Here is a 144179-nt window from a genome sequence, read left to right as displayed (position 1 = left end):
GTGCATGTGCTGTCTGTGTATGTATCGATATGTGTACTGAAAAGTGAAAAGTAAACATGGCAACAACAAAAAAAAGCCAATCTTTTTTTGTGATACCTGTCTATTGTCTTCTATTTTTTCTTTCTTGATCCCAGAAGACCTCTATATAGACATTCACATTTGTGATGAGGGGACAGGTATGTCCTTTTTCTGATGACTCTTCCATGCAGATCATGTTTGTTCGAGCAATGCAGATGCAGATGATGTTTGTGCGAGCAATGCAGATGCAAATCATGTTTGTGCGAGCAATGCAGGTTATAACTGTGCACCAGGACTGTGTCAGCGAAACATTCCCACAGTGTCGTACAAAGTTTTTTTGCTTTGCCCAGCACACAGGCATTCTTTAATAACTTTTTATAGGCTTTGTCTGCTGTTTAGGCCTCAAATAACTTTATTTTTAGATCATTGGTCAGCTGCTTAGATAAGCTCGTGGTTAATGAGTTTTAGCACAAGCTATGTAAAGATTTTTTTAAACTTTGGAATTGTAATTTCTAATGATAGGAGGAGGAAGAAGGGACACTGGTTAGCCTTCTTGAGTGATATGCTAATGCACAGGTCTCCAAGTTTGGTGATTAACTTAGAGGGGATGACAGAGCTGAACACTGAACCAAAGTCAAGGTGCAGCATTCTGGCATACGTGTCTTTAGTGTCCACGTAAGAGAGGACAGAGTGCAGCGGTGTGGAAACTGAATACGCAGTGCTCCTGTTCTTACGGTAGACAAATTGTTGTTGGTCCATGGTGGCGGGAAGACAGATTTTGAGGTGTGCCAGGATGACCTACTTAAAGCAATTGGTAATGATGGGGGTGAGCCCTACTAGGCAGTAATCATTAAGGCACGTTTCAGTGGAGTGTTTTAGCAATGGCACGATGGAGGTGATCTTAAAGCAGGTGGTCACAATCGCTTAGGCTAAGGACAGGTAGAACAAATCCATTATGAGCCCCGCCAGCACATGTTTTGAGAATGCGTCCAGGGATGCCGTCAAGTCCTGCAGCTTTCCGTGAATTGATCCTGCTCAGCACCACGCTAACAACTCCCTGTTGTTATTATAGAAATAATAAAGCACTAGAAAATTGCATTTATGGTAGATCAAATCAGAGCAGATCCATTGTCCATAGCTGCTCTGAAAGATTAAATAAACACCTCTGACTAATCAAATTGGAGATTTAAACAGTGCAGTGTTAAAAAGAAAATTGAATAAAAGACTCAATAAATTGCATGCCACCTTTTAGAGAGGGAAGACAAAAAAATACTGTGAGTATAACACAAATAAAAGCAAACAAGCAGAAACAAAAAAACATTTGCTTTATTACATATCAAATGGTTGACATAAATTTTTTTCCACTGAAATGTGAATTTGATTTAATTTTAACTGTTTTATGCAAATAGAAAAAATAAAAGCTTAATGGCAAAGCCAAGTATGAAGTAAAAATGCTAATATTACAAAAAAAAGTGTTTGTGAATTAAAGCAAAATGTTTATTTATGGACAAATATGCTGGTAAAACAAAAAAAAGACTTCTGGAGATTCTTAAAAAATAAATGACATAATGAATAAATGTGTTTAATCTATAAATCCTGGATTAAAAACACATCAACCTCAGTCAAACCTAAACAAAGTTTACATGGGTTAATCACTGGTAGAATTTCATAAATGATTTCAAGAAAATACAAAAGTGAATGCTGAATATAATACAAAAGTACAGCTCTTTAGCTCTCTTTTTTTTCAATATTTAATATAGTTCCTTTTTACTTGTATAGCACTTTGTAGAATGGACATTGTCCCAATGCGGCTTTTCAGAAATAAATAGATTACAAATATACATTTTGAAATTTGTAATTAGTCCCTATCGGTTTATCCCTAATGAGAAAGCCAGTGATGACAGTGGAAAGAAAAAGCTCCCTAAGATGGTCTGAGGAAGAAACATTGAGTAAAAGAAAACCTCATCTGGGTCACACCAAATGTTTTATCATTGTAGTGGTTATAAACTATTTACTAATAGGCACTTGAATGCAAAACTTGTTATGGTCATTGCACTTCTTAGCCATTGCAGCAGTCTGTTTACATTAATTGCAGTCTAAATCAATTCTCAGTAACTTCATAGGTTTTTAGGCTGTTCATGTGGAACCATTCTTATTAGCAGCAAGGGATCTAATAGGAAAGCATCCACACAAACACTCTATAACCAAGAGCCCTCCAGATCTGCTCTTACCTAAGAGAAACATATTTACAAAAGGCTTGATTTAACTAATATCTTTTCAACCTAGACTTAAACACTGAGGCTGTGTATGAGGCCTGAACATTAGTTGGAAGGCTGTTTTATAATTGTTTGGCTTTGTAAGAGAAAGCTCTGCCTCCTGTTGTAGTTTTCCCTATTTGAGGTACCAACAAACAATCTGCACATTAGCTCCACAATGGCTCTGTGTACCCTTATGACCTTGCACTGTCAATCGCTGCTCTTTTTGTACTTGTTTCTTTAAATTGTTGTTGTTTTGGGTAATTATTATATAGTCTTGTGTTTTATTTTATTTTTGTTTTACACACATTCACTTTATGCAATCCTGTGTGTAGGTCTGCTTCGTCTTATTTAGTTTTCTGTTGTCTCTTATAGCTTTGTGTTGTTCAGTGTAGCACCTTGGTCCTGAAGGAAAATTGTTTTCCTTTGCTGTGTACTGTACCAGTTATAATTGGTTAAAATTAGCAAAATGCCATTTGACATGACTTGAGCTTCATTACAGATGTTTTGTTCCAAAAGAATTTTCAATATAAAAAAAATGCTTCCATATTAAATGCTTTATTGTAACATTAAATCTAAATAAAAGCTTTAATAATCAACTTAATTTAAACATTAAACTGTAAATATTAGCAGTAACATAGTAGCACTGCTACTGTTAGTGTTGCTGTCTCACAGCTCCTGGATATCAGGTTTGACCATGAGCTCGGTTTACATGTAAATGTTAGTATGATATTTTATGTGCTCTTCCTGTATATTTTTTTAGTTTTCTCCCACCTAGGTGTGGCTGTATGTGTGAATGTGTGTGCAAGGATAGACCAGTGTCCCACGCAGCGTGTTTTCCAACCTCATGCTGAGACTTATAATCTTATAACTTTACCCTGACCATTCTGGAGTAAATGCGTGGGAGTAGGGGGGCTTACTGATTTAGTAAAATCACTTACTAAAGATGAATCAATATAAACGTTACCTTAAATAAAAAGCACTTTGTTTAAATAATACATGGCAAAAATATATTCAGAAAAGCTGCTGATGGTTTGTTTGGTCTCAGAGGAACATTTATAATGTTTCTGCTGGCTCATGAAGAGATTTAAGTGTTTTATATAATACAGAGTCCAGGATCACCTGTTTATTTACATAAAACATTACTGTGTCTAATATTTGTCCATCACCCACTCATTTATTTTTTACTATACCCATACTAGACCTATTTTCTTTACTATAAATCCAGTATAGAGAAAGCTGCAATAACAAGAACTGGCATAAAAAATGTTGTATCATAAAGCACTGAAAACATTTTTTTGCTGTTAGTACAACATTAACAAACATTTAAAGATAAAAGAAATTGTATGTATATATTATATTATTTATATATTATTATTTTTTGTATATTTGTATTAAAATTTATGTCACTAAAAGTAATAATACAGTTGCACAAGCATTCAAAAGCTTTTCATTGCATTGTTTTTTATTCATCTTCAGGATTTTTTCTAGATTCAGAGCCTATATTAGACAGAGCCTAAATTTCAAACTTATGGCAATTCAGAAAGAATCGACAACATACCCTGGGTTTATGCAGAGCTCCTGGAAAAATTCCAAACACAAGGTAAACATGCACATAAAGTTAACCAATTTAAGCCATATTGTCAGTGAGCAACAGGAAAGCCCCAAAAACATGACGAAGTCAGATGTAAACTTTCATAGTCTTTAATAAATGCAAGGAGCAGGGCAAAAATTCCCACTGTCCAAAAACTTATGAACAACTAATAAAAGCTGGCAAGTGTCAGAGGTTAAAAAACTTTAATACAAAAAATCAAACCAGGGGCCCAGGAGGAGCAGAGAAAGGGCACAGTAAGAAGGAACAGTCCAAAGTTTGATAACCGGTAAACAGAGCAATAGAGTAGCTGCAACTCGAGTCCAATGGAAAGAAAAAGTCCAAAAATTTATATTTCTAGAACCTCTACACTTGCAACTGCTTCCAACCTCAATACATGACAATCCCTGGTCATCTTTTTGCTCCCATGTTTTAGACAGATGATGATTTCATGAACTCTTTTTTTTTAGTCCTCGGATGCCATGAGGGGCATTGGGCGCCAAAGACCTAATGGCTTACTTCCCATTTCCGTAACTGTTTTGTTACAGGGTCAGGTTGTTAGCCCAACACCAACCCTTCTTCTTTCACAGAAAGGCTTGTGACTTTTATCCCCATTCCCACAACTGAGTACCCATGAAGGGGCCCAATACTGGCAGCCTGGCATTACTGGGACTCAAACCCAAAAACCCGGATCCAAAATCCAATGCCTCAACCATTAGACTACCCTCCATGAACATTTATATTGGTATAATATTATAAAATATACATCTGAAAACAATCTAGTAATTTTGTCTTAGTCTAATATTCATATAATCACAAAGGAAGTACTATTCCATTCTGTTCTGCTCTCTCTAATGTTGCTGCAAGCTTTTATTCTGTCTTAGAAAAACTCTGACTCTGACTCTATTCAATGACACTGTATGTCTCATAATTTTTGACTCCATAAAGTCAACATTAATGGAACTTGGTGCTCTTTAAATGAATAATCTGACGAGTGTAAATGTTGATATAGTGGAGAATTCTGTGCAGCGCATTAATAGAAAATGTGTTGTTTCAGGAAAATAATCAACCACAGGGTGGTTTGAAAAGGCAGAGGTACTATAATGACCTTAAAGATTTACATTTTCCTATAAAAGCACATACTATACACACGTTTTTTATTGCCTATATTTACAGCATTTAAAAAAATAATGGTGATTTTTTTTTTAGTGAGGAGCTATGCCTTATTACATTAAGCATTGCTACATCTTCCATGCTTAATTTCACCTCTCGAAACTGACTGTACATCATCCACACTTGGCTAAATTCAGCTTGGTTAAATTTATCTCCTTCATCATCCTGGAGCGCGTAATGTATCTCCCCCCTACTGTTACCTGCCTCTGTTTACTTCCTCTCTTGTACAAGAGGTGCGACAGCACACCAGCTGAGACTTGCTGATATTAGCCGCTTGCATGATTGATGAAAGGCCACGCGAGTCAGCTTTTGTTTATTCTTTACTTAATCATTTACTTTCTTTAAAATGTCAAAAAGAAAAAAAGAAGTGCGAGAGAGAAGGATAAAGAATGAGGCCTTGTCAGAATGTGGTTGTGTGTCTGTTTAAATAGAAGAAAGAGGTTTTAACCTGTTATAAGCCTGTTGTAACAACATCCCAGCAGTATTTTCATGCGCATCACTCCCACATTACTTACAGTGTTTTAAAAAGGCTGAGATGCAGTGGATGCTCCATGATTCGATGTCTGCAGACTGGTGTGCAGAATGACAGCGATATATTTCACTTCATAAAAAAACTAAACAGACCAAAATAATCACCCACCAACAATTGCAGCTAGACTGGCAGATATTAAACAAACCTTTAGGCATGGACTATTACAGTAGGTTAATGAATATAGACAGTAATACACTTCAGAATTGGTGATTAATAGACTATACACAAAAGGCCAATTCTGTATTCACTTATTTGGTGACGTGTCCAAGGGTGCTATGCCTATTGTGGCCAAACATTCCACTTCCCCATAAACTCTCTCCCATCTGCACATACACTTTTGTTGACACACTAAGTTTCTATGTTATTATTCGGTCAGAAGATTTAGACTATAATGCTTGCACAAATCAGACACTGTAAGCATATTTTTTTCAGTGTATACCTCAATTCCAAAAATGTTAAAAAAGAAAGAAAAAAGAATTTATGCTTTTACAGCACAGTGAACTTCATTCTTTCCATATTCCAACGATTTTAGGCAGCTGGAACACAGAAGGTTAAGGGCCTTGCTCAAGTGCCCCAGGAGTGGCAGCTTGGTGATATTAGCATTTGGACCCCTGTACACTGTGTAAAATAATAAAAACCAGAATGCAATGATTTAAAAATCTCATAAACCCATTTTTATTTACAGTAGAACATACAAAGCATATCAAATGTTTATAACTGATGAAATGTACAATTTTATTGAAAAAGTAAATAATTTTGAATTTGATGGCAGTGACATGCATCAGAAAAGACAGGGCTATGTTTACCACTGTGTAGCATTCCCTCTTTGTTTGGTTTTTGAACATCCCATTCCATGCTGTCATAATAAGCTCCACTCTTCTGGGAAGATTTTCCACCAGATTCCGGAGTGAGCTTGTGGAGATCTGTGCTCATTCTGCCACAAATAATAAGCAATGTCAGGTAATGATGTAGGTGAGGTGAGGAGGCCTGGTGTGCAGTCAGAGTGCACATTCATCCCAAAGGTGTTCAATAGAATTGTGGTCAGAGTTCCATGTGGAATGTTGCAGTGGAATCAAGATCTTTCACTCCAACCCATCATAGATTTGCCTTTTGACTATTTGATGAAAGCATTAAAACAATTTATGGATGTATTCATGGCTCACTACAAATGGCCTTCATAGAAAGTGCTACATTATAAAAATCAGCATTTTACTGAGACATAAAACTGAGCATTTTATTGCATTGTTTTTTTTTTTTATTATCATTTTTAAAGATGTTACAGTGTTAATAATAATAGAAAACAGCAAACTCAAATGCCCAACTATAATAATAATAATAATAATTATTATTATTATTATAATTGTACACATGTATTCCAATATACATATTGCTTAACTGACCAATCCACAAGATTCAGACAAAGATTAAAATGGATACAAAGCAAACAATAAATGATTTACAAAGCAAAAAAAAATGAACATATTTCCATACACACATTTGACCAAGCAGAACCAAACCCACATTAGGTTTATCAGTCTTTTCATTATTCTTTAACAGATTATTCTTAAGAGACAGATTACCAGTACATTAGATAAGTTGAGAACAAGGATCTGAATGAACACAGAAAAAATACAGATCAAATGTGAAGTGGTTGCCCAGTGGTAAAGCTGACTTCTGCTTAGAAGGTTGTGAGTTTAAATCCCAGTACTACCCAGCTGCCAGTCCTGAGCCCTTAAACGAGGCCTTACCATCAAACACAAAGGTGTATAAATAAAATCAGTGGCGGGCCGTGCACTTGGTACTTGGGACTTACCCGAATTAATCCACCTTTTAATACCACCACTATCATACCACAATTATAGAAACCATCAATACTATACAAAAAATGCTATATAACAGCGGGTGCATTACAGAGAAAGAGGCATTTCACATATGGAGGGCGAATACCATTTTACTAAAGCAAGAAACCCAGTTAAGACTCCAAACATCTACACTACAACCGCAACTGTGCACCTACATCATCTGGAGCAGTTCAGAATTAATATTTGTATTTGCAAAAACACATTTTAAAAAAATAAAATACAACCTATTTAACAGAGATGCAGACTCATAATTTGCACCACTCCTTTAGAGGTTTTAAGCTATTGGTACCGCTCACATTTACTGTTCTTGAAGTGGTGAACAAATCATTTCCCAGGCTAAGACAAGCTAGCTAGCTTCAGGGTTGGCTGACCTCTTCTCATAATGTCTAGCTTTTCTTGAAAATGTATTTTTAAGTATGTCCAAAACCAAATCCTTTTTTCTTTCTCGGTAGGCATATAAAAAGGCTAACTCAGATGTATTAATGTGTGCAGAGCTGCACACGTGTTTTGCCAGTCAAACTTGGCTGTAACAGGTTCACTCTGACCAACTAATCAGAGGATGAAAAAATGCTGACACTATTCTTGGCCAACTAGCTGGCACTGTGAGGCGAATATGAAAAATTATTGGTTAAAGAAACAGACACATTGATTTTAGAGACTGAGGTAAAAAGGCCAGCAGTACAGACGTTGAAGGCCCTGGGCAGATTAGATTGACTTGGCAGCACATAGATGTTGAAATCTGATTGGACAAAAATATCAAACATCCATATACACATACTGAAAGCAGTGCAGCCAAGAGAAACTCTTTAAAATAAAGAGAATAGACGGTTGGGAATAAATGATTACAATTTCATGGAACAAATATTAGAATTTAGGTTGTAAATGTAGGTTAGTGCTTCTGATAGTGTTTAGGCTAGCAGAGAAGGCTTTGCTGGCCCTGACCACCCACCACTGCATGAAATACTTGCAAGGTTCTCTGGATAAGTGTGGCTGCCAAACACCATAAAAAATGCTTAATTTTTGGTGTACGTTGTGAGAAGTGTTAACTCTGTGGTAAAGATGATGGACTTCTGATCAAAAAATGATGAGTTCAAGTCCCGGCAGTCCCTTGAGCAAGGCCTGTAACCCTCAACTGTTTAGTCGTGAGTTGCACTGCATAAGGGCATCTCCCAAATACCATAAATGTAAATGTTAATAAACACAGCTAAAATGGCTACATTATATTAAAAGTGCTAGTTGTCTAGCAAGTATGGAAGCTGCGCTACCAGCTTAGCATTAACTCATTCTATAATATTATTCAATTATGAAAGCTTTCACAGATCTGTTCAAGTGTTGGACATTTTTGTTTTTGTTGCTGCATTTGACAGCGTATTCTGGTTTATGGTTTTTAAGTTCTGTGAAGGCATTCTGCAGCTCAGATTAATTCCTCGAGCAATTTGGTAAATCGCATAAAGAACTAGGCATTTGATACCAGGCATGTAAATTACACATCTTGCTACAGCATTTTTGTCCTTTATATGTTCAAGACCTGCCTTCACTATAGTTCATTTTCCTCCTCCACTCTGCAACTTCTCTTTCTCCATCTCCTCCACATTATTTATATTCTACGTCCAGTTTTAATTTCTCATTTTTTTTTATCTCCCCTGTCTTTATTTTCCCTATTCTCTCCCTCATTGTCAGAGATCCACCAGTCTCGCCTCCCTTCAATGCTCACACTCTCACTCAGCCTCTCCCTCCTACTAATCACCTACACCTGTCCTGCTCCCACTAATCTCCTACACCTGTTCCCCATTTACCTATCCCCTTTATAAGGTCCCTATTCTCCTTCACTTATGATCCGATCTACCAGTTACGACCATAGATGGATTATTGCGTGTTAGAAGACTAGAAAGATACATGGGAGCCAAACCATTTAGTGTTTTGTAAGTAAGTAGCAGTAGTTTGTAGTCGGTTCAAAACTTAACAGGTAGCCACTGTAGGGATAATAAGATTGGGGTTATATGGTCATATTTTCTCGACCTTGTGAGAACTCTGGCTGCTGCATTCTAAAACTGTAGCTTGTTTATTAATGATGCAGGACAACCACCTAGTAATGCATTACAATAGTCCAGTCTGGAGGTCATGAATGCATGGACGAGCTTCTCTGCATCAGATATAAACATGTTTCTTAGCTTAGCAATATTTCTAAGGTGGAAGAAGGCTGTTTTTGTAATATGGTTGATATGATTTTTAAAAGACAAATTGTCTAAAATAACTCCCAGGTAGTTTACTGTTGAACTAGTAGTTACAGAACATCCTTCTAAATGCAGGTTGAAATGCTGGAGCTTCTGTGTACTGTTTTTTGGGCTGATGAGCAAAATCTCTGTCTTATTAGAATTTAATAATAGAAAGTTATGAGTCATCGGGTCTTTTAATTCTTTAACACACTCTGTTATCCGAGCCAATTGAGCTGTATCGTCTGGTTTCGATAAGATATGTAGCTGGGTATCATCAGCATAACAGTGGAAGTTAATCCCATGCCTTCTAATAATATTTCCTAAGGGAAGCATGTATATTGTTAAAAGCAGAGGGCCTAGAACTGAGCCTTGTGGCATGCAATAATTTAATTGCATTAACCTGGATAGCTCTCCATTTAAGTCTACAAAATAGTAACGATCAGACAGGTAAGATTTAAACCAGCTTAATGCCTGTCCCTGAATGTGATGTAATTTTGTAAGCCATCGAGGAGAAGATCATGATCTATAGTGTCGAATGCAGCACTTAGATCTAGTAAAAGCTCAGATGATGTCCTGATTGGCGTTTCACATTGTGCTCGCCCATAACAGAGCATCCACGGTTAGTAACGAGATGAGAAAACGGTGGGGAAACTTGCAGTTTGCATGCATATATATATATATATATATATATATATATATATATATATATATATATATATATATATATATATATATATATATATGTATGTATATGTGTGTGTTCCTGATCCAGTTCCTGGCCTTACTAGCTTTCCACTTGGTCTCCTGAACACACAACATGTCGACCTTCCTCCACTCCATCATATCAGTTACCTGTCTCCCTTTACCAGTCACAGTACCAAAATTAAAAGTGCCCACCTTAACCTCCGCTCTCCTAGACTTCTCCTTTCCCTGCTGTCTTTGATGTCTTTCCCCTCTCCTTCTCCTCCTTTTGCCAACAGTAGCCCAATCTCCAACGGTACCCAGTTCTGGTTTGTGGTTCGCATATTTGTGTTGACACATGCTTTACGCTGGATGCCCCTTCCTATCGCTTCCCATCACATTTATTCTTGCTTGGGATTGCCAATACGAGTGCACTGGTTTGTGCAACCCTATTGGCTGGGATTTATATATATATATATATATATATATATATATATATATATATATATATATATATATATATATATATATATATATATATATATAGAGAGAGAGAGAGAGAGAGAGAGAGAGAGAGAGAGAGAGAGAGAGAGAGAATTAAAACCCCAAATGATTCCTCTGATTTCTTAGAATGTTGGATGCTGATTAAAATTCTGACGTGTAAGATATGTCTCAAGATGCTTATGATGAGAGCCGCTGTACTGCACACACCACCGCAGCACTCTCTGGCATAAAGCACCATAATTAATTCTTCCTCCATTGCAAGGCTTCAGTTCTAATATTTCTGAGATGCAAAAATAATGATTGGTGTTCTCCGCTGTTACCATGGAAACCATGAATTACAGACAGCTGCAGGAAGGCATTGCCCTGGCAACAGTGCAATCACATCTTGCTGTCAGAGAAAGAAGGTGGGGCTGAAATTCAGGCTCTGTGTCTCTTTCTCTGTCTTTCTCTTTATCTGTATGTCTGTCTGTTTGCTAGACTATCTGTCAGCTGTGTCTTTGTTCTCCCATCTATCTATCTATCTATCTATCTATCTATCTATCTATCTATCTATCTATCTATCTATCTATCTATCTATCTATCTATCTATCTATCTATCTATCTATCTATCTATCTATCTAATCTATCTATCTATCTTTACTTGTCTGTCTGTCTGTTTGTCCATTGTCAACTTCTCTTGGTAAACTAATTGTAATAATAGTGCTAATTACAATAAAAGTAAGTGATTATTTCCTAAACTCTTCTTTAATCCTTCATAGTTTCGCTTGATGCTCTCTGATACATTTACTCTCAAGATGGCTTACAGGGAGGAGATCCAGCACCTAGTAGCATGTTTTGAGGACAATAACCTGGAACTCAACAGAAGATGAAAGAGATCATTGTGGATTATAGACGAGCCGGCAATCACAATCACACTCACACTCCCATTCACATTCACATCAATGGAGCTGCTGTTGAGTGTGTACCCAGCTTCAAGTTCCTCGCAGTTCACATCTATGAGGATCTCACTTGGTCTCTAAACTCTTCTATCCTGATCAGAAAGGCACAACAGCGCCTGTTTTTTTCTGAGGAGACTTAAAAAGTCCTGGCTGTGCTACAGGATTCTGGAGAACTTTTAGCACTGAACTATTGAGAGCATCCTCACTAACTGCATCTCAGTGTGCTACAGCAGCTGAGCTGAGTTTCGGACCGTAAAGCCCTTTCGAGGGTGGTAAAAACTGCCCAACGAATCATCTGCACTAATCTTCCCACCTTGGAGAACATTTACAAATAAACACTGTCTGCAAAGAGCGAGGGGCATCAACAAAGATACCTCTCACCCCAACCATGGACATTTCACCACACAAACAGACTGAAGTATAGCTTTTTTCCTGTAGCTGTTACTGCACTGACCACATATTCAATACTGCATTGTCACTTTCTGTGTATTTTGCACTGCTTATCCACTACACTTTTTTTTCACACCATCCTTAACTCACATTTGCACTACTTTACATTCCACCCTTATTTATACTGTATATACTGTATCATACATACATTCATACTTGTACATAATTATATCATGTCATTTGAGTATATTACCTTTTGATATGTCTATTTATGCATCATCTTTGCACAGTATATTGTATATTACTATATATACCATATATTATTACCTACTGCACTCTTCTGTACATTAATCACCGTCATCCCTGTATATATGGACCTCATACGTTATTTATCTATTGTTCTTTATTATCTATTCAACTTTATTGTCATTATGCAAGGTACGTGTACAGAACCAATGCTAACTGCATTTCATTGGCTCTGTACATGTACCTTGCATAATGACAATAAAGTTGAATCTAATCTAATTCTCTTTGTCATAATTCGTTTTCACGGCATTTCCATGTATCTCGTTGTACTTTCGTGGCCTCAGCAGAGTGTCTATACTGAGAAACATAACTCTATAATTCCACTACACAGCACTTCAACCTTTTTCTCCTATATTAATAAGTACTTTGATACCAGATGAAAAGCAACCTGAGGACGCTCACACAGCTTCACTTTCAGTTCTTTACTTCCTGTTTGTAAAAAGTCTAGCTATGTACACCAGCTATTGCAAATATGTTTTCATATTCTGTTAGACAGTCTGCAAACAAAAACCAATACACTGTCGCAGTAAAACAACTAGTAAACTAACTACACTGCAGATCACAAAGCACAATATAAGGAGTAAATAAATTAATTAATTAAAGTGTAACTTAAATACACCAAATAAATGAGGAGCAGGTGGGAGGCATTAAACAATTAGGGGCTAGAGAGTAGGGAATAAGGGCCCAGTGGCAACATCTGGTGGCAAAAGCAAAATCAAACAACCCAAAAGGTCCAGACCCTGACAATAATTAACCAATTAAACTGTAATGAGAGGGGAAATAAACACAAAAAAATATTCTGCATTTTTATGTGTTCATTTACAGAAGACTATTGAATTGATATGTTATAATAACTGAGATGAGAGGTGGTGGTGTAGAAACTTTGTTCTGAGAAACTTCCTCATGTAGCATCATCATGCTGGAACAGGTTTGGCTGTCCTAGTTAAAGTGTAAGGAAAATTGAATGCCACCACATACAAAGATATCATATACAATTGTGTACCTCTAACTTTGTGCTAACAGGTTGGGTAAAAAGCTGAAAAAGTCAAATGTCTCAATACTTTTGTCCATGTAATTTATGTAGTAGTACATACTAATGTGATTTGAGACAGAGTGGTAGTATGTTTCCTCTCTGATGATGCACACAGTCAGACACAAATTGAACAAAGCCTTTATCTTGAAATATCTTTTCTGGTCTTCTCCCAACCCATAATCTTACACAAAATAATTTGCTTATTTTTTAATCCAGATTTAAAAAAAAATCCTTTTGATCGGTTTGCCTGCTTATACGCTAATGTAACTTATTCCTATTTATTTTCTTTCCTGTAATTTTTTTTTTTTTTATTTGTTGTGGAGCTGGAGGTAGCAGTGCTGAAGATGTTGAGATTTTCATTGGGAGTGACGAGGATGGACAGGATTAGAAACGAGTTTATTAGAGGGACCATGCATGTGGGACAGTTTGGAGACAAGGTGAGGGATGCTAGATTTAGATGGTTTGGACATGTGCAGAGGAAGGGCATGGGGTATATCAGTAGGAGAATGCTGAGGATGGAGCCACCAGGAAGGAGGAAAAGAGGAAGACCAAGGAGGAGGTTTATGGATGTGTTAAGAAACACATGCAGGTAGTTGGTTTGAAAGAGGCAGATGTAGAAGACGGGGGGGGTATGGAGATGAATGATTTACTGTGGTGAACCCTAATGGGAGAAGTCAAAAGAAGAAGAAGAAGTTTTAGCCTTTCATTATAATCATGGATTTTGGAATTTTCATTATTAAGAGACCTACAACTAAATTTACAAACAAACCAATCAATCAATTTTATTTCAAGGTTATTGGTATCAGAAAATACCTTTTGGAGTAACACTTAGGGAATTTAGGTGACGTCATATGATTATACATACATAACAAGTCTGCCTTCCTTAAGAGCTGTATGAAGGCTGTGGGGGCTTTAGGGTACTGCTTATACCACTTATAATCAGAATAAGCCTGAGTGCATATTTGTGTCTTTACAAATGTTTGGTATGTCCATAGATGCCCTGATGGAAGTCCATATGCTTTATAAAGAGACATAAAAGCATCTCTGCCTCCAACTCATAAATATACATATACACATACGTGTGTGTGTGTGGATGTCAGTGGGGGAGAGTAAATTTGGTGGAGGGCTTGTATTTTGTCTCCCCTTTTGTTTTTCATATATCATTGTATAATTGTAATTATGCATGCCGAATGCTTTTAATGTAGCTCTCTCTTTTTCTCTTTATTTACTTTAACTAAATTTGTAGTGTTTAAAATATAAAAGTAGCATTCAGTGACCAAATTTCAGGTGTTTGTAATGTAATGTGTAAAGTATGTTTATAAATGTTTAAACTTTACTTCAATTTGTTTGTTTTTGTTTCTTTTTTGCATTTTTGTTGGAGAAAAAGTTAATAGCTTTTCATATTGCTCCAACGGAAAATTTGCACTGTCGACTGTAATAGTTATTTTATGTACTGACTGTTTTGCTCATTTTTAATGCCATAATAACACATCATTTAAAATAAAGAAATGCTACTGCTGTTATCAAATGTGATTTGAGCAGAATTCCAAGAGTAACCCTTGTGTGCATGTGTGTGTGAGTGTGTGTATGTGTGCACAGAGTATCTTTTAGATCATTAGGGCTCATAAAAGAACAGTATATATGAAGATATAAGTAGACAGTTTATTAGTTTATATGCACGCATGTGTGTATGTGTGCGTGCGTGTGTGTGTGTGTGTGTGTGTGTGTGTGTGTGTGTGTGTGTGTGTGTGTGTGTGTGTGTGTGTGTGTGATGGTGTGAGTGTGAGTGTGTGTGAGATGAAGACCCCCTGTGTGTTGGTTAGACTACTGCATTATTCAGAGTGCATTGCTCGCTGCCTGCAGTTTCCCTACACACACACACACACACACACACACACACACACACACACACACACACACACACACACACACACACACACACACACACACACACAGTAATTGCTTCCTTTTTGGATGTTCTAATCAGCCACTGCTCTTCCACTGTAATCTCCCTCCACTCTCAGCACAGCAGGGAGGAAAACACACCACAACAGCAGACACACCACCAAACACCTGCATTTCTGTAAGTTCACACCCTCCAAAATATCTCTAAAAACAGATACATATACAAAATATACAAAAGATACAGATTCAAAACACCAGCACTGATGTCTCCAGTCTGCATTAACAATTATAGTCTACATCAAATACTTGACATAATCATTACATAAACGGTCATTACTTGTATAGAAGGGTAATGTTCTTTTTTTTACCTAAGTAAGCTCTGTTTAGCAAGTGTTATAGGACACGGTGTGTGTTCTTTGATTGTTGCTATGACTGTGCTTAGTTCTTTTCTTATCACCTTTCTTGACACCCTAGCTTTTAAAACATTGGACCTTACTTATCAATCTTTTTTCAATCTTTTAGACGGACGGACGGACGGACGGACGGACGGACGGACGGACGGACGGACGGACGGACGGACGGACGGACGGACAGACAGACAGACAGACAGACAGACAGACAGACAGACAGACAGACAGACAGATAGATAGATAGATAGATAGATAGATAGATCGATCAGAAGTTGATCAGTCACACCATGAAGTTATGGGAAAGAGTAGTGGAAGCCGGGCTGAGAAAAGAGGTGACCATTGGTGAGCAACAGTGTGGTTTCATGCTGAGGCAGAGCACTACAGACGCATTATTTGCTTTGAGAATGTTGAAGGAGAAGGTCAGATGGAGTTGCATTGTGTGTTTGAGGATTAACAGAAAGCATACAACAGGGTTCCAAGGATTGTGGACCAGGAATTGTGGTATTGTATGAGGAAGTCAGGTGTGGCAGAGTAGTATCTAAAGGTGGTGCAGGGCATGTATGAAGACAGTGTGACAGCAGTGAAGTGTGCAGTAGGAACAACAGACTGGTTGAAGGTGGAGGTTGGATTGCATCAAGGATCGGCTCTAAGCCCTTTCCTGTTTGCAGTGGTGATGGACAGGTTGACAGACAAGGTCAGACAGGAGTCTCCGTGGACTATGATGTTTGCAGATGATATTGTTATTTGTGGTGTGAGTAGGGAGCAGGTTGAGAGAGCCTGGAGAGGTAGAGGTATGTGCTGGAGAGAAGGGGAATGAAAGTCAGTAGGAGTAAGAGAGAGTGCATGTGTGTGAATGAGAGGAGGGCAGTGGAGTGGTGTGGCTTAGAGACAGTGGCATTGACTAAAAGACAAGAGATGGAGCTGGATTTAGCAGAGTTCAAGATGTTGAGATTTTTATTGGCAATGACGAGGATGGACAGGATTAGAAACATTTACATTTAGATTTGTGGCATGTAGCAAACGCCCTTGTCCAGAGCGATGTACAAAAGTGCTTTGAGTTTCTAGCAATGAAAAAATCTACATTGATATGCTAGATTACAAACTTAATATACATATAACTCTTGAATTCTACAAAGCAAACTTGGAAAGTGCTAATTTAAGTGTTGTTAAAAGATTTTATTAGAGGGACAGTGCATGTAAACCGTTTTGAAGACAAGGTGAGGGAGGCGAGATTAAGATGGTTTGGACATGTGCAGAGGCGGGACATGGGTTTTTTTGGTAGCAGAATGCTGAGGATGGAGCCACCAGGAAGGAGGAAGAGAGGAAGGCGGTCTATGGATGTGGTGAGGGAAGATATGCAGGTAGTTGGGTTGATAGAGGCAGATTTAGAGGACAGAGGGGTATGGAGACAGATGATCCACTGTGGTGACCCCTAATGGGAGAAGCCGAAAGAAGAAGAAGAAGAAAATTTATATTATTTAATATAATTAATCAATATCACATGAGAAGTACAGTTTTATCCTAAAAATCAGCCATTATTGTATTATACAATTAATTTTTACTTATATTATATTTTATATTATAAAATACTGATTTAATTTGGTTGGTAACAGCCAAAATATCTTAATATTTTAATTGACTGATTAATAGTAATTTGACTCAAAAGATGCTGCACAATATTATAAAAATTCTTACCACACCACTAGTTGATGCATTGTGATGCAAGTGCTTCTTATTAGTGAAATGCATATTGTTCCCCCCACAGGTCCCATTAAAAAGAATCCTGGAACTAAAATGAGATACAGGCTGTGGAGAAGCATATGATGAAGTTTATTAACAATTGCAAAGTTCCAGAAAGGTTGACTGCAGGCAAAATAAAGAAGCGGAACCACTTGCTCCTAAAAAATAAACTTATTGGTTCTTAAGTTTTATATCACAATTCATACCGCTGTTCAAACAGAAAAGATTTTGCATGTTAATTAAAAAACTGTCTAAGATTTGTATAGAAGCTATTTTTTTTTTCACAAGAATGAAAACAAAAAATAGCTTCTATACAAATATCAAATCAAATCAAATCAAAAATCAAAAAGAGTACGACATAAAGCATTTCACTGCATGTCATATTCTGTATGTATGTATATGTGAGTATGTGACAAATACAATTTAATTTGATTTGAATTGATTTGAGATTTGTATAGAAGCTATTTTTTGTTTTCATCCTTGTCTGCTTTCAAATAGTGCATAAATTGTTTTATGAAATATTTGTTTACTTGACATACTGATACGAGTTCTGAAAATATGACATATACCGAATAATTTTTTTTCAATAAACAGTATTAACACAATCATAAAATCAAAGAGAACTGTGGACCCCATTAAGTAACTATTCTAACAGGGGACCCTGACAATGAATATGAACAAATATGTGTGTGTTTGTCCAAGCTTGTTGGTCTGTGTTAGCAGTGACTGTAGAGAAATGGCAGCATGGATGCGTTAACCCACATTTCTCAGCCTCAGTGCCAGCACTTGGTCGCACTCTGATTGGCAAGGCACTGGGCTCTTGGCAGGAGGAAAGACTACACGGTGCATGCTGAGGCAGAACAAAGCTAGCAACAATGTGGATGTGCCAAGAAATCTCAGGGCTCTATCTTACACACAAATCTACACACATATGCAAACATGCACTACATCCACACTTACTGTATATACATTTGTGCAAACACAAAATACAATTTTCAATGTGTTTCAATGTTTGTGTTGAGAAGCGTTTATTCTCATGTCAACTATATATAGCTGACACAGTACACAGTAAAACATTTCCCCAGAACCCTAGTGCTGCATAAAACAAATTTGTTATCATTAGTTTATGTATAGTTTATATATTAGTTTATATATATATATATATATATATATATATATATATATATATATATATATATATATATATATATATATATATATATATAAGGCGGGGGCCTGCTTAGACTGCTGCCCCTGCGACACGGATTACGGATAAGCAGGAGAAAATGAATGAATTAATTAATGAATGAATATATATATACTTTTTTTTTTTTCTAGTGCTTTTGCCATGTGAGATACAGTCAACATTTCAGTTTGAAAATGTAAACAAGGACAATAAACTAATAATAACAATGGACAATAAAACAAACTTGGACAACACAGTATCTGAGGAGGGAGCCTGCATGAATTCCAGTGTCAAGTGAGATCGAGTGCAGACTCGGGAGGGGATGGGGAAGGTGCCTACACCCCTGCAGGGCACAACAAAGCGAGGGTCAGCCATTGCACTCAGGCTGTGCCAACCTTTGCGAATTCCCCAAATGTGGGATCCCGACTGCATAATTTCTGATACTGGGGGACTGCGTTCGCGCTCTCCCCTGTCTCTTTATTCTTGTGAAGCAAAAATTAGATGAGCACCTCTCGACCGCTTTTAGAGGTTTTTCTTTATTTTCCCCCACGAAGACAATTCTCAAGCGTGCGAGAACTAAAGGATCCAGAACAGATGTCTGTGTGTGTGTGTTATTTTTTTTATCAGTCTAATTAAAACTCACAAGGTCCACATCCATCCTGATTAGTAGAGGGAGATCCAGGCTTGGATAGAGCGCAGACTCTGGAGGGGATTGGCCAGGAACTCCTCCAGGACGTGTCCTGAAGCGTTCTTCACCCTCATCCAGCTGCCTACACACCTGCAGGGCACATCTCAGGCAAACAAATGAAATCATTCTTACCTGGCATGGGCAGTACCATGATCAGGACGGTGGTTTGCCCAAAGCGAGACTCAGACATTGCACTTGGGCTGTGCTGACCTTTGCGAATTCCACAAATGTGAGAATCTCGACTGCATAATTTCTGATAGTGGGGTACTGCGTTCGCGCTCTCCCCTGTCTCTTTATTCTGGTGAAGCAAAAATTAGACGAGCACTTCTCGACTGCTTTTAAAGGTTTTTCACTCTCATCCAGCTGCCTACACCCCTGTAGGGCACATCTCAGGCAGACAAATGAATTCATACTTACCTGGCAGGGGCAATACCATGATCAGGACTGTGGTTTGCCCAAAGTGAGGCTCAGTAATTGCACTCGGGCTTTGCTGACCTTTGCAAATTCCCCAAATGTGGGAATCTCGACTGCATAATTTCTGATAGTGGGGGACTAAAGGAACTAAAGGATCCAGACCAGATGTCTGTGTGTGTGTGTTTTTTATTTTTCTATCAGTCTAATTAAAACTCACAAGGTCCACATCCATCCTGATTAGTAGAGGGAGATCCAGGCTTGGATAGAGCGCAGACTCTGGAGGGGATTGGCCAGGAACTCCTCCAGGACGTGTCCTGAAGCGTTCTTCACCCTCATCCAGCTGCCTACACATTTGCAGGGCACATCTCAGGCAAACAAATGAAGTCATACTTACCTGGCAGGGGCAAGACCATGATCAGGACGGTGGTTTGCCCAAAGCGAGGCTCAGCCATTGCACTCGGGCTGTGCTGACCTTTGCGAATTCCCCAAACGTGGGAATCTCGACTGCATAATTTATGATAGTGGGGGACTGCGTTCGCGCTCTCCCCTGTCTCTTTATTCTGGTGAAGCAAAAATTAGATGAGCACTTCTCGACCGCTTTTAGGGGTTTTTCTTTATCTTTCCCACACGAAGACAATTCTCAAGCGTGCAAGAACTAAAGGATCCAGACCAGATGTCTGTGTGTGTGTTTTTTATTTTTCAATGAGTCTAATTAAAACTCACAAGGTCCACATCCATCCTGATTAGTAGAGGGAGATCCAGGCTTGGATAGAGCGCAGACTCTGGAGGGGATTGGCCAGGAACTCCTCCAGGACGTGTCCTGAAGCATTCTTCACCCTCATCCAGCTGCCTACACACCTGCTGGGCACATCTCAGGCAAACAAATGAAACCATACTTACCTGGCAGGGGCAATACCATGATCAGGACGGTGGTTTGCCCAAAGCGAGGCTCAGCCATTGCACTCGGGCTGTGCTGACCTTTGTGAATTCCCCAAATGTGGGAATCTCGACTGCATAATTTATGATAGTGGGGGACTGCGTTTGCGCTTTCCCCTCTCTCTTTATTCTGATGAAGCAAAAATTAGACGAGCACTTCTTGACTGCTTTTAGAGATTTTTCACTCTCATCCAGCTGCCTACACCCCTGCAGGGTCCATCTCAGGCAAACAAATCAATTCATACTTACCTGGCAGGGGCAATACCATGATCAGGACGGTGGTTTGCCCAAAGCGAGGCTCAGCCATTGCACTCGGGCTGTGCTGACCTTTGCAAATTCCCCAAATGTGGGAATCTCGACTGCATAATTTCTGATAGTGGGGGACTGCGTTCGCGCTCTCCCCTGTCTCTTTATTCTGGTGAAGCAAAAATTAGATGAGCACTTCTCGACCGCTTTTAGATGTTTTTCTTTATCTTTACCCCACGAAGACAATTCTCAAGCGTGCACGAACTAAAGGATCCAGACCAGATGTCTGTGTGTGTGTGTGTTTTTTATTTTTCTATCAGTCTAATTAAAACTCACAAGATCCACATCCATCCTGATTAGTAGAGGGAGATCCAGGCTTGGATAGAGCGCAGACTCTGGAGGGGATGGGCCAGGAACTCCTCCAGGACCTGTCCTGAAGCGTTCTTCACCCTCATCCAGCTGCCTACACCCCTGTAGGGCACATCTCAGGCAAACAAATGAAATCATACTTACCTGGCAGGGGCAATACCATGATCAGGACGGTGGTTTGCCCAAAGCGAGGCTCAGCCATTGCGCTAGGGCTGTGCTGACCTTTGCGAATTCCCCAAATGTGGGAATCTCGACTGCATAATTTCTGATAGCGGGAGACTGCGTTCGCGCTCTCCCCTGTCTCTTTATTCTGGTGAAGCCAAAGTTAGACAAGCACTTTTCGACTGCTTTTAGTGGTTTTTCACTCTCCTCCAGCTACCTACACCCCTGTAGGGCACATCTCAGGCAGACAAATGAATTCATACTTACCTGGCAGGGGCAATACCATGATCAGAACGGTGGTTTGCCCTAAGCGAGGCTCAGCCATTGCACTCGGGCTGTGCTGACCTTTGCAAATTCCCCAAATGTGGGAATCTCGACTGCATAATTTCTGATAGTGGGGGACTGCGTTCGCGCTCTCCCCTGTCTCTTTATTCTGGTGAAGCAAAAATTAGACGAGCACTTCTCGACTGCTTTTAGAGGTTTTTCACTCTAATCCAGCTGCCTACACTGCTGCCTACACCTAGACTCTGTAGGTGATTGGCCAGGAACTCCTCCAGGACGTGTCCTGAAGCGTTCTTCACCCTCATCCAGCTGCCTACACACCTGCAGGGCACATCTCAGGCAAACAAATGAAGTCATACTTACCTGGCAGGGGCAACACCATGATCAGGACGGTGGTTTGCCCAAAGCGAGGCTCAGCCATTGCACTCGGGCTGTGCTGACCTTTGCGAATTTCCCAAATGTGGGAATCTCGACTGCATAATTTATGATAGTGGGGGACTGCGTTCGCGCTCTCCCCTGTCTCTTTTTTCTGGTGAAGCAAAAATTAGATGAGCAATTCTCGACCGCTTTTAGAGGTTTTTCTTTATCTTTCCCACACAAAGACAATTCTCAAGCGTGCAAGAACTAAAGGATCCAGACCAGATGTCTGTGTGTGTGTGTGGTTTTTTTTTTCTATCAGTCTAATTAAAACTCACAAGGTCCACATCGATCCTGATTAGTAGAGGGAGATCCAGGCTTGGATAGAGCGCAGAATCTGGAGGGGATTGGCCAGGAACTCCTGCAGGACCTGTCCTGAAGCATTCTTCACCCTCATCCAGCTGCCTACACACCTGCAGGGCACATAACAGGCAAACAAATGAAATCATACTTACCTGGCAGGGGCAATACCACGATCAAGACGGTGGTTTGCCCAAAGCGAGGCTCAGCCATTGCGAATTCCCCAAATGTGGGAATCTCGACTGCATAATTTCTGATAGCGGGGAACTGCGTTCGCGCTCTCCCCTGTCTCTTTATTCTGGTGAAGCAAAAATTAGACGAGCACTTCTCGACTGCTTTTAGAGGTTTTTCACTCTCATCCAGCTGCCTACACCCCTGTGGGGCACATCTCAGGCAAACAAATGAATTCATACTTACCTGGCAGGGGCAATACCATGATCAGGAAGGTGGTTTGCCCAAAGCCAGGCTCAGCCATTGCACTCGGGCTGTGCTGACCTTTGCGAATTCCCCAAGTGTGGTAGTCTTGACTGCATAATATCTGATAGTGGGGGACTGCGTTCGCGCTCTCTCCTGTCTCTTTTTTCTGGTGAAGCAAAAATTAGATGAGCACTTCTTGACCACTTTTAGAGGTTTTTCACTCTTATCCAGGTGTCTACACCCCTGTAGGGCACATCTCAGGCAGACAAATGAATTCATACTTAACTGGCAGGGGCAATACCATGATCAGGACGGTGGTTTGCCCAAAGCGAGGCTCAGCCATTGCACTAGGGCTGTGCTGACCTTTGCGAATTCCCCAAATGTGGGAATCTCGACTGCATAATTTCTGATAGCGGGGGACTGCGTTCGCGCTCTCCCCTGTCTCTTTATTCTGGTGAAGCAAAAATTAGACGAGCACTTCTCGACTGCTTTTAGAGGTTTTTCACTCTCATCCAGCTGCCTACACCCCTGTAGGGCACATCTCAGGCAAACAAATGAATTCATACTTACCTGGCAGGGGCAATACCATGATCAGGACGGTGGTTTGCCCAAAGCGAGGCTCAGCCATTGCACTAGGGCTGTGCTGACCTTTGCGAATTCCCCAAATGTGGGAATCTCGACTGCATAATTTCTGATAGTGGGGGACTGCGTTCGCGCTCTCCCCTGTCTCTTTATTCTGGTGAAGCAAAAATTAGATGAGCACTTCTCGACCGCTTTTAGAGGTTTTTCTTCATCTTTTCCCCACGAAGACAATTCTCAAGCGTGCAAGAACTCAAGGATCCAGACCAGATGTCTGTGTTTGTGTGTTTTTTATTTTTCTATCAGTCTAATTCAACTCACAAGGTCCACATCCATCCTGATTAGTAGAGGGAGCCCGCCCCCATGAGATCAAGCTAGGATAGAGCGCAGACTCTGTAGGTGATTGGCCAGGAACTCCTCCAGGACCTGTCCTGAAGCGTTCTTCACCCTCATCCAGCTGCCTACACCCCTATAGGGCACATCTCAGGCAGACAAATGAATTCATACTTACCAGGGGCAATATCATGATCAGGACGGTGGTTTGTCCAAAGCGAGGCTCAGCCATTGCACTAGGGCTGTGCTGACCTTTGCGAATTCCCCAAATGTGGGAATCTTGACTGCATAATTTCTGATAGTGGGGGACTGCGTTCGCGCTCTCCCCTGTCTCTTTATTCTGGTGAAGCAAAAATTAGACGAGCACTTCTCGACTGCTTTTAGAGTTTTTTCACTCTCATCCAGCTGTTTACACCCCTGTAGGGCACATCTCAGGCAGACACATGAATTCATACTTACCTGGCAGGGGCAATACCATGATCAGGACAGTGGTTTGCCCAAAGCGAGGCTCAGCCATTGCACTAGGGCTGTGCTGACCTTTGCGAATTCCCCAAATGTGGGAATCTCGACTGCATAATTTCTGATAGTGGGGGACTGCGTTCGCGCTCTCCCCTGTCTCTTAATTCTGGTGAAGCAAAAATTAGACGAGCACTTCTCGACTGCTTTTAGAGGTTTTTCACTCTCATCCAGCTGCCTACACCCCTGTAGGGCACATCTCAGGCAGACAAATGAATTCATACTTACCTGGCAGGGGCAATACCATGATCAGGACGGTAGTTTGCCCAAAGCTAGGCTCAGCCATTGCACTAGGGCTGTGCTGACCTTTGCGAATTCCCCAAATGTGGGAATCTCGACTGCATAATTTCTGATAGTGGGGGACTGCGTTCGCGCTCTCCCCTGTCTCTTAATTCTGGTGAAGCAAAAATTAGACGAGCACTTCTCGACTGCTTTTAGAGGTTTTTCACTCTCATCCAGCTGCCTACACCCCTGTAGGGCACATCTCAGGCAGACAAATGAATTCATACTTACCTGGCAGTGGCAATACCATGATCAGGACAGTGGTTTGCTCAAAGCGAGGCTCAGCCATTGCACTTGGGCTTTGCTGACCTTTGCGAATTCCCCCAATGTGGGAATCTCGACTGCATAATTTCTGATAGTGGGGGACTGCGTTCGCGCGCTCCCCTGTTTCTTTATTCTGGTGAAGCAAAAATTAGATGAGCACTTCTCGACCGCTTTTAGAGGTTTTTCTTAATCTTTTCCCCACGATGACAATTTTTAAGCGTGCAAGAACTCAAGGATCCAGACCAGATGTCTGTGTTTGTGTGTTTTTTATTTTTCTATCAGTCTAATTCAACTCACAAGGTCCACATCCATCCTGATTAGTAGAGGGAGCCCGCCCCCATGAGATCAAGCTAGGATAGAGCGCAGACTCTGTAGGTGATTGGCCAGGAACTCCTCCAGGACCTGTCCTGAAGCGTTCTTCACCCTCATCCAGCTGCCTACACCCCTGTAGGGCACATCTCAGGCAGACAAATGAATTCATACTTACCTGGCAGGGGCAATACCATGATCAGGACGGTGGTTTGCCCAAAGCGAGGCTCAGCCATTGCACTAGGGCTGTGCTGACCTTTGCGAATTCCCCAAATGTGGGAATCTCGACTGCATAATTTCTGATAGTGGGGGACTGCGTTCGCGCTCTCCCCTGTCTCTTTATTCTGGTGAAGCAAAAATTAGACGAGCACTTCTCGACTGCTTTTAGAGGTTTTTCACTCTCATCCAGCTGCCTACACCCCTGTAGGGCACATCTCAGGCAGACAAATGAATTCATACTTACCTCGCAGTGGCAATACCATGATCAGAATGGTGGTTTGCCCAAAGCGAGGCTCAGCCATTGCACTTGGGCTTTGCTGACCTTTGCGAATTCCCCCAATGTGGGAATCTCGACTGCATAATTTCTGATAGTGGGGGACTGCGTTCGCGCTCTCCCCTGTTTCTTTATTCTGGTGAAGCAAAAATTAGATGAGCACTTCTCGACCGCTTTTAGAGGTTTTTCTTAATCTTTTCCCCACGAAGACAATTCTCAAGCGTGCAAGAACTCAAGGATCCAGACCAGATGTCTGTGTTTGTGTGTTTTTTATTTTTCTATCAGTCTAATTCAACTCACAAGGTCCACATTCATCCTGATTAGTAGAGGGAGCCCGCCCCCATGAGATCAAGCTAGGATAGAGCGCAGACTCTGTAGGTGATTGGCCAGGAACTCCTCCAGGACCTGTCCTGAAGCGTTCTTCACCCTCATCCAGCTGCCTACACCCCTGTAGGGCACATCTCAGGCAGACAAATGAATTCATACTTACCTGGCAGGGGCAATACCATGATCAGGACAGTGGTTTGCCCAAAGCGAGGCTCAGCCATTGCACTAGGGCTGTGCTGACCTTTGCGAATTCCCCAAATGTGGGAATCTCGACTGCATAATTTCTGATAGTGGGGGACTGCGTTCGCGCTCTCCCCTGTCTCTTTATTCTGGTGAAGCAAAAATTAGATGAGCACTTCTCGACCGCTTTTAGAGGTTTTTCTTAATCTTTTCCCAACGAAGACAATTCTCAAGCGTGCAAGAACTCAAGGATCCAGACCAGATGTCTGTGTTTGTGTGTTTTTTATTTTTCTATCAGTCTAATTCAACTCACAAGGTCCACATCCATCCTGATTAGTAGAGGGAGCCCCCCCCCATGAGATCAAGCTAGGATAGAGCGCAGACTCTGTAGGTGATTGGCCAGGAACTCCTCCAGGACCTGTCCTGAAGCGTTCTTCACCCTCATCCAGCTGCCTACACCCCTGTAGGGCACATCTCAGGCAGACAAATGAATTCATACTTACCTGGCAGAGGCAATACCATGATCAGGACGGTGGTTTGCTCAAAGCGAGGCTCAGCCATTGCACTAGGGCTGTGCTGACCTTTGCGAATTCCCCAAATGTGGGAATCTCGACTGCATAATTTCTGATAGTGGGGGACTGCGTTCGTGCTCTCCCCTGTCTCTTTATTCTGGTGAAGCAAAAATTAGATGAGCACTTCTCGACTGCTTTTAGAGGTTTTTCACTCTCATCCAGCTGCCTACACCCCTGTAGGGCACATCTCAGGCAGACAAATGAATTCATACTTACCTGGCAGGGGCAATACCATGATCAGGACGGTGGTTTGCCCAAAGCGAGGCTCAGCCATTGCACTAGGGCTGTGCTGATCTTTGCGAATTCCCCAAATGTGGGAATCTCGACTGCATAATTTCTGATAGTGGGGGACTGCGTTCGCGCTCTCACCTGTCTCTTTATTCTGGTGAAGCAAAAATTAGACGAGCACTTCTCGACTGCTTTTAGAGGTTTTTCACTCTCATCCAGCTGCCTACACCCCTGTAGGGCACATCTCAGGCAGACAAATGAATTCATACTTACCTGGCAGGGGCAATACCATGATCAGGACGGTGGTTTGCTCAAAGCGAGGCTCAGCCATTGCGAATTCCCCCAATGTGGGAATCTCGACTGCATAATTTCTGATAGTGGGGGACTGCGTTCGCGCTCTCCCCTGTTTCTTTATTCTGGTGAAGCAAAAATTAGATGAGCACTTCTCGACCGCTTTTAGAGGATTTTCTATATCTTTCCCCCTCAAAGACAACTCTCAAGCGTGCAAGAACTCAAGGATCCAGACCAGATGTCTGTGTTTGTGTGTTTTTTATTTTTCTATCAGTCTAATTCAACTCACAAGGTCCACATCCATCCTGATTAGTAGAGGGAGCCCGCCCCCATGAGATCAAGCTAGGATAGAGCGCAGACTCTGTAGGTGATTGGCCAGGAACTCCTCCAGGACCTGTCCTGAAGCGTTCTTCACCCTCATCCAGCTGCCTACACCCCTGTAGGGCACATCTCAGGCAGACAAATGAATTCATACTTACCTGGCAGGGGCAATACAATGATCAGGACGGTGGTTTGCTCAAAGCGAGGCTCAGCCATTGCACTAGGGCTGTGCTGCCCTTTGCGAATTCCCCAAATGTGGGAATCTCGACTGCATAATTTCTGATAGCGGGGGACTGCGTTCGCGCTCTCCCCTGTCTCTTTATTCTGGTGAAGTAAAAATTAGACGAGCACTTCTCGACTGCTTTTAGAGGTTTTTCACTCTCATCCAGCTGCCTACACCCCTGTAGGGCACATCTCAGGCAGACAAATGAATTCATACTTACCTGGCAGGGGCAATACCATGATCAGGACGGTGGTTTGCCCAAAGCGAGGCTCAGCCATTGCACTAGGGCTGTGCTGACCTTTGCGAATTCCCCAAATGTGGGAATCTCGACTGCATAATTTCTGATAGTGGGGGACTGCGTTCGCGCTCTCACCTGTCTCTTTATTCTGGTGAAGCAAAAATTAGACGAGCACTTCTCGACTGCTTTTAGAGGTTTTTCACTCTCATCCAGCTGCCTACACCCCTGTAGGGCACATCTCAGGCAGACAAATGAATTCATACTTACCTCGCAGTGGCAATACCATGATCAGGATGGTGGATTGCCCAAAGCGAGGCTCAGCCATTGCACTTGGGCTTTGCTGACCTTTGCGAATTCCCCCAATGTGGGAATCTCGACTGCATAATTTCTGATAGTGGGGGACTGCGTTCGCGCTCTCCCCTGTTTCTTTATTCTGGTGAAGCAAAAATTAGATGAGCACTTCTCGACCGCTTTTAGAGGTTTTTCTTAATCTTTTCCCCACGAAGACAATTCTCAAGCGTGCAAGAACTCAAGGATCCAGACCAGATGTCTGTGTTTGTGTGTTTTTTATTTTTCTATCAGTCTAATTCAACTCACAAGGTCCACATCCATCCTGATTAGTAGAGGGAGCCCGCCCCCATGAGATCAAGCTAGGATAGAGCGCAGACTCTGTAGGTGATTGGCCAGGAACTCCTCCAGGACCTGTCCTGAAGCGTTCTTCACCCTCATCCAGCTGCCTACACCCCTGTAGGGCACATCTCAGGCAGACAAATGAATTCATACTTACCTGGCAGGGGCAATACCATGATCAGGACAGTGGTTTGCCCAAAGCGAGGCTCAGCCATTGCACTAGGGCTGTGCTGACCTTTGCGAATTCCCCAAATGTGGGAATCTCGACTGCATAATTTCTGATAGTGGGGGACTGCGTTCGCGCTCTCCCCTGTCTCTTTATTCTGGTGAAGCAAAAATTAGATGAGCACTTCTCGACCGCTTTTAGAGGTTTTTCTTAATCTTTTCCCAACGAAGACAATTCTCAAGCGTGCAAGAACTCAAGGATCCAGACCAGATGTCTGTGTTTGTGTGTTTTTTATTTTTCTATCAGTCTAATTCAACTCACAAGGTCCACATCCATCCTGATTAGTAGAGGGAGCCCCCCCCCATGAGATCAAGCTAGGATAGAGCGCAGACTCTGTAGGTGATTGGCCAGGAACTCCTCCAGGACCTGTCCTGAAGCGTTCTTCACCCTCATCCAGCTGCCTACACCCCTGTAGGGCACATCTCAGGCAGACAAATGAATTCATACTTACCTGGCAGAGGCAATACCATGATCAGGACGGTGGTTTGCTCAAAGCGAGGCTCAGCCATTGCACTAGGGCTGTGCTGACCTTTGCGAATTCCCCAAATGTGGGAATCTCGACTGCATAATTTCTGATAGTGGGGGACTGCGTTCGTGCTCTCCCCTGTCTCTTTATTCTGGTGAAGCAAAAATTAGATGAGCACTTCTCGACTGCTTTTAGAGGTTTTTCACTCTCATCCAGCTGCCTACACCCCTGTAGGGCACATCTCAGGCAGACAAATGAATTCATACTTACCTGGCAGGGGCAATACCATGATCAGGACGGTGGTTTGCCCAAAGCGAGGCTCAGCCATTGCACTAGGGCTGTGCTGACCTTTGCGAATTCCCCAAATGTGGGAATCTCGACTGCATAATTTCTGATAGTGGGGGACTGCGTTCGCGCTCTCACCTGTCTCTTTATTCTGGTGAAGCAAAAATTACCTTTGCGAATTCCCCAAATGTGGGAATCTCGACTGCATAATTTCTGATAGTGGGGGACTGCGTTCGCGCTCTCACCTGTCTCTTTATTCTGGTGAAGCAAAAATTAGACGAGCACTTCTCGACTGCTTTTAGAGGTTTTTCACTCTCATCCAGCTGCCTACACCCCTGTAGGGCACATCTCAGGCAGACAAATGAATTCATACTTACCTCGCAGTGGCAATACCATGATCAGGATGGTGGATTGCCCAAAGCGAGGCTCAGCCATTGCACTTGGGCTTTGCTGACCTTTGCGAATTCCCCCAATGTGGGAATCTCGACTGCATAATTTCTGATAGTGGGGGACTGCGTTCGCGCTCTCCCCTGTTTCTTTATTCTGGTGAAGCAAAAATTAGATGAGCACTTCTCGACCGCTTTTAGAGGTTTTTCTTAATCTTTTCCCCACGAAGACAATTCTCAAGCGTGCAAGAACTCAAGGATCCAGACCAGATGTCTGTGTTTGTGTGTTTTTTATTTTTCTATCAGTCTAATTCAACTCACAAGGTCCACATCCATCCTGATTAGTAGAGGGAGCCCGCCCCCATGAGATCAAGCTAGGATAGAGCGCAGACTCTGTAGGTGATTGGCCAGGAACTCCTCCAGGACCTGTCCTGAAGCGTTCTTCACCCTCATCCAGCTGTCTGCCTGAGATGTGCCCTGTAGGGCACATCTCAGGCAGACAAATGAATTCATACTTACCTGGCAGGGGCAATACCATGATCAGGACAGTGGTTTGCCCAAAGCGAGGCTCAGCCATTGCACTAGGGCTGTGCTGACCTTTGCGAATTCCCCAAATGTGGGAATCTCGACTGCATAATTTCTGATAGTGGGGGACTGCGTTCGCGCTCTCCCCTGTCTCTTTATTCTGGTGAAGCAAAAATTAGATGAGCACTTCTCGACCGCTTTTAGAGGTTTTTCTTAATCTTTTCCCAACGAAGACAATTCTCAAGCGTGCAAGAACTCAAGGATCCAGACCAGATGTCTGTGTTTGTGTGTTTTTTATTTTTCTATCAGTCTAATTCAACTCACAAGGTCCACATCCATCCTGATTAGTAGAGGGAGCCCCCCCCCATGAGATCAAGCTAGGATAGAGCGCAGACTCTGTAGGTGATTGGCCAGGAACTCCTCCAGGACCTGTCCTGAAGCGTTCTTCACCCTCATCCAGCTGCCTACACCCCTGTAGGGCACATCTCAGGCAGACAAATGAATTCATACTTACCTGGCAGAGGCAATACCATGATCAGGACGGTGGTTTGCTCAAAGCGAGGCTCAGCCATTGCACTAGGGCTGTGCTGACCTTTGCGAATTCCCCAAATGTGGGAATCTCGACTGCATAATTTCTGATAGTGGGGGACTGCGTTCGTGCTCTCCCCTGTCTCTTTATTCTGGTGAAGCAAAAATTAGATGAGCACTTCTCGACTGCTTTTAGAGGTTTTTCACTCTCATCCAGCTGCCTACACCCCTGTAGGGCACATCTCAGGCAGACAAATGAATTCATACTTACCTGGCAGGGGCAATACCATGATCAGGACGGTGGTTTGCCCAAAGCGAGGCTCAGCCATTGCACTAGGGCTGTGCTGACCTTTGCGAATTCCCCAAATGTGGGAATCTCGACTGCATAATTTCTGATAGTGGGGGACTGCGTTCGCGCTCTCACCTGTCTCTTTATTCTGGTGAAGCAAAAATTAGACGAGCACTTCTCGACTGCTTTTAGAGGTTTTTCACTCTCATCCAGCTGCCTACACCCCTGTAGGGCACATCTCAGGCAGACAAATGAATTCATACTTACCTGGCAGGGGCAATACCATGATCAGGACGGTGGTTTGCTCAAAGCGAGGCTCAGCCATTGCGAATTCCCCCAATGTGGGAATCTCGACTGCATAATTTCTGATAGTGGGGGACTGCGTTCGCGCTCTCCCCTGTTTCTTTATTCTGGTGAAGCAAAAATTAGATGAGCACTTCTCGACCGCTTTTAGAGGATTTTCTATATCTTTCCCCCTCAAAGACAACTCTCAAGCGTGCAAGAACTCAAGGATCCAGACCAGATGTCTGTGTTTGTGTGTTTTTTATTTTTCTATCAGTCTAATTCAACTCACAAGGTCCACATCCATCCTGATTAGTAGAGGGAGCCCGCCCCCATGAGATCAAGCTAGGATAGAGCGCAGACTCTGTAGGTGATTGGCCAGGAACTCCTCCAGGACCTGTCCTGAAGCGTTCTTCACCCTCATCCAGCTGCCTACACCCCTGTAGGGCACATCTCAGGCAGACAAATGAATTCATACTTACCTGGCAGGGGCAATACCATGATCAGGACGGTGGTTTGCTCAAAGCGAGGCTCAGCCATTGCACTAGGGCTGTGCTGCCCTTTGCGAATTCCCCAAATGTGGGAATCTCGACTGCATAATTTCTGATAGCGGGGGACTGCGTTCGCGCTCTCCCCTGTCTCTTTATTCTGGTGAAGTAAAAATTAGACGAGCACTTCTCGACTGCTTTTAGAGGTTTTTCACTCTCATCCAGCTGCCTACACCCCTGTAGGGCACATCTCAGGCAGACAAATGAATTCATACTTACCTGGCAGGGGCAATACCATGATCAGGACGGTGGTTTGCCCAAAGCGAGGCTCAGCCATTGCACTAGGGCTGTGCTGACCTTTGCGAATTCCCCAAATGTGGGAATCTCGACTGCATAATTTCTGATAGTGGGGGACTGCGTTCGCGCTCTCACCTGTCTCTTTATTCTGGTGAAGCAAAAATTAGACGAGCACTTCTCGACTGCTTTTAGAGGTTTTTCACTCTCATCCAGTTGCCTACACCCCTGTAGGGCACATCTCAGGCAGACAAATGAATTCATACTTACCTCGCAGTGGCAATACCATGATCAGGATGGTGGATTGCCCAAAGCGAGGCTCAGCCATTGCACTTGGGCTTTGCTGACCTTTGCGAATTCCCCCAATGTGGGAATCTCGACTGCATAATTTCTGATAGTGGGGGACTGCGTTCGCGCTCTCCCCTGTTTCTTTATTCTGGTGAAGCAAAAATTAGATGAGCACTTCTCGACCGCTTTTAGAGGTTTTTCTTAATCTTTTCCCCACAAAGACAATTCTCAAGCGTGCAAGAACTCAAGGATCCAGACCAGATGTCTGTGTTTGTGTGTTTTTTATTTTTCTATCAGTCTAATTCAACTCACAAGGTCCACATCCATCCTGATTAGTAGAGGGAGCCCGCCCCCATGAGATCAAGCTAGGATAGAGCGCAGACTCTGTAGGTGATTGGCCAGGAACTCCTCCAGGACCTGTCCTGAAGCGTTCTTCACCCTCATCCAGCTGCCTACACCCCTGTAGGGCACATCTCAGGCAGACAAATGAATTCATACTTACCTGGCAGGGGCAATACCGTGATCAGGACAGTGGTTTGCTCAAAGCCAGGCTCAGCCATTGCACTAGGGCTGTGCTGACCTTTGCGAATTCCCCAAATGTGGGAATCTCGACTGCATAATTTCTGATAGTGGGGGACTGCGTTCGCACTCTCCCCTGTCTCTTTATTCTGGTGAAGCAAAAATTAGACGAGCACTTCTCGACTGCTTATAGAGGTTTTTCACTCTCATCCAGCTGCCTACACCCCTGTAGGGCACATCTCAGGCAGACAAATGAATTCATACTTACCTGGCAGGGGCAATACCATGATCAGGACGGTGGTTTGCCCAAAGCGAGGCTCAGCCATTGCACTAGGGCTGTGCTGACCTTTGCGAATTCCCCAAATGTGGGAATCTCGACTGCATAATTTCTGATAGTGGGGGACTGCGTTCGCGCTCTCCCCTGTCTCTTTATTCTGGTGAAGCAAAAATTAGACGAGCACTTCTCGACTGCTTTTAGAGGTTTTTCACTCTCATTCAGCTGCCTACACCCCTGTAGGGCACATCTCAGGCAGACAAATGAATTCATACTTACCTCGCAGTGGCAATACCATGATCAGGATGGTGGTTTGCCCAAAGCGAGGCTCAGCCATTGCACTTGGGCTTTGCTGACCTTTGCGAATTCCCCCAATGTGGGAATCTCGACTGCATAATTTCTGATAGTGGGGGACTGCGTTCGCGCTCTCCCCTGTTTCTTTATTCTGGTGAAGCAAAAATTAGATGAGCACTTCTCGACCGCTTTTAGAGGTTTTTCTTAATCTTTTCCCCACGAAGACAGTTCTCAAGCGTGCAAGAACTCAAGGATCCAGACCAGATGTCTGTGTTTGTGTGTTTTTTATTTTTCTATCAGTCTAATTCAACTCACAAGGTCCACATCCATCCTGATTAGTAGAGGGAGCCCGCCCCCATGAGATCAAGCTAGGATAGAGCGCAGACTCTGTAGGTGATTGGCCAGGAACTCCTCCAGGACCTGTCCTGAAGCGTTCTTCACCCTCATCCAGCTGCCTACACCCCTGTAGGGCACATCTCAGGCAGACAAATGAATTCATACTTACCTGGCAGGGGCAATACCGTGATCAGGACAGTGGTTTGCTCAAAGCGAGGCTCAGCCATTGCACTAGGGCTGTGCTGACCTTTGCGAATTCCCCAAATGTGGGAATCTCGACTGCATAATTTCTGATAGTGGGGGACTGCGTTCGCACTCTCCCCTGTCTCTTTATTCTGGTGAAGCAAAAATTAGACGAGCACTTCTCGACTGCTTATAGAGGTTTTTCACTCTCATCCAGCTGCCTACACCCCTGTAGGGCACATCTCAGGCAGACAAATGAATTCATACTTACCTGGCAGGGGCAATACCATGATCAGGACGGTGGTTTGCCCAAAGCGAGGCTCAGCCATTGCACTAGGGCTGTGCTGACCTTTGCGAATTCCCCAAATGTGGGAATCTCGACTGCATAATTTCTGATAGTGGGGGACTGCGTTCGCGCTCTCCCCTGTCTCTTTATTCTGGTGAAGCAAAAATTAGACGAGCACTTCTCGACTGCTTTTAGAGGTTTTTCACTCTCATTCAGCTGCCTACACCCCTGTAGGGCACATCTCAGGCAGACAAATGAATTCATACTTACCTCGCAGTGGCAATACCATGATCAGGATGGTGGTTTGCCCAAAGCGAGGCTCAGCCATTGCACTTGGGCTTTGCTGACCTTTGCGAATTCCCCCAATGTGGGAATCTCGACTGCATAATTTCTGATAGTGGGGGACTGCGTTCGCGCTCTCCCCTGTTTCTTTATTCTGGTGAAGCAAAAATTAGATGAGCACTTCTCGACCGCTTTTAGAGGTTTTTCTTAATCTTTTCCCCACGAAGACAATTCTCAAGCGTGCAAGAACTCAAGGATCCAGACCAGATGTCTGTGTTTGTGTGTTTTTTATTTTTCTATCAGTCTAATTCAACTCACAAGGTCCACATCCATCCTGATTAGTAGAGGGAGCCCGCCCCCATGAGATCAAGCTAGGATAGAGCGCAGACTCTGTAGGTGATTGGCCAGGAACTCCTCCAGGACCTGTCCTGAAGCGTTCTTCACCCTCATCCAGCTGCCTACACCCCTGTAGGGCACATCTCAGGCAGACAAATGAATTCATACTTACCTGGCAGGGGCAATACCATGATCAGGACGGTGGTTTGCTCAAAGCGAGGCTCAGCCATTGCACTAGGGCTGTGCTGACCTTTGCGAATTCCCCAAACGTGGGAATCTCGACTGCATAATTTCTGATAGCGGGGGACTGCGTTCGCGCTCTCCCCTGTCTCTTTATTCTGGTGAAGTAAAAATTAGACGAGCACTTCTCGACTGCTTTTAGAGGTTTTTCACTCTCATCCAGCTGCCTACACCCCTGTAGGGCACATCTCAGGCAGACAAATGAATTCATACTTACCTGGCAGGGGCAATACCATGATCAGGACGGTGGTTTGCCCAAAGCGAGGCTCAGCCATTGCACTAGGGCTGTGCTGACCTTTGCGAATTCCCCAAATGTGGGAATCTCGACTGCATAATTTCTGATAGTGGGGGACTGCGTTCGCGCTCTCACCTGTCTCTTTATTCTGGTGAAGCAAAAATTAGACGAGCACTTCTCGACTGCTTTTAGAGGTTTTTCACTCTCATCCAGCTGCCTACACCCCTGTAGGGCACATCTCAGGCAGACAAATGAATTCATACTTACCTCGCAGTGGCAATACCATGATCAGGATGGTGGATTGCCCAAAGCGAGGCTCAGCCATTGCACTTGGGCTTTGCTGACCTTTGCGAATTCCCCCAATGTGGGAATCTCGACTGCATAATTTCTGATAGTGGGGGACTGCGTTCGCGCTCTCCCCTGTTTCTTTATTCTGGTGAAGCAAAAATTAGATGAGCACTTCTCGACCGCTTTTAGAGGTTTTTCTTAATCTTTTCCCCACGAAGACAATTCTCAAGCGTGCAAGAACTCAAGGATCCAGACCAGATGTCTGTGTTTGTGTGTTTTTTATTTTTCTATCAGTCTAATTCAACTCACAAGGTCCACATCCATCCTGATTAGTAGAGGGAGCCCGCCCCCATGAGATCAAGCTAGGATAGAGCGCAGACTCTGTAGGTGATTGGCCAGGAACTCCTCCAGGACCTGTCCTGAAGCGTTCTTCACCCTCATCCAGCTGCCTACACCCCTGTCGGGCACATCTCAGGCAGACAAATAAATTCATACTTACCTGGCAGGGGCAATACCGTGATCAGGACAGTGGTTTGCTCAAAGCGAGGCTCAGCCATTGCACTAGGGCTGTGCTGACCTTTGCGAATTCCCCAAATGTGGGAATCTCGACTGCATAATTTCTGATAGTGGGGGACTGCGTTCGCACTCTCCCCTGTCTCTTTATTCTGGTGAAGCAAAAATTAGACGAGCACTTCTCGACTGCTTATAGAGGTTTTTCACTCTCATCCAGCTGCCTACACCCCTGTAGGGCACATCTCAGGCAGACAAATGAATTCATACTTACCTGGCAGGGGCAATACCATGATCAGGACGGTGGTTTGCCCAAAGCGAGGCTCAGCCATTGCACTAGGGCTGTGCTGACCTTTGCGAATTCCCCAAATGTGGGAATCTCGACTGCATAATTTCTGATAGTGGGGGACTGCGTTCGCGCAATCCCCTGTCTCTTTATTCTGGTGAAGCAAAAATTAGACGAGCACTTCTCGACTGCTTTTAGAGGTTTTTCACTCTCATTCAGCTGCCTACACCCCTGTAGGGCACATCTCAGGCAGACAAATGAATTCATACTTACCTCGCAGTGGCAATACCATGATCAGGATGGTGGTTTGCCCAAAGCGAGGCTCAGCCATTGCACTTGGGCTTTGCTGACCTTTGCGAATTCCCCCAATGTGGGAATCTCGACTGCATAATTTCTGATAGTGGGGGACTGCGTTCGCGCTCTCCCCTGTTTCTTTATTCTGGTGAAGCAAAAATTAGATGAGCACTTCTCGACCGCTTTTAGAGGTTTTTCTTTATCTTTTCCCCACGAAGACAATTCTCAAGCGTGCAAGAACTCAAGGATCCAGACCAGATGTCTGTGTTTGTGTGTTTTTTATTTTTCTATCAGTCTAATTCAACTCACAAGGTCCACATCCATCCTGATTAGTAGAGGGAGCCCGCCCCCATGAGATCAAGCTAGGATAGAGCGCAGACTCTGTAGGTGATTGGCCAGGAACTCCTCCAAGACCTGTCCTGAAGCGTTCTTCACCCTCATCCAGCTGCCTACACCCCTATAGGGCACATCTCAGGCAGACAAATGAATTCATACTTACCTGGCAGAGGCAATACCATGATCAGGACGGTGGTTTGCCCAAAGCGAGGCTCAGCCATTGCACTAGGACTGTGCTGACCTTTGCGAATTCCCCAAATGTGGGAATCTCGACTGCATAATTTCTGATAGTGGGGGACTGCGTTCGCGCTCTCCCCTGTCTCTTTATTCTGGTTAAGCAAAAATTTGACGAGCACTTCTCGACTGCTTTTAGAGGTTTTTCACTCTCATCCAGCTGCCTACACACCTGCAGGGCACATCTCAGGCAAACAAATGAATTCATACTTATCTGTCAGGTGCAATACCATGATCAGGACGGTGGTTTGCCCAAAGCGAGGCTCAGCCATTGCGAATTCCCCCAATGTGGGAATCTTGACTGAATAATTTCTGATAGTGGGGGACTGCGTTCGCGCTCTCCCTTGTTTCTTTATTCTGGTGAAGCAAAAATTAGATGAGCACTTCTCGACCGCTTTTAGAGGTTTTTCTTCATCTTTTCCCCGCAAAGACAATTCTCAAGCATGCAAGAACTCAAGGATCCAGACCAGATGTCTGTGTTTGTGTGGTTTTTTTTTTTCTATCAGTCTAATTCAACTCACAAGGTCCACATCCATCCTGATTAGTAGAGGGAGCCCGTCCCCATGTGATCAAGCTAGGATAGAGCGCAGACTCTGTAGGTGATTGGCCAGGAATTCCTCCAGGACCTGTCCTGAAGCGTTCTTCACCCTCATCCAGCTGCCTACACCCCTGCAGGGCACATCTCAGACAAACAAATGAATTCATACTTACCTGGCAGGGGCAATACCATGATCAAGACGGTGGTTTGCCCAAAGCGAGGCTCAGCCATTGCGAATTCCCCAAATGTGGGAATCTCGACTGCATAATTTCTGATAGTGGGGAACTGCGTTCGCGCTCTCCCCTTTCTCTTTATTCTGGTTAAGCAAAAATTAGACGAGCACTTCTCGACTGCTTTTAGAGGTTTTTCACTCTCATCCCGCTGCCTACACCCCTGTAGGGCACATCTCAGGCAGACAAATGAATTCATACTTACCTGGCAGGGGCAATACCATGATCAGGACGGTGGTTTGCCCAAAGCGAGGCTCAGCCATTGCACTAGGGCTGTGCTGACCTTTGCGAATTCCCCAAATGTGGGAATCTCGACTGCATAATTTCTGATAGTGGGGGACTGCGTTCGCGCTCTCCCCTGTCTCTTTATTCTGGTTAGGCAAAAATTAGACGAGCACTTCTCGACTGCTTTTAGAGGTTTTTCACTCTCATCCAGCTGCCTACACCCCTGTAGGGCACATCTCAGGCAGACAAATGAATTCATACTTACCTGGCAGGGGCAATACCATGATCAGGACGGTGGTTTGCCCAAAGCGAGGCTCAGCCATTGCACTAGGGCTGTGCTGACCTTTGCGAATTCTCCAAATGTGGGAATCTCGACTGCATAATTTCTGATAGTGGGGGACTGCGTTCGCGCTCTCCCCTGTTTCTTTATTCTGGTGAAGCAAAAATTAGATGAGCACTTCTCGACCGCTTTTAGAGGTTTTTCTTTATCTTTTCCCCACGAAGACAATTCTCAAGCGTGCAAGAACTCAAGGATCCAGACCAGATGTCTGTGTTTGTGTGTTTTTTATTTTTCTATCAGTCTAATTCAACTCACAAGGTCCACATCCATCCTGATTAGTAGAGGGAGCCCGCCCCCATGAGATCAAGCTAGGATAGAGCGCAGACTCTGTAGGTGATTGGCCAGGAACTCCTCCAAGACCTGTCCTGAAGCGTTCTTCACCCTCATCCAGCTGCCTACACCCCTATAGGGCACATCTCAGGCAGACAAATGAATTCATACTTACCTGGCAGAGGCAATACCATGATCAGGAAGGTGGTTTGCCCAAAGCGAGGCTCAGCCATTGCACTAGGGCTGTGCTGACCTTTGCGAATTCCCCAAATGTGGGAATCTCGACTGCATAATTTCTGATAGTGGGGGACTGCGTTCGCGCTCTCCCCTGTCTCTTTATTCTGGTTAAGCAAAAATTTGACGAGCACTTCTCGACTGCTTTTAGAGGTTTTTCACTCTCATCCAGCTGCCTACACACCTGCAGGGCACATCTCAGGCAAACAAATGAATTCATACTTATCTGTCAGGTGCAATACCATGATCAGGACGGTGGTTTGCCCAAAGCGAGGCTCAGCCATTGCGAATTCCCCCAATGTGGGAATCTTGACTGAATAATTTCTGATAGTGGGGGACTGCGTTCGCGCTCTCCCTTGTTTCTTTATTCTGGTGAAGCAAAAATTAGATGAGCACTTCTCGACCGCTTTTAGAGGTTTTTCTTCATCTTTTCCCCGCAAAGACAATTCTCAAGCGTGCAAGAACTCAAGGATCCAGACCAGATGTCTGTGTTTGTGTGTTTTTTTTTTTTCTATCAGTCTAATTCAACTCACAAGGTCCACATCCATCCTGATTAGTAGAGGGAGCCCGTCCCCATGTGATCAAGCTAGGATAGAGCGCAGACTCTGTAGGTGATTGGCCAGGAATTCCTCCAGGACCTGTCCTGAAGCGTTCTTCACCCTCATCCAGCTGCCTACACCCCTGCAGGGCACATCTCAGACAAACAAATGAATTCATACTTACCTGGCAGGGGCAATACCATGATCAAGACGGTGGTTTGCCCAAAGCGAGGCTCAGCCATTGCGAATTCCCCAAATGTGGGAATCTCGACTGCATAATTTCTGATAGTGGGGAACTGCGTTCGCGCTCTCCCCTTTCTCTTTATTCTGGTTAAGCAAAAATTAGACGAGCACTTCTCGACTGCTTTTAGAGGTTTTTCACTCTCATCCAGCTGCCTACACCCCTGTAGGGCACATCTCAGGCAGACAAATGAATTCATACTTACCTGGCAGGGGCAATACCATGATCAGGACGGTGGTTTGCCCAAAGCGAGGCTCAGCCATTGCACTAGGGCTGTGCTGACCTTTGCGAATTCCCCAAATGTGGGAATCTCGACTGCATAATTTCTGATAGTGGGGGACTGCGTTCGCGCTCTCCCCTGTCTCTTTATTCTGGTTAGGCAAAAATTAGACGAGCACTTCTCGACTGCTTTTAGAGGTTTTTCACTCTCATCCAGCTGCCTACACCCCTGTAGGGCACATCTCAGGCAGACAAATGAATTCATACTTACCTGGCAGGGGCAATACCATGATCAGGACGGTGGTTTGCCCAAAGCGAGGCTCAGCCATTGCACTAGGGCTGTGCTGACCTTTGCGAATTCTCCAAATGTGGGAATCTCGACTGCATAATTTCTGATAGTGGGGGACTGCGTTCGCGCTCTCCCCTGTTTCTTTATTCTGGTGAAGCAAAAATTAGATGAGCACTTCTCGACCGCTTTTAGAGGTTTTTCTTTATCTTTTCCCCACGAAGACAATTCTCAAGCGTGCAAGAACTCAAGGATCCAGACCAGATGTCTGTGTTTGTGTGTTTTTTATTTTTCTATCAGTCTAATTCAACTCACAAGGTCCACATCCATCCTGATTAGTAGAGGGAGCCCGCCCCCATGAGATCAAGCTAGGATAGAGCGCAGACTCTGTAGGTGATTGGCCAGGAACTCCTCCAGGACCTGTCCTGAAGCGTTCTTCACCCTCATCCAGCTGCCTACACCCCTGCAGGGCACATCTCAGACAAACAAATGAATTCATACTTACCTGGCAGGGGCAATACCATGATCAAGACGGTGGTTTGCCCAAAGCGAGGCTCAGCCATTGCGAATTCCCCAAATGTGGGAATCTCGACTGCATAATTTCTGATAGTGGGGGACTGCGTTCGCGCTCTCCCCTGTCTCTTTATTCTGGTGAAGAAAAAATTAGACAAGCTAGACTGCTTTTAGAGGTTTTTCACTCTCATCCAGCTGCCTACACCCCTGCAGGGCACATCTCAGACAAACAAATGAATTCATACTTACCTGGCAGGGGCAATACCATGATCAGGACGGTGGTTTGCCCAAAGCGAGGCTCAGCCATTGCACTAGGGCTGTGCTGACCTTTGCGAATTCTCCAAATGTGGGAATCTCGACTGCATAATTTCTGATAGTGGGGGACTGCGTTCGCGCTCTCCCCTTTCTCTTTATTCTGGTTAAGCAAAAATTAGACGAGCACTTCTCGACTGATTTTAGAGGTTTTTCACTCTCATCCAGCTGCCTACACCCCTGTAGGGCACATCTCAGGCAGTCAAATGAATTCATACTTACCTGGCAGGGGCAATACCATGATCAGGACGGTGGTTTGCACAAAGCGAGGCTCAGCCATTGCACTAGGGCTGTGCTGACCTTTGCGAATTCCCCAAATGTGGGAATCTCGACTGCATAATTTCTGATAGTGGGGGACTGCGTTCGCGCTCTCCCCTGTCTCTTTATTCTGGTGAAGCAAAAATTAGACGAGCACTTCTCGACTGCTTTTAGAGGTTTTTCACTCTCATCCAGCTGCCTACACCCCTGTAGGGCACATCTCAGGCAGACAAATGAATTCATACTTACCTGGCAGGGGCAATACCATGATCAGGACGGTGGTTTGCCCAAAGCGATGCTCAGCCATTGTGAATTCCCCCAATGTGGGAATCTCGACTGCATAATTTCTGATAGTGGGGGACTGCGTTCGCGCTCTCCCCTGTTTCTTTATTCTGGTGAAGCAAAAATTAGATGAGCACTTCTCGACCGCTTTTAGAGGTTTTTCTTTATCTTTTCCCCACGAAGACAATTCTCAAGCGTGCAAGAACTCAAGGATCCAGACCAGATGTCTGTGTTTGTGTGTTTTTTATTTTTCTATCAGTCTAATTCAACTCACAAGGTCCACATCCATCCTGATTAGTAGAGGGAGCCCGCCCCCATGAGATCAAGCTAGGATAGAGCGCAGACTCTGTAGGTGATTGGCCAGGAACTCCTCCAAGACCTGTCCTGAAGCGTTCTTCACCCTCATCCAGCTGCCTACACCCCTATAGGGCACATCTCAGGCAGACAAATGAATTCATACTTACCTGGCAGAGGCAATACCATGATCAGGACGGTGGTTTGCCCAAAGCGAGGCTCAGCCATTGCACTAGGACTGTGCTGACCTTTGCGAATTCCCCAAATGTGGGAATCTCGACTGCATAATTTCTGATAGTGGGGGACTGCGTTCGCGCTCTCCCCTGTCTCTTTATTCTGGTTAAGCAAAAATTTGACGAGCACTTCTCGACTGCTTTTAGAGGTTTTTCACTCTCATCCAGCTGCCTACACACCTGCAGGGCACATCTCAGGCAAACAAATGAATTCATACTTATCTGTCAGGTGCAATACCATGATCAGGACGGTGGTTTGCCCAAAGCGAGGCTCAGCCATTGCGAATTCCCCCAATGTGGGAATCTTGACTGAATAATTTCTGATAGTGGGGGACTGCGTTCGCGCTCTCCCTTGTTTCTTTATTCTGGTGAAGCAAAAATTAGATGAGCACTTCTCGACCGCTTTTAGAGGTTTTTCTTCATCTTTTCCCCGCAAAGACAATTCTCAAGCATGCAAGAACTCAAGGATCCAGACCAGATGTCTGTGTTTGTGTGGTTTTTTTTTTTCTATCAGTCTAATTCAACTCACAAGGTCCACATCCATCCTGATTAGTAGAGGGAGCCCGTCCCCATGTGATCAAGCTAGGATAGAGCGCAGACTCTGTAGGTGATTGGCCAGGAATTCCTCCAGGACCTGTCCTGAAGCGTTCTTCACCCTCATCCAGCTGCCTACACCCCTGCAGGGCACATCTCAGACAAACAAATGAATTCATACTTACCTGGCAGGGGCAATACCATGATCAAGACGGTGGTTTGCCCAAAGCGAGGCTCAGCCATTGCGAATTCCCCAAATGTGGGAATCTCGACTGCATAATTTCTGATAGTGGGGAACTGCGTTCGCGCTCTCCCCTTTCTCTTTATTCTGGTTAAGCAAAAATTAGACGAGCACTTCTCGACTGCTTTTAGAGGTTTTTCACTCTCATCCCGCTGCCTACACCCCTGTAGGGCACATCTCAGGCAGACAAATGAATTCATACTTACCTGGCAGGGGCAATACCATGATCAGGACGGTGGTTTGCCCAAAGCGAGGCTCAGCCATTGCACTAGGGCTGTGCTGACCTTTGCGAATTCCCCAAATGTGGGAATCTCGACTGCATAATTTCTGATAGTGGGGGACTGCGTTCGCGCTCTCCCCTGTCTCTTTATTCTGGTTAGGCAAAAATTAGACGAGCACTTCTCGACTGCTTTTAGAGGTTTTTCACTCTCATCCAGCTGCCTACACCCCTGTAGGGCACATCTCAGGCAGACAAATGAATTCATACTTACCTGGCAGGGGCAATACCATGATCAGGACGGTGGTTTGCCCAAAGCGAGGCTCAGCCATTGCACTAGGGCTGTGCTGACCTTTGCGAATTCTCCAAATGTGGGAATCTCGACTGCATAATTTCTGATAGTGGGGGACTGCGTTCGCGCTCTCCCCTGTTTCTTTATTCTGGTGAAGCAAAAATTAGATGAGCACTTCTCGACCGCTTTTAGAGGTTTTTCTTTATCTTTTCCCCACGAAGACAATTCTCAAGCGTGCAAGAACTCAAGGATCCAGACCAGATGTCTGTGTTTGTGTGTTTTTTATTTTTCTATCAGTCTAATTCAACTCACAAGGTCCACATCCATCCTGATTAGTAGAGGGAGCCCGCCCCCATGAGATCAAGCTAGGATAGAGCGCAGACTCTGTAGGTGATTGGCCAGGAACTCCTCCAAGACCTGTCCTGAAGCGTTCTTCACCCTCATCCAGCTGCCTACACCCCTATAGGGCACATCTCAGGCAGACAAATGAATTCATACTTACCTGGCAGAGGCAATACCATGATCAGGAAGGTGGTTTGCCCAAAGCGAGGCTCAGCCATTGCACTAGGGCTGTGCTGACCTTTGCGAATTCCCCAAATGTGGGAATCTCGACTGCATAATTTCTGATAGTGGGGGACTGCGTTCGCGCTCTCCCCTGTCTCTTTATTCTGGTTAAGCAAAAATTTGACGAGCACTTCTCGACTGCTTTTAGAGGTTTTTCACTCTCATCCAGCTGCCTACACACCTGCAGGGCACATCTCAGGCAAACAAATGAATTCATACTTATCTGTCAGGTGCAATACCATGATCAGGACGGTGGTTTGCCCAAAGCGAGGCTCAGCCATTGCGAATTCCCCCAATGTGGGAATCTTGACTGAATAATTTCTGATAGTGGGGGACTGCGTTCGCGCTCTCCCTTGTTTCTTTATTCTGGTGAAGCAAAAATTAGATGAGCACTTCTCGACCGCTTTTAGAGGTTTTTCTTCATCTTTTCCCCGCAAAGACAATTCTCAAGCGTGCAAGAACTCAAGGATCCAGACCAGATGTCTGTGTTTGTGTGTTTTTTTTTTTTCTATCAGTCTAATTCAACTCACAAGGTCCACATCCATCCTGATTAGTAGAGGGAGCCCGTCCCCATGTGATCAAGCTAGGATAGAGCGCAGACTCTGTAGGTGATTGGCCAGGAATTCCTCCAGGACCTGTCCTGAAGCGTTCTTCACCCTCATCCAGCTGCCTACACCCCTGCAGGGCACATCTCAGACAAACAAATGAATTCATACTTACCTGGCAGGGGCAATACCATGATCAAGACGGTGGTTTGCCCAAAGCGAGGCTCAGCCATTGCGAATTCCCCAAATGTGGGAATCTCGACTGCATAATTTCTGATAGTGGGGAACTGCGTTCGCGCTCTCCCCTTTCTCTTTATTCTGGTTAAGCAAAAATTAGACGAGCACTTCTCGACTGCTTTTAGAGGTTTTTCACTCTCATCCAGCTGCCTACACCCCTGTAGGGCACATCTCAGGCAGACAAATGAATTCATACTTACCTGGCAGGGGCAATACCATGATCAGGACGGTGGTTTGCCCAAAGCGAGGCTCAGCCATTGCACTAGGGCTGTGCTGACCTTTGCGAATTCCCCAAATGTGGGAATCTCGACTGCATAATTTCTGATAGTGGGGGACTGCGTTCGCGCTCTCCCCTGTCTCTTTATTCTGGTTAGGCAAAAATTAGACGAGCACTTCTCGACTGCTTTTAGAGGTTTTTCACTCTCATCCAGCTGCCTACACCCCTGTAGGGCACATCTCAGGCAGACAAATGAATTCATACTTACCTGGCAGGGGCAATACCATGATCAGGACGGTGGTTTGCCCAAAGCGAGGCTCAGCCATTGCACTAGGGCTGTGCTGACCTTTGCGAATTCTCCAAATGTGGGAATCTCGACTGCATAATTTCTGATAGTGGGGGACTGCGTTCGCGCTCTCCCCTGTTTCTTTATTCTGGTGAAGCAAAAATTAGATGAGCACTTCTCGACCGCTTTTAGAGGTTTTTCTTTATCTTTTCCCCACGAAGACAATTCTCAAGCGTGCAAGAACTCAAGGATCCAGACCAGATGTCTGTGTTTGTGTGTTTTTTATTTTTCTATCAGTCTAATTCAACTCACAAGGTCCACATCCATCCTGATTAGTAGAGGGAGCCCGCCCCCATGAGATCAAGCTAGGATAGAGCGCAGACTCTGTAGGTGATTGGCCAGGAACTCCTCCAGGACCTGTCCTGAAGCGTTCTTCACCCTCATCCAGCTGCCTACACCCCTGCAGGGCACATCTCAGGCAAACAAATGAATTCATACTTACCTGGCAGGGTCAATACCATGATCAGGACGGTGGTTTGCCCAAAGCGAGGCTCAGCCATTGCACTAGGGCTGTGCTGACCTTTGCGAATTCCCTAAATGTGGGAATCTCGACTGCATAATTTCTGATAGTGGGGGACTGCGTTCGTGCTCTCCCCTGTCTCTTTATTCTGGTAAAGCAAAAATTAGACGAGCACTTCTCGACTTCTTTTAGAGGTTTGTCACTCTCATCCAGCTGCCTACACCCCTTTAGGGCACATCTCAGGCAGACAAATGAATTCATACTTACCTGGCAGGGGAAATACCATGATCAGGACGGTGGTTTGCCCAAAGCGAGGCTCAACCATTGCACTAGGGCTGTGCTGACCTTTGCGAATTCCCCAAATGTGGGAATCTCGACTGCATAATTTCTGATAGTGGATGACTGCGTTCGTGCTCTCCCCTGTCTCTTTATTTTGGTTAGGCAAAAATTAGACGAGCACTTCTCGACTGCTTTTAGAGGATTTTCACTCTCATCCAGCTGTCTACACACCTGCAAGGCACATCTCAGGCAAACAAATGAATTCATACTTACCTGTAAGGTGCAATACCATGATCAGGACGGTGGTTTGCCCAAAGCGAGGCTCAGCCATTGCGAATTCCCCCAATGTGGGAATCTCGACTGCATAATTTCTGATAGTGGGGGACTGCGTTCGCACTCTCCCCTGTTTCTTTATTCTGGTGAAGCAAAAATTAGATGAGCACTTCTCCACCGCTTTTAGAGGTTTTTCTTTATCTTTTCCCCACGAAGACAATTCTCAAGCGTGCAAGAACTCAAGGATCCATACCAGATGTCTGTGTTTGTGTGGTTTTTATTTTTCTATCAGTCTAATTCAACTCACAAGGTCCACATCCATCCTGATTAGTAGAGGGAGCCCGCCCCCATGAGATCAAGCTAGGCTAGAGCGCAGACTCTGTAGGTGATTGGCCAGGAACTGCGGGAATCTTGACTGCATAATTTCTGATAGTGGGGGACTGCGTTCGCGCTCTCCCCTGTCTCTTTATTCTGGTGAAGCAAAGATTAGACAAGCACTTCTCGACTGCTTTTAGAGGTTTTTCACTCTTATCCAGCTGCCTACACACCTGCAGGGCACATCTCAGGCAAACTCATACTTACCTGTCAGGAGCAATACCATGATCAGGACGGTGGTTTGCCCAAAGCGAGGCTCAGCCATTGCGAATTCCCCCAATGTGGGAATCTCGACTGCATAATTTCTGATAGTGGGGGACTGCGTTCGCGCTCTCCCCTGTTTCTTTATTCTGGTGAAGCAAAAATTAGATGAGCACTTCTCGACCGCTTTTAGAGGTTTTTCTTTATCTTTTCCCCACGAAGACAATTCTCAAGCGTGCAAGAACTCAAGGATCCAGACCAGATGTCTGTGTTTGTGTGGTTTTTTTTTTTCTATCAGTCTAATTCAACTCACAAGGTCCACATCCATCCTGATTAGTAGAGGGAGCCCGCCCCCATGAGATCAAGCTAGGCTAGAGCGCAGACTCTGTAGGTGATTGGCCAGGAACTGCGGGAATCTTGACTGCATAATTTCTGTTAGTTGGGGACTGCGTTCGCGCTCTCCCCTGTCTCTTTATTCTGGTTAAGCAAAAATTTGACGAGCACTTCTCGACTGCTTTTAGAGGTTTTTCACTCTCATCCAGCTGCCTACACACCTGCAGGGCACATCTCAGGCAAACAAATGAATTCATACTTATCTGTCAGGTGCAATACCATGATCAGGACGGTGGTTTGCCCAAAGCGAGGCTCAGCCATTGCGAATTCCCCCAATGTGGGAATCTTGACTGAATAATTTCTGATAGTGGGGGACTGCGTTCGCGCTCTCCCCTGTTTCTTTATTCTGGTGAAGCAAAAATTAGATGAGCAATTCTCGACCGCTTTTAGAGGTTTTTCTTTATCTTTTCCCCACGAAGACAATTCTCAAGCGTGCAAGAACTCAAGGATCCAGACCAGGTGTTTGTGTGTTTTTTATTTTTTTTTATCAGTCTAATTCAACTCACAAGGTCCACATCCATCCTGATTAGTAGAGGGAGATCCAGGCTTGGATAGAGCGCAGAATCTGGAGGGGATTGGCCAGGAACTCCTCCAGGACCTGTCCTGAAGCGTTCTTCACCCTCATCCAGCTGCCTACACCCCTGTAGGGCACATCTCAGGCAGACAAATGAATTCATACTTACCTGGCAGGGGCAATACCATGATCAGGACGGTGGTTTGCCCAAAGCGAGGCTCAGCCATTGCACTAGGGCTGTGCTGACCTTTGCGAATTCTCCAAATGTGGGAATCTAGACTGCATAATTTCTGATAGTGGGGGACTGCGTTCGCGTTCTCCCCTGTCTCTTTATTCTGGTGAAGCAAAAATTAGACGAGCACTTCTCGACTGCTTTTAGAGGTTTTTCACTCTCATCCAGCTACCTACACCCCTGTAGGACACATCTCAGGCAGACAAATGAATTCATACTTACCTGGCAGGAGCAATACCATGATCAGGACGGTGGTTTGCCCAAAGCGAGGCTCAGCCATTGCGTATTCCCCCAATGTGGGAATCTCGACTGCATAATTTCTGATAGTGGGGGACTGCGTTCGCGCTCTCCCCTGTTTCTTTATTCTGGTGAAGCAAAAATTAGATGAGCACTTCTCGACCGCTTTTAGAGGTTTTTCTTTATCTTTTCCCCACGAAGACAATTCTCAAGCGTGCAAGAACTCAAAGATCCAGACCAGATGTCTGTGTTTGTGTGGTTTTTTTTTTTCTATCAGTCTAATTCAACTCACAAGGTCCACATCCATCCTGATTAGTAGAGGGAGCCCGCCCCCATGTGATCAAGCTAGGATAGAGCGCAGACTCTGTAGGTGATTGGCCAGGAATTCCTCCAGGACCTGTCCTGAAGCGTTCTTCACCCTCATCCAGCTGCCTACACCCCTGCAGGGCACATCTCAGACAAACAAATGAATTCATACTTACCTGGCAGGGGCAATACCATGATCAAGACGCTGGTTTGCCCAAAGCGAGGCTCAGCCATTGCACTAGGGCTGTGCTGACCTTTGCGAATTCCCCAAATGTGGGAATCTCGACTGCATAATTTCTGATAGTGGGGGACTGCGTTCGCGCTCTCCCCTTTCTCTTTATTCTGGTTAAGCAAAAATTAGATGAGCACTTCTCGACTGCTTTTAGAGGTTTTTCACTCTCATCCAGCTGCCTACACCCCTGTAGGGCACATCTCAGGCAGACAAATGAATTCATACTTACCTGGCAGGGGCAATACCATGATCAGGACGGTGGTTTGCCCAAAGCGAGGCTCAGCCATTGCACTAGGGCTGTGCTGACCTTTGCGAATTCCCCAAATGTGGGAATCTCGACTGCATAATTTCTGATAGTGGGGGACTGCGTTCGCGCTCTCCCCTGTCTCTATATTCTGGTGAAGCAAAAATTAGACGAGCACTTCTCGACTGCTTTTAGAGGTTTTTCACTCTCATCCAGCTGCCTACACCCCTGTAGGGCACATCTCAGGCAGACAAATGAATTCATACTTACCTGGCAGGGGCAATACCATGATCAGGACGGTGGTTTGCCCAAAGCGAGGCTCAGCCGTTGCACTAGGGCTGTGCTGACCTTTGCGAATTCTCCAAATGTGGGAATCTCGACTGCATAATTTCTGATAGTGGGGGACTGCGTTCGCGCTCTCCCCTGTTTCTTTATTCTGGTGAAGCAAAAATTAGATGAGCACTTCTCGACCGCTTTTAGAGGTTTTTCTTTATCTTTTCCCCACGAAGACAATTCTCAAGCGTGCAAGAACTCAAGGATCCAGACCAGATGTCTGTGTTTGTGTGTTTTTTATTTTTCTATCAGTCTAATTCAACTCACAAGGTCCACATCCATCCTGATTAGTAGAGGGAGCCCGCCCCCATGAGATCAAGCTAGGATAGAGCGCAGACTCTGTAGGTGATTGGCCAGGAACTCCTCCAGGACCTGTCCTGAAGCGTTCTTCACCCTCATCCAGCTGCCTACACCCCTGCAGGGCACATCTCAGACAAACAAATGAATTCATACTTACCTGGCAGGGGCAATACCATGATCAAGACAGTGGTTTGCCCAAAGCGAGGCTCAGCCATTACACTAGGGCTGTGCTGACCTTTGCGAATTCCCCAAATGTGGGAATCTCGACTGCATAATTTCTGATAGTGGGGGACTGCGTTCGCGCTCTCCCCTTTCTCTTTATTCTGGTTAAGCAAAAATTAGACGAGCACTTCTCGACTGCTTTTAGAGGTTTTTCACTCTCATCCAGCTGCCTACACCCCTGTAGGGCACATCTCAGGCAGACAAATGAATTCATACTTACCTGGCAGGGGCAATACCATGATCAGGACGGTGGTTTGCCCAAAGCGAGGCTCAACCATTGCACTAGGGCTGTGCTGACCTTTGCGAATTCCCCAAATGTGGGAATCTCGACTGCATAATTTCTGATAGTGGGGGACTGCGTTCGTGCTCTCCCCTGTCTCTTTATTTTGGTTAGGCAAAAATTAGACGAGCACTTCTCGACTGCTTTTAGAGGTTTTTCACTCTCATCCAGCTGTCTACACACCTGCAGGGCACATCTCAGGCAAACAAATGAATTCATACTTACCTGTAAGGTGCAATACCATGATCAGGACGGTGGTTTGCCCAAAGCGAGGCTCAGCCATTGCGAATTCCCCCAATGTGGGAATCTCGACTGCATAATTTCTGATAGTGGGGGACTGCATTCGCACTCTCCCCTGTTTCTTTATTCTGGTGAAGCAAAAATTAGATGAGCACTTCTCGACCGCTTTTAGAGGTTTTTCTTTATCTTTTCCCCACGAAGACAATTCTCAAGCGTGCAAGAACTCAAGGATCCAGACCAGGTGTTTGTGTGTTTTTTATTTTTCTATCAGTCTAATTCAACTCACAAGGTCCACATCCATCCTGATTAGTAGAGGGAGATCCAGGCTTGGATAGAGCGCAGAATCTGGAGGGGATTGGCCAGGAACTCCTCCAGGACCTGTCCTGAAGCGTTCTTCACCCTCATCCAGCTGCCTACACCCCTGCAGGGCACATCTCAGGCAAACAAATGAATTCATACTTACCTGGCAGGGGCAATACCATGATCAGGACGGTGGTTTGCCCAAAGCGAGGCTCAGCCATTGCACTAGGGCTGTGCTGACCTTTGCGAATTCCCCAAATGTGGGAATCTCGACTGCATAATTTCTGATAGTGGGGGACTGCGTTCGCGCTCTCCCCTGTCTCTTTATTCTGGTAAAGCAAAAATTAGACGAGCACTTCTCGACTGCTTTTAGAGGTTTTTCACTCTCATCCAGCTACCTACACTCCTGTAGGACACATCTCAGGCAGACAAATGAATTCATACTTACCTGGCAGGAGCAATACCATGATCAGGACGGTGGTTTGCCCAAAGCGAGGCTCAGCCATTGCGTATTCCCCCAATGTGGGAATCTCGACTGCATAATTTCTGATAGTGGGGGACTGCGTTCGCGCTCTCCCCTGTTTCTTTATTCTGGTGAAGCAAAAATTAGATGAGCACTTCTCGACCACTTTTAGAGGTTTTTCTTTATCTTTTCCCCACGAAGACAATTCTCAAGCGTGCAAGAACTCAAGGATCCAGACCAGATGTCTGTGTTTGTGTGTTTTTTATTTTTCTATCAGTCTAATTCAACTCACAAGGTCCACATCCATCCTGATTAGTAGAGGGAGCCCGCCCCCATGAGATCAAGCTAGGATAGAGCGCAGACTCTGTAGGTGATTGGCCAGGAACTCCTCCAGGACCTGTCCTGAAGCGTTCTTCACCCTCATCCAGCTGCCTACACCCCTGCAGGGCACATCTCAGGCAAACAAATGAATTCATACTTACCTGGCAGGGGCAATACCATGATCAGGACGGTGGTTTGCCCAAAGCGAGGCTCAGCCATTGCACTAGGGCTGTGCTGACCTTTGCGAATTCCCCAAATGTGGGAATCTCGATTGCATAATTTCTGATAGTGGGGGACTGCGTTCGCGCTCTCCCCTGTCTCTTTATTCTGGTAAAGCAAAAATTAGACGAGCACTTCTCGACTGCTTTTAGAGGTTTGTCACTCTCATCCAGCTGCCTACACCCCTGTAGGGCACATCTCAGGCAGACAAATGAATTCATACTTACCTGGCAGGAGCAATACCATGATCAGGACGGTGGTTTGCCCAAAGCGAGGCTCAGCCATTGCGTATTCCCCCAATGTGGGAATCTCGACTGCATAATTTCTGATAGTGGGGGACTGCGTTCGCGCTCTCCCCTGTTTCTTTATTCTGGTGAAGCAAAAATTAGATGAGCACTTCTCGACCGCTTTTAGAGGTTTTTCTTTATCTTTTCCCCACGAAGACAATTCTCAAGCGTGCAAGAACTCAAGGATCCAGACCAGATGTCTGTGTTTGTGTGTTTTTTATTTTTCTATCAGTCTAATTCAACTCACAAGGTCCACATCCATCCTGATTAGTAGAGGGAGCCCGCCCCCATGAGATCAAGCTAGGATAGAGCGCAGACTCTGTAGGTGATTGGCCAGGAACTCCTCCAGGACCTGTCCTGAAGCGTTCTTCACTCTCATCCAGCTGCCTACACCCCTGCAGGGCACATCTCAGGCAAACAAATGAATTCATACTTACCTGGCAGGGGCAATACCATGATCAGGACGGTGGTTTGCCCAAAGCGAGGCTCAGCCATTGCACTAGGGCTGTGCTGACCTTTGCGAATTCCCCAAATGTGGGAATCTCGACTGCATAATTTCTGATAGTGGGGGACTGCGTTCGCGCTCTCCCCTGTCTCTTTATTCTGGTAAAGCAAAAATTAGACGAGCACTTCTCGACTGCTTTTAGAGGTTTGTCACTCTCATCCAGCTGCCTACACCCCTGTAGGGCACATCTCAGGCAGACAAATGAATTCATACTTACCTGGCAGGGGCAATACCATGATCAGGACGGTGGTTTGCCCAAAGCGAGGCTCAACCATTGCACTAGGGCTGTGCTGACCTTTGCGAATTCCCCAAATGTGGGAATCTCGACTGCATAATTTCTGATAGTGGGGGACTGCGTTCGTGCTCTCCCCTGTCTCTTTATTTTGGTTAGGCAAAAATTAGACGAGCACTTCTCGACTGCTTTTAGAGGTTTTTCACTCTCATACAGCTGTCTACACACCTGCAGGGCACATCTCAGGCAAACAAATGAATTCATACTTACCTGTAAGGTGCAATACCATGATCAGGACGGTGGTTTGCCCAAAGCGAGGCTCAGCCATTGCGAATTCCCCCAATGTGGGAATCTCGACTGCATAATTTCTGATAGTGGGGGACTGCGTTCGCACTATCCCCTGTTTCTTTATTCTGGTGAAGCAAAAATTAGATGAGCACTTCTCGACCGCTTTTAGAGGTTTTTCTTTATCTTTTCCCCACGAAGACAATTCTCAAGCGTGCAAGAACTCAAGGATCCAGACCAGATGTCTGTGTTTGTGTGTTTTTTATTTTTCTATCAGTCTAATTCAACTCACAAGGTCCACATCCATCCTGATTAGTAGAGGGAGATCCAGGCTTGGATAGAGCGCAGAATCTGGAGGGGATTGGCCAGGAACTCCTCCAGGACCTGTCCTGAAGCGTTCTTCACCCTCATCCAGCTGCCTACACCCCTGCAGGGCACATCTCAGGCAAACAAATGAATTCATACTTACCTGGCAGGGGCAATACCATGATCAGGACGGTGGTTTGCCCAAAGCGAGGCTCAGCCATTGCACTAGGGCTGTGCTGACCTTTGCGAATTCCCCAAATGTGGGAATCTCGACTGCATAATTTCTGATAGTGGGGGACTGCGTTCGCGCTCTCCCCTGTCTCTTTATTCTGGTAAAGCAAAAATTAGACGAGCACTTCTCGACTGCTTTTAGAGGTTTTTCACTCTCATCCAGCTACCTACACTCCTGTAGGACACATCTCAGGCAGACAAATGAATTCATACTTACCTGGCAGGAGCAATACCATGATCAGGACGGTGGTTTGCCCAAAGCGAGGCTCAGCCATTGCGTATTCCCCCAATGTGGGAATCTCGACTGCATAATTTCTGATAGTGGGGGACTGCGTTCGCGCTCTCCCCTGTTTCTTTATTCTGGTGAAGCAAAAATTAGATGAGCACTTCTCGACCACTTTTAGAGGTTTTTCTTTATCTTTTCCCCACGAAGACAATTCTCAAGCGTGCAAGAACTCAAGGATCCAGACCAGATGTCTGTGTTTGTGTGTTTTTTATTTTTCTATCAGTCTAATTCAACTCACAAGGTCCACATCCATCCTGATTAGTAGAGGGAGCCCGCCCCCATGAGATCAAGCTAGGATAGAGCGCAGACTCTGTAGGTGATTGGCCAGGAACTCCTCCAGGACCTGTCCTGAAGCGTTCTTCACCCTCATCCAGCTGCCTACACCCCTGCAGGGCACATCTCAGGCAAACAAATGAATTCATACTTACCTGGCAGGGGCAATACCATGATCAGGACGGTGGTTTGCCCAAAGCGAGGCTCAGCCATTGCACTAGGGCTGTGCTGACCTTTGCGAATTCCCCAAATGTGGGAATCTCGACTGCATAATTTCTGATAGTGGGGGACTGCGTTCGCGCTCTCCCCTGTCTCTTTATTCTGGTAAAGCAAAAATTAGACGAGCACTTCTCGACTGCTTTTAGAGGTTTGTCACTCTCATCCAGCTGCCTACACCCCTGTAGGGCACATCTCAGGCAGACAAATGAATTCATACTTACCTGGCAGGAGCAATACCATGATCAGGACGGTGGTTTGCCCAAAGCGAGGCTCAGCCATTGCGTATTCCCCCAATGTGGGAATCTCGACTGCATAATTTCTGATAGTGGGGGACTGCATTCGCGCTCTCCCCTGTTTCTTTATTCTGGTGAAGCAAAAATTAGATGAGCACTTCTCGACCGCTTTTAGAGGTTTTTCTTTATCTTTTCCCCACGAAGACAATTCTCAAGCGTGCAAGAACTCAAGGATCCAGACCAGATGTCTGTGTTTGTGTGTTTTTTATTTTTCTATCAGTCTAATTCAACTCACAAGGTCCACATCCATCCTGATTAGTAGAGGGAGCCCGCCCCCATGAGATCAAGCTAGGATAGAGCGCAGACTCTGTAGGTGATTGGCCAGGAACTCCTCCAGGACCTGTCCTGAAGCGTTCTTCACTCTCATCCAGCTGCCTACACCCCTGCAGGGCACATCTCAGGCAAACCAATGAATTCATACTTACCTGGCAGGGGCAATACCATGATCAGGACGGTGGTTTGCCCAAAGCGAGGCTCAGCCATTGCACTAGTGCTGTGCTGACCTTTGCGAATTCCCCAAATGTGGGAATCTCGACTGCATAATTTCTGATAGTGGGGGACTGCGTTCGCGCTCTCCCCTGTCTCTTTATTCTGGTAAAGCAAAAATTAGACGAGCACTTCTCGACTGCTTTTAGAGGTTTGTCACTCTCATCCAGCTGCCTACACCCCTGTAGGGCACATCTCAGGCAGACAAATGAATTCATACTTACCTGGCAGGGGCAATACCATGATCAGGACGGTGGTTTGCCCAAAGCGAGGCTCAACCATTGCACTAGGGCTGTGCTGACCTTTGCGAATTCCCCAAATGTGGGAATCTCGACTGCATAATTTCTGATAGTGGGGGACTGCGTTCGTGCTCTCCCGTCTCTTTATTTTGGTTAGGCAAAAATTAGACGAGCACTTCTCGACTGCTTTTAGAGGTTTTTCACTCTCATCCAGCTGTCTACACACCTGCAGGGCACATCTCAGGCAAACAAATGAATTCATACTTACCTGTAAGGTGCAATACCATGATCAGGACGGTGGTTTGCCCAAAGCGAGGCTCAGCCATTGCGAATTCCCCCAATGTGGGAATCTCGACTGCATAATTTCTGATAGTGGGGGACTGCGTTCGCACTCTCCCCTGTTTCTTTATTCTGGTGAAGCAAAAATTAGATGAGCACTTCTCGACCGCTTTTAGAGGTTTTCTTTATCTTTTCCCCACGAAGACAATTCTCAAGCGTGCAAGAACTCAAGGATCCAGACCAGATGTCTGTGTTTGTGTGTTTTTTATTTTTCTATCAGTCTAATTCAACTCACAAGGTCCACATCCATCCTGATTAGTAGAGGGAGATCCAGGCTTGGATAGAGCGCAGAATCTGGAGGGGATTGGCCAGGAACTCCTCCAGGACCTGTCCTGAAGCGTTCTTCACCCTCATCCAGCTGCCTACACCCCTGTAGGGCACATCTCAGGCAGACAAATGAATTCATACTTACCTGGCAGGGGCAATACCATGATCAGGATGGTGGTTTGCCCAAAGCGAGGCTCAGCCATTGTACTAGGGCTGTGCTGACCTTTGCGAATTCCCCAAATGTGGGAATCTCGACTGCATAATTTCTGATAGTGGGGGAATGCGTTCGCGCTCTCCCCTGTCTCTTTATTCTGGTGAAGCAAAAATTAGACGAGCACTTCTCAACTGCTTTTAGAGGTTTTTCACTCTCATCCAGCTGCCTACACCCCTGTAGGGCACATCTCAGGCAGACAAATGAATTCATACTTACCTGTAAGGTGCAATACCATGATCAGGACGGTGGTTTGCCCAAAGCGAGGCTCAGCCATTGCGAATTCCCCCAATGTGGGAATCTCGACTGCATAATTTCTGATAGTGGGGGACTGCATTCGCACTCTCCCCTGTTTCTTTATTCTGGTGAAGCAAAAATTAGATGAGCACTTCTCGACCGCTTTTAGAGGTTTTTCTTTCTCTTTTCCCCACGAAGACAATTCTCAAGCGTGCAAGAACTCAAGGATCCAGACCAGATGTCTGTGTTTGTGTGTTTTTTATTTTTCTATCAGTCTAATTCAACTCACAAGGTCCACATCCATCCTGATTAGTAGAGGGAGCCCGCCCCCATGAGATCAAGCTAGGATAGAGCGCAGACTCTGTAGGTGATTGGCCAGGAACTCCTCCAGGACCTGTCCTGAAGCGTTCTTCACTCTCATCCAGCTGCCTACACCCCTGCAGGGCACATCTCAGGCAGACAAATGAATTCATACTTACCTGGCAGGGGCAATACCATGATCAGGACGGTGGTTTGCCCAAAGCGAGGCTCAACCATTGCACTAGGGCTGTGCTGACCTTTGCGAATTCCCCAAATGTGGGAATCTCGACTGCATAATTTCTGATAGTGGGGGACTGCGTTCGCGCTCTCCCCTGTCTCTTTATTTTGGTTAGGCAAAAATTAGACGAGCACTTCTCGACTGCTTTTAGAGGTTTTTCACTCTCATCCAGCTGTCTACACACCTGCAGGGCACATCTCAGGCAAACAAATGAATTCATACTTACCTGTAAGGTGCAATACCATGATCAGGACGGTGGTTTGCCCAAAGCGAGGCTCAGCCATTGCGAATTCCCCCAATGTGGGAATCTCGACTGCATAATTTCTGATAGTGGGGGACTGCGTTCGCACTCTCCCCTGTTTCTTTATTCTGGTGAAGCAAAAATTAGATGAGCACGTCTCGACCGCTTTTAGAGGTTTTTCTTTATCTTTTCCCCACGAAGACAATTCTCAAGCGTGCAAGAACTCAAGGATCCAGACCAGATGTCTGTGTTTGTGTGTTTTTTATTTTTCTATCAGTCTAATTCAACTCACAAGGTCCACATCCATCCTGATTAGTAGAGGGAGATCCAGGCTTGGATAGAGCGCAGAATCTGGAGGGGATTGGCCAGGAACTCCTCCAGGACCTGTCCTGAAGCGTTCTTCACCCTCATCCAGCTGCCTACACCCCTGTAGGGCACATCTCAGGCAGACAAATGAATTCATACTTACCTGGCAGGGGCAATACCATGATCAGGATGGTGGTTTGCCCAAAGCGAGGCTCAGCCATTGTACTAGGGCTGTGCTGACCTTTGCGAATTCCCCAAATGTGGGAATCTCGACTGCATAATTTCTGATAGTGGGGGAATGCGTTCGCGCTCTCCCCTGTCTCTTTATTCTGGTGAAGCAAAAATTAGACGAGCACTTCTCGACTGCTTTTAGAGGTTTTTCACTCTCATCCAGCTGCCTACACCCCTGTAGGGCACATCTCAGGCAGACAAATGAATTCATACTTACCTGTAAGGTGCAATACCATGATCAGGACGGTGGTTTGCCCAAAGCGAGGCTCAGCCATTGCGAATTCCCCCAATGTGGGAATCTCGACTGCATAATTTCTGATAGTGGGGGACTGCATTCGCACTCTCCCCTGTTTCTTTATTCTGGTGAAGCAAAAATTAGATGAGCACTTCTCGACCGCTTTTAGAGGTTTTTCTTTATCTTTTCCCCACGAAGACAATTCTCAAGCGTGCAAGAACTCAAGGATCCAGACCAGGTGTTTGTGTGTTTTTTATTTTTCTATCAGTCTAATTCAACTCACAAGGTCCACATCCATCCTGATTAGTAGAGGGAGATCCAGGCTTGGATAGAGCGCAGAATCTGGAGGGGATTGGCCAGGAACTCCTCCAGGACCTGTCCTGAAGCGTTCTTCACCCTCATCCAGCTGCCTACACCCCTGCAGGGCACATCTCAGGCAAACAAATGAATTCATACTTACCTGGCAGGGGCAATACCATGATCAGGACGGTGGTTTGCCCAAAGCGAGGCTCAGCCATTGCACTAGGGCTGTGCTGACCTTTGCGAATTCCCCAAATGTGGGAATCTCGACTGCATAATTTCTGATAGTGGGGGACTGCGTTCGCGCTCTCCCCTGTCTCTTTATTCTGGTAAAGCAAATATTAGACGAGCACTTCTCGACTGCTTTTAGAGGTTTTTCACTCTCATCCAGCTACCTACACCCCTGTAGGACACATCTCAGGCAGACAAATGAATTCATACTTACCTGGCAGGAGCAATACCATGATCAGGACGGTGGTTTGCCCAAAGCGAGGCTCAGCCATTGCGTATTCCCCCAATGTGGGAATCTCGACTGCATAATTTCTGATAGTGGGGGACTGCGTTCGCGCTCTCCCCTGTTTCTTTATTCTGGTGAAGCAAAAATTAGATGAGCACTTCTCGACCGCTTTTAGAGGTTTTTCTTTATCTTTTCCCCACGAAGACAATTCTCAAGCGTGCAAGAACTCAAGGATCCAGACCAGATGTATGTGTTTGTGTGTTTTTTATTTTTCTATCAGTCTAATTCAACTCACAAGGTCCACATCCATCCTGATTAGTAGAGGGAGCCCGCCCCCATGAGATCAAGCTAGGATAGATCGCAGACTCTGTAGGTGATTGGCCAGGAACTCCTCCAGGACCTGTCCTGAAGCGTTCTTCACCCTCATCCAGCTGCCTACACCCCTGCAGGGCACATCTCAGGCAAACAAATGAATTCATACTTACCTGGCAGGGACAATACCATGATCAGGACGGTGGTTTGCCCAAAGCAAGGCTCAGCCATTGCACTAGGGCTGTGCTGACCTTTGCGAATTCTCCAAATGTGGGAATCTCGACTGCATAATTTCTGATAGTGGGGGAATGCGTTCGTGCTCTCCCCTGTCTCTTTATTCTGGTGAAGCAAAAATTAGACGAGCACTTCTCGACTGCTTTTAGAGGTTTTCACTCTCATCCAGCTGCCTACACCCCTGTAGGGCACATCTCAGGCAGACAAATGAATTCATACTTACCGGGCAGTGGCAATACCATTATCAGGATGGTGGTTTGCCCAAAGCGAGGCTCAGCCATTGCACTTGGGCTTTGCTGACCTTTGCGAATTCCCCCAATGTGGGAATCTCGACTGCATAATTTCTGATAGTGGGGGACTGCGTTCGCGCTCTCCCCTGTTTCTTTATTCTGGTGAAGCAAAAATTAGATGAGCACTTCTCGACCGCTTTTAGAGGTTTTTCTTAATCGTTTCCCCACGAAGACAATTCTCAAGCGTGCAAGAACTCAAGGATCCAGACCAGATGTCTGTGTTTGTGTGTTTTTTATTTTTCTATCAGTCTAATTCAACTCACAAGGTCCACATCCATCCTGATTAGTAGAGGGAGCCCGCCCCCATGAGATCAAGCTAGGATAGAGCGCAGACTCTGTAGGTGATTGGCCAGATACTCCTCCAGGACCTGTCCTGAAGCGTTCTTCACCCTCATCCAGCTGCCTACACTCCTATAGGGCACATCTCAGGCAGACAAATGAATTCATACTTACCTGGCAGGGGCAATACCATGATCAGGACGGTGGTTTGCCCAAAGCGAGGCTCAGCCATTGCACTAGGGCTGTGCTGACCTTTGCGAATTCCCCAAATGTGGGAATCTCGACTGCATAATTTCTGATAGTGGGGGACTGCGTTCGCGCTCTCCCCTGTCTCTTTATTCTGGTTAAGCAAAAATTTGACGAGCACTTCTCGACTGCTTTTAGAGGTTTTTCACTCTCATCCAGCTGCCTACACATCTGCAGGGCACATCTCAGGCAAACAAATGAATTCATACTTACCTGTCAGGTGCAATACCATGATCAGGACGGTGGTTTGCCCAAAGCGAGGCTCAGCCATTGCGAATTCCCGCAATGTGGGAATCTTGACTGAATAATTTCTGATAGTGGGGGACTGCGTTCGCGCTCTCCCTTGTTTCTTTATTCTGGTGAAGCAAAAATTAGATGAGCACTTCTCGACCGCTTTTAGAGGTTTTTCTTTATCTTTTCCCCGCAAAGACAATTCTCAAGCGTGCAAGAACTCAAAGATCCAGACCAGATGTCTGTGTTTGTGTGTTTTTTTTTTTTCTATCAGTCTAATTCAACTCACAAGGTCCACATCCATCCTGATTAGTAGAGGGAGCCCGCCCCCATGTGATCAAGCTAGGATAGAGCGCAGACTCTGTAGGTGATTGGCCAGGAATTCCTCCAGGACCTGTCCTGAAGCGTTCTTCACCCTCATCCAGCTGCCTACACCCCTGCAGGGCACATCTCAGACAAACAAATGAATTCATACTTACCTGGCAGGGGCAATACCATGATCAAGACGCTGGTTTGCCCAAAGCGAGGCTCAGCCATTGCACTAGGGCTGTGCTGACCTTTGCGAATTCCCCAAATGTGGGAATCTCGACTGCATAATTTCTGATAGTGGGGGACTGCGTTCGCGCTCTCCCCTTTCTCTTTATTCTGGTTAAGCAAAAATTAGACGAGCACTTCTCGACTGCTTTTAGAGGTTTTTCACTCTCATCCAGCTGCCTACACCCCTGTAGGGCACATCTCAGGCAGACAAATGAATTCATACTTACCTGGCAGGGGCAATACCATGATCAGGACGGTGGTTTGCCCAAAGCGAGGCTCAGCCATTGCACTAGGGCTGTGCTGACCTTTGCGAATTCTCCAAATGTGGGAATCTCGACTGCATAATTTCTGATAGTGGGGGACTGCGTTCGCGCTCTCCCCTGTCTCTTTATTCTGGTTAAGCAAAAATTAGACGAGCACTTCTCGACTGCTTTTAGAGGTTTTTCACTCTCACCCAGCTGCCTACACACCTGCAGGGCACATCTCAGGCAAACAAATGAATTCATACTTACCTGTCAGGGGCAATACCATGATCAGGACGGTGGTTTGCCCAAAGCGAGGCTCAGCCATTGCGAATTCCCCCAATGTGGGAATCTCGACTGCATAATTTCTGATAGTGGGGGACTGCGTTCGCGCTCTCCCCTGTTTCTTTATTCTGGTGAAGCAAAAAATAGATGAGCACTTCTCGACCGCTTTTAGAGGTTTTTCTTTATCTTTTCCCCACGAAGACAATTCTCAAGCGTGCAAGAACTCAAGGATCCAGACCAGATGTCTGTTTGTTTGGTTTTTATTTTTCTATCAGTCTAATTCAACTCACAAGGTCCACATCCATCCTGATTTGTAGAGGGAGCCCGCCCCCATGAGATCAAGCTAGGCTAGAGCGCAGACTCTGTAGATGATTGGCCAGGAACTGCGGGAATCTTGACTGCATAATTTCTGATAGTGGGGGACTGCGTTCGCGCTCTCCCCTGTCTCTTTATTCTGGTGAAGCAAAAATTAGACAAGCACTTCTCGACTGCTTTTAGAGGTTTTTCACTCTTATCCAGCTGCCTACACACCTGCAGGGCACATCTCAGGCAAACTCATACTTACCTGTCAGGAGCAATACCATGATCAGGACGGTGGTTTGCCCAAAGCGAGGCTCAGCCATTGCGAATTCCCCCAATGTGGGATTCTCGACTGCATAATTTCTGATAGTGGGGGACTGCGTTCGCGCTCTCCCCTGTTTCTTTATTCTGGTGAAGCAAAAATTAGATGAGCACTTCTCGACCGCTTTTAGAGGTTTTTCTTTATCTTTTCCCCACGAAGACAATTCTCAAGCGTGCAAGAACTCAAGGATCCAGACCAGATGTCTGTGTCTGTGTTTGTGTGTTTTTTATTTTTCTATCAGTCTAATTCAACTCACAAGGTCCACATCCATCCTGATTAGTAGAGGGAGCCCGCCCCCATGAGATCAAGCTAGGATAGAGCGCAGACTCTGTAGGTGATTGGCCAGGAAGTCCTCCAGGACCTGTCCTGAAGCGTTCTTCACCCTCATCCAGCTGCCTACACCCCTGCAGGGCACATCTCAGGCAAACAAATGAATTCATACTTACCTGGCAGGGGCAATACCATGATCAGGACGGTGGTTTGCTCAAAGCGAGGCTCAGCCATTGCACTAGGGCTGTGCTGACCTTTGCGAATTCCCCAAATGTGGGAATCTCGACTGCATAATTTCTGATAGTGGGGGACTGCGTTCGCGCTCTCCCCTGTCTCTTTATTCTGGTAAAGCAAAAATTAGACGAGCACTTCTCGACTGCTTTTAGAGGTTTGTCACTCTCATCCAGCTGCCTACACCCCTGTAGGGCACATCTCAGGCAGACAAATGAATTCATACTTACCTGGCAGGGGCAATACCATCATCAGGACGGTGGTTTGCCCAAAGCGAGGCTCAACCATTGCACTAGGGCTGTGCTGACCTTTGCGAATTCCCCAAATGTGGGAATCTCGACTGCATAATTTCTGATAGTGGGGGACTGCGTTCGTGCTCTCCCCTGTCTCTTTATTTTGGTTAGGCAAAAATTAGACGAGCACTTCTCGACTGCTTTTAGAGGTTTTTCACTCTTATCCAGCTGCCTACACACCTGCAGGGCACATCTCAGGCAAACTCATACTTACCTGTCAGGAGCAATACCATGATCAGGACGGTGGTTTGCCCAAAGCGAGGCTCAGCCATTGCGAATTCCCCCAATGTGGGAATCTCGACTGCATAATTTCTGATAGTGGGGGACTGCGTTCGCGCTCTCCCCTGTTTCTTTATTCTGGTGAAGCAAAAATTAGATGAGCACTTCTCGACCGCTTTTAGAGGTTTTTCTTTATCTTTTCCCCACGAAGACAATTATCAAGCGTGCAAGAACTCAAGGATCCAGACCAGATGTCTGTGTTTGTGTGTTTTTTATTTTTCTATCAGTCTAATTCAACTCACAAGGTCCACATCCATCCTGATTAGTAGAGGGAGCCCGCCCCCATGAGATCAAGCTAGGCTAGAGCGCAGACTCTGTAGGTGATTGGCCAGGAACTGCGGGAATCTTGACTGCATAATTTCTGTTAGTTGGGGACTGCGTTCGCGCTCTCCCCTGTCTCTTTATTCTGGTTAAGCAAAAATTTGACGAGCACTTCTCGACTGCTTTTAGAGGTTTTTCACTCTCATCCAGCTGCCTACACACCTGCAGGGCACATCTCAGGCAAACAAATGAATTCATACTTATCTGTCAGGTGCAATACCATGATCAGGACGGTGGTTTGCCCAAAGCGAGGCTCAGCCATTGCGAATTCCCCCAATGTGGGAATCTTGACTGAATAATTTCTGATAGTGGGGGACTGCGTTCGCGCTCTCCCCTGTTTCTTTATTCTGGTGAAGCAAAAATTAGATGAGCACTTCTCGACCGCTTTTAGAGGTTTTTCTTTATCTTTTCCCCGCAAAGACAATTCTCAAGCGTGCAAGAACTTAAGGATCCAGACCAGATGTCTGTGTTTGTGTGTTTTTTATTTTTCTATCAGTCTAATTCAACTCACAAGGTCCACATCCATCCTGATTAGTAGAGGGAGATCCAGGCTTGGATAGAGCGCAGAATCTGGAGGGGATTGGCCAGGAACTCCTCCAGGACCTGTCCTGAAGCGTTCTTCACCCTCATCCAGCTGCCTACACCCCTGTAGGGCACATCTCAGGCAGACAAATGAATTCATACTTACCTGGCAGGGGCAATACCATGATCAGGATGGAGGTTTGCCCAAAGCGAGGCTCAGCCATTGTACTAGGGCTGTGCTGACCTTTGCGAATTCCCCAAATGTGGGAATCTCGACTGCATAATTTCTGATAGTGGGGGAATGCGTTCGCGCTCTCCCCTGTCTCTTTATTCTGGTGAAGCAAAAATTAGACGAGCACTTCTCGACTGCTTTTAGAGGTTTTTCACTCTCATCCAGCTGCCTACACCCCTGTAGGGCACATCTCAGGCAGACAAATGAATTCATACTTACCTGTAAGGTGCAATACCATGATCAGGACGGTGGTTTGCCCAAAGCGAGGCTCAGCCATTGCGAATTCCCCCAATGTGGGAATCTCGACTGCATAATTTCTGATAGTGGGGGACTGCATTCGCACTCTCCCCTGTTTCTTTATTCTGGTGAAGCAAAAATTAGATGAGCACTTCTCGACCGCTTTTAGAGGTTTTTCTTTATCTTTTCCCCACGAAGACAATTCTCAAGCGTGCAAGAACTCAAGGATCCAGACCAGGTGTTTGTGTGTTTTTTATTTTTCTATCAGTCTAATTCAACTCACAAGGTCCACATCCATCCTGATTAGTAGAGGGAGATCCAGGCTTGGATAGAGCGCAGAATCTGGAGGGGATTGGCCAGGAACTCCTCCAGGACCTGTCCTGAAGCGTTCTTCACCCTCATCCAGCTGCCTACACCCCTGCAGGGCACATCTCAGGCAAACAAATGAATTCATACTTACCTGGCAGGGGCAATACCATGATCAGGACGGTGGTTTGCCCAAAGCGAGGCTCAGCCATTGCACTAGGGCTGTGCTGACCTTTGCGAATTCCCCAAATGTGGGAATCTCGACTGCATAATTTCTGATAGTGGGGGACTGCGTTCGCGCTCTCCCCTGTCTCTTTATTCTGGTAAAGCAAAAATTAGACGAGCACTTCTCGACTGCTTTTAGAGGTTTTTCACTCTCATCCATCTACCTACACCCCTGTAGGACACATCTCAGGCAGACAAATGAATTCATACTTACCTGGCAGGAGCAATACCATGATCAGGACGGTGGTTTGCCCAAAGCGAGGCTCAGCCATTGCGTATTCCCCCAATGTGGGAATCTCGACTGCATAATTTCTGATAGTGGGGGACTGCGTTCGCGCTCTCCCCTGTTTCTTTATTCTGGTGAAGCAAAAATTAGATGAGCACTTCTCGACCGCTTTTAGAGGTTTTTCTTCATCTTTTCCCCACGAAGACAATTCTCAAGCGTGCAAGAACTCAAGGATCCAGACCAGATGTATGTGTTTGTGTGTTTTTTATTTTTCTATCAGTCTAATTCAACTCACAAGGTCCACATCCATCCTGATTAGTAGAGGGAGCCCGCCCCCATGAGATCAAGCTAGGATAGATCGCAGACTCTGTAGGTGATTGGCCAGGAACTCCTCCAGGACCTGTCCTGAAGCGTTCTTTACCCTCATCCAGCTGCCTACACCCCTGTAGGGCACATCTCAGGCAGACAAATGAATTCATACTTACCTGGCAGGGACAATACCATGATCAGGACGGTGGTTTGCCCAAAGCAAGGCTCAGCCATTGCACTAGGGCTGTGCTGACCTTTGCGAATTCCCCAAATGTGGGAATCTCGACTGCATAATTTCTGATAGTGGGGGACTGCGTTCGCGCTCTCCCCTGTCTCTTTATTCTGGTAAAGCAAAAATTAGACGAGCACTTCTCGACTGCTTTTAGAGGTTTGTCACTCTCATCCAGCTGCCTACACCCCTGTAGGGCACATCTCAGGCAGACAAATGAATTCATACTTACCTGGCAGGGGCAATACCATCATCAGGACGGTGGTTTGCCCAAAGCGAGGCTCAACCATTGCACTAGGGCTGTGCTGACCTTTGCGAATTCCCCAAATGTGGGAATCTCGACTGCATAATTTCTGATAGTGGGGGACTGCGTTCGTGCTCTCCCCTGTCTCTTTATTTTGGTTAGGCAAAAATTAGACGAGCACTTCTCGACTGCTTTTAGAGGTTTTTCACTCTTATCCAGCTGCCTACACACCTGCAGGGCACATCTCAGGCAAACTCATACTTACCTGTCAGGAGCAATACCATGATCAGGACGGTGGTTTGCCCAAAGCGAGGCTCAGCCATTGCGAATTCCCCCAATGTGGGAATCTCGACTGCATAATTTCTGATAGTGGGGGACTGCGTTCGCGCTCTCCCCTGTTTCTTTATTCTGGTGAAGCAAAAATTAGATGAGCACTTCTCGACCGCTTTTAGAGGTTTTTCTTTATCTTTTCCCCACGAAGACAATTATCAAGCGTGCAAGAACTCAAGGATCCAGACCAGATGTCTGTGTTTGTGTGTTTTTTATTTTTCTATCAGTCTAATTCAACTCACAAGGTCCACATCCATCCTGATTAGTAGAGGGAGCCCGCCCCCATGAGATCAAGCTAGGCTAGAGCGCAGACTCTGTAGGTGATTGGCCAGGAACTGCGGGAATCTTGACTGCATAATTTCTGTTAGTTGGGGACTGCGTTCGCGCTCTCCCCTGTCTCTTTATTCTGGTTAAGCAAAAATTTGACGAGCACTTCTCGACTGCTTTTAGAGGTTTTTCACTCTCATCCAGCTGCCTACACACCTGCAGGGCACATCTCAGGCAAACAAATGAATTCATACTTATCTGTCAGGTGCAATACCATGATCAGGACGGTGGTTTGCCCAAAGCGAGGCTCAGCCATTGCGAATTCCCCCAATGTGGGAATCTTGACTGAATAATTTCTGATAGTGGGGGACTGCGTTCGCGCTCTCCCCTGTTTCTTTATTCTGGTGAAGCAAAAATTAGATGAGCACTTCTCGACCGCTTTTAGAGGTTTTTCTTTATCTTTTCCCCGCAAAGACAATTCTCAAGCGTGCAAGAACTTAAGGATCCAGACCAGATGTCTGTGTTTGTGTGTTTTTTATTTTTCTATCAGTCTAATTCAACTCACAAGGTCCACATCCATCCTGATTAGTAGAGGGAGATCCAGGCTTGGATAGAGCGCAGAATCTGGAGGGGATTGGCCAGGAACTCCTCCAGGACCTGTCCTGAAGCGTTCTTCACCCTCATCCAGCTGCCTACACCCCTGTAGGGCACATCTCAGGCAGACAAATGAATTCATACTTACCTGGCAGGGGCAATACCATGATCAGGATGGAGGTTTGCCCAAAGCGAGGCTCAGCCATTGTACTAGGGCTGTGCTGACCTTTGCGAATTCCCCAAATGTGGGAATCTCGACTGCATAATTTCTGATAGTGGGGGAATGCGTTCGCACTCTCCCCTCTTTATTCTGGTGAAGCAAAAATTAGACGAGCACTTCTCGACTGCTTTTAGAGGTTTTTCACTCTCATCCAGCTGCCTACACCCCTGTAGGGCACATCTCAGGCAGACAAATGAATTCATACTTACCTGTAAGGTGCAATACCATGATCAGGACGGTGGTTTGCCCAAAGCGAGGCTCAGCCATTGCGAATTCCCCCAATGTGGGAATCTCGACTGCATAATTTCTGATAGTGGGGGACTGCATTCGCACTCTCCCCTGTTTCTTTATTCTGGTGAAGCAAAAATTAGATGAGCACTTCTCGACCGCTTTTAGAGGTTTTTCTTTATCTTTTCCCCACGAAGACAATTCTCAAGCGTGCAAGAACTCAAGGATCCAGACCAGGTGTTTGTGTGTTTTTTATTTTTCTATCAGTCTAATTCAACTCACAAGGTCCACATCCATCCTGATTAGTAGAGGGAGATCCAGGCTTGGATAGAGCGCAGAATCTGGAGGGGATTGGCCAGGAACTCCTCCAGGACCTGTCCTGAAGCGTTCTTCACCCTCATCCAGCTGCCTACACCCCTGCAGGGCACATCTCAGGCAAACAAATGAATTCATACTTACCTGGCAGGGGCAATACCATGATCAGGACGGTGGTTTGCCCAAAGCGAGGCTCAGCCATTGCACTAGGGCTGTGCTGACCTTTGCGAATTCCCCAAATGTGGGAATCTCGACTGCATAATTTCTGATAGTGGGGGACTGCGTTCGCGCTCTCCCCTGTCTCTTTATTCTGGTAAAGCAAAAATTAGACGAGCACTTCTCGACTGCTTTTAGAGGTTTTTCACTCTCATCCATCTACCTACACCCCTGTAGGACACATCTCAGGCAGACAAATGAATTCATACTTACCTGGCAGGAGCAATACCATGATCAGGACGGTGGTTTGCCCAAAGCGAGGCTCAGCCATTGCGTATTCCCCCAATGTGGGAATCTCGACTGCATAATTTCTGATAGTGGGGGACTGCGTTCGCGCTCTCCCCTGTTTCTTTATTCTGGTGAAGCAAAAATTAGATGAGCACTTCTCGACCGCTTTTAGAGGTTTTTCTTCATCTTTTCCCCACGAAGACAATTCTCAAGCGTGCAAGAACTCAAGGATCCAGACCAGATGTATGTGTTTGTGTGTTTTTTATTTTTCTATCAGTCTAATTCAACTCACAAGGTCCACATCCATCCTGATTAGTAGAGGGAGCCCGCCCCCATGAGATCAAGCTAGGATAGATCGCAGACTCTGTAGGTGATTGGCCAGGAACTCCTCCAGGACCTGTCCTGAAGCGTTCTTTACCCTCATCCAGCTGCCTACACCCCTGTAGGGCACATCTCAGGCAGACAAATGAATTCATACTTACCTGGCAGGGACAATACCATGATCAGGACGGTGGTTTGCCCAAAGCAAGGCTCAGCCATTGCACTAGGGCTGTGCTGACCTTTGCGAATTCTCCAAATGTGGGAATCTCGACTGCATAATTTCTGATAGTGGGGGAATGCGTTCGTGCTCTCCCCTGTCTCTTTATTCTGGTGAAGAAAAATTAGACGAGCACTTCTCGACTGCTTTTAGAGGTTTTTCACTCTCATCCAGCTGCCTACACCCCTGTAGGGCACATCTCAGGCAGACAAATGAATTCATACTTACCTGGCAGTGGCAATACCATTATCAGGATGGTGGTTTGCCCAAAGCGAGGCTCAGCCATTGCACTTGGGCTTTGCTGACCTTTGCGAATTCCCCCAATGTGGGAATCTCGACTGCATAATTTCTGATAGTGGGGGACTGCGTTCGCGCTCTCCCCTGTTTCTTTATTCTGGTGAAGCAAAAATTAGATGAGCACTTCTCGACCGCTTTTAGAGGTTTTTCTTAATCGTTTCCCCACGAAGACAATTCTCAAGCGTGCAAGAACTCAAGGATCCAGACCAGATGTCTGTGTTTGTGTGTTTTTTATTTTTCTATCAGTCTAATTCAACTCACAAGGTCCACATCCATCCTGATTAGTAGAGGGAGCCCGCCCCCATGAGATCAAGCTAGGATAGAGCGCAGACTCTGTAGGTGATTGGCCAGGAACTCCTCCAGGACCTGTCCTGAAGCGTTCTTCACCCTCATCCAGCTGCCTACACCCCTATAGGGCACATCTCAGGCAGACAAATTAATTCATACTTACCTGGCAGGGGCAATACCATGATCAGGATGGTGGTTTGCCCAAAGCGAGGCTCAGCCATTGCCCTGGGGCTGTGCTGACCTTTGTGAATTCCCCAAATGTGGGAATCTCGACTGCATAATTTCTGATAGTGGGGGACTGCGTTCGCGCTCTCCCCTGTCTCTTTATTCTGGTTAAGCAAAAATTTGACGAGCACTTCTCGACTGCTTTTAGAGGTTTTTCACTCTCATCCAGCTGTCTACACATCTGCAGGGCACATCTCAGACAAACAAATGAATTCATACTTACCTGTCAGGTGCAATACCATGATCAGGACGGTGGTTTGCCCAAAGCGAGGCTCAGCCATTGCGAATTCCCCCAATGTGGGAATCTTGACTGAATAATTTCTGATAGTGGGGGACTGCGTTCGCGCTCTCCCTTGTTTCTTTATTCTGGTTAAGCAAAAATTAGATGAGCACTTCTCGACCGCTTTTAGAGGTTTTTCTTTATCTTTTCCCCGCAAAGACAATTCTCAAGCGTGCAAGAACTCAAAGATCCAGACCAGATGTCTGTGTTTGTGTGGTTTTTTTTTTTCTATCAGTCTAATTCAACTCACAAGGTCCACATCCATCCTGATTAGTAGAGGGAGCCCGCCCCCATGTGATCAAGCTAGGATAGAGCGCAGACTCTGTAGGTGATTGGCCAGGAATTCCTCCAGGACCTGTCCTGAAGCGTTCTTCACCCTCATCCAGCTGCCTACACCCCTGCAGGGCACATCTCAGACAAACAAATGAATTCATACTTACCTGGCAGGGGCAATACCATGATCAAGACGCTGGTTTGCCCAAAGCGAGGCTCAGCCATTGCACTAGGGCTGTGCTGACCTTTGCGAATTCCCCAAATGTGGGAATCTCGACTGCATAATTTCTGATAGTGGGGGACTGCGTTCGCGCTCTCCCCTTTCTCTTTATTCTGGTTAAGCAAAAATTAGACGAGCACTTCTCGACTGCTTTTAGAGGTTTTTCACTCTCATCCAGCTGCCTACACCCCTGTAGGGCACATCTCAGGCAGACAAATGAATTCATACTTACCTGGCAGGGGCAATACCATGATCAGGACGGTGGTTTACCCAAAGCGAGGCTCAGCCATTGCACTAGGGCTGTGCTGACCTTTGCGAATTCCCCAAATGTGGGAATCTCGACTGCATAATTTCTGATAGTGGGGGACTGCGTTCGCGCTCTCCCCTGTCTCTTTATTCTGGTGAAGCAAAAATTAGACGAGCACTTCTCGACTGCTTTTAGAGGTTTTTCACTCTCATCCAGCTGCCTACACCCCTGTAGGGCACATCTCAGGCAGACAAATGAATTCATACTTACCTGGCAGGGGCAATACCATGATCAGGACGGTGGTTTGCCCAAAGCGAGGCTCAGCCATTGCACTAGGGCTGTGCTGACCTTTGCGAATTCTCCAAATGTGGGAATCTCGACTGCATAATTTCTGATAGTGGGGGACTGCGTTCGCGCTCTCCCCTGTCTCTTTATTCTGGTTAAGCAAAAATTAGACGAGCACTTCTCGACTGCTTTTAGAGGTTTTTCACTCTCACCCAGCTGCCTACACACCTGCAGGGCACATCTCAGGCAAACAAATGAATTCATACTTACCTGTCAGGGGCAATACCATGATCAGGACGGTGGTTTGCCCAAAGCGAGGCTCAGCCATTGCGAATTCCCCCAATGTGGGAATCTCGACTGCATAATTTCTGATAGTGGGGGACTGCGTTCGCGCTCTCCCCTGTTTCTTTATTCTGGTGAAGCAAAAAATAGATGAGCACTTCTCGACTGCTTTTAGAGGTTTTTCTTTATCTTTTCCCCACGAAGACAATTCTCAAGCGTGCAAGAACTCAAGGATCCAGACCAGATGTCTGTGTTTGTTTGGTTTTTATTTTTCTATCAGTCTAATTCAACTCACAAGGTCCACATCCATCCTGATTTGTAGAGGGAGCCCGCCCCCATGAGATCAAGCTAGGCTAGAGCGCAGACTCTGTAGGTGATTGGCCAGGAACTGCGGGAATCTTGACTGCATAATTTCTGATAGTGGGGGACTGCGTTCGCGCTCTCCCCTGTCTCTTTATTCTGGCGAAGCAAAAATTAGACAAGCACTTCTCGACTGCTTTTAGAGGTTTTTCACTCTTATCCAGCTGCCTACACACCTGCAGGGCACATCTCAGGCAAACTCATACTTACCTGTCAGGAGCAATACCATGATCAGGACGGTGGTTTGCCCAAAGCGAGGCTCAGCCATTGCGAATTCCCCCAATGTGGGAATCTCGACTGCATAATTTCTGATAGTGGGGGACTGCGTTCGCGCTCTCCCCTGTTTCTTTATTCTGGTGAAGCAAAAATTAGATGAGCACTTCTCGACCGCTTTTAGAGGTTTTTCTTTATCTTTTCCCCACGTAGACAATTCTCAAGCGTGCAAGAACTCAAGGATCCAGACCAGATGTCTGTGTTTGTGTGGGGTTTTTTTTTCTATCAGTCTAATTCAACTCACAAGGTCCACATCCATCCTGATTAGTAGAGGGAGCCCGCCCCCATGAGATCAAGCTAGGCTAGAGCGCAGACTCTGTAGGTGATTGGCCAGGAACTGCGGGAATCTTGACTGCATAATTTTTGTTAGTTGGGGACTGCGTTCGCGCTCTCCCCTGTCTCTTTATTCTGGTTAAGCAAAAATTTGACGAGCACTTCTCGACTGCTTTTAGAGGTTTTTCACTCTCATCCAGCTGCCTACACACCTGCAGGGCACATCTCAGGCAAACAAATGAATTCATACTTATCTGTCAGGTGCAATACCATGATCAGGACGGTGGTTTGCCCAAAGCGAGGCTCAGCCATTGCGAATTCCCCCAATGTGGGAATCTTGACTGAATAATTTCTGATAGTGGGGGACTGCGTTCGCGCTCTCCCCTGTTTCTTTATTCTGGTGAAGCAAAAATTAGATGAGCACTTCTCGACCGCTTTTAGAGGTTTTTCTTTATCTTTTCCCCGCAAAGACAATTCTCAAGCGTGCAAGAACTCAAGGATCCAGACCAGATGTCTGTGTTTGTGTGGTTTTTTTTTTTCTATCAGTCTAATTCAACTCACAAGGTCCACATCCATCCTGATTAGTAGAGGGAGCCCGCCCCCATGTGATCAAGCTAGGATAGAGCGCAGACTCTGTAGGTGATTGGCCAGGAATTCCTCCAGGACCTGTCCTGAAGTGTTCTTCACCCTCATCCAGCTGCCTACACCCCTGCAGGGCACATCTCAGACAAACAAATGAATTCATACTTACCTGGCAGGGGCAATACCATGATCAAGACGGTGGTTTGCCCAAAGCGAGGCTCAGCCATTGCGAATTCCCCAAATGTGGGAATCTCGACTGCATAATTTCTGATAGTGGGGGACTGCGTTCGCGCTCTCCCCTGTCTCTTTATTCTGGTGAAGCAAAAATTAGACGAGCACTTCTCGACTGCTTTTAGAGGTTTTTCACTCTCATCCAGCTGCTTACACCCCTGTAGGGCACATCTCAGGCAGACAAATGAATTCATACTTACCTGGCAGGGGCAATACCATGATCAGGACGGTGGTTTGCCCAAAGCGAGGCTCAGCCATTGCACTAGGGCTGTGCTGACCTTTGCGAATTCTCCAAATGTGGGAATCTCGACTGCATAATTTCTGATAGTGGGGGACTGCGTTCGCGCTCTCCCCTGTTTCTTTATTCTGGTGAAGCAAAACTTAGATGAGCACTTCTCGACCGCTTTTAGAGGTTTTTCTTTATCTTTTCCCCACGAAGACAATTCTCAAGCGTGCAAGAACTCAAGGATCCAGACCAGATGTCTGTGTTTGTGTGTTTTTTATTTTTCTATCAGTCTAATTCAACTCACAAGGTCCACATCCATCCTGATTAGTAGAGGGAGCCCGCCCCCATGAGATCAAGCTAGGATAGAGCGCAGACTCTGTAGGTGATTGGCCAGGAACTCCTCCAGGACCTGTCCTGAAGCGTTCTTCACCCTCATCCAGCTGCCTACACCCCTGCAGGGCACATCTCAGGCAAACAAATGAATTCATACTTACCTGGCAGGGGCAATACCATGATCAGGACGGTGGTTTGCCCAAAGCGAGGCTCAGCCATTGCACTAGGGCTGTGCTGACCTTTGCGAATTCCCCAAATGTGGGAATCTCGACTGCATAATTTCTGATAGTGGGGGACTGCGTTTGCGCTCTCCCCTGTCTCTTTATTCTGGTAAAGCAAAAATTAGACGAGCACTTCTCGACTGCTTTTAGAGGTTTGTCACTCTCATCCAGCTGCCTACACCCCTGTAGGGCACATCTCAGGCAGACAAATGAATTCATACTTACCTGGCAGGGGCAATACCATCATCAGGACGGTGGTTTGCCCAAAGCGAGGCTCAACCATTGCACTAGGGCTGTGCTGACCTTTGCGAATTCCCCAAATGTGGGAATCTCGACTGCATAATTTCTGATAGTGGGGGACTGCGTTCGTGCTCTCCCCTGTCTCTTTATTTTGGTTAGGCAAAAATTAGACGAGCACTTCTCGACTGCTTTTAGAGGTTTTTCACTCTTATCCAGCTGCCTACACACCTGCAGGGCACATCTCAGGCAAACTCATACTTACCTGTCAGGAGCAATACCATGATCAGGACGGTGGTTTGCCCAAAGCGAGGCTCAGCCATTGCGAATTCCCCCAATGTGGGAATCTCGACTGCATAATTTCTGATAGTGGGGGACTGCGTTCGCGCTCTCCCCTGTTTCTTTATTCTGGTGAAGCAAAAATTAGATGAGCACTTCTCGACCGCTTTTAGAGGTTTTTCTTTATCTTTTCCCCACGAAGACAATTCTCAAGCGTGCAAGAACTCAAGGATCCAGACCAGATGTCTGTGTTTGTGTGTTTTTTATTTTTCTATCAGTCTAATTCAACTCACAAGGTCCACATCCATCCTGATTAGTAGAGGGAGCCTGCCCCCATGAGATCAAGCTAGGCTAGAGCGCAGACTCTGTAGGTGATTGGCCAGGAACTGCGGGAATCTTGACTGCATAATTTCTGTTAGTTGGGGACTGCGTTCGCGCTCTCCCCTGTCTCTTTATTCTGGTTAAGCAAAAATTTGACGAGCACTTCTCGACTGCTTTTAGAGGTTTTTCACTCTCATCCAGCTGCCTACACACCTGCAGGGCACATCTCAGGCAAACAAATGAATTCATACTTATCTGTCAGGTGCAATACCATGATCAGGACGGTGGTTTGCCCAAAGCGAGGCTTAGCCATTGCGAATTCCCCCAATGTGGGAATCTTGACTGAATAATTTCTGATAGTGGGGGACTGCGTTCGCGCTCTCCCCTGTTTCTTTATTCTGGTGAAGCAAAAATTAGATGAGCACTTCTCGACCGCTTTTAGAGGTTTTTCTTTATCTTTTCCCCGCAAAGACAATTCTCAAGCGTGCAAGAACTCAAGGATCCAGACCAGATGTCTGTGTTTGTGTGGTTTTTTTTTTTCTATCAGTCTAATTCAACTCACAAGGTCCACATCCATCCTGATTAGTGGAGGGAGCCCGCCCCCATGTGATCAAGCTAGGATAGAGCGCAGACTCTGTAGGTGATTGGCCAGGAATTCCTCCAGGACCTGTCCTGAAGCGTTCTTCACCCTCATCCAGCTGCCTACACCCCTGCAGGGCACATCTCAGACAAACAAATGAATTCATACTTACCTGGCAGGGGCAATACCATGATCAAGACGGTGGTTTGCCCAAAGCGAGGCTCAGCCATTGCACTAGGGCTGTGCTGACCTTTGCGAATTCTCCAAATGTGGGAATCTCGACTGCATAATTTCTGATAGTGGGGGACTGCGTTCGCGCTCTCCCCTGTTTCTTTATTCTGGTGAAGCAAAAATTAGATGAGCACTTCTCGACCGCTTTTAGAGGTTTTTCACTCTCATCCAGCTGCCTACACCCCTGTAGGGCACATCTCAGGCAGACAAATGAATTCATACTTACCTGGCAGGGGCAATACCATGATCAGGACGGTGGTTTGCCCAAAGCGAGGCTCAGCCATTGCACTAGGGCTGTGCTGACCTTTGCGAATTCTCCAAATGTGGGAATCTCGACTGCATAATTTCTGATAGTGGGGCACTGCGTTCGTGCTCTCCCCTGTTTCTTTATTCTGGTGAAGCAAAAATTAGATGAGCACTTCTCGACCGCTTTTAGAGGTTTTTCTTTATCTTTTCCCCACGAAGACAATTCTCAAGCGTGCAAGAACTCAAGGATCCAGACCAGGTGTTTGTGTGTTTTTTATTTTTCTATCAATCTAATTCAACTCACAAGGTCCACATCCATCCTGATTAGTAGAGGGAGATCCAGGCTTGGATAGAGCGCAGAATCTGGAGGGGATTGGCCAGGAATTCCTCCAGGACCTGTCCTGAAGCGTTCTTCACCCTCATCCAGCTGCCTACACCCCTGCAGGGCACATCTCAGACAAACAAATGAATTCATACTTACCTGGCAGGGGCAATACCATGATCAAGACGCTGGTTTGCCCAAAGAGAGGCTCAGCCATTGCACTAGGGCTGTGCTGACCTTTGCGAATTCCCCAAATGTGGGAATCTCGACTGCATAATTTCTGATAGTGGGGGACTGCGTTCGCGCTCTCCCCTTTCTCTTTATTCTGGTTAAGCAAAAATTAGACGAGCACTTCTTGACTGCTTTTAGAGGTTTTTCACTCTCATCCAGCTGCCTACACCCCTGTAGGGCACATCTCAGGCAAACAAATGAATTCATACTTACCTGGCAGGGGCAATACCATGATCAGGACGGTGGTTTGCCCAAAGCGAGGCTCAGCCATTGCACTAGGGCTGTGCTGACCTTTGCGAATTCCCCAAATGTGGGAATCTCGACTGCATAATTTCTGATAGTGGGGGACTGCGTTCGCGCTCTCCCCTGTCTCTTTATTCTGGTAAAGCAAAAATTAGACGAGCACTTCTCGACTGCTTTTAGAGGTTTGTCACTCTCATCCAGCTTCCTACACCCCTGTAGGGCACATCTCAGGCAGACAAATGAATTCATACTTACCTGGCAGGGGCAATACCATGATCAGGACGGTGGTTTGCCCAAAGCGAGGCTCAACCATTGCACTAGGGCTGTGCTGACCTTTGCGAATTCCCCAAATGTGGGAATCTCGACTGCATAATTTCTGATAGTGGGGGACTGCGTTCGTGCTCTCCCCTGTCTCTTTATTTTGGTTAGGCAAAAATTAGACGAGCACTTCTCGACTGCTTTTAGAGGTTTTTCACTCTTATCCAGCTGCCTACACACCTGCAGGGCACATCTCAGGCAAACTCATACTTACCTGTCAGGAGCAATACCATGATCAGGACAGTGGTTTGCCCAAAGCGAGGCTCAGCCATTGCGAATTCCCCCAATGTGGGAATCTCGACTGCATAATTTCTGATAGTGGGGGACTGCGTTCGCGCTCTCCCCTGTTTCTTTATTCTGGTGAAGCAAAAATTAGATGAGCACTTCTCGACCGCTTTTAGAGGTTTTTCTTTATCTTTTCCCCACGAAGACAATTCTCAAGCGTGCAAGAACTCAAGGATCCAGACCAGATGTCTGTGTTTGTGTGTTTTTTATTTTTCTATTAGTCTAATTCAACTCACAAGGTCCACATCCATCCTGATTAGTAGAGGGAGCCCGCCCCCATGAGATCAAGCTAGGCTAGAGCGCAGACTCTGTAGGTGATTGGCCAGGAACTGCGGGAATCTTGACTGCATAATTTCTGTTGGTTGGGGACTGCGTTCGCGCTCTCCCCTGTCTCTTTATTCTGGTTAAGCAAAAATTTGACGAGCACTTCTCGACTGCTTTTAGAGGTTTTTCACTCTCATCCAGCTGCCTACACACCTGCAGGGCACATCTCAGGCAAACAAATGAATTCATACTTATCTGTCAGGTGCAATACCATGATCAGGACGGTGGTTTGCCCAAAGCGAGGCTCAGCCATTGCGAATTCCCCCAATGTGGGAATCTTGACTGAATAATTTCTGATAGGGGGGGACTGCGTTCGCGCTCTCCCCTGTTTCTTTATTCTGGTGAAGCAAAAATTAGATGAGCACTTCTCGACCGCTTTTAGAGGTTTTTCTTTATCTTTTCCCCGCAAAGACAATTCTCAAGCGTGCAAGAACTCAAGGATCCAGACCAGATGTCTGTGTTTGTGTGGTTTTTTTTTTTCTATCAGTCTAATTCAACTCACAAGGTCCACATCCATCCTGATTAGTAGAGGGAGCCCGCCCCCATGTGATCAAGCTAGGATAGAGCGCAGACTCTGTAGGTGATTGGCCAGGAATTCCTCCAGGACCTGTCCTGAAGCGTTCTTCACCCTCATCCAGCTGCCTACACCCCTGCAGGGCACATCTCAGACAAACAAATGAATTCATACTTACCTGGCAGGGGCAATACCATGATCAAGACGGTGGTTTGCCCAAAGCGAGGCTCAGCCATTGCACTAGGGCTGTGCTGACCTTTGCGAATTCCCCAAATGTGGGAATCTCGACTGCATAATTTCTGATAGTGGGGGACTGCGTTCGCGCTCTCCCCTGTCTCTTTATTCTGGTGAAGCAAAAATTAGACGAGCACTTCTCGACTGCTTTTAGAGGTTTTTCACTCTCATCCAGCTGCCTACACCCCTGTAGGGCACATCTCAGGCAGACAAATGAATTCATACTTACCTGGCAGGGGCAATACCATGATCAGGACGGTGGTTTGCCCAAAGCGAGGCTCAGCCATTGCACTAGGGCTGTGCTGACCTTTGCGAATTCTCCAAATGTGGGAATCTCGACTGCATAATTTCTGATAGTGGGGGACTGCGTTCGCACTCTCCCCTGTTTCTTTATTCTGGTGAAGCAAAAATTAGATGAGCACTTCTCGACCGCTTTTAGAGGTTTTTCTTTATCTTTTCCCCACGAAGACAATTCTCAAGCGTGCAAGAACTCAAGGATCCAGACCAGGTGTTTGTGTGTTTTTTATTTTTCTATCAGTCTAATTCAACTCACAAGGTCCACATCCATCCTGATTAGTAGAGGGAGATCCAGGCTTGGATAGAGCGCAGAATCTGGAGGGGATTGGCCAGGAACTCCTCCAGGACCTGTCCTGAAGCGTTCTTCACCCTCATCCAGCTGCCTACACCCCTGTAGGGCACATCTCAGGCAGACAAATGAATTCATACTTACCTGGCAGGGGCAATACCATGATCAGGACGGTGGTTTGCCCAAAGCGAGGCTCAGCCATTGCACTAGGGCTGTGCTGACCTTTGCGAATTCTCCAAGTGTCGGAATCTCAACTGCATAATTTCTGATAGTGGGGGAATGCGTTCGCGCTCTCCCCTGTCTCTTTATTCTGGTGAAGCAAAAATTAGACGAGCACTTCTCGACTGCTTTTAGAGGTTTTTCACTCTCATCCAGCTGCCTACACCCCTGTAGGGCACTTCTCAGGCAGACAAATGAATTCATACTTACCTGGCAGTGGCAATACCATTATCAGGATGGTGGTTTGCCCAAAGCGAGGCTCAGCCATTGCACTTGGGCTTTGCTGACCTTTGCGAATTCCCCCAATGTGGGAATCTCGACTGCATAATTTCTGATAGTGGGGGACTGCGTTCGCGCTCTCCCCTGTTTCTTTATTCTGGTGAAGCAAAAATTAGATGAGCACTTCTCGACCGCTTTTAGAGGTTTTTCTTAATCTTTTCCCCACGAAGACAATTCTCAAGCGTGCAAGAACTCAAGGATCCAGACCAGATGTCTGTGTTTGTGTGTTTTTTATTTTTCTATCAGTCTAATTCAACTCACAAGGTCCACATCCATCCTGATTAGTAGAGGGAGCCCGCCCCCATGAGATCAAGCTAGGATAGAGCGCAGACTCTGTAGGTGATTGGCCAGGAACTCCTCCAGGACCTGTCCTGAAGCGTTCTTCACCCTCATCCAGCTGCCTACACCCCTGTAGGGCACATCTCAGGCAGACAAATGAATTCATACTTACCTGGCAGGGGCAATACCATGATCAGGACGGTGGTTTGCCCAAAGCGAGGATCAGCCATTGCACTAGGGCTGTGCTGACCTTTGCGAATTCTCCAAATGTGGGAATCTCGACTGCATAATTTCTGATAGTGGGGGACTGCGTTCGCGCTCTCCCCTGTCTCTTTATTCTGGTTAAGCAAAAATTAGACGAGCACTTCTCGACTGCTTTTAGAGGTTTTTCACTGTCACCCAGCTGCCTACACACCTGCAGGGCACATCTCAGGCAAACAAATGAATTCATACTTACCTGTCAGGGGCAATACCATGATCAAGACGGTGGTTTGCCCAAAGCGAGGCTCAGCCATTGCGAATTCCCCCAATGTGGGAATCTCGACTGCATAATTTCTGATAGTGGGGGACTGCGTTCGCGCTCTCCCCTGTTTCTTTATTCTGGTGAAGCAAAAATTAGATGAGCACTTCTCGACCGCTTTTAGAGGTTTTTCTTTATCTTTTCCCCACGAAGACAATTCTCAAGCGTGCAAGAACTCAAGGATCCAGACCAGATGTCTGTGTTTGTGTGTTTTTTATTTTTCTATCAGTCTAATTCAACTCACAAGGTCCACATCCATCCTGATTAGTAGAGGGAGATCCAGGCTTGGATAGAGCGCAGAATCTGGAGGGGATTGGCCAGGAACTCCTCCAGGACCTGTCCTGAAGCGTTCTTCACCCTCATCCAGCTGCCTACACCCCTGTAGGGCACATCTCAGGCAGACAAATGAATTCATACTTACCTGGCAGGGGCAATACCATGATCAGGATGGTGGTTTGCCCAAAGCGAGTCTCAGCCATTGTACTAGGGCTGTGCTGACCTTTGCGAATTCCCCAAATGTGGGAATCTCGACTGCATAATTTCTGATAGTGGGGGAATGCGTTTGTGCTCTCCCCTGTCTCTTTATTCTGGTGAAGCAAAAATTAGACGAGCACTTCTCGACTGCTTTTAGAGGTTTTTCACTCTCATCCAGCTGCCTACACCTCTGTAGGGCACATCTCAGGCAGACAAATGAATTCATACTTTCCTGGCAGGGGCAATACCATGATCAGGACGGTGGTTTGCCCAAAGCGAGGCTCAGCCATTGCGAATTCCCCCAATGTGGGAATCTCGACTGCATAATTTCTGATAGTGGGGGACTGCGTTCGCGCTCTCCCCTGTTTCTTTATTCTGGTGAAGCAAAATTTAGATGAGCACTTCTCGACCGCTTTTAGAGGTTTTTCTTTATCTTTTCCCCACGAAGACAATTCTCAAGCGTGCAAGAACTCAAGGATCCAGACCAGGTGTTTGTGTGTTTTTTATTTTTCTATCAGTCTAATTCAACTCACAAGGTCCACATCCATCCTGATTAGTAGAGGGAGCCCGCCCCCATGAGATCAAGCTAGGATAGATCGCAGACTCTGTAGGTAAATGGCCAGGAACTCCTCCAGGACCTGTCCTGAAGCGTTCTTCACCCTCATCCAGCTGCCTACACCCCTGTAGGGCACATCTCAGGCAAACAAATGAATTCATACTTACCTGGCAGGGGCAATACCATGATCAAGACGCTGGTTTGCCCAAAGCGAGGCTCAGCCATTGCACTAGGGCTGTGCTGACCTTTGCGAATTCCCCAAATGTGGGAATTTCGACTGCATAATTTCTGATAGTGGGGGACTGCGTTCGCGCTCTCCCCTTTCTCTTTATTCTGGTTAAGCAAAAATTAGACGAGCACTTCTCGACTGCTTTTAGAGGTTTTTCACTCTCATCCAGCTGCCTACACCCCTGTAGGGCACATCTCAGGCAGACAAATGAATTCATACTTACCTGGCAGGGGCAATACCATGATCAGGACGGTGGTTTGCCCAAAGCGAGGCTCAGCCATTGCACTAGGGCTGTGCTGACCTTTGCAAATTCCCCAAATGTGGGAATCTCGACTGCATAATTTCTGATAGTGGGGGACTGCGTTCGCGCTCTCCCCTGTCTCTTTATTCTGGTGAAGCAAAAATTAGACGAGCACTTCTCGACTGCTTTTAGAGGTTTTTCACTCTCATCCAGCTGCCTACACCCCTGTAGGGCACATCTGAGGCAGACAAATGAATTCATACTTACCTGGCAGGGGCAATACCATGATCAGGACGGTGGTTTGCCCAAAGCGAGGCTCAGCCATTGCACTAGGGCTGTGCTGACCTTTGCGAATTCTCCAAATGTGGGAATCTCGACGGCATAATTTCTGATAGTGGGGGACTGCGTTCGCGCTCTCCCCTGTCTCTTTATTCTGGTGAAGCAAAAATTAGACGAGCACTTCTCGACTGCTTTTAGAGGTTTTTCACTCTCATCCAGCTGCCTACACCCCTGTAGGGCACATCTCAGGCAAACAAATGAATTCATACTTACCTGTCAGGGGCAATACCATGATCAGGACGGTGGTTTGCCCAAAGCGAGGCTCAGCCATTGCGAATTCCCCCAATGTGGGAATCTCGACTGCATAATTTCTGATAGTGGGGGACTGCGTTCGCGCTCTCCCCTGTTTCTTTATTCTGGTGAAGCAAAAATTAGATGAGCACTTCTCGACCGCTTTTAGAGGTTTTTCTTTATCTTTTCCCCACGAAGACAATTCTCAAGCGTGCAAGAACTCAAGGATCCAGACCAGATGTATGTGTTTGTGTGTTTTTTATTTTTCTATCAGTCTAATTCAACTCACAAGGTCCACATCCATCCTGATTAGTAGAGGGAGCCCGCCCCCATGAGATCAAGCTAGGATAGATCGCAGACTCTGTAGGTGATTGGCCAGGAACTGCGGGAATCTTGACTGCATAATTTCTGATAGTGGTGGACTGCGTTCGCGCTCTCCCCTGTCTCATTATTCTGGTGAAGCAAAAATTAGACAAGCACTTCTCGACTGCTTTTAGAGGTTTTTCACTCTTATCCAGCTGCCTACACACCTGCAGGGCACATCTCAGGCAAACTCAAACTTACCTGTCAGGAGCAATACCATGATCAGGACGGTGGTTTGCCCAAAGCGAGGCTCAGCCATTGCGAATTCCCCCAATGTGGGAATCTCGACTGCATAATTTCTGATAGTGGGGGACTGCGTTCGCGCTCTCCCCTGTTTCTTTATTCTGGTGAAGCAAAAATTAGATGAGCACTTCTCGACCGCTTTTAGAGGTTTTTCTTTATCTTTTCCCCACGAAGACAATTCTCAAGCGTGCAAGATCTCAAGGATCCAGACCAGATGTCTGTGTTTGTGTGGTTTTTTTTTTCTATCAGTCTAATTCAACTCACAAGGTCCACATCCATCCTGATTAGTAGAGGGAGCCCGCCCCCATGAGATCAAGCTAGGCTAGAGCGCAGACTCTGTAGGTGATTGGCCAGGAACTGCGGGAATCTTGACTGCATAATTTTTATCAGTGGGGGACTGCGTTCGCGCTCTCCCCTGTCTCTTTATTCTGGTGAAGCAAAAATTAGACGAGCACTTCTCGAATGCTTTTAAAGGTTTTTCACTCTCATCCAGCTGCCTACACCCCTTTAGGGCACATCTCAGGCAGACAAATGAATTCATACTTACCTGGCAGTGGCAATACCATGATCAGTATGGTGGTTTGCACAAAGCGAGGCTCAGCCATTGCACTTGGGCTTTGCTGACCTTTGCGAATTCCCCCAATGTGGGAATCTCGACTGCATAATTTCTGATAGTGGGGGACTGCGTTCGCGCTCTCCCCTGTTTCTTTATTCTGGTGAAGCAAAAATTAGAAGAGCACTTCTCGACCGCTTTTAGAGGTTTTTCTTTATCTTTTCCCCGCGAAGACAATTCTCAAGCGTGCAAGAACTCAAGGATCCAGACCAGATGTCTGTGTTTGTGTGGTTTTTTTTTTTCTATCAGTCTAATTCAACTCACAAGGTCCACATCCATCCTGATTAGTAGAGGGAGCCCGCCCCCATGAGATCAAGCTAGGATAGAGCGCAGACTCTGTAGGGGATTGGCCAGGAATTCCTCCAGGACCTGTCCTGAAGCGTTCTTCACCCTCATCCAGCTGCCTACACACCTGCAGGGCACATCTCAGGCAAACAAACAAAATCATACTTACCTGGCAGGGGCAATACCATGATCAGGACGGGGGTTTGCCCAAAGCGAGGCTCAGCCATTGCACTCGGGCTGTGCTGACCTTTGCGAATTCCCCGAATGTGGGAATCTCGACTGCATAATTTCTGATAGTGGGGGACTGCGTTCGCGCTTTTCCCTGTCTCTTTATTCTGGTGAAGCAAAAATTAGACGAGCACTTCTCGACTGCTTTTAGAGGTTTTTCACTCTCATCCAGCTGCCTACACCCCTGTAGGGCACATCTCAGGCAGACAAATGAATTCATACTTACCTGGCAGGGGCAATACCATGATCAGGACGGTGGTTTGCCCAAAGCGAGGCTCAGCCATTGCACTAGGGCTGTGCTGACCTTTGCGAATTCCCCAAATGTGGGAATCTCGACCGCATAATTTCTGATAGTGGGGGACTGCGTTCGCGCTCTCCCCTGTCTCTTTATTCTGGTGAAGCAAAAATTAGACGAGCACTTCTCGACTGCTTTTAGAGGTTTTTCACTCTCATACAGCTGCCTACACCCCTCTAGGGCTCATCTCAGGCAGACAAATGAATTCATACTTACCTGGCAGGGGCAATACCATGATCAGGATGGTGGTTTGCCCAAAGCGAGGGTCAGCCATTACGAATTCCCCCAATGTGGGAATCTTGACTGAATAATTTCTGATAGTGGGGGACTGCGTTCGCGCTCTCCCCTGTTTCTTTATTCTGGTGAAGCAAAAATTAGAAGAGCACTTCTCGACCGCTTTTAGAGGTTTTTCTTTATCTTTTCCCCGCGAAGACAATTCTCAAGCGTGCAAGAACTCAAGGATCCAGACCAGATGTCTGTGTTTGTGTGTTTTTTTTTTTTCTATCAGTCTAATTCAACTCACAAGGTCCACATCCATCCTGATTTGTAGAGGGAGCCCGCCCCCATGAGATCAAGCTAGGATAGAGCACAGACTCTGTAGGTGATTGGCCAGGAATTCCTCCAGGACCTGTCCTGAAGCGTTCCTCACCCTCATCCAGCTGCCTACACCCCTGCAGGGCACATCTCAGGCAAACAAATGAATTCATACTTACCTGGCAGGGGCAATACCATGATCAAGACGGTGGTTTGCCCAAAGCGAGGCTCAGCCATTGCACTAGGGCTGTGCTGACCTTTGCGAATTCCCCAAATGTGGGAATCTCGACTGCATAATTTCTGATAGTGGGGGACTGCGTTCGCGCTCTCCCTTTTCTCTTTATTTTGGTTAAGCAAAAATTAAACGAGCACTTCTCGACTGTTTTTAGAGGTTTTTCACTCTCATCCACCTGCCTACACACCTGCAGGGCACATCTCAGGCAAACAAATAAATTCATACTTACCTGTCAGGGGCAATACCATGATCAGGACGGTGGTTTGCCCAAAGCGAGGCTCAGCCATTGCGAATTCCCCCAATGTGGGAATCTCGACTGCATAATTTCTGATAGTGGGGGACTGCGTTCGCGCTCTCCCCTGTTTTATTATTCTGGTGAAGCAAAAATTAGATGAGCACTTCTCGACCGCTTTTAGAGGTTTTTCTTTATCTTTCCCCCTCAAAGACAATTCTCAAGCGTGCAAGAACTCATGGATCCAGACCAGATGTCTGTGTTTGTGTGTTTTTTATTTTTCTATCAGTCTAATTAAAACTCACAAGGTCCACATCCATCCTGATTAGTAGAGGGAGATCCAGGCTTGGATAGAGCGCAGACTCTGGAGGGGATTGGCCAGGAACTCCTCCAGGACCTGTCCTGAAGCGTTCTTCACCCTCATCCAGCTGCGTTCGCGCTCTCCCCTGTCTCTTTATTCTGGTGAAGCAAAAATTAGACGAGCACTTCTCGACTGCTTTTAGAGGTTTTTCACTCTCATCCAGCTGCCTACACCCCTGTAGGGCACATCTCAGGCAGACAAATGAATTCATACTTACCTGGCAGGGGCAATACCATGATCAGGACGGTGGTTTGCCCAAAGCGAGGCTCAGCCATTGCACTAGGGCTGTGCTGACCTTTGCGAATTCTCCAAATGTGGGAATCTCGACTGCATAATTTCTGATAGTGGGGGACTGCGTTCGCGCTCTCCCCTGTCTCTTTATTCTGGTGAAGCAAAAATTAGACCAGCACTTCTCGACTGCTTTTAGAGGTTTTTCACTCTCATCCAGCTGCCTACACCCCCTGTAGGGCACATCTCAGGCAGACAAATGAATTCATACTTACCTGGCAGTGGCAATACCATGATCAGGATGGTGGTTTGCCCAAAGCGAGGCTCAGCCATTGCGAATTCCCCCAATGTGGGAATCTTGACTGAATAATTTCTGATAGTGTGGGACTGCGTTCGCGCTCTCCCCTGTTTCTTTATTCTGGTGAAGCAAAAATTAGAAGAGCACTTCTCGACCGCTTTTAGAGGTTTTTCTTTATCTTTTCCCCGCGAAGACAATTCTCAAGCGTGCAAGAACTCAAGGATCCAGACCAGATGTCTGTGTTTGTGTGGTTTTTTTTTTTCTATCAGTCTAATTCAACTCACAAGGTCCACATCCATCCTGATTAGTAGAGGGAGCCCGCCCCCATGAGATCAAGCTAGGATAGAGCGCAGACTCTGTAGGTGATTGGCCAGGAATTCCTCCAGGACCTGTCCTGAAGCGTTCTTCACCCTCATCCAGCTGCCTACACCCCTGCAGGGCACATCTCAGGCAAACAAATGAATTCATACTTACCTGGCAGGGTCAATACTATGATCAAGACGGTGGTTTGCCCAAAGCGAGGCTCAGCCATTGCATTAGGGCTGTGCTGACCTTTGCGAATTCCCCAAATGTGGGAATCTCGACTGCATAATTTCTGATAGTGGGGGACTGCGTTCGCGCTCTCCCCTGTTTCATTATTCTGGTGAAGCAAAAATTAGATGAGCACTTCTCGATCGCTTTTAGAGGTTTTTCTTTATCTTTCCCCCTAAAAGACAATTCTCAAGCGTGCAAGAACTCAAGGATCCAGACCAGATGTCTGTGTTTGTGTGTTTTGTATTTTTCTATCAGTCTAATTAAAACTCACAAGGTCCACATCCATCCTGATTAGTAGAGGGAGATCCAGGCTTGGATAGAGCGCAGACTCTGGAGGGGATTGGCCAGGAACTCCTCCAGGACCTGTCCTGAAGCGTTCTTCACCCTCATCCAGCTGCGTTCACGCTCTTCCCTGTCTCTTTATTCTGGTGAAGCAAAAATTAGACGAGCACTTCTCGAGTGCTCTTAGAGGTTTTTCACTCTCCTCCAGCTGCCTACACCCCTTTAGGGCACATCTCAGGCAGACAAATGAATTCATACTTACCTGGCAGGGGCAATACCATGATCAGGACGGTGGTTTGCCCAAAGCGAGGCTCAGCCATTGCACTAGGGTTGTGCTGACCTTTGCGAATTCCCCAAATGTGGGAATCTCGACTGCATAATTTCTGATAGTGGGGGACTGCGTTCGCGCTCTCCCCTGTCTCTTTATTCTGGTGAAGCAAAAATTAGACGAGCACTTCTCGACTGCTTTTAGAGGTTTTTCACTCTCATCCAGCTGCCTACACCCCTGTAGGGCACATCTCAGGCAGACAAATGAATTCATACTTACCTGTCAGGAGCAATACCATGATCAGGACGGTGGTTTGCCCAAAGCGAGGCTCAGCCATTGCGAATTCCCCCAATGTGGGAATCTCGACTGCATAATTTCTGATAGTGGGGGACTGCGTTCGCGCTCTCCCCTGTTTCTTTATTCTGGTGAAGCAAAAATTAGAAGAGCACTTCTCGACCGCTTTTAGAGGTTTTTCTTTATCTTTTCCCCACGAAGACAATTCTCAAGCGTGCAAGAACTCAAGGATCCAAACCAGATGTCTGTGTTTGTGTGGTTTTTTTTTTTTCTATCAGTCTAATTCAACTCACAAGGTCCACATCCATCCTGATTAGTAGAGGGAGCCCGCCCCCATGAGATCAAGCTATGATAGAGCGCAGACTCTGTAGGTGATTGGCCAGGAATTCCTCCAGGACCTGTCCTGAAGCGTTCTTCACCCTCATCCAGCTGCCTACACCCCTGCAGGGCACATCTCAGGCAAACAAATGAATTCATACTTACCTGGCAGGGGCAATACCATGATCAAGACGGTGGTTTGCCCAAAGCGAGGCTCAGCCATTGCACTAGGGCTGTGCTGACCTTTGCGAATTCCCCAAATGTGGGAATCTCGACTGCATAATTTCTGATAGTGGGGGACTGCGTTCGCGCTCTCCCCTTTCTCTTTATTTTGGTTAAGCAAAAATTAGACGAGCACTTCTCGACTGTTTTTAGAGGTTTTTCACTCTCATCCACCTGCCTACACACCTGCAGGGCACATCTCAGGCAAACAAATAAATTCATACTTACCTGTCAGGGGCAATACCATGATCAGGACGGTGGTTTGCCCAAAGGGAGGCTCAGCCATTGCGAATTTCCCCAATGTGGGAATCTCGACTGCATAATTTCTGATAGTGGGGGACTGCGTTCGCGCTCTCCCCTGTTTCATTATTCTGGTGAAGCAAAAATTAGATGAGCACTTCTCGACCGCTTTTAGAGGTTTTTCTTTATCTTTCCCCCTCAAAGACAATTCTCAAGCGTGCAAGAACTCAAGGATCCAGACCAGATGTCTGTGTTTGTGTGTTTTTTATTTTTCTATCAGTCTAATTAAAACTCACAAGGTCCACATCCATCCTGATTAGTAGAGGGAGATCCAGGCTTGGATAGAGCACAGACTCTGTAGGTGATTGGCCAGGAACTCCTCCAGGACCTGTCCTGAAGCGTTCCTCACCCTCATCCAGCTGCCTACACACCTGCAGGGCACATCTCAGGCAAACAAACGAAATCATACTTACCTGGCAGGGGCAATACCATGATCAAGACGCTGGTTTGCCCAAAGCGAGGCTCAGCCATTGCACTAGGGCTGTGCTGACCTTTGCGAATTCCCCAAATGTGGGAATCTCGACTGCATAATTTCTGATAGTGGGGGACTGCGTTCGCGCTCTCCCCTTTCTCTTTATTCTGGTGAAGCAAAAATTAGACGAGCACTTCTCGACTGCTTTTAGAGGTTTTTCACTCTCATCCAGCTGCCTACACCCCTGTAGGGCACATCTCAGGCAGACAAATGAATTCATACTTACCTGGCAGGGGCAATACCATGATCAGGACGGTGGTTTGCCCAAAGCAAAGCTCAGCCATTGCGAATTCCCCCAATGTGGGAATCTCGACTGCATAATTTCTGATAGTGGGGGACTGCATTCGCACTCTCCCCTGTTTCTTTATTCTGGTGAAGCAAAAATTAGATGAGCACTTCTCGACCGCTTTTAGAGGTTTTTCTTTATCTTTTCCCCACGAAGACAATTCTCAAGCGTGCAAGAACTCAAGGATCCAGACCAGGTGTTTGTGTGTTTTTTATTTTTCTATCAGTCTAATTCAACTCACAAGGTCCACATCCATCCTTATTAGTAGAGGGAGATCCAGGCTTGGATAGAGCGCAGAATCTGGAGGGGATTGGCCAGGAACTCCTCCAGGACCTGTCCTGAAGCGTTCTTCACCCTCATCCAGCTGCCTACACCCCTGTAGGGCACATTTCAGGCAGACAAATGAATTCATACTTACCTGGCAGGGGCAATACCATGATCAGGACGGTGGTTTGCCCAAAGCGAGGCTCAACCATTGCACTAGGGCTGTGCTGACCTTTGCAAATTCTCCAAATGTGGGAATCTCGACTGCATAATTTCTGATAGTGGGGGACTGCGTTCGCGCTCTCCCCTGTCTCTTTATTCTGGTGAAGCAAAAATTAGACGAGCACTTCTCGACTGCTTTTAGAGGTTTTTCACTCTCATCCAGCTGCCTACACCCCTGTAGGGCACATCTCAGGCAGACAAATGAATTCATACTTACCTGGCAGGGGCAATACCATGATCAGGACGGTGGTTTGCCCAAAGCGAGGCTCAGCCATTGCGAATTCCCCCAATGTGGGAATCTCGACTGCATAATTTCTGATAGTGGGGGACTGCGTTCGCGCTCTCCCCTGTTTCTTTATTCTGGTGAAGCAAAATTTAGATGAGCACTTCTCGACCGCTTTTAGAGGTTTTTCTTTATCTTTTCCCCATGAAGACAATTCTCAAGCGTGCAAGAACTCAAGGATCCAGACCAGGTGTTTGTGTGTTTTTTATTTTTCTATCAGTCTAATTCAACTCACAAGGTCCACATCCATCCTGATTAGTAGAGGGAGCCCGCCCCCATGAGATCAAGCTAGGATAGATCGCAGACTCTGTAGGTAAATGGCCAGGAACTCCTCCAGGACCTGTCCTGAAGCGTTCTTCACCCTCATCCAGCTGCCTACACCCCTGTAGGGCACATCTCAGGCAAACAAATGAATTCATACTTACCTGGCAGGGGCAATACCATGATCAAGACGCTGGTTTGCCCAAAGCGAGGCTCAGCCATTGCACTAGGGCTGTGCTGACCTTTGCGAATTCCCCAAATGTGGGAATCTCGACTGCATAATTTCTGATAGTGGGGGACTGCGTTCGCGCTCTCCCCTTTCTCTTTATTCTGGTTAAGCAAAAATTAGACGAGCACTTCTCGACTGCTTTTAGAGGTTTTTCACTCTCATCCAGCTGCCTACACCCCTGTAGGGCACATCTCAGGCAGACAAATGAATTCATACTTACCTGGCAGGGGCAATACCATGATCAGGACGGTGGTTTGCCCAAAGCGAGGCTCAGCCATTGCGAATTCCCCCAATGTGGGAATCTCGACTGCATAATTTCTGATAGTGGGGGACTGCATTCGCACTCTCCCCTGTTTCTTTATTCTGGTGAAGCAAAAATTAGATGAGCACTTCTCGACCGCTTTTAGAGGTTTTTCTTTATCTTTTCCCCACGAAGACAATTCTCAAGCGTGCAAGAACTCAAGGATCCAGACCAGGTGTTTGTGTGTTTTTTATTTTTCTATCAGTCTAATTCAACTCACAAGGTCCACATCCATCCTGATTAGTAGAGGGAGATCCAGGCTTGGATAGAGCGCAGAATCTGGAGGGGATTGGCCAGGAACTCCTCCAGGACCTGTCCTGAAGCGTTCTTCACCCTCATCCAGCTGCCTACACCCCTGTAGGGCACATTTCAGGCAGACAAATGAAATCATACTTACCTGGCAGGGGCAATACCATGATCAGGACGGTGGTTTGCCCAAAGCGAGGCTCAGCCATTGCACTAGGGCTGTGCTGACCTTTGCAAATTCTCCAAATGTGGGAATCTCGACTGCATAATTTCTGATAGTGGGGGACTGCGTTCGCGCTCTCCCCTGTCTCTTTATTCTGGTGAAGCAAAAATTAGACGAGCACTTCTCGACTGCTTTTAGAGGTTTTTCACTCTCATCCAGCTGCCTACACCCCTGTAGGGCACATCTCAGGCAGACAAATGAATTCATACTTACCTGGCAGGGGCAATACCATGATCAGGACGGTGGTTTGCCCAAAGCGAGGCTCAGCCATTGCGAATTCCCCCAATGTGGGAATCTCGACTGCATAATTTCTGATAGTGGGGGACTGCGTTCGCGCTCTCCCCTGTTTCTTTATTCTGGTGAAGCAAAATTTAGATGAGCACTTCTCGACCGCTTTTAGAGGTTTTTCTTTATCTTTTCCCCATGAAGACAATTCTCAAGCGTGCAAGAACTCAAGGATCCAGACCAGGTGTTTGTGTGTTTTTTATTTTTCTATCAGTCTAATTCAACTCACAAGGTCCACATCCATCCTGATTAGTAGAGGGAGCCCGCCCCCATGAGATCAAGCTAGGATAGATCGCAGACTCTGTAGGTAAATGGCCAGGAACTCCTCCAGGACCTGTCCTGAAGCGTTCTTCACCCTCATCCAGCTGCCTACACCCCTGTAGGGCACATCTCAGGCAAACAAATGAATTCATACTTACCTGGCAGGGGCAATACCATGATCAAGACGCTGGTTTGCCCAAAGCGAGGCTCAGCCATTGCACTAGGGCTGTGCTGACCTTTGCGAATTCCCCAAATGTGGGAATCTCGACTGCATAATTTCTGATAGTGGGGGACTGCGTTCGCGCTCTCCCCTTTCTCTTTATTCTGGTTAAGCAAAAATTAGACGAGCACTTCTCGACTGCTTTTAGAGGTTTTTCACTCTCATCCAGCTGCCTACACCCCTGTAGGGCACATCTCAGGCAGACAAATGAATTCATACTTACCTGGCAGGGGCAATACCATGATCAGGACGGTGGTTTGCCCAAAGCGAGGCTCAGCCATTGCACTAGGGCTGTGCTGACCTTTGCGAATTCCCCAAATGTGGGAATCTCGACTGCATAATTTCTGATAGTGGGGGACTGCGTTCGCGCTCTCCCCTGTCTCTTTATTCTGGTGAAGCAAAAATTAGACGAGCACTTCTCGACTGCTTTTAGAGGTTTTTCACTCTCATCCAGCTGCCTACACCCCTGTAGGGCACATCTCAGGCAGACAAATGAATTCATACTTACCTGGCAGGGGCAATACCATGATCAGGACGGTGGTTTGCCCAAAGCGAGGCTCAGCCATTGCACTAGGGCTGTGCTGACCTTTGCGAATTCTCCAAATGTGGGAATCTCGACGGCATAATTTCTGATAGTGGGGGACTGCGTTCGCGCTCTCCCCTGTCTCTTTATTCTGGTGAAGCAAAAATTAGACGAGCACTTCTCGACTGCTTTTAGAGGTTTTTCACTCTCATCCAGCTGCCTACACCCCTGTAGGGCACATCTCAGGCAAACAAATGAATTCATACTTACCTGTCAGGGGCAATACCATGATCAGGACGGTGGTTTGCCCAAAGCGAGGCTCAGCCATTGCGAATTCCCCCAATGTGGGAATCTCGACTGCATAATTTCTGATAGTGGGGGACTGCGTTCGCACTCTCCCCTGTTTCTTTATTCTGGTGAAGCAAAAATTAGATGAGCACTTCTCGACCGCTTTTAGAGGTTTTTCTTTATCTTTTCCCCACGAAGACAATTCTCAAGCGTGCAAGAACTCAAGGATCCAGACCAGATGTATGTGTTTGTGTGTTTTTTATTTTTCTATCAGTCTAATTCAACTCACAAGGTCCACATCCATCCTGATTAGTAGAGGGAGCCCGCCCCCATGAGATCAAGCTAGGATAGATCGCAGACTCTGTAGGTGATTGGCCAGGAACTGCGGGAATCTTGACTGCATAATTTCTGATAGTGGGGGACTGCGTTCGCGCTCTCCCCTGTCTCATTATTCTGGTGAAGCAAAAATTAGACAAGCACTTCTCGACTGCTTTTAGAGGTTTTTCACTCTTACCCAGCTGCCTACACACCTGCAGGGCACATCTCAGGCAAACTCAAACTTACGTGTCAGGAGCAATACCATGATCAGGACGGTGGTTTGCCCAAAGCGAGGCTCAGCTATTGCGAATTCCCCCAATGTGGGAATCTCGACTGCATAATTTCTGATAGTGGGGGACTGCGTTCGCGCTCTCCCCTGTTTCTTTATTCTGGTGAAGCAAAAATTAGATGAGCACTTCTCGACCGCTTTTAGAGGTTTTTCTTTATCTTTTCCCCACGAAGACAATTCTCAAGCGTGCAAGATCTCAACGATCCAGACCAGATGTCTGTGTTTGTGTGGTTTTTTTTTTCTATCAGTCTAATTCAACTCACAAGGTCCACATCCATCCTGATTAGTAGAGGGAGCCCGCCCCCATGAGATCAAGCTAGGCTAGAGCGCAGACTCTGTAGGTGATTGGCCAGGAACTGCGGGAATCTTGACTGCATAATTTCTATCAGTGGGGGACTGCGTTCGCGCTCTCCCCTGTCTCTTTATTCTGGTGAAGCAAAAATTAAACGAGCACTTCTCGACTGCTTTTAGAGGTTTTTCACTCTCATCCAGCTGCCTACACCCCTGTAGGGCACATCTCAGGCAGACAAATGAATTCATACTTACCTGGCAGTGGCAATACCATTATCAGGATGGTGGTTTGCCCAAAGCGAGGCTCAGCCATTGCACTTGGGCTTTGCTGACCTTTGCGAATTCCCCCAATGTGGGAATCTCGACTGCATAATTTCTGATAGTGGGGGACTGCGTTCGCGCTCTCCCCTGTTTCTTTAATCTGGTGAAGCAAAAATTAGATGAGCACTTCTCGACCGCTTTTAGAGGTTTTTCTTAATCTTTTTTCCCACGAAGACAATTCTCAAGCGTGCAAGAACTCAAGGATCCAGACCAGATGTCTGTGTTTGTGTGTTTTTTATTTTTCTATCAGTCTAATTCAACTCACAAGGTCCACATCCATCCTGATTAGTAGAGGGAGCCCGCCCCCATGAGATCAAGCTAGGATAGAGCGCAGACTCTGTAGGTGATTGGCCAGGAACTCCTCCAGGACCTGTCCTGAAGCGTTCTTCACCCTCATCCAGCTGCCTACACCCCTATAGGGCACATCTCAGGCAGACAAATGAATTCATACTTACCTGGCAGGGGCAATACCATGATCAGGACGGTGGTTTGCCCAAAGCGAGGCTCAGCCATTGCACTAGGGCTGTGCTGACCTTTGCGAATTCCCCAAATGTGGGAATCTCGACTGCATAATTTCTGGTAGTGGGGGACTGCGTTCGCGCTCTCCCCTGTCTCTTTATTCTGGTTAAGCAAAAATTTGACGAGCACTTCTCGACTGCTTTTAGAGGTTTTTCACTCTCATCCAGCTGCCTACACACCTGCAGGGCACATCTCAGGCAAACAAATGAATTCATACTTACCTGTCAGGTGCAATACCATGATCAGGACGGTGGTTTGCCCAAAGCGAGGCTCAGCCATTGCGAATTCCCCCAATGTGGGAATCTTGACTGAATAATTTCTGATAGTGGGGGACTGCGTTCGCGCTCTCCCCTGTTTCTTTATTCTGGTGAAGCAAAAATTAGATGAGCACTTCTCGACCGCTTTTAGAGGTTTTTCTTTATCTTTTCCCCGCAAAGACAATTCTCAAGCGTGCAAGAACTCAAAGATCCAGACCAGGTGTTTGTGTGTTTTTTATTTTTCTATCAGTCTAATTCAACTCACAAGGTCCACATCCATCCTGATTAGTAGAGGGAGCCCGCCCCCATGAGATCAAGCTAGGATAGATCGCAGACTCTGTAGGTAAATGGCCAGGAACTCCTCCAGGACCTGTCCTGAAGCGTTCTTCACCCTCATGCAGCTGCCTACACCCCTGTAGGGCACATCTCAGGCAAACAAATGAATTCATACTTACCTGGCAGGGGCAATACCATGATCAAGACGCTGGTTTGCCCAAAGCGAGGCTCAGCCATTGCACTAGGGCTGTGCTGACCTTTGCGAATTCCCCAAATGTGGGAATCTCGACTGCATAATTTCTGATAGTGGGGGACTGCGTTCGCGCTCTCCCCTTTCTCTTTATTCTGGTTAAGCAAAAATTAGACGAGCACTTCTCGACTGCTTTTAGAGGTTTTTCACTCTCATCCAGCTGCCTACACCCCTGTAGGGCACATCTCAGGCAGACAAATGAATTCATACTTACCTGGCAGGGGCAATACCATGATCAGGACGGTGGTTTGCCCAAAGCGAGGCTCAGCCATTGCGAATTCCCCCAATGTGGGAATCTCGACTGCATAATTTCTGATAGTGGGGGACTGCATTCGCACTCTCCCCTGTTTCTTTATTCTGGTGAAGCAAAAATTAGATGAGCACTTCTCGACCGCTTTTAGAGGTTTTTCTTTATCTTTTCCCCACGAAGACAATTCTCAAGCGTGCAAGAACTCAAGGATCCAGACCAGGTGTTTGTGTGTTTTTTATTTTTCTATCAGTCTAATTCAACTCACAAGGTCCACATCCATCCTGATTAGTAGAGGGAGATCCAGGCTTGGATAGAGCGCAGAATCTGGAGGGGATTGGCCAGGAACTCCTCCAGGACCTGTCCTGAAGCGTTCTTCACCCTCATCCAGCTGCCTACACCCCTGTAGGGCACATTTCAGGCAGACAAATGAAATCATACTTACCTGGCAGGGGCAATACCATGATCAGGACGGTGGTTTGCCCAAAGCGAGGCTCAGCCATTGCACTAGGGCTGTGCTGACCTTTGCAAATTCTCCAAATGTGGGAATCTCGACTGCATAATTTCTGATAGTGGGGGACTGCGTTCGCGCTCTCCCCTGTCTCTTTATTCTGGTGAAGCAAAAATTAGACGAGCACTTCTCGACTGCTTTTAGAGGTTTTTCACTCTCATCCAGCTGCCTACACCCCTGTAGGGCACATCTCAGGCAGACAAATGAATTCATACTTACCTGGCAGGGGCAATACCATGATCAGGACGGTGGTTTGCCCAAAGCGAGGCTCAGCCATTGCGAATTCCCCCAATGTGGGAATCTCGACTGCATAATTTCTGATAGTGGGGGACTGCGTTCGCGCTCTCCCCTGTTTCTTTATTCTGGTGAAGCAAAATTTAGATGAGCACTTCTCGACCGCTTTTAGAGGTTTTTCTTTATCTTTTCCCCATGAAGACAATTCTCAAGCGTGCAAGAACTCAAGGATCCAGACCAGGTGTTTGTGTGTTTTTTATTTTTCTATCAGTCTAATTCAACTCACAAGGTCCACATCCATCCTGATTAGTAGAGGGAGCCCGCCCCCATGAGATCAAGCTAGGATAGATCGCAGACTCTGTAGGTAAATGGCCAGGAACTCCTCCAGGACCTGTCCTGAAGCGTTCTTCACCCTCATCCAGCTGCCTACACCCCTGTAGGGCACATCTCAGGCAAACAAATGAATTCATACTTACCTGGCAGGGGCAATACCATGATCAAGACGCTGGTTTGCCCAAAGCGAGGCTCAGCCATTGCACTAGGGCTGTGCTGACCTTTGCGAATTCCCCAAATGTGGGAATCTCGACTGCATAATTTCTGATAGTGGGGGACTGCGTTCGCGCTCTCCCCTTTCTCTTTATTCTGGTTAAGCAAAAATTAGACGAGCACTTCTCGACTGCTTTTAGAGGTTTTTCACTCTCATCCAGCTGCCTACACCCCTGTAGGGCACATCTCAGGCAGACAAATGAATTCATACTTACCTGGCAGGGGCAATACCATGATCAGGACGGTGGTTTGCCCAAAGCGAGGCTCAGCCATTGCACTAGGGCTGTGCTGACCTTTGCGAATTCCCCAAATGTGGGAATCTCGACTGCATAATTTCTGATAGTGGGGGACTGCGTTCGCGCTCTCCCCTGTCTCTTTATTCTGGTGAAGCAAAAATTAGACGAGCACTTCTCGACTGCTTTTAGAGGTTTTTCACTCTCATCCAGCTGCCTACACCCCTGTAGGGCACATCTCAGGCAGACAAATGAATTCATACTTACCTGGCAGGGGCAATACCATGATCAGGACGGTGGTTTGCCCAAAGCGAGGCTCAGCCATTGCACTAGGGCTGTGCTGACCTTTGCGAATTCTCCAAATGTGGGAATCTCGACGGCATAATTTCTGATAGTGGGGGACTGCGTTCGCGCTCTCCCCTGTCTCTTTATTCTGGTGAAGCAAAAATTAGACGAGCACTTCTCGACTGCTTTTAGAGGTTTTTCACTCTCATCCAGCTGCCTACACCCCTGTAGGGCACATCTCAGGCAAACAAATGAATTCATACTTACCTGTCAGGGGCAATACCATGATCAGGACGGTGGTTTGCCCAAAGCGAGGCTCAGCCATTGCGAATTCCCCCAATGTGGGAATCTCGACTGCATAATTTCTGATAGTGGGGGACTGCGTTCGCACTCTCCCCTGTTTCTTTATTCTGGTGAAGCAAAAATTAGATGAGCACTTCTCGACCGCTTTTAGAGGTTTTTCTTTATCTTTTCCCCACGAAGACAATTCTCAAGCGTGCAAGAACTCAAGGATCCAGACCAGATGTATGTGTTTGTGTGTTTTTTATTTTTCTATCAGTCTAATTCAACTCACAAGGTCCACATCCATCCTGATTAGTAGAGGGAGCCCGCCCCCATGAGATCAAGCTAGGATAGATCGCAGACTCTGTAGGTGATTGGCCAGGAACTGCGGGAATCTTGACTGCATAATTTCTGATAGTGGGGGACTGCGTTCGCGCTCTCCCCTGTCTCATTATTCTGGTGAAGCAAAAATTAGACAAGCACTTCTCGACTGCTTTTAGAGGTTTTTCACTCTTACCCAGCTGCCTACACACCTGCAGGGCACATCTCAGGCAAACTCAAACTTACGTGTCAGGAGCAATACCATGATCAGGACGGTGGTTTGCCCAAAGCGAGGCTCAGCTATTGCGAATTCCCCCAATGTGGGAATCTCGACTGCATAATTTCTGATAGTGGGGGACTGCGTTCGCGCTCTCCCCTGTTTCTTTATTCTGGTGAAGCAAAAATTAGATGAGCACTTCTCGACCGCTTTTAGAGGTTTTTCTTTATCTTTTCCCCACGAAGACAATTCTCAAGCGTGCAAGATCTCAACGATCCAGACCAGATGTCTGTGTTTGTGTGGTTTTTTTTTTCTATCAGTCTAATTCAACTCACAAGGTCCACATCCATCCTGATTAGTAGAGGGAGCCCGCCCCCATGAGATCAAGCTAGGCTAGAGCGCAGACTCTGTAGGTGATTGGCCAGGAACTGCGGGAATCTTGACTGCATAATTTCTATCAGTGGGGGACTGCGTTCGCGCTCTCCCCTGTCTCTTTATTCTGGTGAAGCAAAAATTAAACGAGCACTTCTCGACTGCTTTTAGAGGTTTTTCACTCTCATCCAGCTGCCTACACCCCTGTAGGGCACATCTCAGGCAGACAAATGAATTCATACTTACCTGGCAGTGGCAATACCATTATCAGGATGGTGGTTTGCCCAAAGCGAGGCTCAGCCATTGCACTTGGGCTTTGCTGACCTTTGCGAATTCCCCCAATGTGGGAATCTCGACTGCATAATTTCTGATAGTGGGGGACTGCGTTCGCGCTCTCCCCTGTTTCTTTAATCTGGTGAAGCAAAAATTAGATGAGCACTTCTCGACCGCTTTTAGAGGTTTTTCTTAATCTTTTTTCCCACGAAGACAATTCTCAAGCGTGCAAGAACTCAAGGATCCAGACCAGATGTCTGTGTTTGTGTGTTTTTTATTTTTCTATCAGTCTAATTCAACTCACAAGGTCCACATCCATCCTGATTAGTAGAGGGAGCCCGCCCCCATGAGATCAAGCTAGGATAGAGCGCAGACTCTGTAGGTGATTGGCCAGGAACTCCTCCAGGACCTGTCCTGAAGCGTTCTTCACCCTCATCCAGCTGCCTACACCCCTATAGGGCACATCTCAGGCAGACAAATGAATTCATACTTACCTGGCAGGGGCAATACCATGATCAGGACGGTGGTTTGCCCAAAGCGAGGCTCAGCCATTGCACTAGGGCTGTGCTGACCTTTGCGAATTCCCCAAATGTGGGAATCTCGACTGCATAATTTCTGGTAGTGGGGGACTGCGTTCGCGCTCTCCCCTGTCTCTTTATTCTGGTTAAGCAAAAATTTGACGAGCACTTCTCGACTGCTTTTAGAGGTTTTTCACTCTCATCCAGCTGCCTACACACCTGCAGGGCACATCTCAGGCAAACAAATGAATTCATACTTACCTGTCAGGTGCAATACCATGATCAGGACGGTGGTTTGCCCAAAGCGAGGCTCAGCCATTGCGAATTCCCCCAATGTGGGAATCTTGACTGAATAATTTCTGATAGTGGGGGACTGCGTTCGCGCTCTCCCCTGTTTCTTTATTCTGGTGAAGCAAAAATTAGATGAGCACTTCTCGACCGCTTTTAGAGGTTTTTCTTTATCTTTTCCCCGCAAAGACAATTCTCAAGCGTGCAAGAACTCAAAGATCCAGACCAGGTGTTTGTGTGTTTTTTATTTTTCTATCAGTCTAATTCAACTCACAAGGTCCACATCCATCCTGATTAGTAGAGGGAGATCCAGGCTTGGATAGAGCGCAGAATCTGGAGGGGATTGGCCAGGAACTCCTCCAGGACCTGTCCTGAAGCGTTCTTCACCCTCATTCAGCTGCCTACACCCCTGTAGGGCACATCTCAGGCAGACAAATGAATTCATACTTACCTGGCAGGGGCAATACCATGATCAGGACGGTGGTTTGCCCAAAGCGAGGCTCAGCCATTGCACTAGGGCTGTGCTGACCTTTGCGAATTCTCCAAATGTGGGAATCTCGACTGCATAATTTCTGATAGTGGGGGACTGCGTTCGCGCTCTCCCCTGTCTCTTTATTCTGGTGAAGCAAAAATTAGACGAGCACTTCTCGACTGCTTTTAGAGATTTTTCACTCTCATCCAGCTGCCTACACCCCTGTAGGGCACATCTCAGGCAGACAAATGAATTCATACTTACCTGGCAGGGGCAATACCATGATCAGGACGGTGGTTTGCCCAAAGCGAGGCTCAGCCATTGCGAATTCCCCCAATGTGGGAATCTCGACTGCATAATTTCTGATAGTGGGGGACTGCATTCGCACTCTCCCCTGTTTCTTTATTCTGGTGAAGCAAAAATTAGATGAGCACTTCTCGACCGCTTTTAGAGGTTTTTCTTTATCTTTTCCCCACGAAGACAATTCTCAAGCGTGCAAGAACTCAAGGATCCAGACCAGGTGTTTGTGTGTTTTTTATTTTTCTATCAGTCTAATTCAACTCACAAGGTCCACATCCATCCTGATTAGTAGAGGGAGATCCAGGCTTGGATAGAGCGCAGAATCTGGAGGGGATTGGCCAGGAACTCCTCCAGGACCTGTCCTGAAGCGTTCTTCACCCTCATCCAGCTGCCTACACCCCTGTAGGGCACATCTCAGGCAGACAAATTAATTCATACTTACCTGGCAGGGGCAATACCATGATCAGGACGGTGGTTTGCCCAAAGCGAGGCTCAGCCATTGCACTAGGGCTGTGCTGACCTTTGCGAATTCTCCAAATGTGGGAATCTCGACTGCATAATTTCTGATAGTGGGGGACTGCGTTCGCGCTCTCCCCTGTCTCTTTATTCTGGTGAAGCAAAAATTAGACGAGCACTTCTCGACTGCTTTTAGAGGTTTTTCACTCTCATCCAGCTGCCTACACCCCTGTAGGGCACATCTCAGGCAGACAAATGAATTCATACTTACCTGGCAGGGGCAATACCATGATCAGGACGGTGGTTTGCCCAAAGCGAGGCTCAGCCATTGCGAATTCCCCCAATGTGGGAATCTCGACTGCATAATTTCTGATAGTGGGGGACTGCGTTCGCGCTCTCCCCTGTTTCTTTATTCTGGTGAAGCAAAATTTAGATGAGCACTTCTCGACCGCTTTTAGAGGTTTTTCTTTATCTTTTCCCCACGAAGACAATTCTCAAGCGTGCAAGAACTCAAGGATCCAGACCAGGTGTTTGTGTGTTTTTTATTTTTCTATCAGTCTAATTCAACTCACAAGGTCCACATCCATCCTGATTAGTAGAGGGAGCCCGCCCCCATGAGATCAAGCTAGGATAGATCGCAGACTCTGTAGGTAAATGGCCAGGAACTCCTCCAGGACCTGTCCTGAAGCGTTCTTCACCCTCATCCAGCTGCCTACACCCCTGTAGGGCACATCTCAGGCAGACAAATGAATTCATACTTACCTGGCAGGGGCAATACCATGATCAGGACGGTGGTTTGCCCAAAGCGAGGCTCAGCCATTGCACTAGGGCTGTGCTGACCTTTGCGAATTCCCCAAATGTGGGAATCTCGACTGCATAATTTCTGATAGTGGGGGACTGCGTTCGCGCTCTCCCCTGTCTCTTTATTCTGGTGAAGCAAAAATTAGACGAGCACTTCTCGAATGCTTTTAGAGGTTTTTCACTCTCATCCAGCTGCCTACACCCCTGTAGGGCACATCTCAGGCAGACAAATGAATTCATACTTACCTGGCAGGGGCAATACCATGATCAGGACGGTGGTTTGCCCAAAGCGAGGCTCAGCCATTGCACTAGGGCTGTGCTGACCTTTGCGAATTCTCCAAATGTGGGAATCTCGACGGCATAATTTCTGATAGTGGGGGACTGCGTTCGCGCTCTCCCCTGTCTCTTTATTCTGGTGAAGCAAAAATTAGACGAGCACTTCTCGACTGCTTTTAGAGGTTTGTCACTCTCATCCAGCTGCCTACACCCCTGTAGGGCACATCTCAGGCAAACAAATGAATTCATACTTACCTGTCAGGGGCAATACCATGATCAGGACGGTGGTTTGCCCAAAGCGAGGCTCAGCCATTGCGAATTCCCCCAATGTGGGAATCTCGACTGCATAATTTCTGATAGTGGGGGACTGCGTTCGCGCTCTCCCCTGTTTCTTTATTCTGGTGAAGCAAAAATTAGATGAGCACTTCTCGACCGCTTTTAGAGGTTTTTCTTTATCTTTTCCCCACGAAGACAATTCTCAAGCGTGCAAGAACTCAAGGATCCAGACCAGATGTATGTGTTTGTGTGTTTTTTATTTTTCTATCAGTCTAATTCAACTCACAAGGTCCACATCCATCCTGATTAGTAGAGGGAGCCCGCCCCCATGAGATCAAGCTAGGATAGATCGCAGACTCTGTAGGTGATTGGCCAGGAACTGCGGGAATCTTGACTGCATAATTTCTGATAGTGGGGGACTGCTTTCGCGCTCTCCCCTGTCTCATTATTCTGGTGAAGCAAAAATTAGACAAGCACTTCTCGACTGCTTTTAGAGGTTTTTCACTCTTATCCAGCTGCCTACACACCTGCAGGGCACATCTCAGGCAAAATCAAACTTACGTGTCAGGAGCAATACCATGATCAGGACGGTGGTTTGCCCAAAGCGAGGCTCAGCTATTGCGAATTCCCCCAATGTGGGAATCTCGACTGCATAATTTCTGATAGTGGGGGACTGCGTTCGCGCTCTCCCCTGTTTCTTTATTCTGGTGAAGCAAAAATTAGATGAGCACTTCTCGACCGCTTTTAGAGGTTTTTCTTTATCTTTTCCCCACGAAGACAATTCTCAAGCGTGCAAGATCTCAAGGATCCAGACCAGATGTCTGTGTTTGTGTGGTTTTTTTTTTCTATCAGTCTAATTCAACTCACAAGGTCCACATCCATCCTGATTAGTAGAGGGAGCCCGCCCCCATGAGATCAAGCTAGGCTAGAGCGCAGACTCTGTAGGTGATTGGCCAGGAACTGCGGGAATCTTGACTGCATAATTTCTATCAGTGGGGGACTGCGTTCGCGCTCTCCCCTGTCTCTTTATTCTGGTGAAGCAAAAATTAGACGAGCACTTCTCGACTGCTTTTAGAGGTTTTTCACTCTCATCCAGCTGCCTACACACCTGTAGGGCACATCTCAGGCAGACAAATGAATTCATACTTACCTGGCAGGGGCAATACCATGATCAGGACGGTGGTTTGCCCAAAGCGAGGCTCAGCCATTGCACTTGGGCTTTGCTGACCTTTGCGAATTCCCCCAATGTGGGAATCTCGACTGCATAATTTCTGATAGTGGGGGACTGCGTTCGCGCTCTCCCCTGTTTCTTTATTCTGGTGAAGCAAAAATTAGATGAGCACTTCTCGACCGCTTTTAGAGGTTTTTCTTAATCTTTTCCCCACGAAGACAATTCTCAAGCGTGCAAGAACTCAAGGATCCAGACCAGATGTCTGTGTTTGTGTGTTTTTTATTTTTCTATCAGTCTAATTCAACTCACAAGGTCCACATCCATCCTGATTAGTAGAGGGAGCCCGCCCCCATGAGATCAAGCTAGGATAGAGCGCAGACTCTGTAGGTGATTGGCCAGGAACTCCTCCAGGACCTGTCCTGAAGCGTTCTTCACCCTCATCCAGCTGCCTACACCCCTATAGGGCACATCTCAGGCAGACAAATGAATTCATACTTACCTGGCAGGGGCAATACCATGATCAGGACGGTGGATTGCCCAAAGCGAGGCTCAGCCATTGCACTAGGGCTGTGCTGACCTTTGCGAATTCCCCAAATGTGGGAATCTCGACTGCATAATTTCTGATAGTGGGGGACTGCGTTCGCGCTCTCCCCTGTTTCTTTATTCTGGTGAAGCAAAAATTAGATGAGCACTTCTCGACCGCTTTTAGAGGTTTTTCTTTATCTTTTCCCCACGAAGACAATTCTCAAGCGTGCAAGATCTCAAGGATCCAGACCAGATGTCTGTGTTTGTGTGGTTTTTTTTTTCTATCAGTCTAATTCAACTCACAAGGTCCACATCCATCCTGATTAGTAGAGGGAGCCCGCCCCCATGAGATCAAGCTAGGCTAGAGCGCAGACTCTGTAGGTGATTGGCCAGGAACTGCGGGAATCTTGACTGCATAATTTCTATCAGTGGGGGACTGCGTTCGCGCTCTCCCCTGTCTCTTTATTCTGGTGAAGCAAAAATTAGACGAGCACTTCTCGACTGCTTTTAGAGGTTTTTCACTCTCATCCAGCTGCCTACACACCTGTAGGGCACATCTCAGGCAGACAAATGAATTCATACTTACCTGGCAGGGGCAATACCATGATCAGGACGGTGGTTTGCCCAAAGCGAGGCTCAGCCATTGCACTTGGGCTTTGCTGACCTTTGCGAATTCCCCCAATGTGGGAATCTCGACTGCATAATTTCTGATAGTGGGGGACTGCGTTCGCGCTCTCCCCTGTTTCTTTATTCTGGTGAAGCAAAAATTAGATGAGCACTTCTCGACCGTTTTTAGAGGTTTTTCTTAATCTTTTCCCCACGAAGACAATTCTCAAGCGTGCAAGAACTCAAGGATCCAGACCAGATGTCTGTGTTTGTGTGTTTTTTATTTTTCTATCAGTCTAATTCAACTCACAAGGTCCACATCCATCCTGATTAGTAGAGGGAGCCCGCCCCCATGAGATCAAGCTAGGATAGAGCGCAGACTCTGTAGGTGATTGGCCAGGAACTCCTCCAGGACCTGTCCTGAAGCGTTCTTCACCCTCATCCAGCTGCCTACACCCCTATAGGGCACATCTCAGGCAGACAAATGAATTCATACTTACCTGGCAGGGGCAATACCATGATCAGGACGGTGGATTGCCCAAAGCGAGGCTCAGCCATTGCACTAGGGCTGTGCTGACCTTTGCGAATTCCCCAAATGTGGGAATCTCGACTGCATAATTTCTGATAGTGGGGGACTGCGTTCGCGCTCTCCCCTGTCTCTTTATTCTGGTTAAGCAAAAATTTGACGAGCACTTCTCGACTGCTTTTAGAGGTTTTTCACTCTCATCCAGCTGCCTACACACCTGCAGGGCACATCTCAGGCAAACAAATGAATTCATACTTACCTGTCAGGTGCAATACCATGATCAGGACGGTGGTTTGCCCAAAGCGAGGCTCAGCCATTGCGAATTCCCCCAATATGGGAATCTCGACTGCATAATTTCTGATAGTGGGGGACTGCGTTCGCGCTCTCCCGTTTCTTTATTCTGGTGAAGCAAAAATTAGATGAGCACTTCTCGACCGCTTTTAGAGGTTTTTCTTAATCTTTTTTCCCACGAAGACAATTCTCAAGCGTGCAAGAACTCAAGGATCCAGACCAGATGTCTGTGTTTGTGTGTTTTTTTTTTTTCTATCAGTCTAATTCAACTCACAAGGTCCACATCCATCCTGATTAGTAGAGGGAGCCCGCCCCAATGAGATCAAGCTAGGATAGAGCGCAGACTCTGTAGGTGATTGGCCAGGAACTCCTCCAGGACCTGTCCTGAAGCGTTCTTCACCCTCATCCAGCTGCCTACACCCCTATAGGGCACATCTCAGGCAGACAAATGAATTCATACTTACCTGGCAGGGGCAATACCATGATCAGGACGGTGGTTTGCCCAAAGCGAGGCTCAGCCATTGCACTAGGGCTGTGCTGACCTTTGCGAATTCCCCAAATGTGGGAATCTCGACTGCATAATTTCTGGTAGTGGGGGACTGCGTTCGCGCTCTCCCCTGTCTCTTTATTCTGGTTAAGCAAAAATTTGACGAGCACTTCTCGACTGCTTTTAGAGGTTTTTCACTCTCATCCAGCTGCCTACACACCTGCAGGGCACATCTCAGGCAAACAAATGAATTCATACTTACCTGTCAGGTGCAATACCATGATCAGGACGGTGGTTTGCCCAAAGCGAGGCTCAGCCATTGCGAATTCCCCCAATGTGGGAATCTTGACTGAATAATTTCTGATAGTGGGGGACTGCGTTCGCGCTCTCCCCTGTTTCTTTATTCTGGTGAAGCAAAAATTAGATGAGCACTTCTCGACTGCTTTTATAGGTTTTTCTTTATCTTTTCCCCGCAAAGACAATTCTCAAGCGTGCAAGAACTCAAAGATCCAGACCAGGTGTTTGTGTGTTTTTTATTTTTCTATCAGTCTAATTCAACTCACAAGGTCCACATCCATCCTGATTAGTAGAGGGAGATCCAGGCTTGGATAGAGCGCAGAATCTGGAGGGGATTGGCCAGGAACTCCTCCAGGACCTGTCCTGAAGCGTTCTTCACCCTCATCCAGCTGCCTACACCCCTGTAGGGCACATCTCAGGCAGACAAATGAATTCATACTTACCTGGCAGGGGCAATACCATGATCAGGACGGTGGTTTGCCCAAAGCGAGGCTCAGCCATTGCACTAGGGCTGTGCTGACCTTTGCGAATTCCCCAAATGTGGGAATCTCGACTGCATAATTTCTGGTAGTGGGGGACTGCGTTCGCGCTCTCCCCTGTCTCTTTATTCTGGTTAAGCAAAAATTTGACGAGCACTTCTCGACTGCTTTTAGAGGTTTTTCACTCTCATCCAGCTGCCTACACACCTGCAGGGCACATCTCAGGCAAACAAATGAATTCATACTTACCTGTCAGGTGCAATACCATGATCAGGACGGTGGTTTGCCCAAAGCGAGGCTCAGCCATTGCGAATTCCCCCAATGTGGGAATCTTGACTGAATAATTTCTGATAGTGGGGGACTGCGTTCGCGCTCTCCCCTGTTTCTTTATTCTGGTGAAGCAAAAATTAGATGAGCACTTCTCGACCGCTTTTAGAGGTTTTTCTTTATCTTTTCCCCGCAAAGACAATTCTCAAGCGTGCAAGAACTCAAAGATCCAGACCAGGTGTTTGTGTGTTTTTTATTTTTCTATCAGTCTAATTCAACTCACAAGGTCCACATCCATCCTGATTAGTAGAGGGAGATCCAGGCTTGGATAGAGCGCAGAATCTGGAGGGGATTGGCCAGGAACTCCTCCAGGACCTGTCCTGAAGCGTTCTTCACCCTCATTCAGCTGCCTACACCCCTGTAGGGCACATCTCAGGCAGACAAATGAATTCATACTTACCTGGCAGGGGCAATACCATGATCAGGACGGTGGTTTGCCCAAAGCGAGGCTCAGCCATTGCACTAGGGCTGTGCTGACCTTTGCGAATTCTCCAAATGTGGGAATCTCGACTGCATAATTTCTGATAGTGGGGGACTGCGTTCGCGCTCTCCCCTGTCTCTTTATTCTGGTGAAGCAAAAATTAGACGAGCACTTCTCGACTGCTTTTAGAGATTTTTCACTCTCATCCAGCTGCCTACACCCCTGTAGGGCACATCTCAGGCAGACAAATGAATTCATACTTACCTGGCAGGGGCAATACCATGATCAGGACGGTGGTTTGCCCAAAGCGAGGCTCAGCCATTGCGAATTCCCCCAATGTGGGAATCTCGACTGCATAATTTCTGATAGTGGGGGACTGCATTCGCACTCTCCCCTGTTTCTTTATTCTGGTGAAGCAAAAATTAGATGAGCACTTCTCGACCGCTTTTAGAGGTTTTTCTTTATCTTTTCCCCACGAAGACAATTCTCAAGCGTGCAAGAACTCAAGGATCCAGACCAGGTGTTTGTGTGTTTTTTATTTTTCTATCAGTCTAATTCAACTCACAAGGTCCACATCCATCCTGATTAGTAGAGGGAGATCCAGGCTTGGATAGAGCGCAGAATCTGGAGGGGATTGGCCAGGAACTCCTCCAGGACCTGTCCTGAAGCGTTCTTCACCCTCATCCAGCTGCCTACACCCCTGTAGGGCACATCTCAGGCAGACAAATTAATTCATACTTACCTGGCAGGGGCAATACCATGATCAGGACGGTGGTTTGCCCAAAGCGAGGCTCAGCCATTGCACTAGGGCTGTGCTGACCTTTGCGAATTCTCCAAATGTGGGAATCTCGACTGCATAATTTCTGATAGTGGGGGACTGCGTTCGCGCTCTCCCCTGTCTCTTTATTCTGGTGAAGCAAAAATTAGACGAGCACTTCTCGACTGCTTTTAGAGGTTTTTCACTCTCATCCAGCTGCCTACACCCCTGTAGGGCACATCTCAGGCAGACAAATGAATTCATACTTACCTGGCAGGGGCAATACCATGATCAGGACGGTGGTTTGCCCAAAGCGAGGCTCAGCCATTGCGAATTCCCCCAATGTGGGAATCTCGACTGCATAATTTCTGATAGTGGGGGACTGCGTTCGCGCTCTCCCCTGTTTCTTTATTCTGGTGAAGCAAAATTTAGATGAGCACTTCTCGACCGCTTTTAGAGGTTTTTCTTTATCTTTTCCCCACGAAGACAATTCTCAAGCGTGCAAGAACTCAAGGATCCAGACCAGGTGTTTGTGTGTTTTTTATTTTTCTATCAGTCTAATTCAACTCACAAGGTCCACATCCATCCTGATTAGTAGAGGGAGCCCGCCCCCATGAGATCAAGCTAGGATAGATCGCAGACTCTGTAGGTAAATGGCCAGGAACTCCTCCAGGACCTGTCCTGAAGCGTTCTTCACCCTCATCCAGCTGCCTACACCCCTGTAGGGCACATCTCAGGCAGACAAATGAATTCATACTTACCTGGCAGGGGCAATACCATGATCAGGACGGTGGTTTGCCCAAAGCGAGGCTCAGCCATTGCACTAGGGCTGTGCTGACCTTTGCGAATTCCCCAAATGTGGGAATCTCGACTGCATAATTTCTGATAGTGGGGGACTGCGTTCGCGCTCTCCCCTGTCTCTTTATTCTGGTGAAGCAAAAATTAGACGAGCACTTCTCGAATGCTTTTAGAGGTTTTTCACTCTCATCCAGCTGCCTACACCCCTGTAGGGCACATCTCAGGCAGACAAATGAATTCATACTTACCTGGCAGGGGCAATACCATGATCAGGACGGTGGTTTGCCCAAAGCGAGGCTCAGCCATTGCACTAGGGCTGTGCTGACCTTTGCGAATTCTCCAAATGTGGGAATCTCGACGGCATAATTTCTGATAGTGGGGGACTGCGTTCGCGCTCTCCCCTGTCTCTTTATTCTGGTGAAGCAAAAATTAGACGAGCACTTCTCGACTGCTTTTAGAGGTTTGTCACTCTCATCCAGCTGCCTACACCCCTGTAGGGCACATCTCAGGCAAACAAATGAATTCATACTTACCTGTCAGGGGCAATACCATGATCAGGACGGTGGTTTGCCCAAAGCGAGGCTCAGCCATTGCGAATTCCCCCAATGTGGGAATCTCGACTGCATAATTTCTGATAGTGGGGGACTGCGTTCGCGCTCTCCCCTGTTTCTTTATTCTGGTGAAGCAAAAATTAGATGAGCACTTCTCGACCGCTTTTAGAGGTTTTTCTTTATCTTTTCCCCACGAAGACAATTCTCAAGCGTGCAAGAACTCAAGGATCCAGACCAGATGTATGTGTTTGTGTGTTTTTTATTTTTCTATCAGTCTAATTCAACTCACAAGGTCCACATCCATCCTGATTAGTAGAGGGAGCCCGCCCCCATGAGATCAAGCTAGGATAGATCGCAGACTCTGTAGGTGATTGGCCAGGAACTGCGGGAATCTTGACTGCATAATTTCTGATAGTGGGGGACTGCTTTCGCGCTCTCCCCTGTCTCATTATTCTGGTGAAGCAAAAATTAGACAAGCACTTCTCGACTGCTTTTAGAGGTTTTTCACTCTTATCCAGCTGCCTACACACCTGCAGGGCACATCTCAGGCAAAATCAAACTTACGTGTCAGGAGCAATACCATGATCAGGACGGTGGTTTGCCCAAAGCGAGGCTCAGCTATTGCGAATTCCCCCAATGTGGGAATCTCGACTGCATAATTTCTGATAGTGGGGGACTGCGTTCGCGCTCTCCCCTGTTTCTTTATTCTGGTGAAGCAAAAATTAGATGAGCACTTCTCGACCGCTTTTAGAGGTTTTTCTTTATCTTTTCCCCACGAAGACAATTCTCAAGCGTGCAAGATCTCAAGGATCCAGACCAGATGTCTGTGTTTGTGTGGTTTTTTTTTTCTATCAGTCTAATTCAACTCACAAGGTCCACATCCATCCTGATTAGTAGAGGGAGCCCGCCCCCATGAGATCAAGCTAGGCTAGAGCGCAGACTCTGTAGGTGATTGGCCAGGAACTGCGGGAATCTTGACTGCATAATTTCTATCAGTGGGGGACTGCGTTCGCGCTCTCCCCTGTCTCTTTATTCTGGTGAAGCAAAAATTAGACGAGCACTTCTCGACTGCTTTTAGAGGTTTTTCACTCTCATCCAGCTGCCTACACACCTGTAGGGCACATCTCAGGCAGACAAATGAATTCATACTTACCTGGCAGGGGCAATACCATGATCAGGACGGTGGTTTGCCCAAAGCGAGGCTCAGCCATTGCACTTGGGCTTTGCTGACCTTTGCGAATTCCCCCAATGTGGGAATCTCGACTGCATAATTTCTGATAGTGGGGGACTGCGTTCGCGCTCTCCCCTGTTTCTTTATTCTGGTGAAGCAAAAATTAGATGAGCACTTCTCGACCGTTTTTAGAGGTTTTTCTTAATCTTTTCCCCACGAAGACAATTCTCAAGCGTGCAAGAACTCAAGGATCCAGACCAGATGTCTGTGTTTGTGTGTTTTTTATTTTTCTATCAGTCTAATTCAACTCACAAGGTCCACATCCATCCTGATTAGTAGAGGGAGCCCGCCCCCATGAGATCAAGCTAGGATAGAGCGCAGACTCTGTAGGTGATTGGCCAGGAACTCCTCCAGGACCTGTCCTGAAGCGTTCTTCACCCTCATCCAGCTGCCTACACCCCTATAGGGCACATCTCAGGCAGACAAATGAATTCATACTTACCTGGCAGGGGCAATACCATGATCAGGACGGTGGATTGCCCAAAGCGAGGCTCAGCCATTGCACTAGGGCTGTGCTGACCTTTGCGAATTCCCCAAATGTGGGAATCTCGACTGCATAATTTCTGATAGTGGGGGACTGCGTTCGCGCTCTCCCCTGTTTCTTTATTCTGGTGAAGCAAAAATTAGATGAGCACTTCTCGACCGCTTTTAGAGGTTTTTCTTTATCTTTTCCCCACGAAGACAATTCTCAAGCGTGCAAGATCTCAAGGATCCAGACCAGATGTCTGTGTTTGTGTGGTTTTTTTTTTCTATCAGTCTAATTCAACTCACAAGGTCCACATCCATCCTGATTAGTAGAGGGAGCCCGCCCCCATGAGATCAAGCTAGGCTAGAGCGCAGACTCTGTAGGTGATTGGCCAGGAACTGCGGGAATCTTGACTGCATAATTTCTATCAGTGGGGGACTGCGTTCGCGCTCTCCCCTGTCTCTTTATTCTGGTGAAGCAAAAATTAGACGAGCACTTCTCGACTGCTTTTAGAGGTTTTTCACTCTCATCCAGCTGCCTACACACCTGTAGGGCACATCTCAGGCAGACAAATGAATTCATACTTACCTGGCAGGGGCAATACCATGATCAGGACGGTGGTTTGCCCAAAGCGAGGCTCAGCCATTGCACTTGGGCTTTGCTGACCTTTGCGAATTCCCCCAATGTGGGAATCTCGACTGCATAATTTCTGATAGTGGGGGACTGCGTTCGCGCTCTCCCCTGTTTCTTTATTCTGGTGAAGCAAAAATTAGATGAGCACTTCTCGACCGTTTTTAGAGGTTTTTCTTAATCTTTTCCCCACGAAGACAATTCTCAAGCGTGCAAGAACTCAAGGATCCAGACCAGATGTCTGTGTTTGTGTGTTTTTTATTTTTCTATCAGTCTAATTCAACTCACAAGGTCCACATCCATCCTGATTAGTAGAGGGAGCCCGCCCCCATGAGATCAAGCTAGGATAGAGCGCAGACTCTGTAGGTGATTGGCCAGGAACTCCTCCAGGACCTGTCCTGAAGCGTTCTTCACCCTCATCCAGCTGCCTACACCCCTATAGGGCACATCTCAGGCAGACAAATGAATTCATACTTACCTGGCAGGGGCAATACCATGATCAGGACGGTGGATTGCCCAAAGCGAGGCTCAGCCATTGCACTAGGGCTGTGCTGACCTTTGCGAATTCCCCAAATGTGGGAATCTCGACTGCATAATTTCTGATAGTGGGGGACTGCGTTCGCGCTCTCCCCTGTCTCTTTATTCTGGTTAAGCAAAAATTTGACGAGCACTTCTCGACTGCTTTTAGAGGTTTTTCACTCTCATCCAGCTGCCTACACACCTGCAGGGCACATCTCAGGCAAACAAATGAATTCATACTTACCTGTCAGGTGCAATACCATGATCAGGACGGTGGTTTGCCCAAAGCGAGGCTCAGCCATTGCGAATTCCCCCAATATGGGAATCTCGACTGCATAATTTCTGATAGTGGGGGACTGCGTTCGCGCTCTCCCGTTTCTTTATTCTGGTGAAGCAAAAATTAGATGAGCACTTCTCGACCGCTTTTAGAGGTTTTTCTTAATCTTTTTTCCCACGAAGACAATTCTCAAGCGTGCAAGAACTCAAGGATCCAGACCAGATGTCTGTGTTTGTGTGTTTTTTATTTTTCTATCAGTCTAATTCAACTCACAAGGTCCACATCCATCCTGATTAGTAGAGGGAGCCCGCCCCCATGAGATCAAGCTAGGATAGAGCGCAGACTCTGTAGGTGATTGGCCAGGAACTCCTCCAGGACCTGTCCTGAAGCGTTCTTCACCCTCATCCAGCTGCCTACACCCCTATAGGGCACATCTCAGGCAGACAAATGAATTCATACTTACCTGGCAGGGGCAATACCATGATCAGGACGGTGGTTTGCCCAAAGCGAGGCTCAGCCATTGCACTAGGGCTGTGCTGACCTTTGCGAATTCCCCAAATGTGGGAATCTCGACTGCATAATTTCTGGTAGTGGGGGACTGCGTTCGCGCTCTCCCCTGTCTCTTTATTCTGGTTAAGCAAAAATTTGACGAGCACTTCTCGACTGCTTTTAGAGGTTTTTCACTCTCATCCAGCTGCCTACACACCTGCAGGGCACATCTCAGGCAAACAAATGAATTCATACTTACCTGTCAGGTGCAATACCATGATCAGGACGGTGGTTTGCCCAAAGCGAGGCTCAGCCATTGCGAATTCCCCCAATGTGGGAATCTTGACTGAATAATTTCTGATAGTGGGGGACTGCGTTCGCGCTCTCCCCTGTTTCTTTATTCTGGTGAAGCAAAAATTAGATGAGCACTTCTCGACTGCTTTTAGAGGTTTTTCTTTATCTTTTCCCCGCAAAGACAATTCTCAAGCGTGCAAGAACTCAAAGATCCAGACCAGGTGTTTGTGTGTTTTTTATTTTTCTATCAGTCTAATTCAACTCACAAGGTCCACATCCATCCTGATTAGTAGAGGGAGATCCAGGCTTGGATAGAGCGCAGAATCTGGAGGGGATTGGCCAGGAACTCCTCCAGGACCTGTCCTGAAGCGTTCTTCACCCTCATCCAGCTGCCTACACCCCTGTAGGGCACATCTCAGGCAGACAAATGAATTCATACTTACCTGGCAGGGGCAATACCATGATCAGGACGGTGGTTTGCCCAAAGCGAGGCTCAGCCATTGCGAATTCTCCAAATGTGGGAATCTCGACTGCATAATTTCTGATAGTGGGGGACTGCGTTCGCGCTCTCCCCTGTCTCTTTATTCTGGTGAAGCAAAAATTAGACGAGCACTTCTCGACTGCTTTTAGAGGTTTTTCACTCTCATCCAGCTGCCTACACCCCTGCAGGGCACATCTCAGGCAGACAAATGAATTCATACTTACCTGGCAGGGGCAATACCATGATCAGGACGGTGGTTTGCCCAAAGCGAGGCTCAGCCATTGCGAATTCCCCCAATGTGGGAATCTCGACTGCATAATTTCTGATAGTGGGGGACTGCATTCGCACTCTCCCCTGTTTCTTTATTCTGGTGAAGCAAAAATTAGATGAGCACTTCTCGACCGCTTTTAGAGGTTTTTCTTTATCTTTTCCCCACGAAGACAATTCTCAAGCGTGCAAGAACTCAAGGATCCAGACCAGGTGTTTGTGTGTTTTTTATTTTTCTATCAGTCTAATTCAACTCACAAGGTCCACATCCATCCTGATTAGTAGAGGGAGATCCAGGCTTGGATAGAGCGCAGAATCTGGAGGGGATTGGCCAGGAACTCCTCCAGGACCTGTCCTGAAGCGTTCTTCACCCTCATCCAGCTGCCTACACCCCTGTAGGGCACATCTCAGGCAGACAAATGAATTCATACTTACCTGGCAGGGGCAATACCATGATCAGGACGGTGGTTTGCCCAAAGCGAGGCTCAGCCATTGCACTAGGGCTGTGCTGACCTTTGCGAATTCTCCAAATGTGGGAATCTCGACTGCATAATTTCTGATAGTGGGGGACTGCGTTTGCGCTCTCCTCTGTCTCTTTATTCTGGTGAAGCAAAAATTAGACGAGCACTTCTCGACTGCTTTTAGAGGTTTTTCACTCTCATCCAGCTGCCTACACCCCTGTAGGGCACATCTCAGGCAGACAAATGAATTCATACTTACCTGGCAGGGGCAATACCATGATCAGGACGGTGGTTTGCCCAAAGCGAGGCTCAGCCATTGCGAATTCCCCCAATGTGGGAATCTCGACTGCATAATTTCTGATAGTGGGGGACTGCGTTCGCGCTCTCCCCTGTTTCTTTATTCTGGTGAAGCAAAATTTAGATGAGCACTTCTCGACCGCTTTTAGAGGTTTTTCTTTATCTTTTCCCCACGAAGACAATTCTCAAGCGTGCAAGAACTCAAGGATCCAGACCAGGTGTTTGTGTGTTTTTTATTTTTCTATCAGTCTAATTCAACTCACAAGGTCCACATCCATCCTGATTAGTAGAGGGAGCCCGCCCCCATGAGATCAAGCTAGGATAGATCGCAGACTCTGTAGGTAAATGGCCAGGAACTCCTCCAGGACCTGTCCTGAAGCGTTCTTCACCCTCATCCAGCTGCCTACACCCCTGTAGGGCACATCTCAGGCAAACAAATGAATTCATACTTACCTGGCAGGGGCAATACCATGATCAAGACGCTGGTTTGCCCAAAGCGAGGCTCAGCCATTGCACTAGGGCTGTGCTGACCTTTGCGAATTCCCCAAATGTGGGAATCTCGACTGCATAATTTCTGATAGTGGGGGACTGCGTTCGCGCTCTCCCCTTTCTCTTTATTCTGGTTAAGCAAAAATTAGACAAGCACTTCTCGACTGCTTTTAGAGGTTTTTCACTCTCATCCAGCTGCCTACACCCCTGTAGGGCACATCTCAGGCAGACAAATGAATTCATACTTACCTGGCAGGGGCAATACCATGATCAGGACGGTGGTTTGCCCAAAGCGAGGCTCAGCCATTGCACTAGGGCTGTGCTGACCTTTGCGAATTCCCCAAATGTGGGAATCTCGACTGCATAATTTCTGATAGTGGGGGACTGCGTTCGCGCTCTCCCCTGTCTCTTTATTCTGGTGAAGCAAAAATTAGACGAGCACTTCTCGACTGCTTTTAGAGGTTTTTCACTCTCATCCAGCTGCCTACACCCCTGTAGGGCACATCTCAGGCAGACAAATGAATTCATACTTACCTGGCAGGGGCAATACCATGATCAGGACGGTGGTTTGCCCAAAGCGAGGCTCAGCCATTGCACTAGGGCTGTGCTGACCTTTGCGAATTCTCCAAATGTGGGAATCTCGACGGCATAATTTCTAATAGTGGGGGACTGCGTTCGCGCTCTCCCCTGTCTCTTTATTCTGGTGAAGCAAAAATTAGACGAGCACTTCTCGACTGCTTTTAGAGGTTTGTCACTCTCATCCAGCTGCCTACACCCCTGTAGGGCACATCTCAGGCAAACAAATGAATTCATACTTACCTGTCAGGGGCAATACCATGATCAGGACGGTGGTTTGCCCAAAGCGAGGCTCAGCCATTGCGAATTCCCCCAATGTGGGAATCTCGACTGCATAATTTCTGATAGTGGGGGACTGCGTTCGCGCTCTCCCCTGTTTCTTTATTCTGGTGAAGCAAAAATTAGATGAGCACTTCTCGACCGCTTTTAGAGGTTTTTCTTTATCTTTTCCCCACGAAGACAATTCTCAAGCGTGCAAGATCTCAAGGATCCAGACCAGATGTCTGTGTTTGTGTGGTTTTTTTTTTCTATCAGTCTAATTCAACTCACAAGGTCCACATCCATCCTGATTAGTAGAGGGAGCCCGCCCCCATGAGATCAAGCTAGGCTAGAGCGCAGACTCTGTAGGTGATTGGCCAGGAACTGCGGGAATCTTGACTGCATAATTTCTATCAGTGGGGGACTGCGTTCGCGCTCTCCCCTGTCTCTTTATTCTGGTGAAGCAAAAATTAGACGAGCACTTCTCGACTGCTTTTAGAGGTTTTTCACTCTCATCCAGCTGCCTACACACCTGTAGGGCACATCTCAGGCAGACAAATGAATTCATACTTACCTGGCAGGGGCAATACCATGATCAGGACGGTGGTTTGCCCAAAGCGAGGCTCAGCCATTGCACTTGGGCTTTGCTGACCTTTGCGAATTCCCCCAATGTGGGAATCTCGACTGCATAATTTCTGATAGTGGGGGACTGCGTTCGCGCTCTCCCCTGTTTCTTTATTCTGGTGAAGCAAAAATTAGATGAGCACTTCTCGACCGTTTTTAGAGGTTTTTCTTAATCTTTTCCCCACGAAGACAATTCTCAAGCGTGCAAGAACTCAAGGATCCAGACCAGATGTCTGTGTTTGTGTGTTTTTTATTTTTCTATCAGTCTAATTCAACTCACAAGGTCCACATCCATCCTGATTAGTAGAGGGAGCCCGCCCCCATGAGATCAAGCTAGGATAGAGCGCAGACTCTGTAGGTGATTGGCCAGGAACTCCTCCAGGACCTGTCCTGAAGCGTTCTTCACCCTCATCCAGCTGCCTACACCCCTATAGGGCACATCTCAGGCAGACAAATGAATTCATACTTACCTGGCAGGGGCAATACCATGATCAGGACGGTGGATTGCCCAAAGCGAGGCTCAGCCATTGCACTAGGGCTGTGCTGACCTTTGCGAATTCCCCAAATGTGGGAATCTCGACTGCATAATTTCTGATAGTGGGGGACTGCGTTCGCGCTCTCCCCTGTCTCTTTATTCTGGTTAAGCAAAAATTTGACGAGCACTTCTCGACTGCTTTTAGAGGTTTTTCACTCTCATCCAGCTGCCTACACACCTGCAGGGCACATCTCAGGCAAACAAATGAATTCATACTTACCTGTCAGGTGCAATACCATGATCAGGACGGTGGTTTGCCCAAAGCGAGGCTCAGCCATTGCGAATTCCCCCAATATGGGAATCTCGACTGCATAATTTCTGATAGTGGGGGACTGCGTTCGCGCTCTCCCGTTTCTTTATTCTGGTGAAGCAAAAATTAGATGAGCACTTCTCGACCGCTTTTAGAGGTTTTTCTTAATCTTTTTTCCCACGAAGACAATTCTCAAGCGTGCAAGAACTCAAGGATCCAGACCAGATGTCTGTGTTTGTGTGTTTTTTATTTTTCTATCAGTCTAATTCAACTCACAAGGTCCACATCCATCCTGATTAGTAGAGGGAGCCCGCCCCCATGAGATCAAGCTAGGATAGAGCGCAGACTCTGTAGGTGATTGGCCAGGAACTCCTCCAGGACCTGTCCTGAAGCGTTCTTCACCCTCATCCAGCTGCCTACACCCCTATAGGGCACATCTCAGGCAGACAAATGAATTCATACTTACCTGGCAGGGGCAATACCATGATCAGGACGGTGGTTTGCCCAAAGCGAGGCTCAGCCATTGCACTAGGGCTGTGCTGACCTTTGCGAATTCCCCAAATGTGGGAATCTCGACTGCATAATTTCTGGTAGTGGGGGACTGCGTTCGCGCTCTCCCCTGTCTCTTTATTCTGGTTAAGCAAAAATTTGACGAGCACTTCTCGACTGCTTTTAGAGGTTTTTCACTCTCATCCAGCTGCCTACACACCTGCAGGGCACATCTCAGGCAAACAAATGAATTCATACTTACCTGTCAGGTGCAATACCATGATCAGGACGGTGGTTTGCCCAAAGCGAGGCTCAGCCATTGCGAATTCCCCCAATGTGGGAATCTTGACTGAATAATTTCTGATAGTGGGGGACTGCGTTCGCGCTCTCCCCTGTTTCTTTATTCTGGTGAAGCAAAAATTAGATGAGCACTTCTCGACTGCTTTTAGAGGTTTTTCTTTATCTTTTCCCCGCAAAGACAATTCTCAAGCGTGCAAGAACTCAAAGATCCAGACCAGGTGTTTGTGTGTTTTTTATTTTTCTATCAGTCTAATTCAACTCACAAGGTCCACATCCATCCTGATTAGTAGAGGGAGATCCAGGCTTGGATAGAGCGCAGAATCTGGAGGGGATTGGCCAGGAACTCCTCCAGGACCTGTCCTGAAGCGTTCTTCACCCTCATCCAGCTGCCTACACCCCTGTAGGGCACATCTCAGGCAGACAAATGAATTCATACTTACCTGGCAGGGGCAATACCATGATCAGGACGGTGGTTTGCCCAAAGCGAGGCTCAGCCATTGCGAATTCTCCAAATGTGGGAATCTCGACTGCATAATTTCTGATAGTGGGGGACTGCGTTCGCGCTCTCCCCTGTCTCTTTATTCTGGTGAAGCAAAAATTAGACGAGCACTTCTCGACTGCTTTTAGAGGTTTTTCACTCTCATCCAGCTGCCTACACCCCTGCAGGGCACATCTCAGGCAGACAAATGAATTCATACTTACCTGGCAGGGGCAATACCATGATCAGGACGGTGGTTTGCCCAAAGCGAGGCTCAGCCATTGCGAATTCCCCCAATGTGGGAATCTCGACTGCATAATTTCTGATAGTGGGGGACTGCATTCGCACTCTCCCCTGTTTCTTTATTCTGGTGAAGCAAAAATTAGATGAGCACTTCTCGACCGCTTTTAGAGGTTTTTCTTTATCTTTTCCCCACGAAGACAATTCTCAAGCGTGCAAGAACTCAAGGATCCAGACCAGGTGTTTGTGTGTTTTTTATTTTTCTATCAGTCTAATTCAACTCACAAGGTCCACATCCATCCTGATTAGTAGAGGGAGCCCGCCCCCATGAGATCAAGCTAGGATAGATCGCAGACTCTGTAGGTAAATGGCCAGGAACTCCTCCAGGACCTGTCCTGAAGCGTTCTTCACCCTCATCCAGCTGCCTACACCCCTGTAGGGCACATCTCAGGCAAACAAATGAATTCATACTTACCTGGCAGGGGCAATACCATGATCAAGACGCTGGTTTGCCCAAAGCGAGGCTCAGCCATTGCACTAGGGCTGTGCTGACCTTTGCGAATTCCCCAAATGTGGGAATCTCGACTGCATAATTTCTGATAGTGGGGGACTGCGTTCGCGCTCTCCCCTTTCTCTTTATTCTGGTTAAGCAAAAATTAGACGAGCACTTCTCGACTGCTTTTAGAGGTTTTTCACTCTCATCCAGCTGCCTACACCCCTGTAGGGCACATCTCAGGCAGACAAATGAATTCATACTTACCTGGCAGGGGCAATACCATGATCAGGACGGTGGTTTGCCCAAAGCGAGGCTCAGCCATTGCACTAGGGCTGTGCTGACCTTTGCAAATTCCCCAAATGTGGGAATCTCGACTGCATAATTTCTGATAGTGGGGGACTGCGTTCGCGCTCTCCCCTGTCTCTTTATTCTGGTGAAGCAAAAATTAGACGAGCACTTCTCGACTGCTTTTAGAGGTTTTTCACTCTCATCCAGCTGCCTACACCCCTGTAGGGCACATCTGAGGCAGACAAATGAATTCATACTTACCTGGCAGGGGCAATACCATGATCAGGACGGTGGTTTGCCCAAAGCGAGGCTCAGCCATTGCACTAGGGCTGTGCTGACCTTTGCGAATTCTCCAAATGTGGGAATCTCGACGGCATAATTTCTGATAGTGGGGGACTGCGTTCGCGCTCTCCCCTGTCTCTTTATTCTGGTGAAGCAAAAATTAGACGAGCACTTCTCGACTGCTTTTAGAGGTTTTTCACTCTCATCCAGCTGCCTACACCCCTGTAGGGCACATCTCAGGCAAACAAATGAATTCATACTTACCTGTCAGGGGCAATACCATGATCAGGACGGTGGTTTGCCCAAAGCGAGGCTCAGCCATTGCGAATTCCCCCAATGTGGGAATCTCGACTGCATAATTTCTGATAGTGGGGGACTGCGTTCGCGCTCTCCCCTGTTTCTTTATTCTGGTGAAGCAAAAATTAGATGAGCACTTCTCGACCGCTTTTAGAGGTTTTTCTTTATCTTTTCCCCACGAAGACAATTCTCAAGCGTGCAAGAACTCAAGGATCCAGACCAGATGTATGTGTTTGTGTGTTTTTTATTTTTCTATCAGTCTAATTCAACTCACAAGGTCCACATCCATCCTGATTAGTAGAGGGAGCCCGCCCCCATGAGATCAAGCTAGGATAGATCGCAGACTCTGTAGGTAAATGGCCAGGAACTCCTCCAGGACCTGTCCTGAAGCGTTCTTCACCCTCATCCAGCTGCCTACACCCCTGTAGGGCACATCTCAGGCAAACAAATGAATTCATACTTACCTGGCAGGGGCAATACCATGATCAAGACGCTGGTTTGCCCAAAGCGAGGCTCAGCCATTGCACTAGGGCTGTGCTGACCTTTGCGAATTCCCCAAATGTGGGAATCTCGACTGCATAATTTCTGATAGTGGGGGACTGCGTTCGCGCTCTCCCCTTTCTCTTTATTCTGGTTAAGCAAAAATTAGACAAGCACTTCTCGACTGCTTTTAGAGGTTTTTCACTCTCATCCAGCTGCCTACACCCCTGTAGGGCACATCTCAGGCAGACAAATGAATTCATACTTACCTGGCAGGGGCAATACCATGATCAGGACGGTGGTTTGCCCAAAGCGAGGCTCAGCCATTGCACTAGGGCTGTGCTGACCTTTGCGAATTCCCCAAATGTGGGAATCTCGACTGCATAATTTCTGATAGTGGGGGACTGCGTTCGCGCTCTCCCCTGTCTCTTTATTCTGGTGAAGCAAAAATTAGACGAGCACTTCTCGACTGCTTTTAGAGGTTTTTCACTCTCATCCAGCTGCCTACACCCCTGTAGGGCACATCTCAGGCAGACAAATGAATTCATACTTACCTGGCAGGGGCAATACCATGATCAGGACGGTGGTTTGCCCAAAGCGAGGCTCAGCCATTGCACTAGGGCTGTGCTGACCTTTGCGAATTCTCCAAATGTGGGAATCTCGACGGCATAATTTCTAATAGTGGGGGACTGCGTTCGCGCTCTCCCCTGTCTCTTTATTCTGGTGAAGCAAAAATTAGACGAGCACTTCTCGACTGCTTTTAGAGGTTTGTCACTCTCATCCAGCTGCCTACACCCCTGTAGGGCACATCTCAGGCAAACAAATGAATTCATACTTACCTGTCAGGGGCAATACCATGATCAGGACGGTGGTTTGCCCAAAGCGAGGCTCAGCCATTGCGAATTCCCCCAATGTGGGAATCTCGACTGCATAATTTCTGATAGTGGGGGACTGCGTTCGCGCTCTCCCCTGTTTCTTTATTCTGGTGAAGCAAAAATTAGATGAGCACTTCTCGACCGCTTTTAGAGGTTTTTCTTTATCTTTTCCCCACAAAGACAATTCTCAAGCGTGCAAGAACTCAAGGATCCAGACCAGATGTATGTGTTTGTGTGTTTTTTATTTTTCTATCAGTCTAATTCAACTCACAAGGTCCACATCCATCCTGATTAGTAGAGGGAGCCCGCCCCCATGAGATCAAGCTAGGATAGATCGCAGACTCTGTAGGTGATTGGCCAGGAACTGCGGGAATCTTGACTGCATAATTTCTGATAGTGGGGGACTGCGTTCGCGCTCTCCCCTGTCTCATTATTCTGGTGAAGCAAAAATTAGACAAGCACTTCTCGACTGCTTTTAGAGGTTTTTCACTCTTATCCAGCTGCCTACACACCTGCAGGGCACATCTCAGGCAAACTCAAACTTACGTGTCAGGAGCAATACCATGATCAGGACGGTGGTTTGCCCAAAGCGAGGCTCAGCTATTGCGAATTCCCCCAATGTGGGAATCTCGACTGCATAATTTCTGATAGTGGGGGACTGCGTTCGCGCTCTCCCCTGTTTCTTTATTCTGGTGAAGCAAAAATTAGATGAGCACTTCTCGACCGCTTTTAGAGGTTTTTCTTTATCTTTTCCCCACGAAGACAATTCTCAAGCGTGCAAGATCTCAAGGATCCAGACCAGATGTCTGTGTTTGTGTGGTTTTTTTTTTCTATCAGTCTAATTCAACTCACAAGGTCCACATCCATCCTGATTAGTAGAGGGAGCCCGCCCCCATGAGATCAAGCTAGGCTAGAGCGCAGACTCTGTAGGTGATTGGCCAGGAACTGCGGGAATCTTGACTGCATAATTTCTATCAGTGGGGGACTGCGTTCGCGCTCTCCCCTGTCTCTTTATTCTGGTGAAGCAAAAATTAGACGAGCACTTCTCGACTGCTTTTAGAGGTTTTTCACTCTCATCCAGCTGCCTACACACCTGTAGGGCACATCTCAGGCAGACAAATGAATTCATACTTACCTGGCAGGGGCAATACCATGATCAGGACGGTGGTTTGCCCAAAGCGAGGCTCAGCCATTGCACTTGGGCTTTGCTGACCTTTGCGAATTCCCCCAATGTGGGAATCTCGACTGCATAATTTCTGATAGTGGGGGACTGCGTTCGCGCTCTCCCCTGTTTCTTTATTCTGGTGAAGCAAAAATTAGATGAGCACTTCTCGACCGTTTTTAGAGGTTTTTCTTAATCTTTTCCCCACGAAGACAATTCTCAAGCGTGCAAGAACTCAAGGATCCAGACCAGATGTCTGTGTTTGTGTGTTTTTTATTTTTCTATCAGTCTAATTCAACTCACAAGGTCCACATCCATCCTGATTAGTAGAGGGAGCCCGCCCCCATGAGATCAAGCTAGGATAGAGCGCAGACTCTGTAGGTGATTGGCCAGGAACTCCTCCAGGACCTGTCCTGAAGCGTTCTTCACCCTCATTCAGCTGCCTACACCCCTGTAGGGCACATCTCAGGCAGACAAATGAATTCATACTTACCTGGCAGGGGCAATACCATGATCAGGACGGTGGTTTGCCCAAAGCGAGGCTCAGCCATTGCACTAGGGCTGTGCTGACCTTTGCGAATTCTCCAAATGTGGGAATCTCGACTGCATAATTTCTGATAGTGGGGGACTGCGTTCGCGCTCTCCCCTGTCTCTTTATTCTGGTGAAGCAAAAATTAGACGAGCACTTCTCGACTGCTTTTAGAGATTTTTCACTCTCATCCAGCTGCCTACACCCCTGTAGGGCACATCTCAGGCAGACAAATGAATTCATACTTACCTGGCAGGGGCAATACCATGATCAGGACGGTGGTTTGCCCAAAGCGAGGCTCAGCCATTGCGAATTCCCCCAATGTGGGAATCTCGACTGCATAATTTCTGATAGTGGGGGACTGCATTCGCACTCTCCCCTGTTTCTTTATTCTGGTGAAGCAAAAATTAGATGAGCACTTCTCGACCGCTTTTAGAGGTTTTTCTTTATCTTTTCCCCACGAAGACAATTCTCAAGCGTGCAAGAACTCAAGGATCCAGACCAGGTGTTTGTGTGTTTTTTATTTTTCTATCAGTCTAATTCAACTCACAAGGTCCACATCCATCCTGATTAGTAGAGGGAGATCCAGGCTTGGATAGAGCGCAGAATCTGGAGGGGATTGGCCAGGAACTCCTCCAGGACCTGTCCTGAAGCGTTCTTCACCCTCATCCAGCTGCCTACACCCCTGTAGGGCACATCTCAGGCAGACAAATTAATTCATACTTACCTGGCAGGGGCAATACCATGATCAGGACGGTGGTTTGCCCAAAGCGAGGCTCAGCCATTGCACTAGGGCTGTGCTGACCTTTGCGAATTCTCCAAATGTGGGAATCTCGACTGCATAATTTCTGATAGTGGGGGACTGCGTTCGCGCTCTCCCCTGTCTCTTTATTCTGGTGAAGCAAAAATTAGACGAGCACTTCTCGACTGCTTTTAGAGGTTTTTCACTCTCATCCAGCTGCCTACACCCCTGTAGGGCACATCTCAGGCAGACAAATGAATTCATACTTACCTGGCAGGGGCAATACCATGATCAGGACGGTGGTTTGCCCAAAGCGAGGCTCAGCCATTGCGAATTCCCCCAATGTGGGAATCTCGACTGCATAATTTCTGATAGTGGGGGACTGCGTTCGCGCTCTCCCCTGTTTCTTTATTCTGGTGAAGCAAAATTTAGATGAGCACTTCTCGACCGCTTTTAGAGGTTTTTCTTTATCTTTTCCCCACGAAGACAATTCTCAAGCGTGCAAGAACTCAAGGATCCAGACCAGGTGTTTGTGTGTTTTTTATTTTTCTATCAGTCTAATTCAACTCACAAGGTCCACATCCATCCTGATTAGTAGAGGGAGCCCGCCCCCATGAGATCAAGCTAGGATAGATCGCAGACTCTGTAGGTAAATGGCCAGGAACTCCTCCAGGACCTGTCCTGAAGCGTTCTTCACCCTCATCCAGCTGCCTACACCCCTGTAGGGCACATCTCAGGCAGACAAATGAATTCATACTTACCTGGCAGGGGCAATACCATGATCAGGACGGTGGTTTGCCCAAAGCGAGGCTCAGCCATTGCACTAGGGCTGTGCTGACCTTTGCGAATTCCCCAAATGTGGGAATCTCGACTGCATAATTTCTGATAGTGGGGGACTGCGTTCGCGCTCTCCCCTGTCTCTTTATTCTGGTGAAGCAAAAATTAGACGAGCACTTCTCGAATGCTTTTAGAGGTTTTTCACTCTCATCCAGCTGCCTACACCCCTGTAGGGCACATCTCAGGCAGACAAATGAATTCATACTTACCTGGCAGGGGCAATACCATGATCAGGACGGTGGTTTGCCCAAAGCGAGGCTCAGCCATTGCACTAGGGCTGTGCTGACCTTTGCGAATTCTCCAAATGTGGGAATCTCGACGGCATAATTTCTGATAGTGGGGGACTGCGTTCGCGCTCTCCCCTGTCTCTTTATTCTGGTGAAGCAAAAATTAGACGAGCACTTCTCGACTGCTTTTAGAGGTTTGTCACTCTCATCCAGCTGCCTACACCCCTGTAGGGCACATCTCAGGCAAACAAATGAATTCATACTTACCTGTCAGGGGCAATACCATGATCAGGACGGTGGTTTGCCCAAAGCGAGGCTCAGCCATTGCGAATTCCCCCAATGTGGGAATCTCGACTGCATAATTTCTGATAGTGGGGGACTGCGTTCGCGCTCTCCCCTGTTTCTTTATTCTGGTGAAGCAAAAATTAGATGAGCACTTCTCGACCGCTTTTAGAGGTTTTTCTTTATCTTTTCCCCACGAAGACAATTCTCAAGCGTGCAAGAACTCAAGGATCCAGACCAGATGTATGTGTTTGTGTGTTTTTTATTTTTCTATCAGTCTAATTCAACTCACAAGGTCCACATCCATCCTGATTAGTAGAGGGAGCCCGCCCCCATGAGATCAAGCTAGGATAGATCGCAGACTCTGTAGGTGATTGGCCAGGAACTGCGGGAATCTTGACTGCATAATTTCTGATAGTGGGGGACTGCTTTCGCGCTCTCCCCTGTCTCATTATTCTGGTGAAGCAAAAATTAGACAAGCACTTCTCGACTGCTTTTAGAGGTTTTTCACTCTTATCCAGCTGCCTACACACCTGCAGGGCACATCTCAGGCAAAATCAAACTTACGTGTCAGGAGCAATACCATGATCAGGACGGTGGTTTGCCCAAAGCGAGGCTCAGCTATTGCGAATTCCCCCAATGTGGGAATCTCGACTGCATAATTTCTGATAGTGGGGGACTGCGTTCGCGCTCTCCCCTGTTTCTTTATTCTGGTGAAGCAAAAATTAGATGAGCACTTCTCGACCGCTTTTAGAGGTTTTTCTTTATCTTTTCCCCACGAAGACAATTCTCAAGCGTGCAAGATCTCAAGGATCCAGACCAGATGTCTGTGTTTGTGTGGTTTTTTTTTTCTATCAGTCTAATTCAACTCACAAGGTCCACATCCATCCTGATTAGTAGAGGGAGCCCGCCCCCATGAGATCAAGCTAGGCTAGAGCGCAGACTCTGTAGGTGATTGGCCAGGAACTGCGGGAATCTTGACTGCATAATTTCTATCAGTGGGGGACTGCGTTCGCGCTCTCCCCTGTCTCTTTATTCTGGTGAAGCAAAAATTAGACGAGCACTTCTCGACTGCTTTTAGAGGTTTTTCACTCTCATCCAGCTGCCTACACACCTGTAGGGCACATCTCAGGCAGACAAATGAATTCATACTTACCTGGCAGGGGCAATACCATGATCAGGACGGTGGTTTGCCCAAAGCGAGGCTCAGCCATTGCACTTGGGCTTTGCTGACCTTTGCGAATTCCCCCAATGTGGGAATCTCGACTGCATAATTTCTGATAGTGGGGGACTGCGTTCACGCTCTCCCCTGTTTCTTTATTCTGGTGAAGCAAAAATTAGATGAGCACTTCTCGACCGTTTTTAGAGGTTTTTCTTAATCTTTTCCCCACGAAGACAATTCTCAAGCGTGCAAGAACTCAAGGATCCAGACCAGATGTCTGTGTTTGTGTGTTTTTTATTTTTCTATCAGTCTAATTCAACTCACAAGGTCCACATCCATCCTGATTAGTAGAGGGAGCCCGCCCCCATGAGATCAAGCTAGGATAGAGCGCAGACTCTGTAGGTGATTGGCCAGGAACTCCTCCAGGACCTGTCCTGAAGCGTTCTTCACCCTCATCCAGCTGCCTACACCCCTATAGGGCACATCTCAGGCAGACAAATGAATTCATACTTACCTGGCAGGGGCAATACCATGATCAGGACGGTGGATTGCCCAAAGCGAGGCTCAGCCATTGCACTAGGGCTGTGCTGACCTTTGCGAATTCCCCAAATGTGGGAATCTCGACTGCATAATTTCTGATAGTGGGGGACTGCGTTCGCGCTCTCCCCTGTTTCTTTATTCTGGTGAAGCAAAAATTAGATGAGCACTTCTCGACCGCTTTTAGAGGTTTTTCTTTATCTTTTCCCCACGAAGACAATTCTCAAGCGTGCAAGATCTCAAGGATCCAGACCAGATGTCTGTGTTTGTGTGGTTTTTTTTTTCTATCAGTCTAATTCAACTCACAAGGTCCACATCCATCCTGATTAGTAGAGGGAGCCCGCCCCCATGAGATCAAGCTAGGCTAGAGCGCAGACTCTGTAGGTGATTGGCCAGGAACTGCGGGAATCTTGACTGCATAATTTCTATCAGTGGGGGACTGCGTTCGCGCTCTCCCCTGTCTCTTTATTCTGGTGAAGCAAAAATTAGACGAGCACTTCTCGACTGCTTTTAGAGGTTTTTCACTCTCATCCAGCTGCCTACACACCTGTAGGGCACATCTCAGGCAGACAAATGAATTCATACTTACCTGGCAGGGGCAATACCATGATCAGGACGGTGGTTTGCCCAAAGCGAGGCTCAGCCATTGCACTTGGGCTTTGCTGACCTTTGCGAATTCCCCCAATGTGGGAATCTCGACTGCATAATTTCTGATAGTGGGGGACTGCGTTCGCGCTCTCCCCTGTTTCTTTATTCTGGTGAAGCAAAAATTAGATGAGCACTTCTCGACCGTTTTTAGAGGTTTTTCTTAATCTTTTCCCCACGAAGACAATTCTCAAGCGTGCAAGAACTCAAGGATCCAGACCAGATGTCTGTGTTTGTGTGTTTTTTATTTTTCTATCAGTCTAATTCAACTCACAAGGTCCACATCCATCCTGATTAGTAGAGGGAGCCCGCCCCCATGAGATCAAGCTAGGATAGAGCGCAGACTCTGTAGGTGATTGGCCAGGAACTCCTCCAGGACCTGTCCTGAAGCGTTCTTCACCCTCATCCAGCTGCCTACACCCCTATAGGGCACATCTCAGGCAGACAAATGAATTCATACTTACCTGGCAGGGGCAATACCATGATCAGGACGGTGGATTGCCCAAAGCGAGGCTCAGCCATTGCACTAGGGCTGTGCTTACCTTTGCGAATTCCCCAAATGTGGGAATCTCGACTGCATAATTTCTGATAGTGGGGGACTGCGTTCGCGCTCTCCCCTGTCTCTTTATTCTGGTTAAGCAAAAATTTGACGAGCACTTCTCGACTGCTTTTAGAGGTTTTTCACTCTCATCCAGCTGCCTACACACCTGCAGGGCACATCTCAGGCAAACAAATGAATTCATACTTACCTGTCAGGTGCAATACCATGATCAGGACGGTGGTTTGCCCAAAGCGAGGCTCAGCCATTGCGAATTCCCCCAATATGGGAATCTCGACTGCATAATTTCTGATAGTGGGGGACTGCGTTCGCGCTCTCCCGTTTCTTTATTCTGGTGAAGCAAAAATTAGATGAGCACTTCTCGACCGCTTTTAGAGGTTTTTCTTAATCTTTTTTCCCACGAAGACAATTCTCAAGCGTGCAAGAACTCAAGGATCCAGACCAGATGTCTGTGTTTGTGTGTTTTTTATTTTTCTATCAGTCTAATTCAACTCACAAGGTCCACATCCATCCTGATTAGTAGAGGGAGCCCGCCCCCATGAGATCAAGCTAGGATAGAGCGCAGACTCTGTAGGTGATTGGCCAGGAACTCCTCCAGGACCTGTCCTGAAGCGTTCTTCACCCTCATCCAGCTGCCTACACCCCTATAGGGCACATCTCAGGCAGACAAATGAATTCATACTTACCTGGCAGGGGCAATACCATGATCAGGACGGTGGTTTGCCCAAAGCGAGGCTCAGCCATTGCACTAGGGCTGTGCTGACCTTTGCGAATTCCCCAAATGTGGGAATCTCGACTGCATAATTTCTGGTAGTGGGGGACTGCGTTCGCGCTCTCCCCTGTCTCTTTATTCTGGTTAAGCAAAAATTTGACGAGCACTTCTCGACTGCTTTTAGAGGTTTTTCACTCTCATCCAGCTGCCTACACACCTGCAGGGCACATCTCAGGCAAACAAATGAATTCATACTTACCTGTCAGGTGCAATACCATGATCAGGACGGTGGTTTGCCCAAAGCGAGGCTCAGCCATTGCGAATTCCCCCAATGTGGGAATCTTGACTGAATAATTTCTGATAGTGGGGGACTGCGTTCGCGCTCTCCCCTGTTTCTTTATTCTGGTGAAGCAAAAATTAGATGAGCACTTCTCGACTGCTTTTAGAGGTTTTTCTTTATCTTTTCCCCGCAAAGACAATTCTCAAGCGTGCAAGAACTCAAAGATCCAGACCAGGTGTTTGTGTGTTTTTTATTTTTCTATCAGTCTAATTCAACTCACAAGGTCCACATCCATCCTGATTAGTAGAGGGAGATCCAGGCTTGGATAGAGCGCAGAATCTGGAGGGGATTGGCCAGGAACTCCTCCAGGACCTGTCCTGAAGCGTTCTTCACCCTCATCCAGCTGCCTACACCCCTGTAGGGCACATCTCAGGCAGACAAATGAATTCATACTTACCTGGCAGGGGCAATACCATGATCAGGACGGTGGTTTGCCCAAAGCGAGGCTCAGCCATTGCGAATTCTCCAAATGTGGGAATCTCGACTGCATAATTTCTGATAGTGGGGGACTGCGTTCGCGCTCTCCCCTGTCTCTTTATTCTGGTGAAGCAAAAATTAGACGAGCACTTCTCGACTGCTTTTAGAGGTTTTTCACTCTCATCCAGCTGCCTACACCCCTGCAGGGCACATCTCAGGCAGACAAATGAATTCATACTTACCTGGCAGGGGCAATACCATGATCAGGACGGTGGTTTGCCCAAAGCGAGGCTCAGCCATTGCGAATTCCCCCAATGTGGGAATCTCGACTGCATAATTTCTGATAGTGGGGGACTGCATTCGCACTCTCCCCTGTTTCTTTATTCTGGTGAAGCAAAAATTAGATGAGCACTTCTCGACCGCTTTTAGAGGTTTTTCTTTATCTTTTCCCCACGAAGACAATTCTCAAGCGTGCAAGAACTCAAGGATCCAGACCAGGTGTTTGTGTGTTTTTTATTTTTCTATCAGTCTAATTCAACTCACAAGGTCCACATCCATCCTGATTAGTAGAGGGAGATCCAGGCTTGGATAGAGCGCAGAATCTGGAGGGGATTGGCCAGGAACTCCTCCAGGACCTGTCCTGAAGCGTTCTTCACCCTCATCCAGCTGCCTACACCCCTGTAGGGCACATCTCAGGCAGACAAATGAATTCATACTTACCTGGCAGGGGCAATACCATGATCAGGACGGTGGTTTGCCCAAAGCGAGGCTCAGCCATTGCACTAGGGCTGTGCTGACCTTTGCGAATTCTCCAAATGTGGGAATCTCGACTGCATAATTTCTGATAGTGGGGGACTGCGTTTGCGCTCTCCTCTGTCTCTTTATTCTGGTGAAGCAAAAATTAGACGAGCACTTCTCGACTGCTTTTAGAGGTTTTTCACTCTCATCCAGCTGCCTACACCCCTGTAGGGCACATCTCAGGCAGACAAATGAATTCATACTTACCTGGCAGGGGCAATACCATGATCAGGACGGTGGTTTGCCCAAAGCGAGGCTCAGCCATTGCGAATTCCCCCAATGTGGGAATCTCGACTGCATAATTTCTGATAGTGGGGGACTGCGTTCGCGCTCTCCCCTGTTTCTTTATTCTGGTGAAGCAAAATTTAGATGAGCACTTCTCGACCGCTTTTAGAGGTTTTTCTTTATCTTTTCCCCACGAAGACAATTCTCAAGCGTGCAAGAACTCAAGGATCCAGACCAGGTGTTTGTGTGTTTTTTATTTTTCTATCAGTCTAATTCAACTCACAAGGTCCACATCCATCCTGATTAGTAGAGGGAGCCCGCCCCCATGAGATCAAGCTAGGATAGATCGCAGACTCTGTAGGTAAATGGCCAGGAACTCCTCCAGGACCTGTCCTGAAGCGTTCTTCACCCTCATCCAGCTGCCTACACCCCTGTAGGGCACATCTCAGGCAAACAAATGAATTCATACTTACCTGGCAGGGGCAATACCATGATCAAGACGCTGGTTTGCCCAAAGCGAGGCTCAGCCATTGCACTAGGGCTGTGCTGACCTTTGCGAATTCCCCAAATGTGGGAATCTCGACTGCATAATTTCTGATAGTGGGGGACTGCGTTCGCGCTCTCCCCTTTCTCTTTATTCTGGTTAAGCAAAAATTAGACAAGCACTTCTCGACTGCTTTTAGAGGTTTTTCACTCTCATCCAGCTGCCTACACCCCTGTAGGGCACATCTCAGGCAGACAAATGAATTCATACTTACCTGGCAGGGGCAATACCATGATCAGGACGGTGGTTTGCCCAAAGCGAGGCTCAGCCATTGCACTAGGGCTGTGCTGACCTTTGCGAATTCCCCAAATGTGGGAATCTCGACTGCATAATTTCTGATAGTGGGGGACTGCGTTCGCGCTCTCCCCTGTCTCTTTATTCTGGTGAAGCAAAAATTAGACGAGCACTTCTCGACTGCTTTTAGAGGTTTTTCACTCTCATCCAGCTGCCTACACCCCTGTAGGGCACATCTCAGGCAGACAAATGAATTCATACTTACCTGGCAGGGGCAATACCATGATCAGGACGGTGGTTTGCCCAAAGCGAGGCTCAGCCATTGCACTAGGGCTGTGCTGACCTTTGCGAATTCTCCAAATGTGGGAATCTCGACGGCATAATTTCTAATAGTGGGGGACTGCGTTCGCGCTCTCCCCTGTCTCTTTATTCTGGTGAAGCAAAAATTAGACGAGCACTTCTCGACTGCTTTTAGAGGTTTGTCACTCTCATCCAGCTGCCTACACCCCTGTAGGGCACATCTCAGGCAAACAAATGAATTCATACTTACCTGTCAGGGGCAATACCATGATCAGGACGGTGGTTTGCCCAAAGCGAGGCTCAGCCATTGCGAATTCCCCCAATGTGGGAATCTCGACTGCATAATTTCTGATAGTGGGGGACTGCGTTCGCGCTCTCCCCTGTTTCTTTATTCTGGTGAAGCAAAAATTAGATGAGCACTTCTCGACCGCTTTTAGAGGTTTTTCTTTATCTTTTCCCCACAAAGACAATTCTCAAGCGTGCAAGAACTCAAGGATCCAGACCAGATGTATGTGTTTGTGTGTTTTTTATTTTTCTATCAGTCTAATTCAACTCACAAGGTCCACATCCATCCTGATTAGTAGAGGGAGCCCGCCCCCATGAGATCAAGTTAGGATAGATCGCAGACTCTGTAGGTGATTGGCCAGGAACTGCGGGAATCTTGACTGCATAATTTCTGATAGTGGGGGACTGCGTTCGCGCTCTCCCCTGTCTCATTATTCTGGTGAAGCAAAAATTAGACAAGCACTTCTCGACTGCTTTTAGAGGTTTTTCACTCTTATCCAGCTGCCTACACACCTGCAGGGCACATCTCAGGCAAACTCAAACTTACGTGTCAGGAGCAATACCATGATCAGGACGGTGGTTTGCCCAAAGCGAGGCTCAGCTATTGCGAATTCCCCCAATGTGGGAATCTCGACTGCATAATTTCTGATAGTGGGGGACTGCGTTCGCGCTCTCCCCTGTTTCTTTATTCTGGTGAAGCAAAAATTAGATGAGCACTTCTCGACCGCTTTTAGAGGTTTTTCTTTATCTTTTCCCCACGAAGACAATTCTCAAGCGTGCAAGATCTCAAGGATCCAGACCAGATGTCTGTGTTTGTGTGGTTTTTTTTTTCTATCAGTCTAATTCAACTCACAAGGTCCACATCCATCCTGATTAGTAGAGGGAGCCCGCCCCCATGAGATCAAGCTAGGCTAGAGCGCAGACTCTGTAGGTGATTGGCCAGGAACTGCGGGAATCTTGACTGCATAATTTCTATCAGTGGGGGACTGCGTTCGCGCTCTCCCCTGTCTCTTTATTCTGGTGAAGCAAAAATTAGACGAGCACTTCTCGACTGCTTTTAGAGGTTTTTCACTCTCATCCAGCTGCCTACACACCTGTAGGGCACATCTCAGGCAGACAAATGAATTCATACTTACCTGGCAGGGGCAATACCATGATCAGGACGGTGGTTTGCCCAAAGCGAGGCTCAGCCATTGCACTTGGGCTTTGCTGACCTTTGCGAATTCCCCCAATGTGGGAATCTCGACTGCATAATTTCTGATAGTGGGGGACTGCGTTCGCGCTCTCCCCTGTTTCTTTATTCTGGTGAAGCAAAAATTAGATGAGCACTTCTCGACCGTTTTTAGAGGTTTTTCTTAATCTTTTCCCCACGAAGACAATTCTCAAGCGTGCAAGAACTCAAGGATCCAGACCAGATGTCTGTGTTTGTGTGTTTTTTATTTTTCTATCAGTCTAATTCAACTCACAAGGTCCACATCCATCCTGATTAGTAGAGGGAGCCCGCCCCCATGAGATCAAGCTAGGATAGAGCGCAGACTCTGTAGGTGATTGGCCAGGAACTCCTCCAGGACCTGTCCTGAAGCGTTCTTCACCCTCATCCAGCTGCCTACACCCTTATAGGGCACATCTCAGGCAGACAAATGAATTCATACTTACCTGGCAGGGGCAATACCATGATCAGGACGGTGGATTGCCCAAAGCGAGGCTCAGCCATTGCACTAGAGCTGTGCTGACCTTTGCGAATTCCCCAATTGTGGGAATCTCGACTGCATAATTTCTGATAGTGGGGGACTGCGTTCGCGCTCTCCCCCGTCTCTTTATTCTGGTTAAGCAAAAATTTGACGAGCACTTCTCGACTGCTTTTAGAGGTTTTTCACTCTCATCCAGCTGCCTACACACCTGCAGGGCACATCTCAGGCAAACAAATGAATTCATACTTACCTGTCAGGTGCAATACCATGATCAGGACGGTGGTTTGCCCAAAGCGAGGCTCAGCCATTGCGAATTCCCCCAATATAGGAATCTCGACTGCATAATTTCTGATAGTGGGGGACTGCGTTCGCGCTCTCCCGTTTCTTTATTCTGGTGAAGCAAAAATTAGATGAGCACTTCTCGACCGCTTTTAGAGGTTTTTCTTAATCTTTTTTCCCACGAAGACAATTCTCAAGCGTGCAAGAACTCAAGGATCCAGACCAGATGTCTGTGTTTGTGTGTTTTTTATTTTTCTATCAGTCTAATTCAACTCACAAGGTCCACATCCATCCTGATTAGTAGAGGGAGCCCGCCCCCATGAGATCAAGCTAGGATAGAGCGCAGACTCTGTAGGTGATTGGCCAGGAACTCCTCCAGGACCTGTCCTGAAGCGTTCTTCACCCTCATCCAGCTGCCTACACCCCTATAGGGCACATCTCAGGCAGACAAATGAATTCATACTTACCTGGCAGGGGCAATACCATGATCAGGACGGTGGTTTGCCCAAAGCGAGGCTCAGCCATTGCACTAGGGCTGTACTGACCTTTGCGAATTCCCCAAATGTGGGAATCTCGACTGCATAATTTCTGGTAGTGGGGGACTGCGTTCGCGCTCTCCCCTGTCTCTTTATTCTGGTTAAGCAAAAATTTGACGAGCACTTCTCGACTGCTTTTAGAGGTTTTTCACTCTCATCCAGCTGCCTACACACCTGCAGGGCACATCTCAGGCAAACAAATGAATTCATACTTACCTGTCAGGTGCAATACCATGATCAGGACGGTGGTTTGCCCAAAGCGAGGCTCAGCCATTGCGAATTCCCCCAATGTGGGAATCTTGACTGAATAATTTCTGATAGTGGGGGACTGCGTTCGCGCTCTCCCCTGTTTCTTTATTCTGGTGAAGCAAAAATTAGATGAGCACTTCTCGACCGCTTTTAGAGGTTTTTCTTTATCTTTTCCCCGCAAAGACAATTCTCAAGCGTGCAAGAACTCAAAGATCCAGACCAGGTGTTTGTGTGTTTTTTATTTTTCTATCAGTCTAATTCAACTCACAAGGTCCACATCCATCCTGATTAGTAGAGGGAGATCCAGGCTTGGATAGAGCGCAGAATCTGGAGGGGATTGGCCAGGAACTCCTCCAGGACCTGTCCTGAAGCGTTCTTCACCCTCATCCAGCTGCCTACACCCCTGTAGGGCACATCTCAGGCAGACAAATGAATTCATACTTACCTGGCAGGGGCAATACCATGATCAGGACGGTGGTTTGCCCAAAGCGAGGCTCAGCCATTGCACTAGGGCTGTGCTGACCTTAGCGAATTCTCCAAATGTGGGAATCTCGACTGCATAATTTCTGATAGTGGGGGACTGCGTTCGCGCTCTCCCCTGTCTCTTTATTCTGGTGAAGCAAAAATTAGACGAGCACTTCTCGACTGCTTTTAGAGGTTTTTCACTCTCATCCAGCTGCCTACACCCCTGTAGGGCACATCTCAGGCAGACAAATGAATTCATACTTACCTGGCAGGGGCAATACCATGATCAGGACGGTGGTTTGCCCAAAGCGAGGCTCAGCCATTGCGAATTCCCCCAATGTGGGAATCTCGACTGCATAATTTCTGATAGTGGGGGACTGCGTTCGCGCTCTCCCCTGTTTCTTTATTCTGGTGAAGCAAAATTTAGATGAGCACTTCTCGACCGCTTTTAGAGGTTTTTCTTTATCTTTTCCCCACGAAGACAATTCTCAAGCGTGCAAGAACTCAAGGATCCAGACCAGGTGTTTGTGTGTTTTTTATTTTTCTATCAGTCTAATTCAACTCACAAGGTCCACATCCATCCTGATTAGTAGAGGGAGCCCGCCCCCATGAGATCAAGCTAGGATAGATCGCAGACTCTGTAGGTAAATGGCCAGGAACTCCTCCAGGACCTGTCCTGAAGCGTTCTTCACCCTCATCCAGCTGCCTACACCCCTGTAGGGCACATCTCAGGCAAACAAATGAATTCATACTTACCTGGCAGGGGCAATACCATGATCAAGACGCTGGTTTGCCCAAAGCGAGGCTCAGCCATTGCACTAGGGCTGTGCTGACCTTTGCGAATTCCCCAAATGTGGGAATCTCGACTGCATAATTTCTGATAGTGGGGGACTGCGTTCGCGCTCTCCCCTTTCTCTTTATTCTGATTAAGCAAAAATTAGACGAGCACTTCTCGACTGCTTTTAGAGGTTTTTCACTCTCATCCAGCTGCCTACACCCCTGTAAGGCACATCTCAGGCAGACAAATGAATTCATACTTACCTGGCAGGGGCAATACCATGATCAGGACGGTGGTTTGCCCAAAGCGAGGCTCAGCCATTGCACTAGGGCTGTGCTGACCTTTGCGAATTCCCCAAATGTGGGAATCTCGACTGCATAATTTCTGATAGTGGGGGACTGCGTTCGCGCTCTCCCCTGTCTCTTTATTCTGGTGAAGCAAAAATTAGACGAGCACTTCTCGACTGCTTTTAGAGGTTTTTCACTCTCATCCAGCTGCCTACACCCCTGTAGGGCACATCTCAGGCAGACAAATGAATTCATACTTACCTGGCAGGGGCAATACCATGATCAGGACGGTGGTTTGCCCAAAGCGAGGCTCAGCCATTGCACTAGGGCTGTGCTGACCTTAGCGAATTCTCCAAATGTGGGAATCTCGACTGCATAATTTCTGATAGTGGGGGACTGCGTTCGCGCTCTCCCCTGTCTCTTTATTCTGGTGAAGCAAAAATTAGACGAGCACTTCTCGACTGCTTTTAGAGGTTTTTCACTCTCATCCAGCTGCCTACACCCCTGTAGGGCACATCTCAGGCAGACAAATGAATTCATACTTACCTGGCAGGGGCAATACCATGATCAGGACGGTGGTTTGCCCAAAGCGAGGCTCAGCCATTGCGAATTCCCCCAATGTGGGAATCTCGACTGCATAATTTCTGATAGTGGGGGACTGCGTTCGCGCTCTCCCCTGTTTCTTTATTCTGGTGAAGCAAAATTTAGATGAGCACTTCTCGACCGCTTTTAGAGGTTTTTCTTTATCTTTTCCCCACGAAGACAATTCTCAAGCGTGCAAGAACTCAAGGATCCAGACCAGGTGTTTGTGTGTTTTTTATTTTTCTATCAGTCTAATTCAACTCACAAGGTCCACATCCATCCTGATTAGTAGAGGGAGCCCGCCCCCATGAGATCAAGCTAGGATAGATCGCAGACTCTGTAGGTAAATGGCCAGGAACTCCTCCAGGACCTGTCCTGAAGCGTTCTTTACCCTCATCCAGCTGCCTACACCCCTGTAGGGCACATCTCAGGCAAACAAATGAATTCATACTTACCTGGCAGGGGCAATACCATGATCAAGACGCTGGTTTGCCCAAAGCGAGGCTCAGCCATTGCACTAGGGCTGTGCTGACCTTTGCGAATTCCCCAAATGTGGGAATCTCGACTGCATAATTTCTGATAGTGGGGGACTGCGTTCGCGCTCTCCCCTTTCTCTTTATTCTGATTAAGCAAAAATTAGACGAGCACTTCTCGACTGCTTTTAGAGGTTTTTCACTCTCATCCAGCTGCCTACACCCCTGTAAGGCACATCTCAGGCAGACAAATGAATTCATACTTACCTGGCAGGGGCAATACCATGATCAGGACGGTGGTTTGCCCAAAGCGAGGCTCAGCCATTGCACTAGGGCTGTGCTGACCTTTGCGAATTCCCCAAATGTGGGAATCTCGACTGCATAATTTCTGATAGTGGGGGACTGCGTTCGCGCTCTCCCCTGTCTCTTTATTCTGGTGAAGCAAAAATTAGACGAGCACTTCTCGACTGCTTTTAGAGGTTTTTCACTCTCATCCAGCTGCCTACACCCCTGTAGGGCACATCTCAGGCAGACAAATGAATTCATACTTACCTGGCAGGGGCAATACCATGATCAGGACGGTGGTTTGCCCGAAGCGAGGCTCAGCCATTGCACTAGGGCTGTGCTGACCTTTGCGAATTCTCCAAATGTGGGAATCTCGACGGCATAATTTCTGATAGTGGGGGACTGCGTTCGCGCTCTCCCCTGTCTCTTTATTCTGGTGAAGCAAAAATTAGACGAGCACTTCTCGACTGCTTTTAGAGGTTTTTCACTCTCATCCAGCTGCCTACACCCCTGTAGGGCACATCTCAGGCAAACAAATGAATTCATACTTACCTGTCAGGGGCAATACCATGATCAGGATGGTGGTTTGCCCAAAGCGAGGCTCAGCCATTGCGAATTCCCCCAATGTGGGAATCTCGACTGCATAATTTCTGATAGTGGGGGACTGCGTTCGCGCTCTCCCCTGTTTCTTTATTCTGGTGAAGCAAAAATTAGATGAGCACTTCTCGACCGCTTTTAGAGGTTTTTCTTTATCTTTTCCCCACGAAGACAATTCTCAAGCGTGCAAGAACTCAAGGATCCAGACCAGATGTATGTGTTTGTGTGTTTTTTATTTTTCTATCAGTCTAATTCAACTCACAAGGTCCACATCCATCCTGATTAGTAGAGGGAGCCCGCCCCCATGAGATCAAGCTAGGATAGATCGCAGACTCTGTAGGTGATTGGCCAGGAACTGCGGGAATCTTGACTGCATAATTTCTGATAGTGGGGGACTGCGTTCGCGCTCTCCCCTGTCTCATTATTCTGGTGAAGCAAAAATTAGACAAGCACTTCTCGACTGCTTTTAGAGGTTTTTCACTCTTATCCAGCTGCCTACACACCTGCAGGGCACATCTCAGGCAAACTCAAACTTACGTGTCAGGAGCAATACCATGATCAGGACGGTGGTTTGCCCAAAGCGAGGCTCAGCTATTGCGAATTCCCCCAATGTGGGAATCTCGACTGCATAATTTCTGATAGTGGGGGACTGCGTTCGCGCTCTCCCCTGTTTCTTTATTCTGGTGAAGCAAAAATTAGATGAGCACTTCTCGACCGCTTTTAGAGGTTTTTCTTTATCTTTTCCCCACGAAGACAATTCTCAAGCGTGCAAGATCTCAAGGATCCAGACCAGATGTCTGTGTTTGTGTGGTTTTTTTTTTCTTTCAGTCTAATTCAACTCACAAGGTCCACATCCATCCTGATTAGTAGAGGGAGCCCGCCCCCATGAGATCAAGCTAGGCTAGAGCGCAGACTCTGTAGGTGATTGGCCAGGAACTGCGGGAATTTTGACTGCATAATTTCTATCAGTGGGGGACTGCGTTCGCGCTCTCCCCTGTCTCTTTATTCTGGTGAAGCAAAAATTAGACGAGCACTTCTCGACTGCTTTTAGAGGTTTTTCACTCTCATCCAGCTGCCTACACACCTGTAGGGCACATCTCAGGCAGACAAATGAATTCATACTTACCTGGCAGGGGCAATACCATGATCAGGACGGTGGTTTGCCCAAAGCGAGGCTCAGCCATTGCACTAGGGCTGTGCTGACCTTTGCGAATTCTCCAAATGTGGGAATCTCGACTGCATAATTTCTGATAGTGGGGGAATGCGTTCGCGCTCTCCCCCGTCTCTTTATTCTGGTGAAGCAAAAATTAGACGAGCACTTCTCGACTGCTTTTAGAGGTTTTTCACTCTCATCCAGCTGCCTACACCCCTGTAGGGCACTTCTCAGGCAGACAAATGAATTCATACTTACCTGGCAGTGGCAATACCATTATCAGGATGGTGGTTTGCCCAAAGCGAGGCTCAGCCATTGCACTTGGGCTTTGCTGACCTTTGCGAATTCCCCCAATGTGGGAATCTCGACTGCATAATTTCTGATAGTGGGGGACTGCGTTCGTGCTCTCCCCTGTTTCTTTATTCTGGTGAAGCAAAAATTAGATGAGCACTTCTCGACCGCTTTTAGAGGTTTTTCTTAATCTTTTCCCCACGAAGACAATTCTCAAGCGTGCAAGAACTCAAGGATCCAGACCAGATGTCTGTGTTTGTGTGTTTTTTTTTTTTCTATCAGTCTAATTCAACTCACAAGGTCCACATCCATCCTGATTAGTAGAGGGAGCCCGCCCCCATGAGATCAAGCTAGGATAGAGCGCAGACTCTGTAGGTGATTGGCCAGGAACTCCTCCAGGACCTGTCCTGAAGCGTTCTTCACCCTCATCCAGCTGCCTACACCCCTATAGGGCACATCTCAGGCAGACAAATGAATTCATACTTACCTGGCAGGGGCAATACCATGATCAGGACGGTGGATTGCCCAAAGCGAGGCTCAGCCATTGCATTAGGGCTGTGCTGACCTTGTCGAATTCCCCAAATGTGGGAATCTCGACTGCATAATTTCTGATAGTGGGGGACTGCGTTCGCGCTCTTCCCCGTCTCTTTATTCTGGTTAAGCAAAAATTTGACGAGCACTTCTCAACTGCTTTTAGAGGTTTTTCAATCTCATCCAGCTGCCTACACACCTGCAGGGCACATCTCAGGCAAACAAATGAATTCATACTTACCTGTCAGGTGCAATACCATGATCAGGACGGTGGTTTGCCCAAAGCGAGGCTCAGCCATTGCGAATTCCCCCAATATGGGAATCTCGACTGCATAATTTCTGATAGTGGGGGACTGCATTCGCGCTCTCCCCTGTTTCTTTATTCTGGTGAAGCAAAAATTAGATGAGCACTTCTCGACCGCTTTTAGAGGTTTTTCTTTATCTTTTCCCCACGAAGACAATTCTCAAGCATGCAAGAACTCAAGGATCCAGACCAGATGTCTGTGTTTGTGTGGTTTTTTTTTTTCTATCAGTCTAATTCAACTCACAAGGTCCACATCCATCCTGATTAGTAGAGGGAGCCCGCCCCCATGAGATCAAGCTAGGCTAGAGCGCAGACTCTGTAGGTGATTGGCCAGGAACTCCTTCAGGACCTGTCCTGAAGCGTTCTTCACCCTCATCCAGCTGCCTACACCCCTGCAGGGCACATCTCAGGCAAACAAATGTGTTCATACTTACCTGGCAGGGGCAGTAGCACGATCAGGACGGTGGTTTGCCCAAAGCGAGGCTCAGCCATTGCACTAGGGCTGTGCTGACCTTTGCGAATTTCCCAAATGTGGGACTCTCGACTGCATAATTTCTGATAGTGGGGGACTGCGTTCGCGCTCTCCCCTGTCTCTTTATTCTGGTTAGGCAAAAATTAGACGAGCACTTCTCGACTGCTTTTAGAGGTTTTTCACTCTCATCCAGCTGTCTACACACCTGCAGGGCACATTCTTAGGCAAACAAATGAATTCATACTTACCTGTAAGGTGCAATACCATGATCAGGACGGTGGTTTGCCCAAAGCGAGGCTCAGCCATTGCGAATTCCCCCAATGTGGGAATCTCGACTGCATAATTTCTGATAGTGGGGGACTGCGTTCGCACTCTCCCCTGTTTCTTTATTCTGGTGAAGCAAAAATTAGATGAGCACTTCTCGACCGCTTTTAGAGGTTTTTCTTTATCTTTTCCCCACGAAGACAATTCTCAAGCGTGCAAGAACTCAAGGATCCAGACCAGATGTCTGTGTTTGTGTGTTTTTTTTTTTTCTATCAGTCTAATTCAACTCACAAGGTCCACATCCATCCTGATTAGTAGAGGGAGATCCAGGCTTGGATAGAGCACAGAATCTGGAGGGGATTGGCCAGGAACTCCTCCAGGACCTGTCCTGAAGCGTTCATCACCCTCATCCAGCTGCCTACACCCCTGTAGGGCACATCTCAGGCAGACAAATGAATTCATACTTACCTGGCAGGGGCAATACCATGATCAGGACGGTGGTTTGCCCAAAGCGAGGCTCAGCCATTGCACTAGGGCTGTGCTGACCTTTGCGAATTCTCCAAATGTGGGAATCTCGACTGCATAATTTCTGATAGTGGGGGACTGCGTTCGCGCTCTCCCCTGTCTCTTTATTCTGGTGAAGCAAAAATTAGACCAGCACTTCTCGACTGCTTTTAGAGGTTTTTCACTCTCATCCAGCTGCCTACACCCCTGTAGGGCACATCTCAGGCAGACAAATGAATTCATACTTACCTGGCAGGGGCAATACCATGATCAGGACGGTGGTTTGCCCAAAGCGAGGCTCAGCCATTGCGAATTCCCCCAATGTGGGAATCTCGACTGCATAATTTCTGATAGTGGGGGACTGCGTTCGCGCTCTCCCCTGTTTCTTTATTCTGGTGAAGCAAAAATTAGATGAGCACTTCTCGACCGCTTTTAGAGGTTTTTCTTTCTCTTTTCCCCACGAAGACAATTCTCAAGCGTGCAAGAACTCAAGGATCCAGACCAGATGTATGTGTTTGTGTGTTTTTTATTTTTCTATCAGTCTAATTCAACTCACAAGGTCCACATCCATCCTGATTAGTAGAGGGAGCCCGCCCCCATGAGATCAAGCTAGGATAGATCGCAGACTCTGTAGGTGATTGGCCAGGAACTCCTCCAGGACCTGTCCTGAAGCGTTCTTTACCCTCATCCAGCTGCCTACACCCCTGTAGGGCACATCTCAGGCAGACAAATGAATTCATGCTTACCTGGCAGGGGCAATACCATGATCAGGACGGTGGTTTGCCCAAAGCGAGGCTCAGCCATTGCACTAGGGCTGTGCTGACCTTTGCGAATTCTCCAAATGTGGGAATCTCGACTGCATAATTTCTGATAGTGGGGGAATGCGTTCGCGCTCTCTCCTGTCTCTTTATTCTGGTGAAGCAAAAATTAGACGAGCACTTCTCGACTGCTTTTAGAGGTTTTTCACTCTCATCCAGCTGCCTACACCCTTGTAGGGCACATCTCAGGCAGACAAATGAATTCATACTTACCTGGCAGTGGCAATACCATTATCAGGATGGTGGTTTGCCCAAAGCGAGGCTCAGCCATTGCACTTGGGCTTTGCTGACCTTTGCGAATTCCCCCAATGTGGGAATCTCGACTGCATAATTTCTGATAGTGGGGGACTGCGTTCGCGCTCTCCCCTTTCTCTTCATTCTGGTTAAGCAAAAATTAGACGAGCACTTCTCGACTGCTTTTAGAGGTTTTTCACTCTCATCCAGCTGCCTACACCCCTGTAGGGCACATCTCAGGCAGACAAATGAATTCATACTTACCTGGCAGGGGCAATACCATGATCAGGACGGTGGTTTGCCCAAAGCGAGGCTCAGCCATTGCGCTAGGGCTGTGCTGACCTTTGCGAATTCCCCAAATGTGGGAATCTCGACTGCATAATTTCTGATAGTGGGGGAATGCGTTCGTGCTCTCCCCTGTCTCTTTATTCTGGTGAAGCAAAAATTAGACGAGCACTTCTCGACTGCTTTTAGAGGTTTTTCACTCTCATCCAGCTGCCTACACCCCTGTAGGGCACATTTCAGGCAGACAAATGAATTCATACTTACCTGGCAGTGGCAATACCATTATCAGGATGGTGGTT

The sequence above is a fragment of the Silurus aristotelis genome (genome assembly GCF_946808225.1).
Source record: "Silurus aristotelis genome assembly, chromosome: 1".
NCBI classification, from domain to species: Eukaryota; Metazoa; Chordata; class Actinopteri; order Siluriformes; family Siluridae; genus Silurus; species Silurus aristotelis.
This window is presented reverse-complemented; position numbering follows the sequence as displayed.